Here is a 144,179-nt window from a genome sequence, read left to right on the forward strand (position 1 = left end):
GTTTCTTCTGATTTTCTTCTTCCCTTCTCACATACACCTTCTGAGCTTCTCGTAATAATTCATCTAACCCCCTTTCCTGCCAGTCTTCTATTTTCTCTAACTTTTTCCTTATATCTGTCCAAGATTTAGCTACAAATTGAGTTTTCAGCAGGGCTTGACCCACTTGGCTATCGGGGTCTAACCCGGAATATAGCTGTAAACTTTTTCTCAATCTTTCCAGCCATTCGGTGGGGGTTTCATCTTTCTTTTGTTGTTCATTAAAGGCCTTATTAATATTTTGCCCTCTGGGTACAGAATCTCTAATCCCCTGAATTATCATATCCCGGAGATCAATCATGTTATTTCTATGTGCGGGGTCTTGATTGTCCCAATTGGGCCGCTGTAAGGGCCATTTTACATCTCCGGCGGGACCATGCTGATGCCTCTGATCCCAATGCCTCATGCCTGCTGTTCTGATCGTTCTTCGTTTGTGAACAAGATCTTTAAAATAGACTCCATCTCGTCCCAAGTATAAATGTTAGGCCTGAGGAATTGATCAAAACGTTCTGCTACCCCTAATGGGTCCTCTAACAAGTGTCCCATTTCTTTCTTAAATTCCCTCACATCCCCAGAGCTGAGGGGTACAGATACAAATCCAACTCCGGGTTGTGGTCCCCCCATAGCAGTCTCCCTTAAGGGATACAATAAATTTTCCTCCCTCCTTTCTCTAGTTTGACTTCTAGTTATTCTTCGATTAGAAGGAGGAGCCTCTTCCCCAGGTTCTGTGGGGGCTGTTGGAGGGAGATCTTGCTCAGGACCTTGCGGAGGGGGGACATAGGGTGGGGGAGACGCTGGAGGTTCGTCTACATCCCACCTTTTCTTTCTATCATTTTTCTTTTCTTTTAATGGAAACAAATTAGCGGCCTGAGCCGTGCCCAGGATCCATAAAAAGGCATATTCACTCTCCTCCTTATTAAATGGTCGTTTGTTGTTAACATATATGTTTAATTGTTGGCATATCCAATCCTCTAAGGATCCATGAATTGGCCAATATAAATCTTTTCTTATCTGTTTTCTTCCCCATACCTCCATACAATAATAGACCAATTTCTCCTTGGACTTCCCTTTTCGAGAAGGGGAACTATCCCAATATCGAATCATTAGGCCTAATGGGCTATCTTGGGGTATATCGGGGAGCCCACCCCCACCCCGTATCTCCTGCATGGAACCAGAAGTCCTACTTTTCTTCTGTCCCATCTTCCGAAAGTGCCTTCTTTCACTCAAAATTCACTCACTTCCCTCCGTTCGTGGCCCACGCCCTCGCGGACAATGGGAACCGCACTATTAGGAGGTCCACACTCACTTCGTCCGGTGGGCTACTAAGCCCAGTGGACGTCTCAGTCACTTGCACCCGGGTACCCAATCCCCGACCGAACGGAACTGCAATATACTTACTCACTCCCGAGTCTTCGTCCGGCTCTTCGTGCACAAAAATTACGGGGAACTGCAGTATCTCCTTTCTCTTTTCTTTTTGCTTTCCTATCTCAGTTCGGAAAATCCAGGTGAGCTAAGTCGGAATCTCCTCCGGGACCATCCGAAGATGGGGCGCCCTCCCAGAGTTGAATTCCGAGTCACGGCACCAAATTTGTTATAGTTGAATTTAAAATAAATCGAGTCCGAAATAGATTCAATAAATATTTATTGAGGTAGGAAGGCAAAAGCAGCGCTGGGCGGCCGGGGAGTCGCAGCTCCACCAAAGGCTCGCAAATTCAAGCAAGCTGAGCAGCTCTTTTTATCTTCACGGAGGTCGGTTTCGACATCTTCCGTACGCCCCTCTGTAGCTTCTTGCTTGAGGTAGTTTAGATAAAATGTCGGTCACAGAATCAGCTCAAAATAATACATTCTGATAACATTGTGGTTAAGCTTTTTGTCAAACAGGAGTTCCCATGTTGGTGTAGCAAGATAACATTGTGGACATGTCTCTTCTGGTTAAACAGGGAGTTCTCAAGACTGCCACAATGGGTTCGTTCCTCTTGCTTAACTTGTTCGATCAGCAAATCACCTTTAGTTACTTATTACAGTTGGCATGTACTGTTGCAAAATTGAATCAACAAACATCTCTACAATTCCAGCCTTTCATTGTCTCTACCAGCATGGCAGCTGACAGGACAGTAAAACCTGTCAGCAGTAGCCTCTTGCTCCCCAAAAAACCCAAAGCAGAAAATAAATAAATAAACACTCAAACAAAATCCCCAAATCAAAACATATTCCCAAGGTACAAAACTCAGATCAGTGCTTTCCTAAAGTCTTAAATGACAAAATGGACAAAAAATTCCCACAATGTCCCCTTATACTTCTCTCTTTAAAGTAAGCACAGTCCACCTCTGAGAAAGAGAAAAAGCTAAATCCACAGAGACATAAAGAATGATTCACCTCAGCTAATTTTAGGTCTTTATACATTTTATGTTTATTCCTCAGCTAGTTTTAAGGTTACCTTTATGCTCTATGGAAAAACAAAATCAAAACCAAAAAAAAACACACTTTATGAAAAGCAGTCTCTTTAGCTGACACATTTTAGATTTCTACCTAAGAATAAGGTGCATTGTACCCTAAAAATAACTATCATCTCCTTTGCTTCTTAAGAGAGCCAAAGGATCACTATCTGAGGGGTAAGATCTACACTTAATCAGATGAAGTCTACCCTTAGTGTGTGAGCCGATGCAGGCAGGATGCAGGAAAAAACACAAAACCACGGATGAAAGGCAAAGAACAAATGTAATCTCAATACCTTGCGGATTGGGGAATCTCTGAAGCAACACCCGGGCAGAGGCATGCAAGCAGGGGATGCAGGCACCGTGGAGCGAGAGGGAGTCCTTGTTAGCAAGAGAGTGAGAGAGCGAGAGCTCAGACTTGCTGTTCTCGCCTGTTTTTCAAGGATTCAGGCAGGCATACTTTTTCACTGTGCTTTGATCTTCAGCAGCAGGGCAGGAATCTCAGGTGTGTTCGATAAGGTGCCCCTGAGTCCATCACAGGCCTACTTTATCTAAGTGCAGATGTTCTACTTGTTGAGCACGTAAGACTAAACAACTAGTGTGATATGTGTGTTTTCCAGCACCCCATGTGCGAGTCACTTGAGCGTATTTACAGTCCTCCTCACCGATCTTCCATTACTTTCCCACACTTAGTAATGGCAATGATAGTGGTGACATTAATTGAACTCTTATGGCTACCACCAGATGCCATAGTTTCAAGGCAAGCAAGGTCTTTATTCAATGTTTGGGGAGAAATACATAATAAGAATGGGATCTTCAGAAGCTAAAATCTGAGTAGTTTACTGAAAACCATGAGTACTCTAAGATTCACTTATCCATTTTAATGCAAATGTCTAGCCCTCAGCTGAAGATTCCCTTTCTCTACCTTAGACTGCAAACTATGAATTTTATCTGAAATTTGTAGCTACAGCAAGTCATGTCATGTTTCTTTTTTTTCCTGTAAAGCAGCAACATGGAAAGGAAGTGCAAGTGTATGCACTGCACCTTAAAAGTTCAGCGGTTGTAGCACTTCCTTTGAAAAAACTTTCTTTAAATACCCAAAGTGTTTAATTTATGGGATCAGAACTCTCATACCTCAGGAGGGAGAGAATCTCCACCATGTGATCAGGTATTCTTCAGTGCATTTCTATCTTGGTGTCACGGTTTGGCCTCAGATGGCAACAAAGAACCACGTGCCGCTCGCTCGGGCCTTCCCAATACGGGGAGAATCAGAAGAAAAAGGCAAAACTCTTGGGTTGAAACAAAGGCAGTTTAATAGAACAGCAAAGGGAACGAGAAAAAAACACAACAACAATAACGCGGACAGAGGAATATACAAACACGATTATGGAACCGCCGCTCACCGACCTGACCCAGGATGCCCCCAGCCCGCTCCAAGCAGCAACTTCCTGCCCCCTCCCCCGGCAGCTCAGAGTGGGCATGGCTCACATGGCATGGAATACCAGGGAGAATTAACCCTATCCCCGCCGGAACCAGGACACTTGGTAAGAAAGAGCAGAAAAAGGAAAGAGAGAGACAGCGTAAGAGAGGTGTAGAAATCAATGAACTAAGAAGGAGGAAGTGCTAGGTACCAGTTCTTGCTGTATGAAATACTTCACTAATATTAAGTATTACTCTTGTTATTTTAAAATAGGCTGATTATCTTCTTCCCAGTGGGAAAGATATCTATCAACCCAGAACTGCCAAAAAAAGTGTTGGACAGACAATTTAGTGGCTCCTGGATTTATAGACTTTTTCCATATCATAGGCCACAGGATCATAGGATAATTTGTGTTGGAAGGGATATAAGGAGGTTCCAAACTCCTGCCCAAAGCAAAGTCAGCTCTGAAGTCAGACATAGTTTCTCAGGGCTTTATCTAATCAAGTCTTTTACACAGATATGCTCCTTGGCCAATCTGTTTCTAGCCTGTACTTCTGAAAGATGATCTTTCACAAGTGCAGGACTTCACATTGTTGGATTTCATAAGATTACTGTCAACCCATTCAGGTCCATTCAAATCTGGGGTTCCAACATCTCAGATGATGGGTTGGGCACAGTGGTCTTGGGTGAATGAGGAATGGACAGGCAGAACATTCCTATACTACCTGGTGAGGCTCACAGGTTACGCAGGAGACAAGTTTTCATGCAAAAGCTCAGGCAGAAATGAATTGTTGCCTTATGGGATGACTAGAGGGAGAAGGTGGTCACTTGCCAAGTCCAAATAGCTTGCCCCCAAACTGTAAGACAACCATATGGATAGGAAATAGGCAAAATGCTGGTGGTAGACAAAGGAAATAAAGCTTACTGTTATTCTAGAGACTAGCTTTTAGAGCAACCTCAGTGTGGATATGAGCAATCATCCAGTCTGTGAAATGTGATTCTGTTGTTCCCAGGAAGCTTCTGTGTAAGACTGATCCAACAAGCACCATCTGAAAATGCTGAGCAGAATGGCCTGTATAGAGATAGGCAGGACACATTTAGCCACATTTCATATGGCTAAATATAATTGTCTGAATAGCTACCTTAAGACATCTAAGATCTGCCTGAGGATGGCAGATATGAGGCAGGAGCTATAGGAGGTCTGTTTCTGTCTGGATTGGCAACTGGAGGCACCTCAATCAATCTCTTGGTTTCAGAATCCTTCTGGGGTCTAGGCACAGGCTGGGATCCTAGGTATATAGCTATAGGAGCTCCTTATTTTGCATATATCTGCAGGTAGAAACTAAAGTATCAATTATTTTGATGCTTATAATATTAAAGTAAAAGCTAAATAGGGATTCTGAGGATCAAGAAGCACTTTGTGAAGTCAGTGCTGAGTCATTTGCCTATTCCTATGAAAGTAGCCTGTCAAGGAACTGAAAACAGATCTTCCAAACTTTGTTCCAGGGCTTCAAAAGCCACACGTTTCCCTTAAATATAATATTATCAAATGGATTAAAAAAAAAACAAAAACAAAGCATTGCTGGTTGCATGAACTGAAAGATTTAAAAGGTTTCCTTTTATTCTATCTGGGTCAGCGTAAACAGCTGTAGCTGTTTTTTCTTTGTGGGAAATAAGTCTGAACTCACTGGCCATTGTTTCAAAGTGAAGTTTTAAATCAAAAAAGAAAAGAAGAAAGAAAAAAATAATCAAGTTCAACAAACTTTTGTAGTGCAGAAGAAGAGCCACTAAGCATACAGCCGTGTGTTCTCAGAGTAAATGACATGTGCTTTTTGCTCTGGTGAGCGATCCATATTTTAAATTTCCCCATATAGCATTATCATGCATAACAACCTGTTACTATTATTCATGTCTTTTTCCCAATTTCCATATTTTGACATTACCACTAAAAAGATCCAGTGTGCTCAGTGGCTTCTTAAAAATAAATAATTGAAAGCTACTCTAAATTATATTAAGCCTCGACATGGCTGACCCTCTCTCATCTCAGTCCATTGCTATCTCTTTAAATTTATTCCCTCCTAAATTATATTGTAATTTAGAGGTGCTGAAGTCTTATTTTTTTTGACTCAAATGTAACTTCCTTCCCAATGCATAATTCATTTTCTCTTTGTTCTTGGCACTGCATGTGCAATCACATTTTTGGCAGCCAAATGCAGGCTGAAATCAACAACTCTGTAAAGGGTGAGAATGAAATCAGAATGGATGGCTTGGTGGAAGAAATATTAAGCATGTCACAATGTTTTGTACTCTCTTTTGTGAAATGGAGACAAAAACCTCAAACAACTGTGAGTTTAAAGGGAGAGAATGACATTTAAAATCTGAAAATTATCCATTGCTGATGTCGTGCTGTTATTGCATTTAATTATTTTTCACACCACATAAACTGATGGCTTCCGAATGTTTTCATGCCACGAGATTTTTTGATGAGGAACATACTCTCCGACTTTTAATTTTTTAAGATGGAATAAGTCAGTCAATCTCTGTAGACTCAGATGAGGGACATCAGGCTTATCTGATAAAAATGAGCATCAAAAACTTTAGAATACTGACCTTATTTTCTGAAATAAGATCCCTGCAGAAGTCTTGAAGCTCCCATAATATTAATATGTTATTGGGTCCAAATTTCAACTGATTTAATGCAAAGTGGTTTTGACAGCTTATGTTGACTGACAGTCATACCTTTGTTTATATCTTTTCATCATGGATAAGTAGTACTGATAACAGACTCATTCAAAAAATAATATCCTCCCATATTATGGTTTTCTTAACATGTAATTATATCTGCATGTCAGACAGTGGAAAAGACAGCAAATTAGACAAAAGTGCGGTTGTAACATGATGGATCAATGACAAAAACATGTTGCATTGATATTCATTCATGAAGATTTCACATGATCAAGCATAAAGATTACAAGCTTTTTCATTATGACATCGCACAGCACCTCAAAGATAGAAAGGTGAAGAGGAAGTTGTGAAAAATCAAAACAATCCAGGGAAGCAAAGAGTATAGAAGGACAAATTTACAAGTAGATAGTAAATGATGCAGAGATGACATGTAATGACTTGGGAAGACTTACATAAAATCTGTGAAAGAGAGAGATGGTGGATAGGGATAAGCTATTATAAGGAAATGATTAAAGATGGTAAAGAAAATAGGGTCCAAAAGGCAATTGAGCCATAGAAACCCCTCTCCCCAGCAAAGAGTACTTCGGGACTTGTCATTTACCTGAATAAAGTCATATGTCAATACATTATGAACAAGCACTCCTGTATTATTAGAAGTGCCTAAATGTTATTTTGTGAGGCTGACAATTTATAATGATGCCCACAACCTGTATGCCAGTAACGACAGCCCACCTGGCTAACACAATCATTCCTTTTCTCACGTCTTCCTTCCTTGCCCCGCCATAAGACTTTGCTTCTGTTCGCCACAGTATGTTCAACCTTTGTCTGGGTCCCTCGAGAGCCGATTCATTCCTTAAGTGACCAATGTCTTCCTGCTACCTCCCTCTATCCCTGACTGGTCTTACTTCATCACAACATTAGTTGAGAGGATAAATAGTTCCTCAGCAGAACTCAAGATCAGGATATTCAGTGTCATGAGTGACCTGTACCTTTGCTTTTTGTCTACATTTTCCTCATTTACAGCTTACGATCTTTGCTTTTCCCTCCTGATTTCTCACTATCCATCTGTCCCAGCACTGCACCTTGTGCTCATTGTTATACTAGTGAGGCAAGCATTGTTTGTATGATAACACCTTGTAAGAGACAGCCTGTAAATTCCCTGACGAGGGGCAGAAGGCCCTCCAAGCCTTCAATGGAATGCCTCAAACACTCGCAAGGAAATAAATAATGCAGGCCTGGCTTTCAAAGAACTGATAAGACTCGCAGGCACTGGAAAAGCAGTGGGAGGACTGTTTTATGAAGACAGGATAGTTCTGCCACTCATGTGGTGAGCGTGCTTGTTCTCGGTTCTTGAGATCATTGTGTCCGATAAGTGACCTTTGCTTCATTATCCGCAAAATGCATATGAAAGCGCACACCCCTGCATATGCTAATGAAGGTTATGGAGATCATGCTAAACACGTATGACTATGGCACTCCTCTCTCCTCCCAAATCACGCTACATGTCACCTGGGAGAAGGGAGAAACCTGAGACAAGGCTGTCCTCGGCAAGGGGGGTGGACCGTGCTAATTCAGCAAACATAAAAGGGGAAAATAAGTGCCCCTAGAAGGAAGAACAAAGAGGAAGATAGTGCCTGGGAAGATTCTTCCCAAAAAGGAAGACCATACCTGGGAAGATTTTTTCAAACAAAGAAGAAGATTATGCCTGGGAAGATTCCCTGAAAAAGATGCTGGAACCAGGACTGGTGATCTCTTTATCTCTGTCTTTTTCTCCATCTTTTCCTTTCTCTGTCCCTCAGTTTCTCTTTTCTCTTGGAGTTGTTAAGTAACGGTTAGAGTTGTTAAGTAACGACCTTAAGTACCGCTTGCCATAACTTGTCCTATACCTGTTGTTAAGTAACACAATGCATACCTCACCATTTGCCATATACCTAATCAATTATCGTGGACTTGTTAAGACCTATACTAATCATTTTGTAAAGCTAATAACCTTAGTCCGCGCCGTTGGGCATTTACGAATCTGAAGTCACTTACCCCCCCTTTTTCCTGAGAGTGGGACGTGACACACCTCCCATCCTGATCTGCCACTGTGGTTTTTTCATGTTGTTCTGCAGGACTAGAACAGCTGTCCTGAGGAAACATGCCAAGCCCCTTAACCTTGCATTGTTCAAATCTCTCCCTAGGGGATCAGGAAAGTCTGTGAGCATCCTCCACTTATAGGAATCTTCTTTTGTCAGTTTATGTGGTATTATCTCAGCCCTATTCCTCTTGCTAGACAGAAGAAGCTTATTGCATTAAATAGGTTGTATGTTCATTGAGTCTGTTCTTCTGAAAAGACTGAGATGCTCAGCCTGACTCCTTAAGACAAAGAAAATAGTTCAAATGGGACATTTAACTAGTTGTGGTTGTGGTTCTATTCAAATTTCAAATAGAAGTTGTGGTTCTATTCAAATTTCAGGCATTCTTAATTTGACCACAGCCAACTGTCTAAACAAGCAAGCTTCAGTACTTCTGCTGCATCAACACCCAACTTACTTAATAACATCAGCTTACATTTTTACACGAATTTTCTCTAGCTTACTGAAAACGCTATTTCCACTGCTCACTGCCATAGGCTAGTTAGCTATAGTGGAGCTTAGTTTCATATGCATTGAATATAATGAGAAAAACTAGCATCAGATACAAGAATACTGGCAGCAGCAATCTGTGGGAGAGGCTGTACTATCATAATTCCTGCCTCAGCTTTCAATTTTGCAGTAAACCTGAACTGAAAAAAAAAAAGGAAAATAATAAAAAAAAATCAGTGATGGAATAGACCTACTGTGTTTTCACTACACCAATCCTCTAGTGAAAAGGGCATGACATTGTATAGGTTCTCCTATACAATGAACTATACTCTTTGGATAAGTTCAGTCCTACTGACTTGCTTATGACCATAAAACAAATTTAGTAGTAAAGCAGGGAACAGACATGAGGATATCTGCTGACTGCAGTCACCCACTTTCTCCATAAAAGCAGTTGTATTACTATTAACAGTCCAAGGAGTATGCTATTACCAGCAATTCAAATTAGCAAACTGTAGGTTTTTTAACTTCTCAGCCTGGCCTACTCTCGTTTCTTTCTCCTTTTAGCCCTACATCTTTGTGAGTCTTGCCTGCCTCAAAAATCCTTCTGCTTCCAAAGTATTTACACCATTGGTGCTTTTATAGACAGATGTTATTTCCTCACATGGTCATCAAAGCTAAGCAGAATGCATCACTCATTTGATTCCTTTCTAATAAACTGAGACTACAGCGATGTGTATAGGTACTAATACAAGTTCTACTGATTCTGTAAAACAGCCAACCCTGAACTGAACTGGTGTCAAATAATCCTACCTTAGTTTCTCTTTTCCCTGACTGGAAATAAGGAAATTCACGACTCCACACGACTGTAGAAATAAGAAACCTCAGGGACTTTTTCAAGGTCTGTACCAAGTATGGTGTGGCATTCACCAAGTGACCTCAGAAAAGCAGACGTGGACAAGATTTGAGCCTAAAAGTGTTAAATCCAAAGCTTTGATCATTAAGCAAACAGCATTCTTGACAGATCACTAAAGCATGTGTTTCTCAGAAGGGTCTCTCAGAAGGCTCAAGTGGAAAGTTATGGAGTAGCATTCTTCATCCAAATGCTGTAAACTTTTTGGATCTGTATGCTAATATATAAACACATGAGAATGGCTTGCTTTGTCAGGGTTTGAATATTCTCACTTTCCCTAAAGGTCAGTATAGTTTGTAAATGCTCTTTTCCACCATATTTTTCAGTATCATCTTTTGCTCATAAGTGTGAAAATAATGTATATCTAAGGGTTACACCAACCTCCTGCATGTTAAAAAGTCAGTGTTTTCTTAGTTTATGCTCATTAGCTCAGCCCCCCACAACATATGCATTATTTGTACTATCTGTTCTTCTTAAATTCAAGCCTCTATGCCAGATGCACAGAAATTTTAAAACTTATTATATTCTCCCCTGTTTCCCCCCACCCAAGCATGGGACTTCACTGCATCAAACACTGAATTTACTGAGATGAAAAGTTAGTGTGATATTGGTCCCGAAATGTAGGTGGTAATGTTATCTTTTCATAGCTACATATACACCTCTCTTGAGGAGATTTCTTTTAGCTTAAGTCTTGGAGACAGTGCTTTTGAGTCAATATTATGCTGTGATAATTCTTTGAAACTTTATTTCTTCATATTAGCACCACTGGACAATATCCTTCTTTGAGTGAAACACCATCATTTACCAGTAGCTTATATTCAGACTAGTTCCTGTAGCACAATTCAGAAACACTTTTTCTATTTACATTCGTCTCTCCCTGCTCTCATTTCACTTCCCAGAGCTTTTCTCCCCATGCTGTAGTAGGCCTGAATTTTTATGAGGACAAAACACAAAGCAGTCATCATGAATGACTTTTAGCATACTGCTGATTCAGTTACTACATCAGTCAAGTTTCCTGACTACTCTTCCTGAAACATAGCAGCTCCAGAAAGATTTGGAGAAACACTACAATATCCTGAGAGTTGCATTTGTTCTTGCTTTTGCTGTTACCCAGCCCTGATTAGAAGTGTTCCTGTTAGCTAATTACTTTCAGAGCAGTGACAGATGGCCAAAGGGTGCATGTGTTGGAAAAACAGAGAGGAAAAGGATTAATGTTGTAGATCACCTCATTCCCCTTTTATTTAGGCTCCTCTAAAGCTGTTGATTTAATGGAGTGATTTCTGATTTGGGCTGGAGCAGTGATTAGAGAATCAGGCCCATGAGGTTTAGTGACCTCCAGGTGAAGGCACTGCAGGTGTGTGGCTAACAAGGTACAAGAGTGAGAGTGAAAGCAGTTACAAGCAGTTGGTCAAGAAGCAGCATTGTACTCAAATAGCTGCAAGTGCTGAGCTTTATACCTGGGAGAGGCAAGCTGTACTCCTGGCTGGTTTACTGTTGAATCTTGCACTGTGAGTGTCTTCTGCAGGAGGAACAGCCTTTTGTTGGCAGTGGTCCTGTGAGCTTTTCATGCAAACTGCTGAATCTGAGAGGAAAGTTAGACATTTAATTAACGTGTGTAGATGTGGCTCAGTGAGTTATGTTTTCTTAAGAGCACAGATACAGAGACAAAATCCTTCAGTGAGAGGATACAGATTCTGCATTTTCGTTTCTTCTGAAATCTTTAACAAGTTGTGATGCCTTAATTTCTCTATCCTGTTCCCTCCTTCCCCCGTTTTATTTTACATTGTCAGCTCCATGAAATCTGCTCCCCCTTACTCCTTGCTGTCAGTATACAAAATGCCCACCTGCTAATACAACTGCCCCACGCCCAGGAGTCCCCTACATTTTAAATCAGCAGAAAAAAGAGAAAATAAAGGTGACAGGCAGGAACAGAAAGTGTATTTCCAAACTGTACATGCTTAGGGGTGAAAGTAATGTGTTATCAGTAAGGCAGCAGCAAGAAGAACCGTGACCGTGTCTTTGGTACTCCACCTGCTACAGACCCTTGCTTTTGTTTCCATGGTAGTTTGCTTGATTTTAAAAAAGTACTTTTTGCAAGGAAAGAAGGTACCTGCTTTGAGTCTGTACTGGTCAGTACCTCCATGATAAACCTGGCTTATACAGCATTTTCATTTAAAGCTTGATGCAAAATTTACATGCTTCCTTTATAATGCAAATTCCTCATCCTTTCCAGGCAGCTGCTCATCTCTTTGTTTACTTTTGCTTTGAACAAAAAATGCAATATTGACAGCTTTGTCACTTACAAATGTTTACCTTTTGAGTAACTAGGAGTAAGGGGAAAAAAAGGCAAAAATAAATAGCTAATATATTAGTGGGAGTGCTTGTAAAAATGTTCCACTGTGGGGTTTAGTTGGTTTTTTGGGTTTTTTTAATGAGACATCAGCTGCACTTTAAATAGCTGCTAAGATGAATGGAAGCTAATAGGAGATGATCCTGAAGTTTGTTTTCTAATCAGATCAGTCTGGATCTTATTAATAAAAGTGACTACTCTGAACAGAACTGTCTGTGGCTAAATAATCAGTTTTGTTATTGAGAAGTGATTAAATTGCCTAAGGAAAAAAATTATAAATTACACTTGGTTTACTAAGATTTAAATTAAGGCCCTTTTTTCCCCTAATCAATCTACTGATCAATCAATCAACTGAATCTGTGTTCAGTTCTGGGCCCCTCTGTACAAGAGGGACATTGAGGTGCTGGAGCGTGTCCAGAGGAGAGCTACCAGGCTGGTGAGGGGTCTGGAGACCAAGTCATATGAGGAGAGGCTGAGGGAGCTGGGCATGTTTAGCTTGGGGAAGAGGAGGCTGAGGGGAGACCTCATTGCCCTCTACAGCTACCTGAAAGGAGGTTGTAGAGAGGTGGGTGTTGGTCTCTTCTCCCAGGTGAATAATGACAGGACCAGAGGAAATGGTCTGCAGCTGTGGCAGGGGAGGTTTAGATTAGATATTAGGGAGAATTCCTTTACTGAAAGAGTGGTCAGGCACTGGAACAGCCTGCCCAGGGAGGTGGTTGAGTCACCATCCCTAGAGGTATTTAAGAAGCATCTAGATTTGGCACTCCAGGGCATGCTCTAGTGTCAGAGATTGTAGGGGTTGGGGGTTTTTTGTGTGTGTATGGTTGGACTTGATGATCTCAAAGGTCCTTTCCAACCATGAAGATTCTATGATTAATATAGTTGTGATTTTTCCAGTGCATAGTTACATGTATATGTGCACTATATATGTGTATTAAATATATGTTATATATATTTTGTGAGCTCAGACATAATTTATATATATACACATATGTACATATACATAAATTCTGAACTTTTCAGGCAAGGGGAAGAGGCATGCTGTCCTGTGGCAGTGTTTAGTCCCAAAATGAAATATTGCAGTGTTTGGAAATTACACACAATCACTGGTATTACAGTCCTTCATCTCCACGTAGCATTCAGGACTATAGGTTTTTTTATTAACCTGAGACACTGAGAAGGAATAAAGTGGAGGTGGATTTGCCTCTCACGTTTCCAGAAATTGCCTTCTGTTCTTTCTCCTCCAAATGGAGGCCCAGCAAATATAACACTTCGTAGGCAGCTGTTCTGAAGAGGATCAGGATATTACCACTGCCTTTCAGGCTAGCGGGCACCAAGCAAGCATTTGCAGAGCTCAGTAGGAAAACTGGAGTAGTGGGAAATCACATTTAAATATCTTTTCGTTTCTCTCCTGAATATGTGAATAATGGGTATTGGGTACTCCATGGCATATGTCCATCAAGGCCAGGAAGTGTGTATACCCGTAAATGCTACCACTGCAGTCCTCAAATTCATTTTGGGTGAGTTATTCTTTATGGCTACGAGTCTCAAGATGTCAGGGACAAGTAATGGACTGTGAACCTTTAGCAGATCTGAACTGCTACTAATGGATATGAGCCCTAATCTCTGAAGATCACGGAATCATGGAATTTTTCAGAGTTGGAAGGGACCTCTAGAGATCATCTAGTCCAACTCCCCTGCTAAAGCAGGATTGCCTAGAGCACATTACTCAGGACTGCATCCAGGTGGGTCTTGAAAGTCTCCAGAGAAGGGGACTCCACAACCTCCCTGGGCAGTCTGTTCCAGTGCTCTGTCACCCTCACCGTAAAGAAGTTTTTTCTCATATTTGATTGGAACTTCCTATGTTCCAGCTTGTGCCCATTACCCCTCATCCTGTTACTGGGAACCACTGAAAAGAGTCTGGCTCCATCCTCCTTAAACCCACCCTTGAGATACTTGTAAACGTTAACAAGGTCTCCCCTCAGCTTTCTCTTCTCCAGGCTAAAGAGTCCCAGCTCTCTCAGCCTTTCCTCATAAGGGAGATGCTCCAATCCCTCAATCACCTTTGTTGCCCTACACTGGACTCTCTCCAGTAGTTCCCTGTCTCTCTTGAGCTCTCTGGGGAGCCAAGAGCTGGACACAGTATTCCAGTTGTGGCCTCACCAGTGCAGAGTAGAGGGGCAGAATGACCTCCCTTGACCTACTGGCCACACTCTTCCCTATGCAGCCCAGAATTCCATTGGCCTTCTTGGCCACAAGGGCACATTGCTGGCTCATGGATAGTTTACTGTCTACCAGGATGCCTGTAGGAATGTGTCTGAGAGAAAATGGTCATGTGAGCCAGCCTCCCTACTATGAGAGATTAGATTAAGAGCAAAACAGGTGATAGAAGATGGAATTAGTACATGGGAAAAACGGGAACTGAGAAGGTAGAAAACATGTTGTGCTAATGACTAAGCAATTTACTATGCGAATTCTTGTAACCAATCTGATGTGTGAACAAACTGCATGGACAGCGCATGGACAGTGTAACTGGCTAATCAGAAATAAGCGAGTCGCGTGTACAGCTACAACACAGGGTAAAAAAGATGATGATCTGTGCTTAATAAACGGCTTCTGTTGATTCACATTGGATCGTCTGGAGTCCAGTTATTTCTCCTCAGATGGTGACCCCTATGTGATACCGATCGGCGCTTGGCTTGAGCAGCGGAACGCGAGGGGCGGAAGACCCAGAAGGAGACCCACCGGCTGGAGGACGGCTCAGCTGGACTGAGACTGGGCGGATTGGGCGGCAATCCGGAATAGAGGAAACAGACGACGTGGCCACGGACACCCAGAGAGAGGTGAGCAGCCGGGGCAGGAGATGGGGCAACAAGTAACAAAAGAAGAAGGGGCTATGTTAAGACTTCTCCTGCATATCCTCTCTAAGAGAGGGGTGAAATACGATGAGCGTATGCTCCGAAGGTTGTTAACCTGGTGCAGAGAGAACGGATTCGCACCAGAGCCCCAGACAGCTTTTAAACCAGAAATATGGGAGGCTGTTGGGGAAAAACTGTGGGAAGTGATAAGTAAAGGAGACAAAGAGGCATCACCGTTAGCGACGACATGGTGGTTGGTGTTATCGACCTTACAAGATATGAAGGCGGAGCGAGCCACAGCAGCTGGGGCTTTTGCAGCATTACAACCCACGGGAGGGGGATTGAACAGGCCAGGTCCGAAGGTCTGGGACGATCCCCTGCTGATCCCCTCTGCTCCACCTGAGGCCGATGGAGGAGGCAGAATGTCAGCAGAGAAGGACAGAGCCGGAGCTGTTTGCTCCTGCCATTGCCCGCCTCAGCCCCTCCCCTCCCCAGTCGTCTCCCTGAGATAAAAGTGCTGGTTTTGTATGTCTGCTGTGTAAGTGTGTGCGGGCGCCAGCTTATACCTGCTGATCAGCATGTGTGCTACTGTTTGCTTTTTGTTGTGTGCAGTGTCGTTAGGTGACTCCCCTTGAGCAGGTGTTCTGCCCGGTGTGGTACTGTTCTCGTATGCAACTAGGGCTGACACTCCGTCAAGTGAAGAAGTTTGTATATACACAATGTTTAGACGTAAGGCGAGCGCGCCCCAGGCAGATACACCAGGATGGGCTGTAGAACCGATGGAAGTCCTGAAATATTGGGGGAATTTTCACCAGCCGACACGTTTACACTCTCGGGAACAGCTCGCCCATGCAGGGCGTATGGCTGGTTGTTTGTTGTTTGTCTATAAGATCATGGTTGATTGGGAAAAGGAGTTGAGCCAAAATCCATAGGATGCTCTGTAGGAAAATGAGAAACTTAAGGAAAAAAGAGAAACTGAGCTCTTGTTGCAAAGGCAGACATTTATGTCAGTCGTAAATGATGGGGAAAAAAAAAAAAAGGAGAAAAAAAGAAAAAAGAAAAAAAAATGAAAAAGAAAAAAAGAGAAAAAACGAAAAAAAAGAGGAAAAAAAGAGAAAAAAAAGAAAAAAAAAGAAAAAACAAACAAAACCAAACAGGAACAATTAGATGGGAAATGTGCCACGTTAGCACAAAAGTATGCCATACGTATTACGAGAAAGCATCAGAAAAAGAGAAATAGGACACCTGATTCAAAGCAGTACCATAGAGATATGTTTTTGGTTTTTTCCTATATGTGTATATGTTATTGCATGCCTTAGTAGATTGCTCTGTGTTATACCCTGCGAGACTAAAATGAACCCCAGCAGAAGCGGTCTCTTGAGCAAGGGGGTGGAATATGGGAAAGCAACGGAAGATCGGCAAGGAGGATTGTAAATACACTCAAGGGACTCGCACCTGGGTGCTGGAAAACACATATATCACACCAATTGTTATTCAGTCTTGGGTGCTGGCAAGAAAAACATTTGGATGACATAAGCCTGTAATGGACTCACAGACACCTTATCTAGCTGCTTGAGAATCTTGGCCTGTTGTGGAAGAAGATCAAAGCACAGTACCAGCAAGAACAGGGAGTCCGCATGCGCTCTTGCTAACAAGGACTCTTTTGCTGCCAAGGATTCTTGATAACAAGGACTCTCTTGCTGCCAAGGATAAGTTTTAGTAATGCTACTAGTACCGCTATTTCTGAGTTATTGCTAGATGTAGATAGTATTCGATATGCGATGTTGCAAAACAGAGCTGCTACTGATTTTTTGCTTTCAGCTCACAGACATGGTTGTCAAGATTTTAAAGGACTGTATTGTATGAATCTAAGTGACCACTCCAAATCCATCCATGCCCAGCTGCAGGAACTGCACCGACCGAACCAGCAACTTGTGGAGACCACTGGGTGGAATCTCTTTGCTGGATGGACTTGGGGGTGGGGTCGGTTGAAGCAAATTATACTCATCGCCTGTGTGGAAGGAATTTGTCTGTTATGTTTAGTATGCTGTTCGCCATGTTTAATAAGCATTATACGATCAGTTGTAGATGCCGCTTTGCATCGTACCCTTGTACGAGTTGTACAATATGTTGCTTTAAAACCTATGTGTGTATCCATGAGAACCTGACCTTCACAGAAGAAGATAACAAGAAGGGATTACAACAATGTAGTCACGTATCAGACAGCCTCTGTTAGCAAAGCTGGATCATGAGTTTGGTGAGACTTGCTGCATGTGCTGGCCGTGCATGCAGCGACTCTGGCCTGTACTTCTCCACTCAGTCCAGTGCAGGATATAGGGGGGCTGTCTCGGGGGTCAGAGAGGGGGAGAGAGACATGAGCGAGGGGGAGAGAGACATGGGCGCACTTTGAAGATACAGGGGATGCCCTGAAGCACTGTGTCTACCCCCGCCCCCCCCCATAAGTTCTATGTTCATTAACCCCAACAGCTCCGAAGGCATTACAGCATGTTGCAAGATAAGATATAGTCTACTACTGCTGCAAGACACATTGAACATCTTCCTACAAGAATTTCAACTTTATGCCCTGATAGGACAGTGGGATGATGCACTCGCAAAGAGCCTGACTGCATTAGAGTGGGTATTTTTGCCACATACCTTTTCAAAACCAGTAACTATGATGATTGAAATGTTACCACGATTGTTTTCCCAGGGTCTGGAATGGAATGGATCCAAGCCACATACATGTCCCCATCAAAAAGGATGACCTTGACCCTTGGTTATCACAATTTGACATGTCATTGCAAAAAAATATTCGTCCTTTACATGATCAGCTAAAAGCTCAAATACTGAAGATTCAAGACTTAATGAACCACAATGTATTTGAAATATTACAAAAGGATTTCTCGTGGGTAAATCCAAAGAAATTGGCTTTCTGGGCTAAATTTAGGAATCTGGGTGTTTATTGCCTTAGCAGGGTTCTTTTTGATTCTGTTTTTAATTGTGTTTGGTATATAACCTGCTAAGAGCATCACAATGAGCAGAAGCACAAGTCATGTCGACCTTGTTAATAAATGGTCTGATGTTAAACAAAAAAGGGGAAGATGTGGCAGATCTACGAGCAGAGGCCTGCGGACGGCCAAAGACACAGAAAGCAGCAATAACATGGTACATGGACAATAAATGGCATGATATTGTGATCACGGACTGTAAAGGGTCCACACAAAAGCTAGAATTACGTGCTGTACTAGAAGTGTTTCGCAGGTGGACAAAAGGAGGTATTAATATCATATGTGACTCCTTATATGTGGTTGGAATCGTTCAACGAATGGAGCGTGCTTTGCTGAAGGAGGTCAGAGATGAGCAGCTGTTCACCCTGCTCCATGAATTGTTGCTCCTACTCAATGAACGGCACGATCCTTATTTCATCACCCATATTCGCAGCCATTCAGGGCTCCCAGAAGGTTTAGCTGAGGGCAATAGACAAGCTGATAAACTTGTGGGTCCTACATGGGCTGCACCACCTCCAGATAAGTTTGCACAGGCACGGGCATCTCATACATTCTTCCATCAATCTGCACGAATGCTGCGCAGACAATTCGGGATCTCGGAGTCTGATGCCCGAGGTAGAGTGCAAACGTGTGCTGATTGTCAACCATTTATACCTAACTTCAACCCAGGCGTCAGTCCCCGAGGGCATGGACCTTTGGAGTTCTGGCAGACTGATGTAACCCATGTGTCAGAATTTGGAAAACTGAAATTTATACACCTGAGTGTAGACTGTTATTCAACTGCAATTTGGGCAACTGCGCAGACTGGTGAATCCAGTAAACATGTACGAAAGCATTTGCGATCTGCGGTTGCAGCCTTCGGTGTACCGCGTGTGATAAAGACTGATAATGGCCCAGGGTACGTAGCCCGTTCAACAGAGGTATTTCTACAGCTGTGGGGCATTACACATGTGACTGGCACACCACATTCTCCGACGGGTCAAGCCATAGTGGAACGCATGAACCAGTCTTTAAAAAATTTGCTTCAAAAACAAAAAGGGGGAGAGCAAGGGCTGAGTCCTGTAGATCGACTGAACAAGGCCATTTATGTCCTGAACTTCCTACGCCTTCCTCAACACTGCCTTGTACCTCCAATCGTGCGGCACGGCGCAGGCCTGCAGAGAGACCTGGGAGATTTTAGGCAGGAAAATGGCATGGTAGCAGTTAAAAACAGTGTGATGGGGAAGTGGGAAGGACCGTGTAGACTATTAACCTGGGGTCGAGGATATGCCTGTGTCGTTACAGATGCCGGAACCAGATGTGTACCAGCCAAGTGGATAAAGCCCTGGTTTGAGCAGACGGATTCGAATGAGTTACCCCACAATACCAACAACGACGATGAGGGCTGAAGAAGTGCAGTGCCCTAGGTGTGGAACTGTGACCCATAGATCCTTGTGCCTTGTGAGGATTGTCGAGGCCGGTGGTGGTTTGAAAGACCACGTGCTGCGGCCCGGTGTGCTGTGTGTTTTAAATCCGGTGTGCTGTGTATTTTAATAAGGAATTAGGTAAAGTGACGGGGTATGCTGTCTGTTTTTAATCCGGTGTGCTGTGTGTTTTAAATCCAGTGTGCTGTGTATTTTAATTCTAGTGTGCTGTGTATTTTAATAAGGAATTAGGTAAAGTGACAGGGTATGCTGTGTGTTTTTAATCCAGTGTGCTGTGTATTTTAATTCCGGTGTGCTGTGTGTTTTAATAAGGAGTTAAGTAAGGTGACAGGGTGTGCTGTGTGTTTTTAATCCGGTGTGCTGTGTGTTTTAAATCCGGTGTGCTGTGTATTTTAATTCTAGTATTTTAATTCCGGTGTGCTGTGTGTTTTAAGAAGGAACTAAGGTGACCCGTTTAATTCATTTAGCTATTGCAATAGAGTACATAGAGTCAGGTTCACCTTAACACGAGCTGGCTGAGCGACAGGAGATTAGGGAAGTCTACCATTCACAAGGATTGGTCAAGGTGTGTGACATACAGTGCCGTTACACAGTGCTGCTGCCAGAGGTTTGGTCGGTTCCGGAGGACTAGTGGGAACAGGTAGTACGTCACTGTAGCAACAGGTTCGGTCATCTACAGCGCAGAAAGAAGGGCAAGGGTACTGATATTTGAAGATGCCACTGGGAATTAGTGTCGGGCTTATCCTTGTGATTGGAAGTTGCAGCTGAGCACAAAACTGAGAACCCTTGGTATTTCGGCTTCTTTTAATACAGCAGGATTCAATTCAGTCTACCCAACATTTAACATGTCCCTAGTGAACTTTTGTGGAGACACCACAGGGATGATGATTGATTTTTGCTGTTGGCTCAGGGTCATGGATGTGAAGATTTTGAAGGTATGCGTTGTATGAACCTTTCCGACCACTCATCATCCATTCATAAGCAGTTACGGGAGCTGAAGGATAACATGTCCAAATTAAAAGTGGTGAAAAACGGTTTCGATGATTGGTTAAACTCATGGGGTATAACGGGATGGTTATCAGACTTACTAAAACAAGGGTTCATGCTATTGTTGGTTATATTATTATTGATTATGGTACCCTCGTGTGTTCTCCGCAAAGTGACTGACATGATAGAAAATGCCATGCATAAGGTCTGGCTGGCTCAAGAAGAAAAAGGGGGTATTGTAGGAATGTATCTGAGAGAAAATGGTCATGTGAGCCAGCCTCCCTACTGTGAGAGATTAGATTAAGGGCAAAACAGGTGGTAGAAGATGGAATTAGTACATGGGAAAAACGGGAACTGAGAAGGTAGAAAACATGTTGTGCTAATGACTAAGCAATTTACTATGTGAATTCTTGTAACCAATCTGATGTGTGAATGAACTGCATGGACAGCGCGTGGACAGTGTAACTGGCTAATCAGAAATAAGCAAGTGGCGTGTACGGCTACAACACAGGGTATAAAAGATGATGATCCGTGCTTAATAAACGGCTTCTGTTGATTCACATTGGATCGTCTGGAGTCCAGTTATTTCTCCTCAGATGCCCAGATCCTTCTCCTCAGAGCTGCTTTCCAGCAGGTCCACCCCTAACCTATACTGGTGCCTGACATTCTTCCTCCCCAGGTGCAGGACCCTACACTTGTCCTTGTTGAACCTCATTAGGTTCTTCACTGCCCAGCTCTCCAGCCTGTCTAGGTCATGCTGGATGGCAGCACGGCCCTCTGGAGTGTCAGCCACCCCACTCAGTTTGGTATCATCAGTGAACTTGCTGAGGATACACTCTGTCCCCTCGTCTAGGTCATTGATGAATATGTTAAACAATACTGGTCCAAGTATTGACCCCTGGGGGACACCACTGGTTACAGGCCTCCAACTCAACCCTGCTCCGTTAATCACAACCCTCTGAGTCCTGTCGCACAGCCAGCTCTCAATCCACCTTGATTCTCAGTTTTTATTTCAGATCCTTCTCTACACCCATCAGTCCCACCACTGCAGTGGGAATAAAATGGGATAATGACTCTATTCCAGGGCATTAATGAGCAGAACGTGTTTGCAATATGTTTAGCTGCCATCAATATTAATGCACTCATTTGAGGGGCAATAAATTGATAGAGTATGGCATTACAATGCATAAAAATTGCATCAGCTTCAGAGATGTAATGGAAAATTCCTCCATGAATAGAAGTAATTGGGGAAGGGGCTTTTCCTAAAGTCATTTTATTTATCACTGAATATTTAGCATTGGACAAGATCAGTCTTGCTGTCTTCCTTTAGGACCTCAGTGGGACAAAAACTTAGGGTTGTTATGATGTAATAAAAATGTTAAAAATAACAAATGAATAGGCTGCCTTTGCTGTTTCAGAAAAGATGATGAGAAATGGTTGCCTTCTGTAATTACCGAGTTAGAAATAAATAAACTATATTTATTCCCAGCTTTATTCGTCTGAGAAAATGACTGAATAATGTCCTAAAAAAGAGCAAACAGTGCATTAAGACAATTATATATCTATTTATCCACCTATCCCTTCCTCTCACCTCCAGTCAAAAGGAGATGTCAGAACATCTTAGTGAGTGGTCACTTGGGCTGTATCTGTATCAGTAAATTAAATATTACATTTCTGTGCACTGAATGTGATTTTCTACACTGTTGTTAGAAGTGTTCCTGGCCTGGTTTTGGTCTGAACCAACTGCTACACTCGCAAATAATTCCTGTTCATCGCTGATCATTAGCATGGGTTAAAGACCCAACAGGTAGTTGCAAGGTGTCCATCCTCTTCTTAGGGCTGTGTGGAGTAACAGCTTGAATGCGAAGTCATTTTGTGTTCTTTTGCCTCTGTGACTGAACAGTCCCAGGGATTTATTTAATTTATAGCTATAAACACAGCCATCAAAAACTTCTGCGACTACGTCATTTAAAAGCTGGTAAAAACTCTGCCATATTTATTTACTTAAGCTAGAGAGCATATATATGCCATAGCAGTTTGACAACCCTATTTAAAAGAAAAAGAGATGTGTAGAGATTAATGCACCAAATCATGTTTAAGTGTATGTACAAGATAGGCAGAAGGAAGATTCACTTTAGTGTATGCTAGCACGTGTCACTCATGACTGGTAACACCTCTTCTATTCCAGGCTCTTGAACAGGAGACCAATTGTGACAAATGGCACTTTGGTAAGATGAGAAAGGCTTGATGTGTGCCACAAAAGGCTCACCAAAACAATGTGGTGCCAGCAGATTCAATCTCTGAATAAAAGCATAGCCAGTGTGAGACACAGACTGATTTAAAGAATAGATGTTATAAGGCATGGAGTTAGGTAAATCTACCAAAAAGAAAAATAAAAAAAATCAAGTCAGTCAGTGAATTCTCCTGCAGGCTAATTTAGTAATAAGTGGCAGACACAGACATAATCCAGACTGCAAACTGCAAATAATAAATAGCAGACACCCCCTGCCCCCCCAAAAAACCCACATATATAAGACCCCTCATACCTTTTGATTGATTCCCCCTTCCACCAGCACTACTCCAGCTAGATCCAGCAAACCAGCCTGACAGAGAGGGGACATGGCACTCAGCAGCCTGCTGAAATAGAGATGTAGAGAGACGGATGACAACAGCATGCGGAAAAGCACTGTAGCCCATGGCTCCTCATTATCCTCTCATATGTAACTCTACATCCTGAGATGTAGTGGGGGGATGCCTTAGGGTACCTCCGTACACATCCTGAGGTAAGAAATATCCAGCTAAGACCGAGAGGGAAATGCTACACAATGCCGGCGTTGAGAGCCACTCCGCAAATCTAGGAGGTGAGCAGCTTTGCGGTTCATTTTTCCCCTTGAGTCTCTTTTGAAGGGCATGACAATAACAATATAGAGGTTTTTTTCTCAATTTGGGACAGGCCACAACTAAGCCTTAAAAAGCTGTAGGCATGATGAAAGTGAGGAGGAGGGTGATGATGGACCAGGGGGCCCTGTGGTGTGAAGAGGGGATGAGGAAAATGTAAAATACTTCTTAGCTGTGAAATAGAAAGCCTGAGAAAAGATGTAGCAAACAGTGTGTAGATTTTCAAAGGGGTTGGTGAGAACTGGGTGCCCATCCTCCATCGCTTGTCTGGGGGCTGCTATTGCTATCACTATCACTTAATTTCCCAGTCCATGAACCCATTACACCCATAGGCGACTTTAGGTCACCTTTACTAATCATCTCTCATTAATACCAAAATTCATCTTGTAGTAACCCCTGGGCACAATTCTCCTGATTCAGGATCCTGACATATTTGGTGTATTTTAGAGAAAACAGCAGAACTTGCCCCAAGCAGCTGGTGGGATCTGGGTTCGTATCTCCCTCATCACTCTTTTTAATTCCCAAGCACAGGTGGCAGTGATCAGCAGATGTCTGAACACAACTGTCATCTTCATGGGACCTGCTACCTCCTTGTTTTCAGTTCACCAGGGCACCCCATCATGCTCACAGTGGCTCCATGTGCTCTCAGTGGGGAAAGGGCACTTTCTGCAGTCTGGGACATAATTGCGCTGACGAAGGAGGGATAAAAAAGCAATGCAGTCAGCAGCAGGGGGGCTTTTCAAACCCAGAAAGACTGGGGAATCTTTTTCTCTTTCTTTCTTTAACTGCTTTCTCATTTACATTTAGAAAAATTACATATAGTAATTAGATTCCTACTTTGCCAAAACTTTAAATAGGATCCTTTAAAAATAGCTTTTAAAATTTCAGGTCTTTTTTTTTTCTTTTTCTTTTCAGGAGTTGAACAATAGAACCAGTCTGCTTTTTTAACACTTTTTTAACAATAGTCATTCAGAAATGCAGGCTGAATGCTAACAGGTTTTGACTAACGCAGAAAGTTTTGGGGCCTATTGTGGCACTTTGTGTCTGTTTTACTTTCTTCCCCTCCACCTCTCCCTTTTGCCTCTTCCTTTCACTCACCATTGACAATCTATGCATTCGTAATTGAAGAAATTCTCTTCTTAACGACTTACAGTTGTATGAGTTATCGCTCTTGTCGGTGTTTCCACAAACTAAACACATATGACTGCTAATTTCCCATTGAAAGACTTTGGAAGGTTCCTGAAATTAATGACGTAAGACAAGTTTACAAACTGGTAGGCTCTGATGTGAAAATTAGTGTGTCTTCTTTGCAGAGGCTAAGTACAGGAGATTGAAATAGCAGTGAGTAGCCTGCATATTCATAAAGCTACTCAGCAAGGAAAAAAAAATAGAAAAAAAATTGCCCATATTTCAGAAACTTGGAAACTGCCAGAAAGAGAAGAAAAAATATCAGAGTATATGTAAGGAGGAAGAAGTGGAAAGCAGGCTTGTTGTCACGAAGAGGAAACTGCAGGACTTTTCAAGCGGAAAACTCTATTTTACTCTGAGAAATCAACAGCTTTGTTAAGGACCTGCTGTTGGCATCTTGCTCCAGTATAGTATGTGTTGAGCTCTGAGTAATGTTTGTGTGAAATTGTGGGGATTTTTAATCCAGTAAGTCACAGCACACAACTTTAGTTACTTAGGAAGCAAAACTACCAGAGGAAGAAATTCATAAAACCATGGAAGTTGAATCTTTTCTTCCATCCATGTAAATCAGGAGTAATTCAGATAAAGCCAGTGGAATATTCTGCCAGAGTAAAACAAGGCAATGTGAGAAGAATTTGCCCTATTTCTTTCAAATAAAAAAAGAATAGTCCTGGTCAGTCATTTGCTCAGGAACGTATACTTCAGATATGCAGGCAGCCATTATGGTTGTCATCTAAAAAGGTTCTGAAATAGTGACTGTCCTTAACACAGTGTGTCACATGAAATAATGAAAGTCCTCGGCCATATCCAGATTCTTCTAATTTTCTGTAGAAATCTCTGTTAATATTTCCTTGAGGTAAATGGTAAGAAAAACCTGGCTTCTCTGCTTTAGTATTTCTCTACCATCAAGATCCTTGATGAAAAGATTCAAAACACAATCTATTCCATTTTATTTTATTCCATTCCATTCCTTACACCAGAATCAGCCCATATTATCTGAGAGGATTATTTTGTATTTTTGTTTTGAAATTATGCCATTTTTAGCCACAGATAATATCTCTTGGTGTAGACATTGTTATCCCATTAACAGTAGGGCTAAATGCATTTTTTCAAATTATGCATTTTTTTTCATTGAGATAAAGCCATGTTAAAATAAAAATAAATTATGTTTAATTTGTCAAGTTTTTCAGTATAAAACACATTAAACATACTTTTGCCCACTTGAATGAAATAACAGTGTGTTCTTACTGTTGTGAGGCACCTGAAAGACTTCCAGGCTATGAAAATATCAGGAAATAATTATGACAATTAATATGTGTTACCCAAAAGTTTTTATGTGGTGGTGGGAAAAGTAATTACTGTTTCACTGTCCTGTCCTCCTTCTGGATGACCTGCACATCACCAGGGCTTTCTACAAGTTATAGGCTGCACTGACATCCCAAACATAGATGACCACAATTTTATATCCTACATTTCCATTTTTCGTCCATGTAAAACCAAAAAATAAATTAAGAAAACCACCAAGATTTTTCCAGCTGCTCCTCCAGTATATCCACTTCAAAAATATAAGTGAAGCCATTTTTCTACCACTCAGAGCAACTTTGAATTAAGTGATCTTGGGATGGAATAATTCTGTATCCTGTTAAAAATTCAAAGTAGGCATAAGCAGGAATAAAGTGTTAATGCCTCTGTTGAAATTTCATCAGGAAGCAAGATATGAACTCAGGCTGTTTGGAAAAGTACCATGAGAGCTATTATAACAATGAATGATCGATACTATTCTATGTGGACTCATCTTAAAGGGGCTTTTAATAGTAACCTACTGTTTTTCAGAACATATGTTTTCTTATGTATATGTAAGTACTTTCACTCATCCTCTTGGACAACATCAATGATCATAAAGGGAAATATATAGATTAAAATACTTGAGGTGAGTGTTTTTTTCAGCTTTCTTTCTAGTGAACTGAGATATGGATGAAAATAAAAAAAAAGACAAGAGAGATCAACTGAGAAATACATGTCCTGTACACCAAGAACTAATTTATTAGGCAGCCTCTCCCTGCTAGTGGGAGATTAAACTAAATTGCCAGTCTAAACTTTTCTATGCTGCATTTCAAATGTCAACTCATTACATTGCTATTCCTCTTAATTTCTCACAAAGAAAAGGCAAAATGAATTCATTATGCTGAGGTCAGTGGAAAAAATGATGAGTTTCTCCAGAAGAGTAGGCAATGGGGAGAGATTGGGCAAGGTGATTATGTTGAGATATTTGAATAGCTGTCCATTAGCAAGAGGATCCCCATTACTTTGCTGATAATTATATCCTCTTCACTATGACTTCCCAGTGGAATAATACAATGTTCCCAGTGCAGGAGATAATGAAAAATAGTATTCAGGTGGTACATATATGCCAAAAATACTGTGTTGTATTTCTTCCCTTCCCCCATCATGTAGATTGTAATAGCGCACACCTATGCGATATGTTAATGCGTGTTTGGTTGTTCAGGGCTGTGTACAGGGCAAATAAATGTATCTTGAAAATGGATCTGGCAGTGGAATATCATTCTCAAAGTGTAATTATCTCCTGTGTTTAGTGGGCCTGGTGTATTGCTGAGTACATTTTTGTTAGCTATTATGTAAATGACTTTCAAAGCCCAACACACTGTAATAATGAGGACTTTGGAAGGGATCTTATAGAGACGAAGTTATTTCCTTTTTTAAAGAGAGAGTGGTGGTAGGAACTAGAGCTGTATGTTTCTTCTAATTAATCCATTATTTTGCAGATACGTTTCTGTTCAGCAATCAAGGAAAATGAAACAAAAACAAAAAAGGAAAGAAGGAGGGAAAATACAGCATGAGAAGAACACCCACTCATTTACAGTAACTTTTTTTCCAAGGGATACATAAAATTTTTATTGCTGTTCTGTTTTCAGTTTGGGGGAATCTTGCTGCATACAGTATATCCATCTCAGATTCATTAATTTTCAGAGAAAACTCAATTTGCATCAAAATACTTTGCTGTTTGGCTGTTGCTTTACATATCTTGGGGCCTCATGACTTGCATGAGAACTTTGTCTTCAAATTATTTACTAGAGGGGAGAAAAAGCAATGCTATGCTATTGAAATTGCCCAAGTTTGAATACCGCAAAAAGCAGTAAAACTATGCTGTTAGTTCCTCCAGTGAAAGCATTATATTGGATAACCCGTGTCATTGGTTTGGTTTGATTTGGTTTTGCTGTGTCCTAGTATTTAATAAGAACCATAAATGAATGTAGATTAAATTCAATAAAGAGCTGTGGTAATCAATTTTTCATTTTACCTGTTTCCATAAAAAAAAAGTAAACATTTAGAAGTCATACAAGAACAATTTTTTAAAATATTGATATACAGATAGAAATATTCACTTGGATACTATTAATGAATCTTATGAAAGAAGCTGCTAAAAATTTTTGGAGCTGGATTCCCTTCTTATTGTACACTCACTCTGGTATAAATCAGAATGGCTTTAGTGAAGGGAGAATAAATAAGTGTTTCTTCTTGGTTTTGGTTTTGAGGTTTGGGGAGGGGGGTGGGTTGAGATACCAGACAGGAACCAGATCACTTTCTGTGGACTTAAATTCCACCTGCTACATGATGAAGTTCACTTCCTTTTGAAGTGAACTTTCCCCTGTAAAAAACAGTGTATCAGTGGATGGAAAAATAATCTCTAACTTGTCAAAATTTTTTTCACAAAGGATGTGAAAGTGAGGCAGAAGCTCATGAATGTCCTTCTGCATGTGGGCATCTATGTTGATAAAACTTTCAGAGGGGATGAACATCTGTGGTTTCAGTTGGCATTGTCAGATATCTTGAGTACCCAGAATATATGAAAACCATGCTCTTTGTCATAGAAGCTGAAATGAGGATGTGGAGGCTTATCATTTACACAATAAATCTGGAGAAATGTGTCTGCCAAATGCAACATTATAGCATTAGTTGCAAATAAATAGTTGTGTGAGCACCTACAATGAGCCAATCCTGCTTCCTATGGTTTGGTGTATTGACTTTCCCTCCTCTTGTTCTCTCTTGTGCCACTTCACACCTTCCTTTTCCTTCTGTAATCCTTTTTCCCTCTTTTTTTTCATTTAATCTTCTGTTTTCTCAGCTGCTTTCCTTTCGACTAAATCTCTTCTGCTTTTTTTTTAATATTCCTTTTCCTCACATGGATTTGTAGCTCTTTTGTGCAAAGAAAAGCTTTGAGAACATTGAAAACACTCACTGCTCCTTTACTAATACTTGTTTCTTAAAGAATACTAATAAGCAGTGTATGTGGACGCTGAATTGAGAACTTTGAATCCTAAGTTAAAATGATTACTTGCTTCCACTTTTCTTCCTGTAGCAACTTGACATATGAGATGAAAAATGACTAGGAAGTTTTTATATTTGACTAAGCTTGTGATTCATAATCTACCCCTTTACATCAAGGACATACAGAGAGGCTCTTGCTTATACTTATCACTATAACAACCAAGGTCAGCTAATTTCATTATTTGCCCTGTTGGAGGGTCAGAAGCGGAGAAGCGTAGAGGGGTCCCACCTGCAGGGAGGAGCGGACAGGACAGGTGACCCACAATTGGCCAACAGGGGTATTCTATCCCATCTGCCCCATGCTCAGTATAAAAGCTGAGGGATCAAAGGGTCAGCCCTCTTTCTTCAATGGCCAATGTCTGAGGAGGACCCTGTCTGTTCATCTGCCTTTGATCCCGATCTGTGTGTTCCTGACTCCAGCTCTGGAATCCAGTTTCCATCTGTTGCTGAGTCCAGTCTGGGACTTCCCCAGTGCCTGCTGGTGACGTCATCCTGGGAGCTGGATACGGTTTTGTATATATTGTATCTATTTCATTATTTCCTTTTTATTTTATTATTAATATTTCATTGAAGTAGTTTAGTTCCTTCTCAACTCATAAATCTGTATCTCTTCTCATTTCCTTGGAGCGAGAGGTGGGGGAGAGCATCTGTCATCTGTCATTGGCCAATTTGGCCTAAACCATGACACACGTATTACAATTAATATGCATGCATGTCTTCCAAATAGTATCAGGTTTTGGTGAGAACACACTGAAAGAAAATCTGCTTCCACGCATTATGTATAAATTAGATGGATGGATTAGATGGGTAAAAAGATAGAGTGTTATTTCATAATGTTTTTATTTTTTTATTTTATTAATATTTGCTTAAATTCATGCTTAATGTTTCATTTCATTAGTGTTATGCCTAATGTTATTTCAATTAGTTTGGAGGGTTTTTTTGTGTTTTGTGTAACATAGCTTGAAAAGCTTGGACAGAATCATGGAAATGGAATAAATCTGTTAACGTCAATCTAATTGTGCAATCTACTCAGTGGTCTTGAAAATCAATCAATACAAAACATGTTTTACATATTTCAATATGAATTTCCTCCTGTCACTCAGCAATGATTACTCACCATAAAAATGTATATTTTCAATAAAAAAATTATGACCTTTGGAGACTGGAATCTTATTGTGCAATCTGTGTTCAAGAAAATAATTTTAGCTTGCCTCAGAAATGACCTAGAGAGGCCTCCTGCTGAAAAGTGATGGTTTTCATTCTCCATCTTCAGTCAAATTTTAGCATCTTTCCTGAGGGAGCCAGCTGTCACTTGGTTAAGGGTTTGGAAATCTAGGCACTAGCCTGCTTTTATTTCATCAAGACAATTCAGATAATGTGTACGCTTCCAAATAGCTATTAGAGAGAGTGTTAGCTTCCACTTGGTCATTAAGGCATATATTTTTCATCTTGTCACCCCAGGCAATGAGGGAAACAAGGTCATGATTCATCTTGTCCTTAAGAAAATGTTCAGAATATATTAGACAAATTACTATTCCTCTCCTTAGACAGTAATGGAGCCTACCTGTATCGCTCAGAGGTAGATGTCCAGTGTAGATATCTAAAAGTAAAGATTATGAATCGTAACATAAATATATGGGGTTTTTTTCTGTAAGCTCTGAGTCATTTGTATTAGATTTCTCAAGTCTATTTCAGACTAGCTGTTTAAAAACTCTTTAAGCCTGTCCTAGTCTGACTTTTGAGTCAAAGACAAAGCAGGCAACTCCAAAGGGTCATTCGTCTGACCCTGTGCTAGACATCTGAGCTTCTCTGTTGATTGTTTATGTTTAATTTTGTATCTTGGAGTATGATTCTGCCCATAGAGGTTTGTGGCCTAAAAGACATATTGACATTTAACATCTGTCCCTGTCCTTGTTGTGCCACAGAATGTAGCCACCACTGTTATGTCCAAACCTTGTTTCATGTCTTTTGAAGATTTAGATCTTCAAAGATTTCTAGGGAACTATTTATACATATACCTCAAAATCTTATGACATTGCACTGCCCTTATATGATACATGCACAGACCTTGTTGTTTAAATAATATATGAGAAGTTTTGGAGCTCTTGGCACCTGATCTTCATTTTCTTGGAAGCCCATTCTTTGCAGTCCAGACCTGTGCCTTCTTATCAATTAGGTCAGTGTGTGCTAGGCATGTGACATATACTGTAATGCCATCACTGTATCGTATGTACGCGAGTCACTTTTTACTTCAGTCAAAGGGTCAGCTAATTATGTCACTACTACCAAGTTCCCCAATAGCAGCAAGAAAGCACAGTGTTGTTCCTATGCAACTGTCCTGGTTCCGGTGGGGATAGGGTTAACTTTTCCTGGTATTCCATGCCATGTGAGCCACGCCCACTCTGAGCTGCCGGGGGAGGGGGCAGGAAGTTGCTGCTTAAAAGCGGGCTGGGGCGGCCTGGGTTGGGCCGGCGAGCGGTGAGCGGCAGGGGAGCCGTTGTCGTTGTCGTTGTCGTTGTCGTTGTCGTTGTCGTTGTCGTTGTCGTTGTCGTTGTCGTTGTCGTTGTCGTTGTCGTTGTCGTTGTCGTTGTCGTTGTCGTTGTCGTTGTCGTTGTCGGCCTGTTCCCTTTGCTGTTCTGTTAAACTGCCTTTGTCTCAACCCAAGAGTCTTGCCTTTTCTTACGATTCTTCCTGTGTTTGGAAGGCACGAGCGAGCGACACGTGGTTCTTTGTTGCCGTCTGAGGCTAAACCACGACAGTCCTTTTTTGGCGCCCAACGTGGGGCTCGAAGGGTTGAGATAACGACAGAATCCAACTAGAACGTGGAAAAAACGGTTTTGGTTTTTTAGGTAAGTAGTCACTGGTCATCATGTTGCTTGGTTTGTTCTCATGGCTGTGTTACATAAATTCCTATATGGCTTATGTACTCCCTGCGATGCTGTTTACCATGTCTGGAAGAGGGATGAGGATTATCATTCTGCTGTCCTGTGCGATATCTGTTTATGATATGATAACATCACTGTTCAGACGGCTATTTTGGGGTGTTTATGTGGTTTTGCTGTCCTGTCCGTACATTGGACATCGTCTCTCAGAATTTGTTAATAATTTCCCCAGCCCTTTTGCCTCCCTTTTCTCCTTCGGGTCAGGTATGACAGCTTTTGAGAATTTTGAATATCCTTGGGATACTCAAACCAGCGTGTTCCTAGTGCTATGTCTCCTGAATACGTTCCAGGTCTTGTTTAGGGTTAAGCGACTATTTAAGACTACCACCCGGAGATCTGCTCCGAGGCTGGATAGTCAGGGGTGGCATGGCATGTGGGAGAGCATGGGCAGGTACCTAGAGAACTACTCACCTCCAATGGTCTGGGACTTCACCCCTGAACAATTACAGGACCCTGATAAAGTGGTAGAATATTTGAAGGGAAAATGCTGTGGCTATTCTAGAGAGGCACAACTCACCGCGCTGTGCTGGGCCCTGGCCAGTATCTACCAGGCACTGCTGAAAATTATGCAGCACCCTCAAGGGGAAGAGATGGAAACCAGACCGGCGGCCCCTGCGGCTACTGCAGCCCTTGCGACAGACACTGCGGCTACTGCAATCCTTGCGACAGACACTGCGGCTACTGCAACCCCCGTGGTAGCCACTGCAGTTACTCCAACCCCCATAGCAGCCACTGCCACTGAACCAGGGAATCAACCCATGCCAGTATCAGTTGCCCCCATACAGAAGAAGAAGTACACAAAGAAATCAGTTCGCTTAGTAAGAGATGATGATGAACCAGGGCCATCATGAGAGCAGGAGGAAGAGGCAGAACCAGAGATAATTACTCGATCCCTATCCTTGAGTGAGCTGCGGGATATGCGAAAAGATTTCAGCCGACTTTCAGGCGAGCACATTGTCACCTGGCTGCTCCGGTGCTGGGATAATGGGGCCAGTAGCCTGGAATTAGAGGGTAGGGAGGCCAGGCAGCTGGGATCCCTGTCTAGGGAAGGCGGCATTGACAAGGCGATTGGGAAAAAGACCCAAGCCCTCAGCCTCTGGAAACGACTCCTGTCAGGCGTGAGGGAGAGGTACCCCTTCAGCGAGGATGTTGTATGTCAGCCAAGCAAGTGGACTACCATGGAAAGAGGTATCTGTTGGAGTGGGAGACGGACCTGGAGTAACGATGGAGTCTCAATATGAGTATGATCGTTCTCCCCTTTATTCAAGTTTTCACAGAGTATATATAGACAGGCAATAAGAGCACGCGCTAGCGGCAGCGATATGATTGACTTACAGTCTCTGTTCACGCGCTGTCCATGCAGTTCATTCACAGATCAGGTTGGTTACAAGAATTCACATAGTAAATTACTTAGTCATTAGCACCACATGTTTTCTGCCTTCTCAGTTCCCGTTTTTCCCATGTACTAATTCCATCTTCTACCACCTGTTTTGCTCTTAATCTAATCTCTCATAGTAGGGAGGCTGGCTCACGTGACCATTTTCTCTCAGACACATTCCTACAATACCCCCTTTTTCTTCTTGAGCCAGCCAGACCTTATGCATGGCATTTTCTATCATGTCAGTCACTTTGCGGAGAACACACGAGGGTACCATAATCAATAATAATATAACCAACAATAGCATGAGCCCTTGCTTTAGTAAGTCTGGTAACCATCCCATTATACCCCATGAGTTTGACCAATCATCGAAACCATTTTTGACCGCTTTTAATTTGGACATGTTATCCTTGTTGTGACGCTCTTAGCAGGTTATATACTAAACACAATTAAAAACAGAATCAAAAAGAACCCTGCTAAGGCAATAAATACCCAGATTCCTAAATTTAGCCCAGAAAGCCAATTTCTTTGGATTTACCCACGAGAAATCCTTTTGTAATATTTCAAATACATTGTGGTTCATTAAGTCTTGAATCTTTAGTATTTGAGCTTTTAGCTGATCATTTTTTTTGCAACGACATGCCAAATTGTGATAACCAAGGGTCAAGGTCATCCTTTTTGATGGGGACATGTATGTGGCTTGGATCCATTCCAGAAAGCTGGTGACAGCACAAACGACCCTGGAAAAACAATCGCGGTAACATTTCAATCATCATAGTTACTGGTTTTGAAAAGGTATGTGGCAAAAATACCCACTCTAACGCAGTCAGGCTCTTTGCGAGTGCATCATCCCACTGTCCTGTCAGGGCATAAAGTTGAAATTCTCGTAGGAAGGTGTTCAATGCGTCTTGCAGCAGTAGCAGACTATATCTTATCTTGCAACATACTGTAATGCCTTCTGAGTTGTTGGGGTTAATGAACATAGAACTTATGGGGGGGGCGGGGGCAGACACAGTGCTTCAGGGTATCCCCTGTATCTTCAAAGTGTGCTCATGTCTCTCCCCCCTCCCTGACCCCCGAGACAGCCCCCTTATATCCTGCACTGGATTGAGTGGAGAAGTACAGGCTAGAGTCACTGCATGCATGGCCAGTGCACGCAGTGAGTCCCACCAGACTCTCCTGCACTGGATCGAGTAGAAAAGTACAGGCTAGAGTTGCTGCACACGTGGCCAGCGTATGCAGCGAGTCTCACCAAACTCATGATCCAGCTCTGCTAACAGCGCCTGTCTGATACATGACCACATTGTTGTAATCCCTTCTTGTTATCTTCTTCTGTGAAGGTCGGGTTCTCATGGATACACACATAGTTTTTAGAGCAACATATTCTACAACTCGTACAAGGGTACGATGCAAAGCGGCATCTACAGCTGATCATATAATGCTTATTAAACACAGCAAACAGCATACTAAACATAACAGACAAATTCCTTCCACACAGGCGATGAGTATAATTTACTTCAACCAACCCCACCCCCAAGTCCATCCAGCAAAGAGATTTCACCCAGTGGTCTCCACAAGTTGCTGGTTCGGTCGGTGCAGTTCCTGCAGCTGGGCATGGATGGATTTGGAGTGGTCACTTAGATTCATACAATACAGTCCTTTAAAATCTTGACAACCATGTCTGTGAGCTGAAAGCAAAAAACCAGTAGCAGCTCTGTTTTGCAACATCGCATATCGAATACTATCTACATCTAGCAATAACTCAGAAATAGCGGTACTAGTAGCATTGTTAAACTTATCCTTGGCAGCAAGAGAGTCCTTGTTATCACGAATCCTTGGCAGCAAGAGAGTCCTTGTTAGCAAGAGCGCATGCGGACTCCCTGTTCTTGCTGGTACTGTGCTTTGATCTTCTTCCACAACAGGCCAAGATTCTCAAGCAGCTAGATAAGGTGTCTGTGAGTCCATTACAGGCTTATGTCATCCAAATGTTTTCCTTGCCAGCACCCAAGACTGAATAACAATTGGTGTGATATAGGTGTTTTCCAGCACCCAGGTGTGAGTCCCTTGAGTGTATTTACAGTCCTCCTCGCCGATCTGCCGTTGCTTTCCCATATTCCACCCCCTTGCTCAAGAGACCGCTTCTGCTGGGGTTCATTTTAGTCTCGCAGGGTATAACACAGAGCAATCTACTAAGGCATGCAATAACATATACACATATAGGAAAAAACCAAAAACATATCTCTATGGTACTGCTTTGAATCAGGTGTCCTATTTCTCTTTTTCTGATGCTTTCTCGTAATGCTTATGGCATACATTTGTGCTAACGTGGCACATTTCCCATCTAATTGTTCCTGTTCAGTTTCTTTTTTTCTTTTTTTTTCTTTTTTTTCTTTTTTTCTTTTTTTTCTTTTTTTTCTTTTCTTTTCTTTTCTTTTCTTTTTTTTTCTTTTTTTTTCTTTTTTTCTTTTTTTCTTTTTTCTTTTTTTCTTTTTTTCTTTTTTTCTTTTTTTTTCTTTTTTTTTCTTTTTTTCTTTTTTTTTCTTTTTTTTTCTTTTTTTTTCTTTTTTCTTTTTTTCTTTTCTTTTCTTTTCTTTTCTTTTCTTTTCTTTTCTTTTCTTTTCTTTTCTTTTCTTTTCTTTCTTTCTTCTCTTTTTTTTTCTTTCTTTCTTTCTTCTCTTTTTTTTTCTTTCTTTCTTTCTTCTCTTTTTTTTCTTTCTTTCATCTTTTCTTTTTTTTTCTTTCTTTCTTTCTTTTCTTTTTTTTCTTTCTTTCTTTCTTTTCTTTTTTTTCTTTTTTTCTTTCTTTTCTTTTCTTTCTTTTTTTCTTTCTTTTCTTTTTTTTTCTTTTTTTCTTTCTTTTCTTTTTTTTTCTTTTTTTCTTTCTTTTCTTTTCTTTCTTTTTTTCTTTCTTTTCTTTTTTTTTCTTTTTTTCTTTCTTTTCTTTTTTTTTCTTTTTTTCTTTCTTTTCTTTTTTTCTTTTTTTCTTTCTTTTCTTTTTTTTCTTTTTTTCTTTCTTTTCTTTTTTTTCTTTTTTTCTTTCTTTTCTTTTTTTTTCTTTTTTTCTTTCTTTTCTTTTTTTTTCTTTTTTTCTTTCTTTTCTTTTTTTCTTTCTTTTCTTTTTTTCTTTCTTTTCTTTTTTTCTTTCTTTTCTTTTTTTTTCTTTTTTTCTTTCTTTTCTTTTTTTTTCTTTTTTTCTTTCTTTTCTTTTTTTCTTTCTTTTCTTTTTTTCTTTCTTTTCTTTTTTTCTTTCTTTTCTTTTTTTTTCTTTTTTTCTTTCTTTTCTTTTTTTCTTTCTTTTCTTTTTTTCTTTCTTTTCTTTTTTTCTTTCTTTTCTTTTTTTTCTTTTTTTCTTTCTTTTCTTTTTTTTTCTTTTTTTCTTTCTTTTCTTTTTTTTTCTTTTTTTCTTTCTTTTCTTTTTTTTTCTTTTTTTCTTTCTTTTCTTTTTTTTTCTTCTTTTTTTCCCCATCACTTATGACTGACATAAAAGTCTGCCTTTGCAACAAGAGCTCAGTTTCTCATTTTTCCTTAAGTTTCTCATTTTCATACAGAGCATCCTATAGATTTTGGCTCAACTCCTTTTCCCAATCAACCATGACCTTACAGACAAACAACAAACAACCAGCCATACGCCCTGCACGGGCGAGCCGTTCCCGAGAGTGTAAACGTGTTGGCTCATGAAAACTCCCCCAATATTTCAGGACTTCCATCGGTTCTACAGCCCATCCTGGTGTATCTACTTGGGGCGCGCTCGCCTTACGTCTAAACACTGTGTATACACAAACTTCTTCACTTGATGGAGTGTCAGCCCTAGTTGCATACGAGAACAGTACCACACCGGGCAGAACACCTGCTCAAGTGGAGTCACCTAACAACACTGCACACAACAAAAAGCAAACAGTAGCACACATGCTGATCAGCAGGTATAAGCTGGCGCCCGCACACACTTACACAGCAGACATACAAAACCAGCACTTTTATCTCAGGGAGACGACTGGGGAGGGGAGGGGGCGAGGCGGGCAATGGCAGGAGCAAACAGCTCCGGCTCTGTCCTTCTCTGCTGACATTCTGCCTCCTCCATCGGCCTCAGGTGGAGCAGAGGGGATCAGCAGGGGATCGTCCCAGACCTTCGGACCTGGCCTGTTCGATCCCCCTCCCGTGGGTTGTAATGCTGCAAAAGCCCCGGCTGCTGTGGCTCACTCCGCCTTCATATCTTGTAAGGTCGATAACACCAACCACCATGTCGTCGCTAACGGTGATGCCTCTTTGTCTCCTTTACTTATCACTTCCCACAGTTTATTCCCAACAGCCTCCCATATTTCTGGTTTAAAAGCTGTCTGGGGCTCTGGTGCAAATCCGTTCTCTCTGCACCAGGTTAACAACCTTCGGAGCATACGCTCATCGTATTTCACCCCTCTCTTAGAGGGGATATGCAGGAGAAGTCTTAATATAGCCCCTTCTTCTTTTGTTACTTGTTGCCCCATCTCCTGCCCCGGCTTAATCAGTTTGAGCAACAGTTTCGCTGGTGTTTCAATCCCTCTCTTAGAGAGGATCCCAGCGAGTAGCGTGGCCGCAGCTTCTGTTTCCATAGCTGCGCCTGGGAGGTGAGGAGCGACCTCACGCCGTTGTCTGCTCCCGCTGATGCGCCCAAGCAGCACGTCTCCCAGCCGAAGTTTCCCACTCCCCTCCTCTAGCTGCTTACCGCAGTCTCGGAGAACTCAGTCGCGCTGAACCATCCTCTGCTACCAGATGTTGGAGTGGGAGACGGACCCGGAGTAACGATGGAGTCTCAATATGAGTATGATCGTTCTCCCCTTTATTCAAGTTTTCACAGAGTAGATATAGACAGGCAATAAGAGCACGCGCTAGCGGCAGCTATATGATTGGCTTACAGTCTCTGTTCACGCGCTGTCCATGCAGTTCATTCACAGATCAGATTGGTTACAAGAATTCACATAGTAAATTGCTTAGTCATTAGCACAACATGTTTTCTACCTTCTCAGTTCCCGTTTTTCCCATGTACTAATTCCATCTTCTACCACCTGTTTTGCTCTTAATCTAATCTCTCATAGTAGGGAGGCTGGCTCACGTGACCATTTTCTCTCAGACACATTCCTACAGTATCCAGTACCTGAGAGAATTAGCCGTGCAGGAGATGATTTATTATGACTTGGACAATGCAGACTTACCCACAGACCCTGATGAGGTGCGATGCACAAGGCCCATGTGGCGGAAGTTTGTACGGAGCGCACCATCGTCATATGCCAACTCCCTGGCAGTAATGGAATGGAAAGGTGAAGAGGGACCAACGGTGGATGAGGTAGCTGGCCGGCTCCGGCGATATGAAGAAAGTCTCTCTTCCCCCCTTGTCTCAGCTGTGGAGAAACTGTCGCGGAAGGTCCAGCAACTTGAAGAGAATATGTCCTACTCCCCACCTGCACGGGCCAGTATCTCAGCTATTAGAAGCAGGCATTTCCCCACTCAAGAGAGAGAGTACAGAGGGTACACACCACGAGGCACCCTGTGGTTCTACCTGCGGGACCACGGAGAGGACATGAGGAAGTGGGATGGACAACCTACTTCGATCCTGCGGACACGGGTACAGGAGTTGCAAGGAAGGACAACCACAAAAGGGGATCCCTCCAGGAAAAGTGCCGCCCCAGTTTCCAGTGGGCCATTCCCCAGACAAAGCAGAAGGCCTGATCTTGCTTCTGATCCTCTTGAAGGAACTTCCAAGTCATTTCTGCAAGAAGTGAGTAATGGATACTATGACCAGTATTAGGGGGGCCCTGCCTCCGGCCAGGTGGAGGAAAGGGACAACCGGGTTTATTGGACGGTGTGGATTCGATGGCCTGGCACATCAGACCCACAGGAGTATAAGGCTCTAGTGGACACGGGTGTGCAGTGTACTTTAATACCATCAAGCTATAGAGGGGCAGAACCCATTTGTATTTCTGGGGTGACAGGGGGATCCCAAGAGTTGACTGTACTGGAGGCAGAAGTGAGCCTAACTGGGAATGAGTGGCAAAAGCATCCCATTGTGACTGGCCCAGAGGCTCCATGCATCCTTGGCATAGATTACCTCAGGAGAGGGTATTTTAAGGACCCAAAAGGGTACCGCTGGGCCTTTGGCATAGCTGCTTTGGAGACAGAGGAAGTTAAACAGTTGTCTGCCTTGCCTGGTCTCTCGGAGGATTCTTCTGTTGTGGGGTTGTTGAGGGTCAAAGAACAACAGGTGCCGATTGCTACCACAACGGTGCATCGGCGGCAGTATCGCACTAACCGAGACTCTCTGATTCCCATCCATGAGCTGATTCGTCAACTAGAGGTTCAAGGAGTGATCAGCAAGACTCGCTCACCCTTTAACAGTCCCATATGGCCGATGCGAAAATCTAATGGAGAGTGGAGGCTAACTGTAGACTATCGTGGTCTGAATGAAGTCACGCCACCGCTGAGTGCTGCCGTGCCGGACATGCTAGAACTCCAGTATGAACTGGAGTCCAAGGCAGCCAAGTGGTATGCCACGATTGATATAGCGAATGCATTCTTCTCAATCCCTTTGGCAGCAGAGTGCAGGCCACAGTTTGCTTTCACTTGGAGGGGCGTCCAATACACCTGGAATCGACTGCCCCAGGGGTGGAAACACAGCCCCACCATTTGCCATGGACTGATCCAGACTGCACTGGAACAGGGTGAAGCTCCAGAACATCTGCAGTACATTGATGACATCATCGTATGGGGAAACACAGCAGAAGAAGTTTTTGAGAAAGGGAGTAAAATAGTCCAAATCCTTCTGAACGCTGGTTTTGCTATAAAGCGAAGTAAGGTCAAGGGACCTGCGCAGGAGATCCAGTTTTTAGGAATAAAATGGCAAGATGGACGCCGTCAGATTCCAATGGATGTGATCAACAAAATAGCAGCTATGTCTCCACCAACTAGTAAAAAGGAAACACAGGCTTTCTTAGGTATTGTGGGTTTTTGGAGAATGCATATCCCAGATTACAGTCAAATTGTAAGCCCTCTGTATCAAGTAACCCGGAAGAAGAATGATTTTAAATGGGGTCCTGAGCAACGACAAGCTTTTGAACAAATCAAACAGGAAATAGTCCATGCAGTGGCCCTGGGGCCAGTCCGGGCAGGACAAGATGTTAAAAATGTGCTCTACACCGCAGCCGGGGAGAACGGCCCTACCTGGAGCCTCTGGCAGAAAGCACCAGGGGAGACTCGAGGTCGACCCCTAGGGTTTTGGAGTCGTGGATACAGAGGATCCGAAGCCCGCTACACTCCAACAGAAAAAGAGATATTGGCAGCATATGAAGGGGTTCGAGCTGCTTCGGAAGTAGTTGGTACAGAAGCACAGCTCCTCTTAGCACCTCGACTGCCGGTGCTGGGTTGGATGTTCAAAGAAAGGGTCCCCACCACACATCATGCAACCGATGCTACATGGAGTAAGTGGATTGCACTGATCACGCAGCGAACTCGAATGGGAAACCCCAGTCGCCCAGGAATTCTGGAAGTGATCATGGACTGGCCAGAAGGCAAGGATTTCGGAATGTCACCAGAGGAGGAGGTGACGCGTGCAGAAGAGGCCCCACCATATAATAAACTGCCAGAAAATGAGAAGAAATATGCCCTGTTCACTGATGGGTCCTGCCGGATTGTGGGAAAGCATCGAAAGTGGAAGGCTGCTGTGTGGAGTCCTACACGACGGGTTGCAGAAGCCAGTGAGGGACAGGGTGAATCGAGCCAGTTTGCAGAGGTGAAGGCTATTCAGCTGGCTTTGGACATTGCTGAGCGAGAAAAATGGCCAGTACTTTACCTCTACACTGACTCATGGATGGTGGCAAATGCTCTGTGGGGGTGGTTACAGCAGTGGAAGCAGGGCAACTGGCAGCGCAGAGGCAAACCCATCTGGGCTGCTGACCTATGGCAAGATATTGCTGCCCGGATAGAGAATCTGGTTGTGAAAGTACGCCATGTAGATGCCCACGTACCGAAGAATCGGGCCACGGAGGAACATCAGAACAACCAGCAGGTGGATCGGGCCGCTAGGATTGAAGTGGGTCAGGTGGATCTGGACTGGCAACATAAGGGTGAACTATTCATAGCTCGATGGGCCCATGACTCCTCAGGCCATCAAGGGAGAGATGCGACATATAGATGGGCTCGTGACCGAGGGGTGGACTTGACCATGGACACTATTGCACAGGTCATCCATGAATGTGAGACATGCGCTGCGATCAAACGAGCCAAGCGTTTGAAGCCTCTTTGGTATGGAGGGCGATGGCTGAAATACAAATATGGGGAGGCCTGGCAGATTGATTATATCACACTGCCACAAACCCGTCAAGGCAAGCGCTATGTGCTCACAATGGTGGAAGCAACCACTGGATGGCTGGAAACATACCCTGTGCCCCATGCCACTGCCCGGAACACTATCCTGGGCCTTGAAAAGCAAGTCCTGTGGCGACATGGTACCCCAGAGAGAATTGAGTCGGACAATGGGACTCATTTCCGAAACAGCCTCATAGACGCCTGGGCCAAAGAGCATGGTATCGAGTGGGTGTATCACATCCCCTATCACGCACCAGCCTCTGGGAAGATAGAACGATACAATGGACTGTTAAAAACTACACTGAGAGCAATGGGTGGTGGGACTTTCAAACACTGGGATACGCATTTAGCAAAAGCTACCTGGCTAGTTAACACCAGGGGATCTAACAATCGGGCTGGCCCTGCCCAATCAAAACTTCCACGTACTGTAGAAGGGGATAAAGTCCCCGTAGTGCACATGAAGAATATGCTAGGGAAGACAGTCTGGGTTAGTCCTGCCTCAGGCAAAGGCAAACCCATCCGTGGGATTGCTTTTGCCCAAGGACCTGGGTGCACTTGGTGGGTGATGCGGAAGGATGGGGAAGTCCGATGTGTACCTCATGAAGATCTGATTTTGGGCGAGAATAGCCAATGAATCAGATTGTGTGCTGTTAATTGCTAAGTAACCCTGTCACTGTATGTCCTCATTGCTATAATTGCTATCAGTTGTACTACAAGTAAGGCACAGGGATGATGGGATAAGAACTGATCTCAGCAGCCGGCGCCCAGCAGTTTCCTCAAGATCTACATCTTCAGCCCACGGACTGCGTGCATGAGCCACACCAGGTGCACCAGTCACAAGCTCCGAAAAAATACAGCATGCAACAGACCAGCACCACCCAGCATCTCACCTTCCCTGAGGGACTGTTCTAACAGATGGAGCCCAAAGCCGTGGATTAAAAGAACTCAACGGACACTTTGGAGGGATGACCCATAAACTAAGGGCATTATATGTGTGTGTATATATATATATATAACAGGGGAAAGTGGTGGCAATTCATCGGAACCTGCTGGGCATGGCATAGATGGTATGGAATAAGGGGTGGATAATGTCCTGGTTCCAGTGGGGATAGGGTTAACTTTTCCTGGTATTCCATGCCATGTGAGCCACGCCCACTCTGAGCTGCCGGGGGAGGGGGCAGGAAGTTGCTGCTTAAAAGCGGGCTGGGGCGTCTGGGGTCCGGTCGGCGAGCGGCGGGGGAGCGGTGGTTCCGTAATCGTGTTTGTATATTCCCCTATCGGTGGTGGTGGTGGTGGTGGTGTTGTTTGCCTGTTCCCTTTGCTGTTCTGTTAAACTGCCTTTGTCTCAACCCAAGAGTCTTGCCTTTTCTTACGATTCTTCCTGTATTAGGAAGGCACGAGCGAGCGGCACGTGGTTCTTTGTTGCCGTCTGAGGCTAAACCACGACAGCAACACAGTGTATCACCAACATTGTGCCTTCAGACTAACGGGAAAATATCCCAAGTGCCCTCAACTTATAAAGCCATCCAAGAAAATCATATATATCTTTCATTTGAAGTGATACAGATAGAGTTAATGGGAGCCCTTTCAGAACAGACCAGCTACCTGCACATTTTGGTTCTCATTAATTAGCAAAATCAAGTGAAAAGTGCTACAGAAAAAATAGTTTGAGCAAATGAACAAAGAAAGAACCAAAGAAAGATCTGTCAGCCTGTCTATCCCAGAAAAAAGCAAGCAAGCAAGCAAACAAACAAAACAGGAAAATCTCCCCCCGCATTCATAGAGTGATTGTTGTCAACATTTAAAGGCCATGAAAGTAATTTTGAAAGGTAGGTCCTGGAAATTCATCTTGTAAAAACAATTCTTATTTTTCCAGGGACAAATGGAAGGGGAAAGTCTATGAAACGAGAATTAGTACAGGTCCCTTCAAACTTGTAAATGGAGGGAGGGTCATTTAATCATCACTGCTCTTATTACTGTGCATCTTAATGCCCTCTCAGTAACAAATTTTGCATTTTTACTGTCTCTTTCTCTTTATACATGCCTTTTCCAATTTTATATACATATTCTTCGTTGTCACTTGCTCGCCTTCCTGATGGCTGTAATCCTTATGTATGTCTCGCAGCTCACTTAGAGATAATGATTGAGTAGTTTCCTCTGTTACTGCATTGCCTGATGTTCCTGGTTGACCGTCGCTATCTGCTGGTGCTGCACGTTTCCTCTTATGTACAGGGTCGACTGATACTGGTTCTGACTGAGTCTGTAGGTCAGCTGCATCATCCATCACCAAGGTCAGAGTAGATTTAGTACTCATTGCAGCGGCAGATCTTGTCATGAGAGCCAGCAGGGTCTGGATGACATCAGGGTCTGTCAGGAGGGCTGGCGAAGTGTACACGGGTGTGATGTCTATCGCAGGGGTCGGCAGGGTCTGCATGGATACAGTGGTTGTCGCAGGGACCGGCGGGATCTGCACAGGTGTGATGTCAGTCGTGGGGGTCGGCAGGGTCTACACAGATACAGTGGTTGTCACGGGGACTGGCGGAGTCTGCACAGGCATGGTGTCAGTTGCGGGGGTCGGCGGGGTGTGCACAGAAGCAATGACTGTTGGAGGGGCTGGCGGGGTCACTACAGGAGCAGTGTCTGTCGAGGGGGGCGAGTGGGGTCTCTACAGGATGTTTCCCTCTACCGCAGATCCAGACAATGACAAAGAACAAGCCCGCAAAAATTAACAACAGAAGCACGATGATCAAAACATTCCAAGGGTATTCCAAACTCTCAAAAACTGTTACTATTGACGCCACCGGAACATACAAATCCTCAATAGATAGCCCCCACCTTGCTAAATGGCCTGTAATATAACCCAAGGTGTAATTATGCGCAATGCCCAACAGAGAGCTCCTGCCATCCCAAGGGGAGTCCGACCACAGTGATCCGCGAGATGCCATTACATAAGTGACAACAAACGGAACAATTACAAAAGACCTGATAACATAGCAAAATACCGCCACATAAAATAACAAGGCAATATTTTTAACTCCACATTTAGAAATGATAAGCTGCCCTAAATAGATGAGAAATGGCAATGAACTCTTGCACCACTCCCATGGCTGCCCACATAAGCCTACACAGAGATACCAGGGAACTCCATCTACAGCCCTTTGAAACAACTCCAACAGATCCATAATGACAGTTCTACAAATCCAATCAAATCTGTTTAAAACTCCAACCCTTCATAACTCTCAAATTAAGGCCTACAGTTCTCCCAGAACTATTTGAATTAAGTGCAAACTATCACGTTAAGTGCCAAGTTCATTAAAATAGCACACTGGGTGCCAAACTTTGTTAAAATACCCCGTTGTGCACCAAATTCATTAAAATAGCACGCTGGGCACAAAATTTGTTAAGATAACCATGTTTGGTGCCAAATTTGTTATGGTTTGAGAAAACCCATAACAATTTATTGTTGTTTAGACAATTATTCTGTCACCCGATGACCCCTCCCCACCTGGGAAGGGGAACCAGAGAAAACAAGGAAACACAAGGGTTGCTATATAAGTAAATTTAATAGGATAAGACTAAATAATTAACAATAATACTAAAGAACCAGTATTAATCCCAATACTAATATAAGATATACAAGAATTGTACTCAGCCAATTATATCAGTAGGAAGCTGTGCACTCCCAGCTGTGGACAGTAAATGTCAGACACTGCAAGCGCAGTGTCTTCAGGAGGAAGGGAAGGTCTCAGGGGTCCGGCACCGGGGCAAGGAGTTTGTCTGGACTGCCGCCATCAACTACGCAGCAAACTTTCTAATTTATATCGAATGTGACGTTCATGGTTTTCGGCAAGGCACGAAAACACTGAGACCTTGAATCCCACATAGCCTAGCTGTCTATAAAGTAAATATTTTCATGAATTCAGACACTAGAGTCTTCCAAAAGTGGAGTTCTCCTCAACATTAGAAGAGATGTTTGTCCTCTGTTGCTCAGCCCAGGACAGTCACTTACCTCCCCTCTTTTCTGAGCAGGATGTGACAAATATATTCTCTTTTCTTTTAAATAAAAGACGAAATGAGACAATTAAAAAAGACAATGATAACAAGAAGGTGCTATTAATTACTTGTACATATACATATTCTTGGGTTTGAGCACTCTAAGTGATTTCTTTAGGCAGCTATTCGGATTTCTGATAAAGAGTATTATATAAAATCAAAACATCATTACAGAGAGATCTAGTTTATGCTGGTAGGTAATCCTTTCCATCAGGGAATGGACTTCACAGCAGGAATTTCTTCATTCAAGACGATTCTGGCCCATTCTTTGCCAGACTGTTCCGATGCCAGAACTCTTTCTGAGGGGGATAGAAGCTAATTCCGTCTCTAGAAACAGCCCCTTCAGATGCCAGTCAGAAACCAATTGGTGTCCATGTGGAAATGTGGTTAGGATTTATCCATATGTCATTATAGTTCAAAAAAGATTTGCTCCTGTGGGAATAAACAGATATATTAATTAAAAAAAATATAGCAGCATACGGTAAAAGAAAGAAAAAGTTATTCATAGCTTTCCACAAAAAAACCAAAAACTACCTGATATTTTCAGTGATTTCCTGTTCTGCAGAGAACCCAATTCTTTATCAAAAGAAAGTATTCTATCTTATTCCATCATATCCTGTATTAACCCTCTTTTCCCTGCTGTAGTTTAAATCCATTACATCTGATCATTACATCTAATCATTACATCTTTATCTCTCCTTGAAGATCTAGAATAATTAGCCTGTCTTCCCTTGCTTGTGTACCTTTCTTTTGTCAACATTTTGTGGACAGTTGCAATCTCTCAGCTACAATGCTTGTCTCTTTCTTTAAAATATGTCCATGTTTTTTGATATTTTTTTTTTCTCTAAGGCTTTTCCTTTTTTTTCTCCTCCTTGTTTTTCCTTTAGTGCTTTCACAGCGAAAACTTGAAATCTGTACTGGGAACTAAATTCCATTATGGATTTCCTTCTTGGGAGAAGCTGTGAGGTAGAAATTAGATTATTTTCTTTTTATTTTGAACATTTCAGCTGCTCTAAAAACTATTTCTGAGAGGTGGTGGGAGTTGGGGAGTGAAGCATGGTAATTTTCTGTTACTTATTCCCCCTGTAGAGGCCTGACTGACAATAGACTTCCCACAGCACCACTTACATTGTTAGTCTAGCCGCAGGCTAGTACATGGAGAGATTAAGATTTTGCATCTGTAGTGTTACAGTTCCTGGGAGGCTTCTGCACCGCTGTTTCAGTAAAGAGATTTATAGAGGCACTTGGTGAATTTTAGTAATTTTGTTATCAGTCTGTAACCACAGAAATGTGCCTGTGGAGACTACTGCCATCTTAGGTTCTGGTGCAATTTTTACAAATCATCTTACTTGCCTGCCTTATGTCTTGTCTTATATCAAAATTTTTGTTAGGAAGAAATAAGATAACTTATATACAGAAACAGACAGGATCCTAGTGCAGCTTTATTCTGGTCAGGTAGCGCAGAACATCACAAGACTGAGGTATAAGGACAAGGTAGGGACTCCACAGGAGAAGGGGACCACTTGATAGTGTAAGGGTGACATAGCTGAGAATACACAGTCCTTTGTATCTTCCTTTAGAGTCATAGAAATCTCGGGGAGAAAAAGGTGTGATCTAATCATGGATATTTTAGTGTTAGTGTCCTCAAGAGACTCAAAGTGCCTGCTGTCCCTAAGTTATATTCTATCCAAAAATGTCTCACAGCCAATTCAAGGTTGATAAGAATCAAGCTCCTAGGATTAATGTCTTCATGGACTGTAAATGAATCACAAGGTTACTACCTGATATTGGTGTAAGAATTCATATCCAGATATCACTCCAGATTCTTGTCCTGTGACCCTTGGGGTATCAAAATGACAATAAGTGGTTTCTGTTTGATTAAACAGGAGACAGAACTGGGTGTTCAGTTGCTAAGTCTCAAGATAACAGTGCTCCTTTTCAGTATCTATGTGTTCTTGTTTGCTAAATTAATTTTTCCCGGCAATGGCTTTTAAATTTTGCTTTGTGCATGTGCATTTGAAATTATCATTTCCCTTCCTTGTGTCTTTCCCTCCATCCGCTTTGAGCTGTGATTTTTTTCTTTTTTTTTCCCCTGGATTTCTAGATCTCTGGGATTTATACAGTTAAATACTTCTGAATTTCTTGTGTTTATATACCACTTATAGATAGTTAACAGTAGGAGCAGTTATGATCGCATCCCAACTATGTTTTGAAACTATGGGTGAGGTGCTGGTATAATTGTAGTTAATGGTAAAATGCCTTTGTATTTCAAAATAAAGGTCTTTCTACTATTTATTTTCCTTCTTTTTGACATTCTTTTATCATTTCTTTTGTGCTCTGAAAAACTTCCTCACTGCTCCTCTGAATAGTGAAAAACAGAGCTGTCTATAATGAACATAATACTTGTGCTTCTTACACAACTGTAACTCCATTGATTTCATAGCGCTGCTCTTGATTTTCCTGAGTAGAGGAGGAGAACAGGCCATTATTCAAGCCACAGCTACATTACATTTAAGTCAAGTGATGCTGCCACCGGTGGGTCTGTATGCATCATCTTTCTACAGCAGTGTCATAGTTCTCTCACAACACTCAGTAAGTAGATATCTGTTAAAATAGGTGCACCACCAATCAGTTACACCTGTTAATAAATCAGACTCCCCTATTCAAAGACTGAGGCCTCTGTTTCAATAGTCTCTGCAATATAATGTAACATAATTCACAACTGAAGAAACTCTTCATAAAGGATTGCATCCATTTGCAATCTGACTTTATTCAGGCAGGACTGCATATTATGCAGAGCATAATTACAAAATACTACCCCTGTAATATTGTGCTTTTGTACATATGCATGCAGATTATTTGTCACAGTTTGGGCCAGGTTGGCTAATGACAAGACAACAGATGCTCTCCCCCACCTCTCACTCCAAGGAGAGGAAGAAGAAAAACAGAGTTATGAGTTTAGAAGTAACTAAACTACTTCAATGAAATGTTAATAATAATATAAAAAAAGGATATAATTAAATAGATACAGTATATACAAATATACACAAAACCATATCAAGCTCCCAAGGAGATATCACCAGCAGGCACTGTGAAAGATCCAGACTAGACTCAGTGACAAATGGGAACTGTAACACACCGACTGGGATCTAAAGGCAAATGAGCTGACAGGGTCCTCCTCAGACATCAGCCATTGACAAAAGAAAGTCACTGAATCATAGAATCATAGGGTTGGAAGGGACCTCTGGAGATCATCTAGTCCAACCCCCCTGCCAGAGCAGGGTCACCTAGAGCAGGTGGCACAGGAACACGTCCAGGTGGGTTTTGAATGTCTCCAGAGTTGGAGACTCCACCACCTCTCTGGACAGCCTGTTCCAGTGCTCTGCCACCCTCAAAGTAAAGAAGTGCCTCCTCATGTTTAGGTGGAACTTTCTATGTTCAAGTTTGTGCCCATTACCTCTTGTCCTGTCCCCGGGCACCACTGAAAAGAGCCTGGCCCCATCCTCCTGACACCCACCCTTTAAGTATTTATAAGTGTTGATAAGGTCACCCCTCAGACGTCTTTTTTCCAGACTGAAGAGACCCAAATCCCTCAGCCTTTCCTCATAAGAGAGGTGTTCCAGTCCCCTAATCATCTTGGTAGCTCTCTGCTGCACCCTTTCCAGCAGTTCCCTGTCCCTCTTGAACCGGGGAGCCCAGAACTGAACACAGTACTCCAGGTGGGGCCTCACCAAGGCAGAGTAGAGGGGGAGGATGACCTCCCTCGACCTGCCGGCCACACTCTTCTTGATGCACCCCAGGATGCCATTGGCCTTCTTGGCCACAAGGGCACATTGCTGCCTCATGGTCATCCTGTCATCCACCAGGACTCCCAGGTCTCTTTCCACAGAGCTGCTCTCCAGCAGGTCAGCACCCAACCTGTACTGGTGCATGGGGTTATTCCTCCCCAGGTGCAGCACCCTACACTTGCCCTTGTTGAACTTCATAAGGTTTCTCTCTGCCCAGATCTCCAACCTGTCCAGGTCTCTCTGTATGGTGGCACAGCCTTCTGGTGTGTCAGCCACCCCTCCCAGCTTGGTGTCATCAGCAAACTTGCTGAGGGTGCACTCTATCCTTTCATCCAGGTCATTGATGAATATATTGAACAGGACTGGACCCAGTACTGACCCCTGGGGAACACCACTTGTCACTGACCTCCAACTAGACTCTGTGCCCCTAATCACGACCCTCTGAGCTCTCTCTTTCAACCAGTTATCTATCCACCCCACTGTCCATTCATCTAACCCACACTTCCTAAGCTTCCCTATGAGGATGCTGTGGGAGACCGTGTCAAACGCCTTGCTTAAGTCAAGGTAGACCACATCTACCACCCTCCCCTCATCTATCCATCCAGTCATGCCATCATAGAAGGCTATCAGATTAGTCAGACATGATTTCCCCTTGGTGAATCCATGCTGAGTACTTCTGATAGCTTTCCTTTCCTCCACATGCCTTGAGATGACACCCAGAATGAGCTGTTCCATCATCTTTCCAGGGATGGAGGTGAGGCTGACCGGCCTGTAGTTCCCCGGCTCTTCCTTTTTGCCTTTCTTGAAGACTGGAGTGACATTGGCTTTCCTCCAGTCCCCAGGCACCTCACCTGTTCTCCAGGACTTTTCAAAGATGATGGAGAGCGGCCCAGCAATGACTTCTGCCACCTCCCTCAGCACTCCTGGGTGCATCCCATCAGGGCCCATGGACTTGTGAATATCTAATTGATCTAACTGATCCCTCACTCGCTCCTCCTCAACCCAAGGGAAGTCTTCTTCTTTCCCTGTTACTTTATTCAATGCCTGGGACTCCTGAGGGCTGGGCCGAGCAGAAAAGACCGAAGCAAAGAAGGCATTCAGTAACTCTGCCTTCTCCGCATCCTCCGTCACCATGACTCCTGCCTCATTCAGCAGTGGGCCTACAACTTCTCTGGTCCTCCTTTTGCTTCCAATATACTTGTAGAAGCTCTTTTTGTTGTGCTTGATGTCCCTAGCCAGGTCTAATTCCAAGGTGGCCTTGGCTTTCCTTGTTTCATCCCTGCACGCTCTGGTGGCATTCTTGTACTCTTCCCAAGGGGTCAGTCCCTTCTTCCACTTATTATAAACTTCCTTCTTCCACTTGAGCTTTTTCTGAAGCTCCCTGCTCAACCATGCAGGTCTCCTGCGTCCCTTGGCTGATTTCTTTCTCTTAGGGATGCACCGATCCTGAGCTTGGAGGAAGTGGTCTTTGAATATCAACCAGCTTTCTTGAGCCCCTTTACCTTCCAGAGCCCTAGCCCACGGGATCTCTCCAAGCAGTTTCTTGAAGAGGTCAAAGTTAGCCCTCCTGAAATCCAAGGTTGTAATTTTACTGAAGAAGCAATCCACTAAAAAAGAGACAAAAACAAAGACCCAACCTGAACCCTTTGATCCCTCAGCTTTTATACTGAGCATGGCAGATGGGATGGAATACCCTGTTGGTCAGTTGGGGTCACCTGTCCTGTCCGCTCCTCCCTGCAGGTGGGGCCCCACTACGCTTTTCTGTTTCCAACCCTCCAACAGGGCAAATAATGAAATTAGCTGACCTTGGTTGCAGGTGCACAGGTGCAACCCCTCCACAGGGTAAACAACCAAGTCAGCTGACCCTGGTTGCCACAGCAACAAGGATAAGCAGGAGCCTCTCTCACTGAACAGAAAGTTGGCTCTGCTTCACCCCCAAACCAAGACATTATTAAAAATGGATAATCTTAAAATCATTGCACATACACTGCAGTTAATAGGGAAGAGTCTTAGCTTTTGTGTCTTGGCATAACAACACTGCAGTTAGTGGAGTTGAGGTGCTGGCCTTATTTCTGCTCCATTATTGTGCTGTTGTATACAAAGGATGAAATGTGTCTCCATTACATGCTGCAACACTTGAGTAATACTTCAGAAATCAAAGACGTATCTTGGATTCATTGTTTTTTTCTGACTCAGGGTTTGAATACCATTAGAGTGATAATATCTTTCTCTTTTTTCAAGTTCTGCAGAAAGTCTCAAACCACAGATACAGGATTTGAAACATGAGTCAGAACCCAAATGATTCAAAACTCTTAGGAAGTCAGAACTGCCCTTTCAGTTTCATGTGGCATTCTGTCGTGGTTTTGGCCAGATTGGTCAATCAGAATGACAGATGGCCCCTTCCCCCCCTCTCTCTCCAAAGAGAGGAGAGAAAGAGATAAAGAGAGTTTAGAAAAAGAACTAATCTACTTTAATGAAAATATTAATAAATAATGAAATAATAAATAATTTTAATAATAAAATAAAAATAATAAAAAGTATACAGTATATACAAAACCATATCCATCTCCCAGGATGAAGATTGCATCACCAGCAGACACAGGGAAAGTCCCAGACTGGAGTCAGCAACAGACAGGAGCTGAATTCCGGATCTGGAGTCAGGAATGCTCAGATCGGGATCAAAGGCAGACGAACAGACAGGGTCCTCCTTGGACATCGGCCATTGAAGAAAGAGACTTGACCTTTTGATCCCTTAGCTTTTATACTGAGAGTGTGATGCATATGGGATAGAATACCCTGTTGGTCAGTTTTGGGTCACTTGTCCTGTCCTCTGCTCCCTGCAGGTGGGACCCCTCTATGCTTTTCTTCTTCCGACCCTCTAACGGGGCAAATAACAACATTAGCTGACCTTGGTTGTTATAGCAATAAGTCTAAGCAAGAGCCTCTGTGCATACCATTCCTTGGTATAATCAGATCTTATCAGTCTGAGGGTGAACAGTTTCTGAACAATATGCTGCTAATTTCAGAGTTTAGGTGGTTAGAAGAGGCCCAGCTAAAAAGTAAAATTACAGAACAGAAAATTGGTTCTGTTTTACCTCAAACCAGGACACATTCTTATAAAACAGGACCAAACAGAGATTTCCCTTAACTCCTGACTGAAACATAAATAGACACCTAAAATGTAGGTCTTCATATTAATACAGATCTACTAAAAAACTAGGATACACCCTCTTAACATCTACAGGCCTTTTGACTCAGAGATTATTATCTAGTGTGTAATGATACTGAACTCACTAGAACCAGCAAAGGTGGGCATCCTGAGGTTGCACCATCCTCTTGTTTCAAGGTACACCTATCTGGATGGAAGATTATCTAAGTTAATTATTATCCAGTGTTCCAAGTCAGAGAAAGATTTGTACCTCTCTTGACAACAGATGGCTGTCCACTCAAACACATTCAGTGATACAACACTTTCATAAAACATACCAGAATTTGTATGTCATGCTTGTACACATTATCCGCATTGTCATAAAAGCAATTAAAACAAACAGAAAGAATGGAATAGAAATGTTAGAAATGCTGAATACCATGAATGACATGTCTTTCATATCCAAGTTACTCAAGCTCAGTTTTAACCCTGAATTATCTTTGCTGAAAGTAATGTCTTTCAGTACCTGTCTTTCTATCTATTTGCATACATATATACATAAAAACAGTCGCACTCACAAACTTCCCAGGATGGTAGCTAGCTATATTTTTTCCTCACACACTCCCCTCCCCTCTCTACCCCTACCAAGTAACTCCTGCTGGGGAGATGCGCCAGCCAACTCCCTTGATGTGTCCTGCCCCAGAGATGGCAGCCAGATGGACTGACATCTGCAGCAAGAAGAGCTGGCAGGTCGCCCTGAAATCTCCCACATAAGGGAGCTGTTGTTATGTACTAAAGTCCTTATCCCTAAAAAGATTTCTGTTAATAAAATATATAAAACATGATAAAATACATTAAATTCTACAGAAAAGGAAAGTAAATAGTATTTTGAGACAGCTTACCACAACTTCAGAAGCCACTTTTCCCCATGGGCAATATTTGCTATGGAAGCCCACCAAGTCTGTCATCATTCAGTACTCAAACACATTATGTGCCTGGAATCACCCTGGCCCACTTAGAACCATCTCCATTACTATCTCCATTGAGCCCCTGGATGAAACAGCAAAGAACATATTTTATTATCAGCATGAATTTGCTGTGTATCTCAATCCTTTTGGGAGAGCTATACATGTATGTATAAACATGCAAAGCTCAAATCTGAGCTCTGAAGGACCTCTTTATTTTAGATTCAGATCAAAACACTATCTGTGCACTCATTCTCAACCTAGAGTCCCCAAAGGTGAAAAACAAGTTCAAGGTTAATTTTGTTGAAGACAGCTGTTCCTCCTTTTGCTAAATTCAGAGAAAAATAGCAAGCAATATCTGGTGAAAAAAAGCACCACCAACATAAACCACTCAAACCAATCCACAGGTCAAATATGTTACATGCATATTTGTCACCTGTGGAATAAATACTAAATTGGATAAAATTACAAAAGTACAGCATTGTTCTTCACATATTAAGGAAAAGTATAAAATCAAGAGGCTTCTGAGGTAGAAAATAGCCGCAGCTGGCATGAAGAATACAACACCTGTGGTTCCCTGATAAGCTACATGAGGTACGGGACGGGATGCGATTATTCCGCGGCTTTACCTTATGATGTATAGCAGATACGGGAATGGGATGATACCATGAAACAGATAAGCTGCCAATTAGCTGCCCGCTTGATACCCTGAGCAAACATTTTGTCAAATTTTGATGAAATGCTGTCCTTTGTGCGAACTTTGCTCATTATAATGTCATTATAATACCAAAACACACCTCCATCCCGAAGGCTACCCGCCTCCAAGGTGCGACCACTCCTTCTTGAGTCTGCGCCCTGAATTTCTCGTAAACTATACCTTTAATTGTGAAGCGAGAGAATTTTACACCAATCATGATAAAAGTATGTATGACTAAAGTCACTCAAACTCCACCTTGAAGATAACAAATAGTATAAAAATAGCCCGAGAGAGGGGGGATACCCAGGGAAGACACCATCTCAAAGAATTCCATCACTGATTTCCAGGATCAGTCGACAGGCTGAGCCTCTCTTCCCCCTCATAGGGACGCCTTTGGGTAAGACTTAGATTATACCGAGTGCTTCCTCGGGATTCTCTAGAGACTCTTTTTTCTACATTTAGAGCCAGGCTGTATCGTTTATAACTTTGTCGCGCATTTTGTATATGTAACAATACTTTCATTTGCACGTGCTTTGCAGACAGTGTATTTATCACCGGCAATCCTAAGAACCTCTATATCTGTTGTTTAAATAAACTGCACTGTTTAAGTAGCTAGTCGTTTTGGTTTCTCACTGAACGCGACCAAAGACTCGAGAGTGGCCGTGCTAGTTCATGAGCACGACTAGGCTGAAGGTGCAGTCCACTATTAGTGTATCCAAATCGTAATAGTTTAATACATATTAAACGCGATTGGACTGATAGTGCTGAATTGGGCATCCATCACTCAGAATTTAAACCTAGCCGCACCTAGCCTCCCACCTCGGTGAGGAGTGTTAGAACGCAAGGGGGTTTATTTTCTGCCAAAACCGCTTGGCCCCTTTTCACGCAACAGAATTTTGGCATATTCAGCAGGATTGCCATGGATAAACTGCTGCAAAAATATGATTGTGCCCCTTCCCAGGCTGGGAAGGAGTGGGCCCATAAATTTTGGAAGGATGAAGAGAAAGTGGTGGAACGTATTGAAGAGAGTCGGGTTTCACAGAAGCTCAGAGCGGGGAAAGGCAAAGGTGTGATTTGTGCGGTGTTAGGCGCCTGTTTATCTCGTGCACAACAAGAAGCTAGGGAAAACCCTGCTCCTAATCTGATTTCAGCTGTAGAATATGCAACTCTGAAATCGGAGAATGAGGTGTTGAAGTCATCACTAGCCTTTCAAAAGGAGACAGGAGAAAAATTAAGAACTCAAGTTGATAAGCTTGTGAGTGAGAATGAATGTTTAGGAAACCGGAATGCTCGACTTGGGAGTGAAAATCTCCAACTTAAAGGTGAAAATCACCAACTTAAAATGTTATTGGAAAGGGTGACTGGGCTCTTAGATAAAATGTAGCCCTCGACACAAGTCCAACAAATTCGTAAATTAATGTGTTATCGAAATTCTGGAACCCAGACCGGAGATTTTTGGTCTAATAGTGAAGATGAGGAAGAAGATGAGGAGGGAAGGACTTTTACTGTGAAATCTCGAGTCTTTCCTTTACGACCTCTGATTAAAACTGAAACCACAGTTGATGAGGATGATGAGGAAGTCTGCAACACTGTGCGTACTATTCCGTGGACACCAACAGAGTTAGCGAAAATAAGGGAAAAATATTCGAGGCGGCCAGAAGAATCAGCTGTTGAGTATGTGTGGCGAGTTTCTTCTGAAGGAGGAGATAGAATTATGTTGAGTGAGGAAGAAGCAGGAGACTCTTGGGGACCAGGAGTGTTTTTAACTACAATGGACGGGGATCATAATTATTCCCTAACCGCTCGAGCAGCCTTTTCGGCAGGTGGTATGGATCCGCGAGAGAGGGGAGAGCCATTAGAGATTAGAGCTACAGGCTACTCTGATCTGTTTGCGGCGATATGGAAAGCAGCTTGTCTGCAAGCCATGTATGACAGAGAGGAATATTGGAAATCCCCAATGTCAGCCGCTATCGAACCCGATCGATTAGCCCCTCTCATCCGTGGTCTTCCCGATTGCCAAAAACCGTTCATTGTCCGCACTCAAGATCGCATACGAGAGGCTCAGGATGCTCATGGGCAGGGCCGGCGTCGCTACATGCCCACCTGGAATGAATATGTACAGGAAATAGACCAATATGGGCACCGAATGGGCTGGGCCAGCCTAACTAGTGAGAAATCCTCCGAACACCCCCGAAAGGTTCGCCAAGTCCGAACTCACACTCAAAACCCCAAACCGGTGGAAAGGTTTAAGCCTGATAAGGACCGGAACGAGTTGTGACGTAAAGCCCTACAATTAGGGGTACCCCAACAATTCTTGCACGGTGTCCCTACGGGAGATCTCCATACGCTGGTCCAATCTCTAACTAGAAAGAATAATTCGGCTGGGGAGAAAAGTCTAACCAGAGAATCCCCAAGCCGTGAGAAAATTGTGCCTTCTGCACCGGAGCGTAATTTGATTGATTTGTCAGAGTCCCAGTCAAAAAACTCCTATCCCTGGGGAGGGCAGTGAGCCACCCTGTCCGGCGGGTACTAGCTATTCAATGGCTCTCTCATAAAGATTCTGAACCTATTATCGCCATTTCTGTCGGACCCCGGAGGATGTCAGTAAACTTTATTATTGATACCGGAGCCCAAATGTCTGCAATCACTAACGAAACAGCATGACTTCTAGGTATAAATCCCACCAGACGCAGAGTCAACTTCGCAGGAATTGATGGTGTGGTAAAAACATGCCCCATTGCAAAAATTAACCTCTGGTTGCCAGGAGAGCAGCGAATGACCAGGGCGGAAGTGTTAGTGGGTGCCTCGCGTACTAACCTCCTAGGATTTGACGTGCTGCGTGGGCGAACGTGGAAATTCCCAGATGGAACTGTGTGGAGTTTTTCAGGATGCGAAAAAGTAACAGACACAGTGAAATTGAGTCTATTGGAAACTTCCATGCCTTTACCTCCCTCTAGAATCACTAATGTCCGGCAGTATCCACTGCCTGCAGCTGCGCTTGCAGGAGCAGACGGGGTGGTATCAGATTTAGAAAAAAGAGACATCATTAAGAGGACTCACTCGCCTTATAATTCACCAGTGTGGCCGGTAAAGAAACCAAACGGGCAATGGCGTTTCACAGTAGATTACAGAAAGTTAAACGCCAACACTTCACCCCTCACCGCCACAGTTCCAAATATCGCGGAAATTGTGACAATGATACAAGGAGCTGCCCATCCTTGGATGGCTGCCTTAGATGTTAAAGACATGTTTTTTATGATTCCCCTCCTTGAGCAGGACAAAGCGCGGTTTGCATTCACGTGGAAAGGAGTCCAATATACCTTTAACCGACTTCCACAAGGATACAAACATTCCCCCACTATTGCTCATAATGCTTTAGCTAAAGTGCTATCAGGGCTTCCTGTTTCACAGGGATGTACGGTATACCAATATATTGATGACATCCTAATAGGGGGAGAGAGCCAAGAAAGTGTAAAAGACATGATGGAAAACATCCGAAAAACATTACTTGATTTAGGATTGGAAATTCCAGACTCAAAGTGTCAGGGACCTGCACAGGAAGTTAAATTCCTGGGGGTCTGGTGGATTAAGGGAGCTGCTTCTGTCCCTCAGGATACCCTGGAAAAAATAGAGCATGGACAGAATCCATCCAGCGTGAAGGAGTTGCAGCAAGGTCTGGGAACTTTAAGTTATTGGCGTAAACACATCCCTGGCTTTTCCATCATTGCTCGCCCCCTTTATAGTTTGCTCAAAAAGGGTAGATCCTGGGAGTGGACTGAACAACACACTAATGCTCTGCAATTACTAATAAAGGAGCTAAGGTTATTCCAACAGCTTGGCCCCATACATCCAACTGACCCTGTCCACGTAGAATGGGGGTTCAGTGAACATGGTTCCCATTGTAACTTATGGCAGAAGGGACCAGCAGGACCGGAGAGACCATTAGAATTTAGCTCTCACTCCTTCAATGATACTGAGAGCAGATATTCAGACCTTGAGAAGGGTTTACTGTCCCTAGTGCGAGCGTTGCAACGAACAGAGCAGATAAGAAGAGAACAGAGTGTGATCATTCGGGGACCTTTCCGCCTCCTAGATGTGGTCCGTAAAGGGACAACACCACCAGCTGGCATTGCCCAGAAACCTACAGTTCGAAAGTGGTATGCTTATTTAGAAGGCATTAATGAAATCATGCCAGTCTCTGAAGGCAGTGTTAAAGTATCCAACCTCCAAAAGGATACAGATGGTGCCCTATTGTTCCAGTCTCCACCAAACAGACCATCTCCGATCCAAGAAGCACCTCCTTTGAAGGAAGGCAGTGATCTTACAGGAGTGTGGTTTACTGATGCATCATCTCACCGTGAAAACAATAAGTGGAAATATAAGGCCGTAGCACTGGAAGTAGCAACGGGGGAAAGAGCGATTGAAACAGGGGAGGGTAGTGCACAAGTAGGGGAACTCTGAGCTGTCCTACTAGCTGCACAACATGGGGCCACCTCCATTTACACTGACTCATATGCTGTTTTTAAAGGAGCCACTGAATGGATAGGACACTGGGCAGACAATGATTGGCAGGTGAATAGAGTCCCGATTTGGGAGACGGACAGTTGGAAGCAACTGTTAGAAATAGGAGGACAGAGAACATTGCACATTGCTTGGGTAAAAGGCCATGATCGTTCAAACTCGATCACTGCTCAATTCAACCAACAGGTAGATAGCCTCACACGGCTACAGCAAATTGACACTGTAGATGATGGTCAGGAATGGGAACGCTTACTTGAATGGTTACATGTTAAACGTGGCCACACAGGCCATGCTGACCTGTATCAGGAAGGTCTAGCCCGGGGGTGGCCTGTATCGGCTAAGCTGTGCGAACAAATAGTAACTGCCTGTTCACAATGTCGCCTACGACTCAGCAAAGGTCATCCGAGTAAGGCGCCTCCCTTACACATTCGGGACAAGAAAACGTTGTGGCATTCCTGGCAGATTGATTATATTGGGCCCTTGAGATCATCAGGTGGGACAAGATATGTCCTGGTAGGAGTGGAGATTATCTCCAGCCTCAGTATGGCCAGCAGTTTCAAATCAGCTACCGGGGACAACACAGTGAAAGGCCTAAAAGGGTGGTTCAGCACACTTCCCCTTCCCGAGGAAATCCAAAGTGATAACGGTTCACACTTTACCGCTTCGGTGGTACAAGATTGGGCCAAAGAAGAAGGGATTCGATGGGTATTTCATACTCCCTATTATCCCCAGGCTAATGGCATTGTTGAACGCACCAATGGATTGGTTAAGCTCATGAACCTGGTTGGCATTTGCGATTGGACGATGCCATCTATCAATTAAATAACAGATGGAGTGGAGATGGCTGTCCTAAAATGAAAGCTTTCTGTGTATCTGCCAATATCATCACTCCAGAAGCTCCCAATGAACCGGGAAGATACCCAGGAAGATTTCACCCTGGGCAACCTGTGCTAGTGAAAATGCCTCAAATTGGGACGGTACCAATGGTGCTAGCTTCTCCCAAAAATCCCTATGCATGGGAAGCCAAGGACTGTTCAGGGAAGATACACCGGATCAGTACCTGGTGGATCTTGCCTTCTTTTTAACCCCGTCAGTCAAATAAGACCGAGCAGATTTTCTTTTCCTTTGTGTCTTACAGGAACCTTGGATGAGCTGTACAGACGGATTGGCCTACGCTACCTTTGAGTGTCTCCAGGGAATCCTGATGTTGATCCTGGCAATAATACTATTTTTATTGTGTATGGCTATCTGGAGACCCAAATTCTAAAATGACGAATTGGCAGATGGAATTGATGCTATTCAGTTTTACCTTTTTATTCCCTGTTGTTTGTAGTCAAAGAGACCCAGAGTGGCCATGGTCTCAAGCCTTTGTTAAACACAATGCGATGGCAGGTACTAGAAAGGCAGAATTGAGTTTGGCCACTGTAGTTCTACAGGAAAATGAGGTGTTACATGAGTGGACCTGGAATAGTTGGTACCCAGTCCTGAAAGGTAAGGCAGGGGTGGAAATCCAAGTAGGGTGTAGAATGATCAACGGCTCAAACCATGAGAAGGCCATGAGAATAGAGATATTTCGCCCTCAGAACCCACGCTCAATGACAACAAAGCACTGTGTCACCGACGAGTGGGATTGCTGGTATAATTTTACTCTTGTGGAACCCACTCTTGTAACTCGTCGTTGGCAACAGGATGAAATAGCGCTGCTATTTGAATTCAAGATGGACGTAGCACCTGACCTTTGGGATAATGCATTGTCACGGTACACTGCAAGCACTGGAACACCAGAAAAGAAAAGGGGTTTAAATCTCTCCACTCTGGTTATACAAGGCAGTGAAGTATATTCCAGAGATAAATGGAGATGGAATGAATCACTTCAAATGGCTAAAATCGAGGCCGCCCTTGGAAAGAGAATACACATTGGTTGCCGATTTATCAATGGGTCTACTCACTACAGGCCAACTGTAATTAAAACCATCTATGTAGACTCTACCAAACCGGACAAATACAACACTGATTGTTACAAAATTATGGAGCCAAATTCAGATTGCTGGCACAATTTCACTTTCATCAAACCTACAGTAGTGTATTGTATTTGGGGCTACAAGGGCACAGAATTGCTATTTGAATTTATGATTGACTCAAATACACCTGAACTTGCTGAAATGAATCCAGAACCTACACCCCCACAAACTCTCAAAGGCATACCTTCTAAGCCCTCCATTAGTCTAACTCCTTACACTTTCAACATTGGCCCTTATGTTGTTAAACACACAGGTCAACAACAGATACTGTTTAATCCCACATATTCCCTCAAACGAGTAGAATTGTCAATGCAGATTAAAATCTCTGCGATCAAACCCACCTGTTTACCATTCCTGAGTACATATTATGCAGGATGGTCAGCATGGTTACACAGATGAACTCTTGCCACTTCACAACGACTGAAGAGGGATGTGACTGGTATCTTAGGAACGGGACTGGGAGTCTTAAATAGCATAGATGCTGAGATACTTGCCAACAAACTAGTCACAACCACTACTGATCTGGACAAATTAAGACATCCCCTACAGTCCTCTCTATCAGCATTGGGAAACCACCAATGGCTTTTATCGAATATATTGCCTCAGTGGGAAGAAACGGGTGAAAAAGACCATCAGCTGATCACAGATGCACTTGGTACAACCCAAAACAATGTTTCCTTGGCTCTTAGTTGTATCCAAGCCCAATTGTGGATGCAATCTATGACAGCCGCAATCATAAGGGAAGGTGAGGAAGGCACCTTGCCCACCGAAATTCAAAAAGTAATATGGGATAACGCAATTGAATTTGAGAAAAAATTTCAGTCCTGGTGGTATCTGGTTAATTTCACCTATGATCCCATTGAGAGCAAGGCCACAGCTTTTGTCTTAACAATACGCAATGCTTCGGTATACACCATATACCCAATCATTGCGCTGGGGTTGAATCACCAAGGAGCCATACTCTATCCAATAGAGCACAGAGTGTGGGCACAACAAAATGAGAATAAATGGCAAACTGTTGATGTTGACGCATGCGTTTCACGAGACCAACAAGGATTCATTTGTGAGAGTAATACCCTCAAAGCACAAGACATTTGTCTTGACACCAACCAGAATGTTTGTCACTTTGAGATACATCCCAATGAAACCCCAGAGACTGTGCTTGTATATATTGGGAAAGGGTGCGTTTGCATGAGGTCCCCCTGTACTCTTGATTCATAGATGACATAGGAGTTGCTATAAGTAATCACTCCAATCTTTGTGTTTGTATTGTAACTTTACTAACATTATCGGATGTGACTTCAATTATTCAGCTCCTGTTACGTCTTTTCAATTGCTACAATCTAATTACACATCGATTCGAGATTTGTTGCCTACCCCTATCGGAATGAATCTCTCACTGGTGAAGAAGCTGCTACAACACGATGAATTGAAGCGACTGTTGAAAGAGGCCCAAGAAAATGGACAGAGAACTTTGATTACCGTCCATCATGATGTTGAAGAAATACACCAAGTGCTGGAAAGAGTCAAGAGAGACGGAGGACATGGATGGGGAGATACTCTTTTTGGATGGTCGCCGACAGCTACAGGACTTTATAACAAGATGCTCCATCCTGTTGTTGTTTTACTAAAACTCATTGTTTTGTGCTTCACTTTGACAATTGTTTTGTATGTTAGACTTTGGATTATGATGAAAAGTTTAACTCGTTTGATCACTCCACGAGATGTATTTGCACTTGATATCCCTCACCACAAGAGCACATGTGATCTTTCCTATCAGTATTGAGTATTGTGGAGCTTGAGTGACTGTAGTCACGGGGTGGATTATGTGGAATAAATACTAAATTGGCTAAAAATACAAAAGTACATCATCGGTCACGCATTAAGGAAAAGTATAAAATCAAGAGGCTTCTGAGGTAGAAAATAGCCGCAGCTGGCATGAAGGACACAACACCTGTGGTTCCCTGCTACATGAGGTACGGGACAGGATGCAATTATTCCGCGGCTTTACCTTATGATGTATAGCAGATACGGGAATGGGATGATACCATGAAACAGATAAGCTGCCAATTAGCTGCCCGCTTGATACCCTGAGCAAACATTTTGTCAAATTTTGATGAAATGCTGTCCTTTGTGCGAACTTTGCTCATTACAATGTCATTATAATACCAAAACACACCTCCATCCCGAAGGCTACCCGCCTCCAAGGTGCGACCACTCCTTCTTGAGTCTGCGCCCTGAATTTCTCGTAAACTATACCTTTAATTGTGAAGCGAGAGAATTTTACACCAATCATGATAAAAGTATGTATGACTAAAGTCACTCAAACTCCACCTTGAAGATAACAAATAGTATAAAAATAGCCCGAGAGAGGGGGGATACCCAGGGAAGACACCATCGCAAAGAATTCCATCACTGACTTCCGGGACCAGTCGAGGGGCTGAGCCTCTCTTCCCCCCCATAGGGATGCCTTTGGGTAAGACTTCGATTATACCGAGTGCTTCCTCGGGAAACTTAGAAATTTCTCTAGAGACTCTCTTTCCTACATTTAGAGCCAGGCTGTATCGTTTATAACTTTGTCGTGCGTTTTGTATATGTAACAATACTTTCATTTGCACGTGCTTTGCAGACAGTGTATTTATCACCGGCAATCCTAAGAACCTCTATATCTGTTGTTTAAATAAACTGCACTTTTTTAAGTAGCTAGTCGTTTTGGTTTCTCACTGAACGTGACCAAAGACTCGAGAGTGGCCGTGCTAGTTCATGAGCACGACTAGGCTGAAGGTGCTGTCCACTATTAGTGTATCCAAATCGTAATAGTTTAATACATATTAAACGCGATTGGACTGATAGTGCTGAATTGGGCATCCATCACTCAGAATTTAAACCTAGCCGCACCTAGCCTCCCACCTCGGTGAGGAGTGTTAGAACGCAAGGGGGTTTGTTTTCTGCCAAAACCGCTTTGCCCCTTTCATGCAACACTGGGGCATTGCTAACACAAAACATGATGATTTGTAATGTTGTTTCAGACTACATTTCATCATCTTCCAAGAGATTCAGATTACAACTTCATCACATTCAGTGTCTGTACTAGAGTCTCGTGGAAGATACTTTACAGGACGAATCTGGAAATGATACACCATAGCCACACAGAATTATTTTGTATTGCATGGACCTGCTGAACTCTAGCTGAAAATGGTAAACCCAGGACTTTTGTGAAGTATCCCTGGGTTTCAAAAATTGTTCAGTCATTTTGTTGGATGTGGAGGAGTAAAAGATTACCTCTGCTCAGATTCTGAAATGTCATCTTTAAACAGAAGTTACTGGTTTTACAGAGGTATCACTGAGAAGTAAATGCTTCTGTGTGGGGAAAAAAGAGAGTTTAAAAATTACATTTCTTCTTTGGGATGTACTGGGCATCTTGGGTGCTATGAATACCAGTTTAGTTGTAGGAAAGTTTTCAGTTCCCTCTCAAAATCAGCAAAATTGAGCACTATAAATGACATACTTGGTGCTGGACAAACTTAGTCATTGCCATACTGACCATTACCAAGTCTTTTTGCAGGATGTGCCCTTACTCTTTCTAAGCCTCTTTGGTTTTTTTCAGATGTGAAATAGAAATAATCAAATTTAGCTACCTCATACCTCGTCCCCCTGTACTCGGCACTGGTTAGGCCCCACCTCGAGTACTGTGTTCAGTTTTGGGCCCCTCACTACAGGAGGGACATTGAGGCGCTGGAGCGTGTCCAGAGAAGGGCAACAAAGCTGGTGAGGGGTCTGGAGAACAAGTCTTATGAGGAGCAGCTGAGGGAGCTGGGGTTGTTTAGCCTAGAGAAAAGGAGGCTGAGGGGAGACCTTATCACTCTCTACAACTACCTGGATGTATTTAAAAGACGGGTAGGCATAGTGCTTAGTGACATGGTTTAGTGATGGTTTTTGTCAAGAATTAGGTTGATGGTTGGACTAGAAGATCTGAAAGGTCCCTTCCAACCTAGACAATTCTATGTTCTATAGGCATTCTGCTTCTTTCCTAATTAAATGGCCAAATTTTAATGTCTTCTCTTAATGTTGTGAATAAGTTTACTTATAGCACAGTTCTGTAGAATCAAATAGCTAAATACAAACAGTACGTTCTTGGAAATCTATTTTTTTACAAAAGATATTTTGAATGCTTTTGATGTCTGAATCTCTTTCTCCTCTGAACTGCAACTCTTGGTGAAATTATATCCAAATGTCCAAATTTTTATTTTCGAGCAAATTCCTTTCCTCTTCAATATCTTGTTAGTCATGGCCATGTCTATATTCCTTCAAATATACCAATAACTTGAATGAGTTTGATAATGACTAATCCTATGTACAGCTGTATGAAGACAGTGTAGCATCCATGAATTTGTGATTCAGCAACACAATCAACACAGTTAAGTCTAACATATTTATTTTGTAATGTAAATGTGCACAGCTTTTCCAAAGTGTGCTCTATAGTCTTGCATCTCCTAGACTTGGTCTCAGGCCAGTGGTGTTTCTTTGTCTGAAAAGTTTGAGTTGAATCAGTTTAGCCAGTTCCAAGTTATGCATGTAAGAAAAAAATACAGTGATGTTCCATTTGGGATTATTATGCTTGACTAACTCCAAAAGGCTGAAACTGGAAACATCAAACTTAGCAAGCCTATAACACCCATCAAGAAAGGACAGACAGCAAAGTCTCAAAAGAAACAAGATTTGAAGCTATGAATATTTAAATTTGGCATATTTACAAATGCATGCAGACAATTTTTCATTCTGTTTTTCATGGCGCCCTCAGCCTAACGCCATTTAGTGAGGAGAAATAACTGGACTCCAGACGATCCAATGTGAATCAACAGAAGCCGTTTATTAAGCACAGATCATCACCTTTTATACCCTGTGTTGTAGCCGTACATGCCACTTGCTTATTTCTGATTAGCTCGTTACACTGTCCACGCGCTGTCCATGCAGTTCATTCACAGATCAGGTTGGTTACAAGAATTCTCATAGTAAATTGCTTAGTCATTAGCACAACATGTTTTCTACCTTCTCAGTTCCCGTTTTTCCCATGTACTAATTCCATCTTCTACCACCTGTTTTGCCCTTAATCTAATCTCTCACAGTAGGGAGGCTGGCTCACATGACCATTTTCTCTCAGACACATTCCTACAATACCCCCTTTTTCTTCTTGAGCCAGACAGACCTTATGCATGGCATTTTCTATCATGTCAGTCACTTTGCGGAGAACACACGAGGGTACCATAATCAATAATAATATAACCAACAATAGCATGAGCCCTTGCTTTAGTAAGTCTGATAACCATCCCGTTATACCCCATGAGCTTAACCAATCATCGAAACTGTTTTTAACCGCTTTTAATTTGGACATGTTATCCTTCAGCTCCCGTAACTGCTTATGAATGGATGATGAGTGGTCGGAAAGGTTCATACAACGCATACCTTCAAAATCTTCACATCCATGACCCTGAGCCAACAGCAAAAATCAATCATCATCCCTGTGGTGTCTCCACAAAAGTTCACTAGGGTTGTGTTAAACGTTGGGTAAACTGAATTGAATCCTGCTGTATTAAAAGAAGCCGAAATACCAAGGGTTCTCAGTTTTGTGCTCAGCTGCAACTTCCAATCACAAGGATAAGCCCGACACTAATTCCCAGTGGCATCTTCAAATATCAGTACCCTTGCCCTTCTTTCTGCGCTGTAGATGACCGAACCTGTTGCTACAGTGACGTACTACCTGTTCCCACTAGTCCTCCGGAACCGACCAAACCTCTGGCAGCAGCACTGTGTAACGGCACTGTATGTCACACACCCTGACCAATCCTTGTGAATGGTAGACTTCCCTAATCTCCTGTCGCTCAGCCAGCTCGTGTTGAGGTGAACCTGACTCTATGTACTCTATTGCAATAGCTAAATGAATTAAACCCATCACCTTACTTAGTTCTTTATTAAAACACACAGCACACCGGATTAAAAACACACAGCACACCGGATTAAAAACACACAGCACACCCTGTCACCTTACTTAACTCCTTATTAAAACACACAGCACACCGGAATTAAAATACACAGCACACCGGATTAAAAACACACAGCATACCCCGTCACTTTACCTAATTCCTTATTAAAATACACAGCACACTAGAATTAAAACACACAGCACACCGGATTTAAAACACACAGCACACCGGGCCGCAGCACGTGGTCTTTCAAACCACCACCGGCCTCGACAATCCTCACAAGGCACAAGGATCTATGGGTCACAGTTCCACACCTAGGGCACTGCACTTCTTCAGCCCTCATCGTCGTTGTTGGTATTGTGGGGTAACTCATTCGAATCCGTCTGCTCAAACCAGGGCTTTATCCACTTGGCTGGTACACATCTGGTTCCGGCATCTGTAACGACACAGGCATATCCTCGACCCCAGGTTAATAGTCTACACGGTCCTTCCCACTTCCCCATCACACTGTTTTTAACTGCTACCATGCCATTTTCCTGCCTAAAATCTCCCAGGTCTCTCTGCAGGCCTGCGCCGTGCCGCACGATTGGAGGTACAAGGCAGTGTTGAGGAAGGCGTAGGAAGTTCAGGACATAAATGGCCTTGTTCAGTCGATCTACAGGACTCAGCCCTTGCTCTCCCCCTTTTTGTTTTTGAAGCAAATTTTTTAAAGACTGGTTCATGCGTTCCACTATGGCTTGACCCGTCGGAGAATGTGGTGTGCCAGTCACATGTGTAATGCCCCACAGCTGTAGAAATACCTCTGTTGAACGGGCTACGTACCCTGGGCCATTATCAGTCTTTATCACACGCGGTACACCGAAGGCTGCAACCGCAGATCGCAAATGCTTTCGTACATGTTTACTGGATTCACCAGTCTGCGCAGTTGCCCAAATTGCAGTTGAATAACAGTCTACACTCAGGTGTATAAATTTCAGTTTTCCAAATTCTGACACATGGGTTACATCAGTCTGCCAGAACTCCAAAGGTCCATGCCCTCGGGGAATGACGCCTGGGTTGAAGTTAGGTATAAATGGTTGACAATCAGCACACGTTTGCACTCTACCTCGGGCATCAGACTCCGAGATCCCGAATTGTCTGCGCAGCATTCGTGCAGATTGATGGAAGAATGTATGAGATGCCCGTGCCTGTGCAAACTTATCTGGAGGTGGTGCAGCCCATGTAGGACCCACAAGTTTATCAGCTTGTCTATTGCCCTCAGCTAAACCTTCTGGGAGCCCTGAATGGCTGCGAATATGGGTGATGAAATAAGGATCGTGCTGTTCATTGAGTAGGAGCAACAATTCATGGAGCAGGGTGAACAGCTGCTCATCTCTGACCTCCTTCAGCAAAGCACGCTCCATTCGTTGAACGATTCCAACCACATATAAGGAGTCACATATGATATTAATACATCCTTTTGTCCACCTGCGAAACACTTCTAGTACAGCACGTAATTCTAGCTTTTGTGTGGACCCTTTACAGTCCGTGATCACAATATCATGTCATTTATTGTCCATGTACCATGTTATTGCTGCTTTCTGTGTCTTTGGCCGTACGCAGGCCTCTGCTCGTAGATCTGCCACATCTTCCCCTTTTTTGTTTAACACCAGACCATTTGTTAACAAGGTCGCCATGACTTGTGCTTCTACTCATCGTGACGCTCTTAGCAGGTTATATACTAAACACAATTAAAAACAGAATCAAAAAGAACCCTGCTAAGGCAATAAACACCCAGATTCCTAAATTTAGCCCAGAAAGCCAATTTCTTTGGATTTACCCACGAGAAATCCTTTTGTAATATTTCAAATGCATTGCGGTTCATTAAGTCTTGAATCTTTAGTATTTGAGCTTTTAGCTGATCATGTAAAGGACGAATGTTTTGTTGCAATGACATGTCAAAAGCACCTTGGAGATGGTGTTTAACCATTTCCCAGCCATGTAGCAACATATTCCAGGGGAGAGATGTAACACAAAGTCTTTGAGGGTTATACTCCCAATCACAATACAGAGAAAGATGTGGTTTTAATGCATTTTGCCAATCCCCTATCCATATTACTGCTGTTTTATACCTTACTCGCGTTAAATTTACACAATAAGATTGATTACATTCTTGTATACTTGCATTTTGAGCCGAAGCAAACATACGGATGAGAAGTACAAATCATTACAGAATTTTCTTGCTCGCAACTTCTATTTGTTGCAGTATTATCTGTGGTTAGCATGCACCCCGGTTTAAGGTGCTTCTAATACACCTTCGGTTGTTCAGGCCATTCAACAGTTCTTACAAAATGTCGCTCTACTGCTGTGGATGACAAAGAAGACATGTTTAGAAAATTTAAAACATGAGTTGCTTTATACACTCACTCTTGAGGTGTCATACCTATGGGATTCCCCCTATTTTTTTAGCAAGCATGGTTTTTAAAGTATGATGCATACGCTTCAGAATTGCTTGCCCAGTCGGGGAATGAGGAATACTGGTGACATGTTTAATACCCCATATCTGTAAAAAAAAAAGGACCTGTACTTTAGCGGACACATAAGCTGGTTCATTATCAGTTTTTATAGTTTTCGGTACTCCCATGACTGCAATGCGTTGCAACCAATGTCGAATAACATCACAAGCCTTCTCTCCTGTATGAGCAGGAGCTACAACAAAGTGAGAAAACAAATTGACTGAAACAAGTCCAAATTCCATAATGCACGTAACATCGGATTGCCAAAGTTCATCAGGTGTAAGCCCTCGCAGGTTAACCCCTGCAAATGATGGCAGAGGAGCCAGCTGCTGACAATCGGCAAAAATACCCACTCTAATGCAGTCAGGCTCTTTGCGAGTGCATCATCCCATTGTCCTATCAGGGCATAAAGTTGAAATTCTTGTAGGAAGGTGTTCAATGTGTCTTGCAGCAGTAGCAGACTATATCTTATCTTGCAACATGCTGTAATGCCTTCGGAGCTGTTGGGGTTAATGAACATAGAACTTATGGGGGGGCGAGGGGGTGGGGACAGACACAGTGCTTCCGGGCATCCCCTGTATCTTCAAAGTGCGCTCATGTCTCTCTCCCCCTCCCTGACCCCCGAGACAGCCCCCTTATATCCTGCACTGGATTGAGTGGAGAAGTACAGGCTAGAGTCACTGCATGCATGGCCAGTGCACGCAGCAAGTCCCACCAGACTCTCCTGCACTGGATTGAGTAGAAAAGTACAGGCTAGAGTTGCTGCACGCGTGGCCAGCGTATGCAGCGAGTCTCACCAAACTCATGATCCAGCTTCACTAACAGCGGCTGTCTGATACGTGACTACATTGTTGTAATCCCTTCTTGTTATCTTCTTCTGTGAAGGTCGGATTCTCATGGATACACACATAGTTTTTAGAGCAACATATTCTACAACTCGTACAAGGGTACGATGCAAAGCGGCATCTACAACTGATCGTATAATGCTTATTAAACACGGCAAACAGCATACTAAACATAACAGACAAATTCCTTCCACACAGGCAATGAGTATAATTTGCTTCAACCAACCCCACCCCCAAGTCCATCCAGCAAAGACATTTCACCCAGTGGTCTCCACAAGTTCCTGGTTCGGTCGGTGCAGTTCTTGCAACTGGGCATGGATGGATTTGGAGTGGTCACTTAGATTCATACAATACAGTCCTTTAAAATCTTGACAACCATGTCTGTGAGCTGAAAGCAAAAAACCAGTAGCAGCTCTGTTTTGCAACATCGCATATCGAATACTATCTACATCTAGCAATAACTCAGAAATAGCGGTACTAGTAGCATTGTTAAACTTATCCTTGGCAGCAAGAGAGTCCTTGTTAGCAGCAAGAGCGCATGCGGACTCCCTGTTCTTGCTGGTACTGTGCTTTGATCTTCTTCCACAACAGGCCAAGATTCTCAAGCAGCTAGATAAGGTGTCTGTGAGTCCATTACAGGCTTATGTCATCCAAATGTTTTTCTTGCCAGCACCCAAGACTGAATAACAATTGGTGTGATATATGTGTTTTCCAGCACCCAGGTGTGAGTCCCTTGAGTGTATTTACAATCCTCCTCGCCGATCTGCCGTTGCTTTCCCATATTCCACCCCCTTGCTCAAGAGACCGCTTCTGCTGGGGTTCATTTTAGTCTCGCAGGGTATAACACAGAGCAATCTACTAAGGCATGCAATAACATATACACATATAGGAAAAAAACAAAAACATATCTCTATGGTACTGCTTTGAATCAGGTGTCCTATTTCTCTTTTTCTGACGCTTTCTCATAATGCGTATGGCATATTTTGTATGTTTCTTTCTTTTTTCCTTTTTTTTCTTTTTTTTCTCTTTTTTCTCTTTTTTCTGTTTTTTCTTTTTTTTTCTCTTTTTTCTTTTCTCTTTTTTTTTTTTTCCATCACTTACGACTGACATAAAAGTCTGCCTTTGCAACAAGAGCTCAGTTTCTCATTTTTCCTTAAGTTTCTCATTTTCCTACAGAGCATCCTATAGATTTTGTCTCAACTCCTTTTCACAATGAACCATGATCTTATAGGCAAACAACAAACAACCAGCCATACGCCCTGCATGGGCGAGCCGTTCCCGAGAGTGTAAACGTGTCGGCTGGTGAAAACTCCCCCAATATTTCAGGGCTTCCATCGGTTCTACAGCCCATCCTGGTCTATCTGCCTGGGGCGAACTCGCCTTACGTCTAAACATTGTGTATACACAAAATTCTTCACTTGACGGAGTGTCAGCCCTAGATGCATACGAGAACAGTACCACACCGGGCAGAACACCTGCTCAAGGGGAGTCACCTAACGACACTGCACACAACAAAAAGCAAACAGTAGCGCACATGCTGATCAGCAGGTATAAGCTGGCGCCCACACACACTTACACAGCAGACATACAAAAACAGCACCTTTATCTCAGGGAGATGACTGGGGAGGTGGTGAGGCGGGCAATGGCAGGAGCAAAACAGCTCCGACTCTGTCCTTCTCTGTTGACATTCTGCCTCCTCCCTCGGCCTCAGGTGGAGCAGAGGGGATCAGCAGGGGATCGTCCCAGACCTTCGGACCTGGCCTGTTCGATCCCCCTCCCGTGGGTTGTAATGCTGCAAAAGCCCCAGCTGCCGTGGCTCGCTCCGCCTTCATATCTTGTAAGGCCGATAACACCAACCACCATGTCACCGCCAATGGCGATGCCTCTTTGTCTCCTTTACTTATCACTTCCCACAGTTTTTTCCCCAACAGCCTCCCATATTTCTGGTTTAAAAGCTGTCTGGGGCTCTGGTGCGAATCCGTTCTCTCTGCACCAGGTTAACAACCTTCGGAGCATACACTCATCGTATTTCACCCCTCTCTTAGAGAGGATATGCAGGAGAAGTCTTAACATAGCCCCTTCTTCTTTTGTTACTTGTTGCCCCATCTCCTGCCCCGGCTGCTCACCTCTCTCTGGGTGTCCGTGGCCACGTCGTCTGTTTCCTCTATTCCGGATTGCCGCCCAATCCGCCCGGTCTCAGTCCAGCTGAGCCGTCCTCCAGCCGGTGGGTCTCCTTCTGGGTCTTCCGCCCCTCGCATTCCGTTGCTCAAGCCAAGCGCCGATCGGTATCACGTCGGGGTCACCATCTGAGGAGAAATAACTGGACTCCAGACGATCCAATGTGAATCAACAGAAGCCGTTTATTAAGCACAGATCATCACCTTTTATACCCTGTGTTGTAGCCGTACATGCCACTTGCTTATTTCTGATTAGCTAGTTACACTGTCCACGCGCTGTCCATGCAGTTCATTCACTGATCAGGTTGGTTACAAGAATTCACATAGTAAATTGCTTAGTCATTAGCACAACACGTTTTCTACTTTCTCAGTTCTCATTTTTCCCATGTACTAATTCCATCTTCTATCACCTGTTTTGCCCTTAATCTAATCTCTCACAGTAGGGAGGCTGGCTCACGTGACCATTTTCTCTCAGACACATTCCTACAATTTAGTATACTGGGTGCACATCAAGTCCCTTTAGATCGAAATTACCTTAACTGCTCAAAGCTTTACAGTGATAAGCAACCCAGCTTTTCAAATTCTATAGGGCAAACCAGTTTCTCTTACACTTCTTGGGCGCAAACTTGGCCTTCCTAGGAATAAGGGGGCAACTCATCTTCACTAACATTGTAATTTTAACCTTTAAGAGATGCACAAAAGAGTTATGTTGCAAATTTGCCATAAAAGGAGGTGAGCATTACTTACACCTTGGGTAGTCAGCAGCAAAACAATGAATCTTTCTTTAAATGTATTTGGTGTTGGCTACTCAAATTTAAAATCACATTTTGATTGTTCAGAAATTTACAGTAACATGTAGAAACACATTTTTTAGCTGCAATCGTTACTTCGCATGTCTGATGTTCTCCATAAACACAAGAAGGCACCGTTACCTTTCCCTTTCCTCTCAATTTTTAGAAAGTCAAGAAACTTTCGGGAAGATTAAGAAGAACGAGCAAGAAACTACCTGCGAGACTCATTGATGTTATTTATACACTTAAAAATTAGGCAGTTAAACCTAAACTGGCCACCCTGGTTTGGCTTTAGAGTCAGCAGCAAGACATAGCCAGTTTAAGAGAATGATTCATCTCATCCCATGATAGACGCTAAAATAAGGTGAATATATCCTTTGGAAGACATTTATTTTCTCTGTGGACAATAAATTTTATATTTTTAGACATGTTTATTCATATATATATATGATTTTTATACAAGATGCATTGACATACAAAGGAAACTTAGTAACTGGCTGACAATTAAAAGGCTACATATTGGATATCTAAAGTTAGGTGAGCTGAGTACCCCTATTAACACTTGGTGGCTTCACCACAGTACAAAGATGAGGTTTATTTTGTGCTGTGTTCTATATGTTATATAGCAGCATGACAGTGTAATAAAATGCTTATATGCAATAGACAATAATGTTTGATATCATTGATGAGTGAGCAGAAATGTGAATGGGTAAAAGTATTCAGTGGAATCCAGTCCTGTAGAGAAGACTATGGCTTAAGTCTATGTCTTCTCAGTGATCTTCATAATGATCTTTAGCTAAATGCAAGTCAGATCCTGACACCTTTGTCATATCCAATACTACTACTTCAGGTGATAGGTTAATGACCTTTTTAGGTCTTTTGAAACCTTTCTGCAAAGCTGACTGTCTCCCACTGAATTGCAGCCAAACAGTATTGATGATTCCTCTTCATTCTTTAACATGCATCCTTTTGCCCCATATGTCTTTACGTTGCATTCAAAAGGGGGTAAGTTAGACTCAACAAATGTTGAACAGAGATGAGTAGGTTTTTTCTTTTTTTTTTTTTACACTGCTATGGGATTGAAATGATTACTGTAAGAAAGGCAGGTATTGCTTTTGCAGAGGAGAAAAGCCGTTTCCATCAGAGGTGGCATGATAAGGGAATGACTAGGGCAAAGAGGCTCCAGCAAAGGCTTGTAGAACATCTCTTATCACACAGACAAAAGGACAAACTGATTCCTACTGGATTAGTGTCTAGAAGGGTAGTCAAACATTTAACCAGGGCTAATGACATTGAGCAATTTTTTTACCAAAAGGGAAAGAAATAAACTAGTCAGATAATCCCTTTAGGTGTAGCATAAAGAGAAGTAAACAGAGGCAGGACATGCAGGAAGAATTTTAGGTGCCTCGGACAGACTGTGAACCCTGGAGTACCTAACCAATGGGAAACAGGGGAGGGAAAAATTCAGCTGGGGATTAGGAAATAAAAAGGTGTGTTTCAAGAACTGGAAGTGTGCCTACTTGCTAGGTCACCCACTCTTGCAAGAACGTGAATAAAAATGTGCTTCACAGAGGATTCTGCCTGAGCCTATTTCATTCGGACCGGAACTTATTTCTCACATTACCATAACATAGCTCACACAGCAAACGTAGAAGTTACTTCAGTAGCCATGGAGCTACTCCAGTGCAGTGCACGTCCCTCAGCTGGGCTTCCTGCAGACATTTTAAAGGCATTTCCTTAAATGACTCTTCCACAGGAGCTGAAGGAGCTGAGCAGTTCCCGGACAGCACTGTTGGTTTTAGTCACAGGCAAAGTTGGTAATTTCCTAAAGTGACAGATTGCTGATGGGAATAATGTAGTTATGGTACTATTTTCTGTGTTTTGGCATAATGAAAAGACAGATCTGCTGTTATTGCCCCTGAGAGAGGAGCTGTGGGAGAGGTACTACTACTTCAGAAGAGAAGGTAATTTCAGTCAACAGCAGCAATTGTCTGCTTTTTATCAGGCAATCATCCCTCATCAGGGATGACTCAATGGCAGCAGAAGCACTAATCCTACCTCTCCCAGGCTAATAGGCTAATTCCTTCTTTTCTTTCACACCTTTCTATCTCTTTCCTTTTTTTTTTTTACCTCCTTTTTCCATAAGACAAACATCCTAACACCAGTTACTGAGGTAAAGTTCGCTTTCCCCCACACTGTTGAGAGCTCTGATGTTTGCTCTGATTCCCATTCAGGGTCTTGTGCTGTAATTCTGGGGAATAATTAAGGGTATTCCATCCAGGCTGGACTTCTGATTTTTCTTTTCTCCCTATGAAGTTTCAACTACCTAAAATAGAAATATTTAATAAAGGAAAGAGAATTAATTTTGATGCTACCAACTGTTGAGCAATTTAAGTTGTAGCTGTACTAACCTTAGTGTAAATGAACCTAGGTCTGGGAGCTGCATGAGCAAACGCAGTTACAGAATAATTTAGACCAGTAGAATATTTCAGTAATGAAATATGAATTAATTCTGGGCACATTTAAAGCTATCACTTGTCACTTGCTCCTGAGAGTCAGGTTCCATACAGATATGTAAGTTCCTGAACAAACTTATAATAAATTGTTCAACTTTATATCCCTAGCTAGGATTGTCAGCTGATGATTCCCAACCCTATAATATCTTGCAAGTGTGACAGAATTTGATAGTTTCCAGAAACTTGTACAGATAACTAGCATATAAATATCCAGACAAAAGACAGTCTTTGCTGGGAGTAGCTTATAACCTTCTGCATCAATGACTCTTCTCTTCCTACACTGCTCTTATCACAAGACTATTTTTAAATAACTAATAACACAGAAAGGGATCAGAGATCACAATAATGACCACTGTAGTATCTTCAATTTTATGGCCCAAATGATTGAACAGGGGATTGTGTATTAGAAACCATATCTTTTATTTGAAGACTAACCTATGGCCAAGTGGAAACCCTAGATGAGTTATTTTATTGCAGCATTTCTCATCTATCAATAAACTGGGCATAATGACACTTAACATCTTTAAATACTATAGCATGAAAAAACTTAAAGGGAGTTTATAAATGTGATATAGTATTACTGGTGAAAAGACTTAAAATATTAATCATGTTATTGCTTTCCACTGTATTTTTAAATTCTATTGCCTTGCTATGCATTTTTTTTCTGGGTAGTGATATTTCAAATCTTTAAGCAGCTATGACAGTGGTCATTTCATTTGCCATTGGAGCCCAGACACTTAAACAATTCACTGCTCTTGGAATATGTGCCTGATGCCTTACAATTAGTACTGTGCTCCTTGATAGTCAAAGCTACAGCCACTGGGATTGAGGTGATCAGGCTCAAGATCTCATTGACAGGGGAAGCCAGAAGCAGAGTGGGTGGCTTATTCTTCCCATTCTTTCCTTGTTCCATTTTGGCGTTTTATTCTCCTCGCTCCCTACACAAATGGAAAGGGGTATTTCATCTGCATCCAATATTTTCCCTTATTTTTTAGGAACGAGACTTGGTCTGGTTCCACCAGGCATCTTTCCTGCTTATTCTACATCCTTCATTCTTACTTGCAGATTTTACTACCTGAACATATTTTCCTTTACCCTGCTTGTATAAATATCCCACAAGTCTCTGTTTGCCCCTTGGTGGTTACCTATTATTTAAATATTTATGCTTAGCTTTGTTAAAAAATGCTTTTTCCTGTGTTATAATGACACTATATAGCAGCAACACAGTGTTATAAAATGCTTATATGCAATCTATGGTTACACTATTTTAGTATAGAATCATAGAATCATAGAATTGTCTAGGTTGGAAGGGACCTTTCAGATCATTGAGTCCAACCACTATGCTAATGTTTTCTTTTAAGGCAAATATTAATTAATATTTGCTTAGTATGTTTCTACTTTGTGGATTCAGGAGGATCCTCCTTGGATAAACCTTTAAAGAAAAATAAAAAAAAGCAGCCCAAAAACTTAAGTCATAGCAAAACCAACATGGTTTGTTGGATTTACTTATTCTACAATAAAAGTTCAAGTTTATTTTTCAATAAAAGTTAGGGATAAGTTTGGGGTAACGGAAATGTAAGGGGTGGACAGGAAGAGTGTTCCTGTGAGAACCCACACAATGCCATCCATTTTGATCCATTATTCTACAGGTCTTCTTTAACTCTTAGAAATATTAGATAAAACAAGGTCCACTAAATGAATGGATACATAAATAAATAGACAGTAACCTCCTGCCCCTTCTCTTATGAAAAATGGAGTGTATTTCCAAAGTAGACTTCATTTACTGCAATGGAAGATGCAATAAAGCCCTGTGTTGCTGTGGCTGATGTGTCACAGCTTTAATGGCAGGGAACTTCCAAAAATCGGGGGATTCAAGTCAATGGAGAGGTTAGCACTACTTCAAAACAAAACAGTTCAGTGATTTCAAATTAAATTACTGTGAAATTTTTTGTTCTTCATAGGATTTGGTTATTTTGTCATTTCATTTCATTTCAAGATTAAAATAGCTGTCAAAACATAAGGATTTATGATGAGCAGAAACTCTATTTTTTGATCAATTCTAATAAGGCATGTTCCATGGGAACACATCACTACAACCATCCAAACCATTTTGATTACTACTGATTAGAATATATTTCTAACAGAATGATGTTACCAACTAGTCTCTGAATCTATTAAAAAAATGAGAGTTGGAAAATTAGGAAAGATCCTAATCATTAGGAGAGTTTCTCCTAACTGCATCAGTTACTAGTTGAAATCCTGAAAAAAGGGAGCTAATACATTTTTCTTTTTTAAAAATTTTTTGTATTTTTTCCACTGTGTCTTGGAGAACATTTCTTTAGAAAAGCTTATCTCATGTTGAATACATTTTTAGCTTAATGATAGCTTGTGCCAGTGAGTTCCACCAGCCTGATGCAGTGAAATGCCAAAATTAAGACTCAATAGCCTTGGTGACTACTAAGCAGGTATTCTTTATTGCAGCGCCAGGCACACAGGGGATCGGTCCACCTAATGTATGAGCTGACTGATTTAGATGTACAGTTTAAATACATACTATGTATGCATATTCACTAGTTTTCCAAGAAATGATTACCTATTCATTAACTCATTATTACAGGTTACTGCCCACTCCCGCATGTGCACTGGAGTCTCTCGGTGGTCTTCAGAGACATCTGGTGGTCGTTTACTTCCTCCACTCCTCTTCATCGTTTTGACCTTCTCGGTGAACTGCAGGCCTCTGCTCTACTCCTTTATTCTTGCTGGCGCATCAAAAGTGTTAGCTTTGACTAGTCTCTGCATTCCTCAGTAATCCTGGGCCCCTTGTTTTGAGAGATAAGCTTCTACCACAAGGTTATATTGTCCTAAAGCATTCTTTCTTTAAAAATAGGAGATAAGTTCTGACATCTAGTACTACAACTGTTGCATCTGCTCTTTCTACAGCCTTAAGGCGCCTAGTCTCCTAAATTAAGCTCCTACTCTAATTTACAGTTCTAATATATTAAGCCCCTACTTCAATCAGTTTACAGCTTTAATATATCAAACCCTAATTCAATGTTAATAGTAAATTTCATCAAATAAAAGTTGCAATATTCTAAATAATAAAAAATAACTCTTAAAATACAAATGGTCGAGGTTTTTTAAGCTATTTTATTTTTCACTTGAAGCTCAGATAACTACTGGTTAATTAAATTAATACAGAAATAGTGGGGTGTCATGTCCCACTCTCAGTAAAGAGGGGGGGTAAGTGACTTCAGATTCGTAAATTCTCAACGGTGTGGACTAAGGTGAGATAAATCTCCAGGTCCATATAGAAACATTTATTAGCTTACCAAAATGGTTAGTATAGGTCTTAACAAGTCCACAATAATTGGTTAGGTATATAACAAATTATGGCAAGTGGTGGGGTATACATACTGTTAGTTAACAACAGTTATACCACAACTTATGGCAAGCGGTACTTAAGGTCGTACTTAAGGCCATTACTTAACACCTCTAACCATTACTTAACTATTTTAAGAGAAAAGAGAAACTGAGGGACAGAGAAAGGAAAAGACAGAGAAAAAGACAGAGATAAAGAGATCACCGGCCCTGGTTCCAGCATCTTTTTCAGGGAATCTTCCCAGGCATAATCTTCTTCTTTCTTGGAAAAATCTTCCCAGGCACTATCTTCTTCTTTTCTTTCTTCTTTGTTCCCCCCTAGGGGCACTTATTTTCCCCTTTTATGTTTGCTGAATTAGCATGGTCCACCCCCCTTGCCGAGGACAGCCTTGTCTCAGATTTCTCCCTTCTCCCAGGTGACGTGTAGCATGATTTGGGAGGAGAGACGAGTGCTATAGTCATACATGTTTAGCATGATGTCTATAATCTTCATTACCATATGCAGGGATGTAGGAATGTGTCTGAGAGAAAATGGCCATGTGAGCCAGCCTCCCTACTGTGAGAGATTAGATTAAGGGCAAAACAGGTGGTAGAAGATGGAATTAGCACATGGGAAAAACGGGAACTGAGAAGGTAGAAAACATGTTGTGCTAATGACTAAGCAATTTACTATGTGAATTCTTGTAACCAATCTGATGTGTGAATGAACTGCATGGACAGTGTAACTAGCTAATCAGAAATAAGCGAGTGGCATGTACGGCTACAACACAGGGTATAAAAGGTGATGATCTGTGCTTAATAAACGGCTTCTGTTGATTCACATTGGATCGTCTGGAGTCCAGTTATTTCTCCTCAGATGGTGACCTCGACGTGATCCCGATCGGCGCTTGGCTTGAGCAGCGGAACACGAGGGGCGAAAGACCCAGAAGGAGATCCACCGGCTGGAGGACGGCTCAGCTGGGCTGAGACAGGGCGGATTGGGCGGCAATCCGGAATAGAGGAAACAGACGACGTGGCCACGGACACCCAGAGAGAGGTGAGCAGCCGGGGCAGGAGATGGGGCAACAAGTAACAAAAGAAGAAGGGGCTATGTTAAGACTTCTCCTGCATATCCTCTCTAAGAGAGGGGTGAAATACGATGAGCGTATGCTCCGAAGGTTGTTAACCTGGTGCAGAGAGAACGGATTCGCACCAGAGCCCCAGACAGCTTTTAAACCAGAAATATGGGAGGCTGTTGAGGAAAAAACAAACCTGTGGGAAGTGATAAGTAAAGGAGACAAAGAGGCATCACCATTAGCGACGACATGGTGGTTGGTGTTATCGACCTTACAAGATATGAAGGCGGAGCGAGCCACGGCAGCCGGGGCTTTTGCAGCATTACAACCCACGGGAGGGGGATCGAACAGGCCAGGTCCGAAGGTCTGGGACGATCCCCTGCTGATCCCCTCTGCTCCACCTGAGGCCGAGGGAGGAGGCAGAATGTCAGCAGAGAAGGACAGAGCCGGAGCTGTTTGCTCCTGCCATTGCCCGCCTCACCACCTCCCCTCCCCAGTCGTCTCCCTGAGATAGAAGTGCTGGTTTTGTATGTCTGCTGTGTAAGTGTGTGTGGGCGCCAGCTTATACCTGCTGATCAGCATGTGTGCTACTGTTTGCTTTTTGTTGTGTGCAGTGTCGTTAGGTGACTCCCCTTGAGCAGGTGTTCTGCCCGGTGTGGTACTGTTCTCGTATGCAACTAGGGCTGACACTCCGTCAAGTGAAGAAGTTTGTATATACACAGTGTTTAGACGTAAGGTGATCGCGCCCCAGGTAGATAGACCAGGATGGGCTGTAGAACCGATGGAAGTCCTGAAATACTGGGGGAGTTTTCACCAGCTGACACGTTTACACTCTCGGGAACGGCTCGCCTGTGCAGGGCGTATGGCTGGTTGGTTGTTGTTTGTCTATAAGATCATGGTTGATTGGGAAAAGGAGTTGAGCCAAAATCTATAGGATGCTCTGTAGGAAAATGAGAAACTTAAGGAAAAATGAGAAACTGAGCTCTTGTTGCAAAGGCAGACTTTAATGTCAGTCGTAAGTGATGGAAGAAAAAAAAAGAAAAAAAAAAAGGAAACCAAACAGGAACAATTAGATGGGAAATGTGCCACGTTAGCACAAAAGTATGCCATACGCGCTATGAGAAAGCGTCAGAAAAAGAGAAATAGGACACCTGATTGAAAGCAGTACCATAGAGATATGTTTTTGTTTTTTTCCTATATGTGTATATGTTATTGCATGCCTTAGTAGATTGCTCTGTGTTATACCCTGCGAGACTAAAATGAACCCCAGCAGAAGCTGTCTCTTGAGCAAGGGGGTGGAATATGGGAAAGCAACGGAAGATCGGCGAGGAGGACTGTAAATACACTCAAGGGACTTGCACCTGGGTGCTGGAAAACACATATATATCACACCAATTGTTATTCAGTCTTGGGTGCTGGCAAGGAAAACATTTGGATGACATAAGCCTGTAATGGACTCACAGACACCTTATCTAGCTGCTTGAGAATCTTGGCCTGTTGTGGAAGAAGATCAAAGCACAGTACCAGCAAGAACAGGGAGTCCGCATGCGCTCTTGCTAACAAGGACTCTTTTGCTGCCAAGGATTCTTGATAACAAGGACTCTCTTGCTGCCAAGGATAAGTTTAACAATGCTACTAGTCCAGCTATTTCTGAGTTATTGCTAGATGTAGATAGTATTCGATATGCGATGTTGCAAAACAGAGCTGCTACTGGTTTTTTGCTTTCAGCTCACAGACATGGTTGTCAAGATTTTAAAGGACTGTATTGTATGAATCTAAGTGACCACTCCAAATCCATCCATGCCCAGCTGCAGGAACTGCACCGACCGAACCAGCAACTTGTGGAGACCACTGGGTGAAATGTCTTTGCTGGATGGACTTGGGGGTGGGGTTGGTTGAAGCAAATTATACTCATTGCCTGTGTGGAAGGAATTTGTCTGTTATGTTTAGTATGCTGTTTGCTGTGTTTAATAAGCATTATACGATCAGCTGTAGATGCCACTTTGCATCGTACCCTTGTACGAGTTGTAGAATATGTTGCTCTAAAAACTATGTGTTTATCCATGAGAACCTGACCTTCACAGAAGAAGATAACAAGAAGGGATTACAACAATGTAGTCACGTATCAGACAGCTGCTGTTAGCAAAGCTGGATCATGAGTTTGGTGAGACTCGCTGCATACGCTGGCCATGCATGCAGCGACTCTAGCCTGTACTTCTCCACTCAATCCAGTGCAGGATATAGGGGGGCTGTCTCGGGGGTCAGAGAGGGGGAGAGAGACATGAGCGAGGGGGAGAGAGACATGGGCGCACTTTGAAGATACAGGGGATGCCCTGAAGCACTGTGTCTGCCCCCGCCCCCCCCCATAAGTTCTATGTTCATTAACCCCAACAACTCAGAAGGCATTACAGCATGTTGCAAGATAAGATATAGTCTACTACTGCTGCAAGACACATTGAACACCTTCCTACAAGAATTTCAACTTTATGCCCTGATAGGACAGTGGGATGATGCACTCGCAAAGAGCCTGACTGCATTAGAGTGGGTATTTTTGCCACATACCTTTTCAAAACCAGTAACTATGATGGTTGAAATGTTACCGCGATTGTTTTTCCAGGGTCGTTTGTGCTGTCAGCAGCTTTCTGGAATGGATCCAAGCCACATACATGTCCCCATCAAAAAGGATGACCTTGACCCTTGGTTATCACAAAGTCTTAACCTACAAATTGCCTTAGTACATTATATTGGGCAAGTAAATTATTCTTTCCCCTAGCACAGACTATTACAGTCACTTTCACAAATTCCTTTACAGCCGCGCATCCTGCTAGCGCCAAAGCCTCTTGATGGCACCTGTTCAGTGTTTGTAGATGGTTCAGGGACACAGTAAAGGCTTTTGACTTATTTCAACAGGAACTGTTAAATGTAGGCCGAATCTCAATATGTTACTGGTATTGTTCAAAGACTTGAAGGAGCATTTATAAAACAAGTAGAGAACCAATTGTTATTTAGTCTCTTACTGCAATTAATGTTGCTTTTATGAAAAAGACAGTTTCCTTATTTTATTGTCCACATACGCTCTTATAGCTGTTTACTTGGTCCTTTAACTGAGGGAAACACAGTTGCAGATTATCACACTCTGTTGGTAACAACTCCGAACATTATGCAGCAAGCTAAAATGTCGCATGATTTTTTTCATCAAAATGCGAAGGCATTGAGGAAGCAATTTTGTTTAACACAACAACAAGCACAGGATATTGTGTGAACTTGTGCCGACTGTCAGCAGCTGGCTCCTCTGCCATCATTTGTGGGGGTTAACCCGCGAGGGCTTACACCTGATGAACTTTGGCAATGCGATGTTACGCACATTATGGAATTTGGACGTGTTTCAGTTGATTTGTTTTCTCACTTTGTTGTAGCTCCTGCTCATACAGGAGAGAAGGCTTGTGATGTTATTCGACGTTGGTTGCAATGCATTGCAGTCATGGGAGTACCAAAAACTATAAAAACTGATAATGGACCAGCTTATGTGTCCGCTAAAGTACAGGGCTTTTTTTTTACAGACATGGGGTATTAAACATGTCACCAGTATTCCTCATTCCCCGACTGGGCAAGCAATTCCGAAGCGTATGCATCATACTTTAAAAACCATGCTTGCTAAACAAAAAAGGGGGAATCCCATAGGTATGACACCTCAAGAGTGATTGTATAAAGCATCTCATGTTTTAAATTTTCTAAACATGTCTTCTTTGTCATCCACAGCAGTAGAGCGACATTTTGTAAGAACTGTTGAATGGCCTGAACAACCGAAGGTGTATTAGAAGCACCTTAAACCGGGGTGCATGCTAACCACAGATAATACTGCAACAAATAGAAGTTGCGAGCAAGAAAATTCTGTAATGATTTGTACTTCTCATCCGTATGTTTGCTTCGGCTCAAAATGCAAGTATACAAGAATGTAATCAATCTTATTGTGTAAATTTAATGCGAGTAAGGTATAAAACAGCAGTAAAATGGATAGGGGATTGGCAAAATGCATTAAAACCACATCTTTCTCTGTATTGTGATTGGGAGTATAACCCTCGAAGACTTTGTGTTACATCTCTCCCCTGGAATATATTGCTACATGGCTGAGAAATGGTTAAACACCATCTCCAAGGTGCTTTTGACATGTCATTGCAACAAAACATTTGTCCTTTACATGATCAGCTAAAAGCTCAAATACTGAAGATTCAAGACTTAATGAACCGCAATGCATTTGAAATATTACAAAAGGATTTCTCGTGGGTAAATCCAAAGAAATTGGCTTTCTGGGCTAAATTTAGGAATCTGGGTGTTTATTGCCTTAGCAGGGTTCTTTTTGATTCTGTTTTTAATTGTGTTTAGTATATAACCTGCTAAGAGCGTCACAACGAGTAGAAGCACAAGTCATGGGGACCTTGTTAATAAATGGTCTGATGTTAAACAAAAAAGGGGGAGATGTGGCAGATCTACGAGCAGAGGCCTGCGTACGGCCAAAGACACAGTGAGCAGAGCACACAGTAAACACAGAGCCAAGAGAACAGTTCATACCTTCACTCCATCCTGTGACGACCACATAACATTTTCGAATCTCGGACAAAGAATAGGGCTAAGTATTCTTCCTTCGCGACGAACAGCAACGACATTAAATGCATTGAATAAGATAGGGTGTTGGGCAAGTAAACAGATAAACCTTACAACTGAAATCATATCTAGCTTGCTTACTGATGCTGATAGCATTTGGCATGCTACATTGCAAAATCGAGCGGCTATTGATTTTTTGCTGTTAGCTCAGGGTCATGGATGTGAAGATTTTGAAGGTATGTGTTGTATGAACCTTTCCGACCACTCATCATCCATTCATAAGCAGTTACGGGATCTGAAGGATAACATGTCCAAATTAAAAGTGGTGAAAAATGGTTTCGATGATTGGTTAAGCTCATGGGGTATAACGGGATGGTTATCAGACTTACTAAAGCAAGGGTTCATGCTATTGTTGGTTATATTATTATTGATTATGGTAGCCTCGTGTGTTCTCCGCAAAGTGACTGACATGATAGAAAATGCCATGCATAAGGTCTGGCTGGCTCAAGAAGAAAAAGGGGGTATTGTAGGAATGTGTCTGAGAGAAAATGGCCATGTGAGCCAGCCTCCCTACTATGAGAGATTAGATTAAGGGCAAAACAGGTGGTAGAAGATGGAATTAGTACATGGGAAAAACGGGAACTGAGAAGGTAGAAAACATGTTGTGCTAATGACTAAGCAATTTACTATGTGAATTCTTGTAACCAATCTGATCTGTGAACGAACTGCATGGACAGCGCATGGACAGTGTAACTAGCTAATCAGAAATAAGCAAGTGGCATGTACAGCTACAACACAGGGTATAAAAGATGATGATCTGTGCTTAATAAACGGCTTCTGTTGATTCACATTGGATCGTCTGGAGTCCAGTTATTTCTCCTCACAGGGGTGTGCGCTTTCATTTGCATTTCGCAGATAATGAAGCAAAGGTCACTCATCGGACACAATGGCCTCGAGAACTGAGAACTAGCAAGCTCACCACACGAGTGGCAGAGCTATCCTGTCTTCACAAGACAGCTCTCCCACACTTTCAGGCGCCAGAAGTGTTAGCCTTATCAGTTCTTTGAAGGCCAGGCCTGCATTATTTATTTCCTTGTGAGTGTTTGAGGCATTCCATTGAAGGCTTGGAGGGCCTTCTGCCCCTCATCAGGGAATTTACAGTCTGTCTCTTACATGGGGAAATAATAAAAAACTTTGTATGTAAATTGGTGAATTCAGCAAATAATTTTGTGCATATGTGCACGTGTGTGCATGTATGCATGTAAACATGATAAACATCTTGGGTAGATCTGTATGGACAAAGAACTTGGGGAGGATTTTAGTTTCGCCATGCTTTCATTTAGGCACCAGTCTCTCCTTATTTTGTTTGATTTAGAAGGCCTGCTAAGCAAGTATAAGTAATTTAAAAATTTTCCTCAAATTCACTGTACAGCCCCATTCTTCTGAAGTTTTTAGAAACCAGCACTTCTTTGATGAACAGAGAGCGCTCTTTGGACTTTTAGGGCCAAAAAAACCTAAAATGTAAATTGTAGTCTAAAAAGGATTTTTTAAAAAAAAACTCTCTGTGTTTTTAAACTGTATGCATTATTTCTAGTGAATTGTCAGTTTGTTCTTGGCATTTAACTACTTCAGCTTAATCCAAAAATTTTCCTGTGTGTTACACTTCTTTTTTTAGAAGCATTTATTAAATAAACCCAGGAAAAGCTTGGAAGAGGAGAGGAGAGGTCACAAGAAAACAGCTCATGTAGACATCATACAGGCGATGACTCAGTACCATTTTAACAAAGTCACAGGATAGCTTAAGCAACTGTGTATTGTCTGGGGGTATAGCATGGCCTTAAAGATACATGGGGAGACATATCTTTGTTGGAGAAATCATTGTGGGTGGGAAGGGATGACTACAGCTGGCCACAGAGAGAAACATGTGGCCACTGCTGGCGGGAAAGAGGAAAGGCGAGATGCAGAAGCTTGCTGATGCAGCACTTATTAGGCTATCATGGGCACATCTCTGCAGGGTGTCCCTTGCAGCAGAAGTGCTGAGGAAAAGGCCTAGACCCCAGATGGCTTTGGTGATGGTATATGTCTACTCCTGTGGAAGAAGATGAGCTCCTGAGAACATCTCTCCTTGTAAAATCAGAGCAACACACTAGACATCTTCCCCTTTGTAGCATTGGATACACTTTGTAGCTTTGGATACACTTTTGAAATCCATCAATTCATAACAGTGTCAGCTGCAATGGGCTAATATTGTAAAGAGTAAAAGGTCTGTCTGATTACTGTTTCCTTTATTTAAAATCAAGGGAAAAAAAAAAACAGGAATGTTTTCTAAGTGTGTCTGCTGCAGCCTTCATACACAGGCAGAGCTCTCACATGAAATGGGCCTTTTTTCAAAGAAGAAATTGCAGCTCCACCTCAGTTCATGTATCTAGATGTTAGGTTGGGGCAAACTCTGACACAAAACCAGGTAGAGGTTTAATTGTATCAAACACCTTTCAGAATCATCTCCCTACTTCATCACAGCACTACCATGGTTGCTGTCGACAGATGGCATGGTGAAACCTCTCTGTAATAATTATGTAACTTTCTAAAACTGTTCTTTTTATTATCTGTCCAAAGCTCATCTATTTTTAACTGCTGAGATTTATTATAAGTGGAATAGCACAGATTATAAGGTTGGGTAACCCTTGATTACAGCTACTGTAAATCAACCTAGTTTCATTGTAATGAAACACATCATTCTTTTAATTATTTTTTTTAAAGAGTTTCTCAAGGAACAAATTCTTTCATTGATTAGTGCATGATAATTTTTTGGTTTATTTTTCCCACAGATTTCAATGAATTAATTTTCATTTCTTATTTCCAGAAATTCTGAGAATTTTAGTTTTGCTCTTTTTTCAGTGGCACCACTGGAAATCCAAATAGAGCTGAGCTGTTAAAAATGAAACTTTACATTACACAACAGAATACATCCTTCTGATAGCTCTGTAATTCTACGGGTTTGGGATATGCAGGTTAGCTTACATGAATAAAGCCATATGGATTAGATGCTCAAAGCATTTTATGCACTTCTGTTAAACTTTTAATGGTGTTTACACTGTATCAGTTAATAAAAATCCCACCTAGCAATGGGTTAGGTATCTCAGACTGTAGATGTTAGTTGAAGTAAAGGTCCTCAAAACTCATGTGCCCAGAGACAGTATTGCCCAAGCACTGTACATGTAACTCACTATTGGGCTTCGACAAAAGACCAGAGGTTCAGACAGTCACTGTGTCTGCTCCTAAGTTCCCTGGAAAAGATCCATCACTCACTTTCCATCAGGGACCCAGCAGTGACATTGCCTACTGGAATAACACTTAACAGGACTTAATAGGACTTAACTCCAGGACCCCACATTCAAACAGTCTTTCTTTCTGACCAGTAGGACCATGTCTGCTTGCTCAAGCTATCTTTGGTCCTATGTATCTTACAGTTATGGTTAAAAAACAGGCCTGTGTCAACTGGAGGGACAAAGAGTAGCCTTTCTCCCTCACTGATCTACCATTTTTCATCCATCCTTTTGAGGATCAGCACTGATTGAATCTCCCCATGTTGCTGTAAACTGCAGTCCATTTCTGATGTTCTAGTTGAATGCAAACTACTGAAACAGTAAGCAAAAAGTGTCTCCTCTCCCCATTAATGCCATCTTCTGTTTATCTGTATGCAGCAAATTCAACATTTGAAAATATGTGTGATTAGATGGCATGTGTAATCATTTAAGAGATTTTATTTCTTAGCAAGGCTTCTGAAGAGTCTATTTCTTTTAATTTTTCATAAAGTGTAGTTTATGTAAAATTTAAATGAAATCATTTAGTAGTGATTGCTCCATAAACACAACATGAACTCCTTTAAAATTCCAATTATATAGGAGCTCACCTTTTTAAGTGGTCCTTTCAGATGGATGGGATGTAAAACCAAGGGCTTGACCATTTTTGGCCATTAGAAATCTATGGCTTCCCCCCATGCAAGTACAGGGTGGATAGCCAGATGATCTGGCTAAATTCCAAATGGAATTAAAAGGTACTTAAAATGTTCCTTTCAGTTTCAGTTGCAGACAATATTCTTCTTCACTTCCTCCACTCCGATGACATGCTTCGCTGCTGCCCACTGATAAACAGCTGCCACGTTCCACCCCAGAGTTAGTGGCATTTTACTGATCGATAAAATAATAATAGACTAGCACTTACACACTTGGAGAGTATAGGAGAGAAGCTGATTGCTTTATAGATTGCTAATAGATGGATATTAAGGTGTGATATCATAGTCGCTATGAGGGATATATACAGAGATGTGCATTAAGGTGGTTCCACCAGAGGCAATAAAGCTATGCTAATTTACACCCTTTAGAAGACAATTTCAAATTAATGAGTAGATTCAGAAATGCAGGCCTGATCCTGATCTTTATGGAACATAAATTGGGACCAATTCCATCAAGGTAAACCAGTTTAATATATGGTAACTATGATCAAAAGCAGACCCTTTGACTTCACTGCACTTTGTTTTTTGTGAAAGGAGAAACTTGCTGGAACAGAGAAGCTAATTTCAACTTTTGTGTGAGAGCCAAACCCATTTTAATAGTATTGAAGAGCTCAAATAAGAAGTGATGTGCTTTTAAACACAAACTCACAGCAAAGTTTCAACATAAATATTTCAGAATTTGAACACAAATGCATGCTTTCTATTGGTCTGGCAGTGGACTCAGCAGCGCATCCTTTATCATGCTTTTTGAGTGCATTCTATGTTCCTGAGGATAATTGCTCTTTTATTAACATGTATATAAAGAGAAAATGCTTGTCAGAATTTTTTACTAAACCAAACAAAAAAGAGATAAATAATGCCAGCTCAGATTTAGCAAACATACTTGCAAACACATTTTTTCTATTATTCAATGAGCTTGATATTTAACATATATTTCCTGCTGTAGCATAAGCCTGTTAGCTCTCGCTCCTCATGGACGGGGGAGAATAATTCATTCCTCCTCCCTTTACAATGTCTCTTTACATATTTGTAGACAGATATTTTGTGTCTCCCCTCAATCTTCTTTTTGTCAGAATGAACATGACCAGCTCTGTTAACCTTTCCTCAAACTGGCAGCATTATTTTCCAGTCCTTTTTATGATTCTCTTGGTCTTCTCTGAATCCATTCCAATCAGTCTTTTCTTCTTGAAATATAGTGCACAATATTGCAACATGGCATTGGTTTCCTAGAAAACAGAGAGGGAGAAAGAGATAGAAAGAGAGGGACATGTCAACCTTTGCAAAAATTAAGTTCATTGTAATTTAACCGCATATGCCCAATGTGTCCAACAAGTTCAGGACTTACTGTTTATGAAAATTGAATAGATGTGATTAAAATCAGCAAAGTAGCAAGTGGCAATGATTATCCAAATGGATTCAAAATATGCAGATATATTTTAACTATGTAACTTTTTGTGTCACTACCCAATCTACATAATGCTTCTAATAAGGCATGTGAAATTCTTATCTTACAAAGCCCTAAACACGTTTGAGTAGCCATGTTCATCTTCCTGGGACTATTTCCTCCACCATGTGAGAAAGCCTGTGAATGTTCTTGAATCAATATAACATCCAAGACAATAATGTAGTGAAAATGTTATTTTCCTTGTATCCTCCTGATGACTGTTGCTGTATTGCTCCATACACAGTAATCCCTGAACTTGTATTAACAGTGTAGTTAATACTTCTACATCTTATTTATCTTTAAAAATTTATTTTCTTTGATTTCATGCCATTCCTCCACATATCAAGACTGTATTGTATTTTCCTTGCATCACAAATCCTGGGAAGATATTATCTCTAGAGAAAGTTAATGCATTCTGTACCCCAAGATGCTAGCTAAAGCACAGGACCACAGGGAAGTTGCCTGTGAACTTCACACTATTTGACAGCAAGTGGCAGACAGAGTCAAGTTGGGTCCACAATTCTAGGCACAGATTAGATAATTGTGTGGACTGTCCTGGTTTGAGGTAAAACAGAACCAATTTTCTGATTTGTAATTTTACTTTTTAGCTGGGCCTCTTCTAACTGACTAAAGTCTGAAATTAACAGCATATTGTTCAGACACTGTTCACCCTCAGAGTGATAAGACCTGATTATACCAAGGAATGGTATGCAGAGAGGCTCCTGCTTACACTTACTGCTATAACAACCAAGGTCAGCTAACTTCGCTGCTTGCCCTGTTAGAGGGTCAGAAGCGGAGAAGCGTAGAGGGGTCCCACCTGCAGGGAGGAGCGGATGGGACAGGTGACCCAAAACTGACCAACAGGGTATTCCATCCCATCTGCATCACACTCAGTATAAAAGCTGAGGGATCAAAGGGGCAAAAGGGTCTCTGGCTCGCTCTTTCTTCAATGGCCGACGTCTGAGGAGGACCCTGTCTGTTCATCTGCCTTTGATACCGATCCGAGCATTCCTGACTCTAGTTCCAGAATTCAGCTCCTGTTCATCGCTGACTCCAGTCTGGGACTTTCCCTGTGTCTGCTGGTGATGCAATCTTCATCCTGGGAGCTGGATACAGTTTTGTATATATTGTATCCTTTTTTTTCTTTAATTTTTATTATTCTATTATTATTTACTATTTTCTTATTTATTATTATTTTCATTCAAGTAGTTTAGTTCTTTTTCTAAATTTGTAAATCTCCTTATCTCTTCCTCTCCTCCCTGAGAGAGAGGCAGGGGGAGGGCCATCTGTCGTTCTGCTTGGCCAATCCGGCCAAAACCACGACAGTGAACAAATGTCAAATGATAACTGTGTGTGTACATCATTATTCAATCTGCACATGTAATTCTCTTAATGCTTGCAAATTACGCATGCAACTTCATCTACAAGTTAGTTGAATGTGTTTTCATACTCTACAAAGTCAGGCATCCAAACTGTAATAATTATACTATTCCTATGATTCTACTCTCGCTTGTAAGAGTCTAGATTGCACATTTTCATTTAATAGCAATTTTCACAAACTGTATAAAAGTCTTTTGAGTAGAATCAGGCGCTCTGTCTTCAGTTTCTTTCTCTGCATTTTAGATGCACTATGAAAACAGCAAGTGGAATCCTGTTTAAGATGTGATTGAAACCATCACCTGTTAAACTATTTGCTTCTTTCTGTATTGTCTGGCTTAAGCCAGAAGAAAATTAAAATATATATTTATGCTATGTGCTGAGCTTTAAATTATTAAATCCCCCAAATCAATGTATTCAGGCTTTTTTCTTTGCCTTCTGTAATCCTCTCTGCTGGACGAAAATAGACTAGAACATTTCAGCTGCTGTTTACACTCCTAATCCCCTTCTCATTCAGAGCACTCATAGATATGCTGATGAAAAGACCATCGAAGTCCACAGAACGATTTCCTTTCACACCAGTGATCGCTGGATCAGGACATAGATTCCCCAGGCTGCCAGGTATTCATTCTCTTTCTTCTCCTGAAAGGTGGAAAAATAGTTTTGTATTAGCTTTTGCGGCAGAGAGGAGGATTCCAATGCATTTGAGGTCTAATGCTAATTAACATAGTACCACAGAATCACAGAATGATATGGGTTGGAAGGGACCTCTGGAGATCATCTAGTCCAACCCCCCTGCCAGAGCAGGGTCACCTAGAGCAGGTTGCACAGGAATGCGTCCAGGTGGGTTTGGAATGTCTCCAGAGAAGGAGACTCCACCACCTCTCTGGGCAGCCTGTTCCAGTGCTCTGCCACCCTCAAAGTAAAGAAGTGCCTCCTCATGTTTAGGTGGAACTTTCTATGCTCAGGTTTGTGCCCATTACCCCTTGTCCTGTCCCCGGGCACCACTGAGAAGAGCCTGGCACCATCCTCCTGACACCCACACTTTAAGTATTTATAAGTGTTGATAAGGTCACCCCTCAGCCGTCTTTTTTCCAGACTGAAGAGACCCAAATCCCTCAGCCTTTCTTCATAAGAGAGGTGTTCCAATCCCCTAATCATCTTGGTAGCCCTTTGCTGCACCCTCTCCAGCAGTTCCCTGTCCCTCTTGAACCGGGGAGCCCAGAACTGGACACAGGACTCCAGGTGGGGCCTCACCAGGGCAGAGTAGAGGGGGAGGATGACCTCCCTCGACCTGCTGGCCACACTCTTCTTGATGCACCCCAGGATGCCATTGGCCTTCTTGGACACGGGGGCACATTGCTGCCTCATGGTCATCCTGTCGTCCACCAGGACGCCCAGGTCTCTTTCCACAGAGCTGCTCTCCAGCAGGTCAGCACCCAACCTGTACTGGTGCATGGGGTTATTCCTCCCCAGGTGCAGCACCCTACCCTTCCCCTTGTTGAATTTCATAAGGTTCCTCTCTGCCCAACTCTCCAGCCTGTCCAGGTCTCTCTGTATGGCGGCACAGCCTTCTGGTGCATCAGCCATTCCTCCCAGTTTTCTATCATCAGCAAACTTGCTGAGGGTGCTCTCTATCCCCTCATCCAGGTCATTGATGAATATATTGAACAGGACTGGACTCACAACTGACCCCTGGGGAACACCACTCGTCATTGACCTCCAACTAGACTCTGTGCCCCTAATCACGACCCTCTGAGCTCTGTCTTTCAAACAGTTTTCAATCCACCCCACTGTCCATTCATCTAGCCCACTCTTCCTAAGCTTCCCTATGAGGATGCTGTGGGAGACCATGTCAAAAGCCCTGCTGAAGTCAAGGTAGACTACATCCACTGCCCTCCCCTCATCTATCCGTCCAGTCATGCCATCATAGAAGGCTATATCAGATTAGTCAGACATGATTTCCCCTTGGTGAATCCATGTTGACTACTTCCGATAGCTTTCTTTTCCTCCACATGCCTTGAGATGAGGCCCAGAACGAGCTGTTCCATCATCTTTCCAGGGATGGAGGTGAGGCTGACTTGCCTGTAGTTTCCTGGGTCCTCCTTCTTGCCCTTTTTGAAGACTGGAGTGACATTGGCTTTCCTCCAGTCCTCAGGCACCTCGCCTGTTCTCCAGGACCTTTCAAAGATGATGGAGAGTGGCCCAGCAATGACTTCTGCCACCTCCCTCAGCACTCTCGGGTGCATCCCATCAGGACCCATGGACTTGTGGATATCCAGTTGACTTAACTGATCTCTCACTTAATCCTCCTCAACCAAGGGGAAGTCTTCCTCTGTCCAGACTTTCCCTGTTACTTTCTCCAAAGTCTGGGACTCCTGAGGGCTGGGCTGATCAGTAAAGACCGAAGCAAAGAAGGCATTCAGTAACTCCGCCTTCTCTCCATCCTCCATCACCATGGCTCCTGTCTCATTTAACAGCAGGCCCACATTTTCTCTGTTTTTCCTTTTGCCTCCAATATACTTGAAGAAGCTCTTTTTGTTGTGCTTGATGTCCCTAGCCAGGTCTAATTCCAAGGCAGCCTTGGCTTTCCTTGTTTCATCTCTGCATGCTCTGGCGGCATTCTTGTACTCTTCCCAAGTGGTCAGTCGTGCTGTAAACTTCCTTCTTCCACTTGAGCTTTTTCAGAAGCTCCCTGCTCAACCATGCAGGTCTCATGCTTCCCTTGCCTGATTTCTTGTTCTCAGGGATGCACCAATCCTGAGCTTGGAGAAAGTGGTATTTGAATACCAACCAGCTCTCTTGAGCCCCTTTGCCTTCCAGAGCCCTAGCCCACGGGATCTCTCCAAGCAGTTTCTTGAAGAGGTCAAAGTTAGCCCTCCTGAAGTCCAAGGTTATAACCCTACTTGTTGTTGTTTTGTGCATACTACCCATGATCCTGAACTCTATCTTCTCATGATCACTACAGCCAAGGCTGCCCCCAACCTTAATGCCCTCCACCAGTCCCTCTGTGTTTGTCAGTACTAGGTCCAGTAGTACACCTCTCCTTGTTGGCTCCTCCACCACCTGAGTCAAAAAGTTATCATTAATACACTGGAGGAGCCTACTGGACTGTACATGCCTGGCTGTGCTGCAGCCTTCCCAGCAGATATCAGGGTGATTGGAGTCCCCCATGAGAAGCAAGGCCTGTGACTGTGAGGCTACCTTCAGCTGTCTGTAGAAGGCCTCATCAGCTTCCCCATCCTGATCAGGTGGCCTGTAATAAACACCCTCAACAGTGGGTACCAAAGAAGACAAAATTGCTGACCTGCAGTTTCATTGATATGCTTCCTTCAAATCCCAGAATATAACTGCCCTTTCCAAGTTCATTTGGACCTTCTCAATGAGTTCTCAAAAATAGTTGCTAAAAGTTCCCTTACGCTTCTGGCATACACTTTAACAGTGTAGATGATTAAATTTCATCAGGCCTTGCTGATTTGACAATGTTCAGGTTATCCCAATATTCTTTAACCTGGGTTATCCTAATACTGCCTTGTGACCTCTTTCTTCCCTTGTTAAGTATCACTGCCTTAAGTACCTTGTTACTATCAGCCTTTTCAGTGAAAGCTAAAGGAACACACTCATTATGCATTTCAGCCTTCTCCTTATCATCTATTATCTGCTTTTCCCCCCTCTGCTAAATAGCAGATTTAACATTTTCTTTTGTCCACCCTTCATTTCTTAGACTCTTAGAAAACTTTTCCTTGATCCATTTTACATCCTTTGCTAACAGTACCCTGTTCTGTGCCTTTGACTTTCTGACTTCTGCTCTTACATGTCCTTACTTTTCTCCTATAAGGGACCCTGTGTCAGGGACTGTGAACCAGTTTCCACTGTGCTGTTTCACATTTGAATGGAATGTCAAATATTTAAACAGTAAAGTTCTTGTCATTGTTAAATGAGCAATAAGTGATAGCCAGAGTGAGTATTTGGGGAATAGGACGGTCCTCTGACTTACAGTCTCAAGTAAATTGCATCGGGACCTAAAATCTTTTCAAAATGAAGATACTGTATCTAATTGAAAATTTTCTTACTTTTCATTTTCTCTTTCCTTTTCTCTACATACAGCTGATGCAGTGAAATGCCGAAGTTAAGACTCAATAGCCTTGGTGACTATTAAGCACCTAATAAAACCTACTTTTAACCCTACTTCACAGCTTTAGTGCCAGCTCTTCTGCTCTTTAATAAATTTTTTTAAAAAGTCATTTTGGTTTATTTTTCTATTAAAATAATGTGGTTGAAAACAACATACAAATAAATAAACTTATATTTTTTTCATTCTCACCATTTTTAATCATATTTTTACAGCTTCTGTTGAGATACTGAAAACTTCAAAAATGATGTGTGCTTTTTTAGAGCTAGACTGTCATATTGTAAATTCCAGTATTTTTTTAGCCTCACAATCACAGGCCCTGGTTCTCATGGGGGACTTCAACTACCCTGACATTTGATGGAAAGACAACACAGCCAGGAACACACAGTCCTGGAGATTTCTGCAGAGCATTGATGATAAATTCTTGACATAGGTGGTAAAGGAACCAAGGAGGAGAGGTGCGCTGCTGGACCTTGTGCTGACAAAGAAGGACTAGTTGGGGGTATGAAGGTTGGGGGTAGCCTTGGCTGCAGTGACCATGAGATGGTGGAGTTCAGGATCCTGCATGGAAGAAGCAGGGCAAAAAGTAGAATTACAACCCTGAACTTCAGGAGTGCTGACTTTGGCCTCTTCAAACACCTACTTTGAGGAATCCCATGGGCTAAGGCTCTAGAAGGAAGAGGGGTGCAAGAGAGCTGGTTAATATTTAAGCACCACTTCTTCCAAGCTCAAGATTGGTGCATCCCTAGGAGCAAGAAATCAGGCAAAGGAGGCAGGAAACCTGCATGGTTGAGCAGGGAACTTCTGGATAATCTTGGATGGAAGAAGGAAGTTTATAGAATGTGGAAAAAGGGACTGGCCACTTGGGAGAAGTATAGGAGCGCTGTCAGAGTATGCAGGGATGCAACAAGGAAGGCTAGGGCCCACTTGGAATTAAACCTGGCAAGGGATGTCAAGGACAACAAGAAGGGTTTCTTCAAGTACATCAGCAGTAAAAGGAAGACTGGGGAAAACATGGGCCCGCTGCTGAATGAGGTAGGTGCCCTGGTGACGGAGGATGCAGAGAAGGTGGAGTTACTGAATGCCTTCTTTGCTTCAGTCTTTACTGCTAAGGCCAGCCCTCAGGAAACCCAGACCTTGGAGGTAGGAGAGAGAGAGCCTGGAGTAAGGCTCTCCCTCAATCAAGGAGGATCAGGTTAGAGATCATTTGGGCAAAAGTGACACTCACAAATCCATGGGCCCCAATGGGATGCACCCACAAGTGCTGGGGGAGCTGGCAGATGTTATTGAGAAGCCGCCCTCCATCATCTTTGAAAGGTCCTGGAGAACGGGAGAGGTGCCTGAGGACTGGAGGAAAGCTAATGTCATGCCAGTCTTCAAAAAGGGCAAGAAGGAGGAACCAGGAAACTACAGGCCGGTCAGCCTCACCTCCATCCCTGGAAAGATGATGGAACAGCATCTCTAAGCATGTAGAGGAAAAGAAGGTTATCGTGAGTAGTCAGCATGGATTCACCAAGGGGAAATCATGCTTGACCAATCTGATAGCCTTCTATGATGGAATGACTGGCTAGGTGGATGAGGGGAGAGCAGTGGATGTTTTCTACCTTGACTTCAGCAAGGCTTTTGACACATAACATCCTCATAGGGAAGCTTAGGAAGAGTGGGCTAGATGAATGGACAGTGAGGTGGATTGAGAACTGGATGAATGGCAGAGCTCAGAGGGTCGTGATTAGTGGCACAGAGTCTAGTTGGAGGCCTGTAACTGGCAGTGTTCTCCAGGGGTCAGTACTGGGTCCAGTGCTGTTCAATATATTCATCAGTGACCTGGATGAAGGGATGGAGTGTACCCTCAGCAAGTTTGCTGATGACACAAAACTGGGAGGAATGGCTGATGCACCAGAAGGCTGTGCTGCCATACAGAGAGACCTGGACAGGTTGGAGAGTTGGGTGGAGAGGAACCTTATGAAATTCAACAAGGGCAAGTGTAGGGTGCTGCACCTGGGGAAGAATAACCCCATGCACCAGTACAGGTTGGGGGGTGAAATGCTGGAGAGGGACCTGGGAGTCCTGGTGGACAACAGGATGACCATGAGCCAGCAATGTGCCCTTGTGGCCAAGAAGGCCAATGGCATCCTGGGGTGCATCAAGAAGAGTGTGGCCAGCAGGTCGAGGGAGGTCATCCTCCCCCTCTACTCTGCCCTGGTGAGGCCGCATCTGGAGTACTGTGTCCAGTTCTGGCCCCCCCCCAGTTCAAGAAGGACAGGGAACTACTGGAGACAGTCCAGCAGAGGGCTACAAAGATGATTAAGGGAATGGAGCACCTCTCTTATGAGGAAAGGCTGAAAGACCTGAGTCTGTTTAGCCTGGAGAAGAGAAGACTGAGAGGGGACCTCATCAATGCTTATAAATATCTAAAGGTCAGGTGTCAAGAGGATGGGGTCAGATTCTTTTCAGTGGTGCCCAGTGACAGGACAAGGGGTAATGGGCACATGCTGGAACACAGGAAATTCCATCTCAACATGAGGAGGAATTTCTTTACTTTGAGGATGACCGAGTACTGGAACAGGCTGCCCAGAGAGGTTGTGGAGTCTCCTTCTTTGGAGATCTTCAAAACCCACCTGGATGCATTCCTATGCAACCTGCTCTAGGTGAACCTGCTTTGGCAGGGGGGTTGGACTAGATGATCTCCAGAGGTCCCTTCCAACCCCTACGATTCTGTGAATCTGTAAAATTACAGGATAGAAATAACTTGCTCAACCAGCAAATCAACAGAAAAAAACCCTCATGTCTTTTTCATTGATCATTAGATGAATATAACCAGTGATATGACATCACCATAATAGAGGTAAACTTTATGGTGAGATTCATAACTGAATACAAAACCTGTTCAGCTTTGGGCCTCAGCAAGAACATCGTCCAGTTTAGATGCTACCTTCCAGGATAAATAGGGGGGAATTATCGAGAACAGAGGGAAGGCCAGCAATCAGAGGTCTAAAAACCATCACCTAGGAGAAAAGATTGAACGGATGCTGCTCAGCCTAAGAGCATCGTGAGGGAGAACATGATCACAGTCTTCAAATAAAGTAAGAACCTTTATTTTTCATTGTCCTGATACAGTGAAAAAGACAGAAAAGTTGTAATATCCAACAGGGAAAATTTACTTTACATATTAGGAAAAGCTCATGACAGTGAGGCTAGAGAAGCAATAGAAAAGGTTGTCTGCGAAAGCTGTGCTGTGTCTACCTTTGACAGCCCTCGAGATGAGATTAGAGAAACATCTGTAAGGAGCAATAGTGACAGCCAGCCAGTCGTGGGAAGAGAAAGTGGACTTCCATCCTTGAGAGGCCCGAGACGCCTCCTCTTGCCAGGGGGAAACATCTCAAATTCCAGGAGATTCTGTGATGTTATGGGCAATGACAAGAAGTCATCGGTGCTATTGTCTGTTTGAATAGCTAAATGGAAGTGCAATGTTGCCTGTGACAAGTTATTTGCTTAGCATTATCGTTCATGGTCCAGGGAGAGTTGAAGAGTGTGTCCTTAAGCAGCCATGATGAATACTTTTATTATCTCTAATCCATATTTTATAATAACTTATCTCACTCTACAGTGTTACATGCAGGAAAGACGAGACAGATTAATATTATAGCCCATATTCATCACGCTTTTTTTCCTGTGCTTGGAGAATAGCTTTATACTGTAGTCAATGGAAAATAATAGTCCCCGTCAGAAGTTAACTCAGATTTTAAGGAGCATTGAATCATTGGACAGAAGTGCTTATCTCTTCCTGCTGACTAGAAAGGGAACCTGAGATGGAGAGGCTTCTGATTCAAGCTCCTGAGTTATCTGAATTTAGGAAGGATGGATCTGCTGTACTCCAGCACAATGAGGAAGTCAGTTGTAACTTGGACTGGGACCCATCACATTCCTGATTTAATAGAACTTCTTGATTTGATGTAATACAGACAGACTTTAACTGTGCCAGACAGTTTACTATTGTTCCAAAGAGATTTTAAATAGATCTATGAACAGGTTTCTTTATCTGTATTTCTTGCTACTTCTGTCAGCACTAAGGCATGGAGCCCATCTGGCCCTGGGAAGATTATTTTTTTTTCCATGATGCAGATTATTCTGAAGACAATTGTCCAAAAGGAGAGCAAGAGATGGTTGCTATTTTTCTTTGATTTTTCATTGGCTAGAATGTCTGTCTCCTATTGCAAATTGACTTAAATTCTTTCCATCTGCTGCTGGGAACCTAATCTAAATGTAAATGAAAATAAATAAATTTCTTGGGGAAAAAAAAGAAAAAAAACGAGGGGAAAAAAACTAACAAACCAAACTTTAAACACTCAGAACCTTAGCATATTTTGTAGTGTCCTAATGTTTTTTTGTGTCATCTCTCTCTTGCTTCCAAAAATATTTCTAATGATATCACTTGGGTCTCTTGAAGACATAAAGAAGGACTCCTGGGCTGCAGTTATTTTATTAATAATTGGGATGGGATATTTCAGGAACCTCCAGATTCTTCCCAGACTTGCAGACAAATGGGGATGAGGCTGTTTGCCAACTTTAAACAGTGGCAGTAGATGGAAAGAAGCCAAGCAGACGACTTGGAGTGTTGTTGACTAGGATAAGAAAGAAGAATGATTTAGAAGCAGCTGTTATTTTTTAATACATTAATTTATTTTTTTTCTTTTTTAATGGCATTTAAAAATATTAGCCTGAATACAAAATCTCAATTTGGAACAAATCGTGCTTAGGCAATGTATATACTCTGTTCCTGCAGTTGTTAGGAAGGCTCAACATATTGTAGATTTCAGCTTTTTGTACACAAAATACCTTTTGTATTACAGAAGTTTACTACTTCTCTTCCTTTCTCCCTGTGGCGGTGTGCTCTCTCCTTTTCCCCCTTCCCTCCGTGCCCCCCCCCGGCTCCTGCTCAAGCCATGGCCATCAGCGGGAGTTGTTATGAGTTGCACTTGAACTTTGAGGGATGGCTGGCAACAGAGTCAAAACACTGTCTGGAGTGGGAACCTAGATATTTTGTTCCCTTGCGAATATGACTATAAGTCAATTATCTTACTCCATAAATAGCGGGCAGCCCAAGAGCCCAAAACGGGAAATTACAGAAAATCCAGGCACGTGCTTCCTGCAATATCCTAAAGTTCCCATTAATTGTTGCAACTTCTCCCTTGATTGGGGCATTTGCAGCTCTTCGATTTTTCTTAAGGTATCCGGAGGAATCACAGCACTGCCTGCTATCCAGCAAGTACCTAAAAATTTTACTTCTTTACTTGGTCCCTGACATTTTCCAGGTGGAACCTCAATTTCTGCTTTATTTAGTGCTTGCCACACTGCTGCTGCTGCTGCTTCCCCCACTGTCTTAGGAGAAGTTCCTCCAATCCGAATATCATCTATATATTGGCACAGTTTCACACCTTGGGGGAGTGGGACTGTCTGCAAAAGTTCGGCAAGCGCAGCATGAGCAATTGTGGGTGAATGTTTATACCCCTGTGGGAGTCTGTTAAAGGTATATTGTATTCCCTCCCAAGTGAAAGCAAACTTCTCTTTATCCTCCTCCTTCAAGGGAACCATAAAGAACATACCCTTTACATCTAATGCCGCCATCCATGGGTGGGCAGCTGCTTGCAGAGTAGCTGTTAAAGTTGCAATGTTTGGTACAGCGGCCGTTAGCGGGGCTGTATTAGCATTTAGACGGCGGTAATCGACTGTTAAACGCCACCTCCCATCAGGTTTCCGAACCGGCCAGACGGGTGAGTTATATGGGGAGTGGGTTCTGGAGATAATTTGTCTTTTCTCTAAATCAGCTATAACTTCAGAAATGCCCTTTCGTGCCTCAGCAGCGATCGGGTACTACGGTACGTTTGTAATCTTTGACTCGGGGAGTGCAGGGGCTGAGCGGAGCACCCGCACTGCGGCTTCCCGGTTTCTGCACGGGTTAAGGTCAGTGCTTGAGCCGAAAGACCACACGCTGTGATCCGGCAGGCACCAGGTTCGGCCGTTTAAAATATCAAAACCTAAAATATTTTCATGATGAACTTTAATTGCAAAGCGAGTAGACGATATGCGCTTCTCGCCTGGGAGCCATAAACTAACCTTAGCAGTTTGACATACATCAGTTCCCCCATTCACACCTGCAATTCTAACTCTTTGCCGTCCGGATCGCACACCCAGCTTCTCGGCATCTTGTTGTGTTAATATCGAAATTTGTGCCCCCGTATCTATTAAAAACTTTACTAATTGTCTTCGAGGACCAACTGGAATTAAGATGTATGGGCCATCATCACTTATCCACTGATAAGCCTCCACTTTCCGGACAGGCAGGCCCAATTGCCTTCCAGACATTACTCGTTTTTTGACTTGGTGTCCCGCAATTCCTCCTTAAGAGGGAGAAAGGGATTATCCTCCCTTAAAGAAGTTGAAATACAGTCTCTGTTTCCACCGCTATCTCGTTTCAGGAATGCTTCAATCAAACTCAAGATAATGCCAGTAGGCCGACCTTGAATCGCGGCTCTGGGAATGCCTAGTGCTAATGCTTTCCTCCACAATTCATTCCTCTTTTCTCGAGACTCTGTTTGCAAGTTTTTATTTCCCTTTGATTTAATTCCTGTTCCCTGTTTCACGGGTCTTACTTTGTGATCTCCTCCCCGGGATTTCCGGCTTTGTTTTTCAACTGCTGCACCGTCGTCCCAGCCCATTTCACGGCAGTAAACAATGCTGTGCATTAATTCTGCCCATGTAGGGATTTGCCTGGGAGGACGATTGCTCTGCGTATTAAATTCGGTATCTCTTCTAATCTCATCCCGTTTTGCAACTAGGTGAGGTTTAAGAATTGCTGGGGCTCCTCTGATCAGTGGTTTTAACACCGCAAAATCTACTGCAGCAGATAGTGGGACATCGTGGCGTCCTCGTTCGTGCATGGCTTGTATGCAAGCGGCTTTTGTGATGGCTGTGGATAACTCACTTAGAGATTTAATGGGGATTATAGAGGGCTCACCCCGTTCCATGGTGTCGATTCCTCCCGCCCAATAAGCTACTCGTCTGGTGATAGAATGGGGGGGTATCTGCCGGATCAGGTTCTGAATTTAAGAAAACTCCTGGACCCCAGTAACCACTGGCTTCATCCCGGTTTAACGTGATTTAGTCGCCGCCAGTTAAGCATACTCGCCACAAGTATTCCGTTTCAGGTTCACCAGGGTTTCTGCTATATCTCTCTTGCAAATTGCAACGGATCCCAGGGGCTGGTTCACGTAGTATGCCGTGGATTAGTACCCCGAGGTCCCGCAGTTATTTCTGCTTTAACAATGGGTCTGGCTTCATATTCGGGAGGATTTGTGGGGAACAAAGGAACGTCTTCTTCTGACTCACTATCATCGGGATCACCCCAAATGTTTCCATCCCAATCTTCAGGGGATACTATCAATTTTCTAATCTGTACAACGTCAGGGGGGTGGGGAGCCTGTATAAGCATCATTTCGACCTTTTCTCCTAGTTTCTGCCTTTTCTTTTCTTCCTGCAATTGTTTTTGCAGCTATTAATTTTTAAAAGATATCAGTAACTCAGCTGCCTCCCTGCTCTCTATTTCCTTCTCTAGGTCCTGCTCTCTCCTATTTCTATTCTCCCTGTCTTGGTATGCGGCTTCTAAACAAGCGCCTAACATCTTGCAGATGACTTCCTCATCTTTTCCATCCTTTGTACAGCCCCTAATTGCTTTTAAGTGCTCTTCAACGACTTCCCAATTGTACCAATTATCACAAGCCCATTCCTCTGAGAATTTGGGGCTCGGGTTCACTCCATGCCTCCGTAAATAATTAGTGATAACTCCTGACATCCTGCCGACTACGCCAGGTGTCGCGGGCGGAGTGATTAACTTCACCTGTAAGAGAGAAGTAGTGAAATGTTTATTAACATAAAACAGTGATTTAACAAAGTTAGTAGTGAATGCGACAGTGTTTTACGAGATTTGATGGAAGGGTACACTTGATTATTTACTGCATAGAGGCCAGGGTCAGACAAGGTCTCAGGGAGATCCTCCCGTTGAGTCACGAGGTTCAAGAGAGGACCCCCTTGCTCTCTAAACTCCTTCTCAGAGAGGAGTCTAGGTGCGGCTGGATCCAATCCTAGTCCCAGACTTGGTCAATGGTTTATGTCTAAAGGATTATATATGTGCAATCAATCCTTTATATGACTTAGCTAAGATTTCAAAGTTTAGCATGCTATTAGTCGCTTACCGAGAATCTGTTGCAGCAAGGAATCTCTCAACTTCGAGGAGAAGAACCTTAAGCGAACGTCCCCACTCAAGGGGAGATCCTGTTGTGCAGCCCACTGCCGTGCAGGAGAGCTCAAAGGGCTCTTGGGCTGTCCGCTATTTATGGAGTAAGATAATTGACCTATAGTCATATTCGCATGGGAACAAGATACCTAGGTCCCCGCTCCAGGCCGTGTTTTGACTCTGTTGCCAGCCATCCCCCGTAGTTCAAGTGCAACTCATAACAACTCCCGCTGATGGCCATGGCTTGAGCAGGAGCCGGGGGGGGGGGGGGGCGCGGGGAGAAGGGGGAAAAGGGGAGAGCACACCGCCACACTGTTCTAACTGGTTATTAGTTTTCACTTAACTTTGTGCAATTGTACAGTGTAGCACCTAAAGAATTTGCAGCATGTATGGCAATGGTCTAACAAACTAAGTGATAGCTTTTTAAGCAAAGCTGTGGGCTTTGAGGAAAAAAAAATAAAAAAGATCGTCTGAAAACATGTAAAAGTAACCCCCAAAAACCCAAGACTAAGGAGGAAGAAACAGCCACTGGTTTTAGCCCACATATATTGCGTGAGGTGCAACAGCTGCAGGTTCCCTACTGGCTATATAAGTCATTCCCTTTCTGCCCCACTCGCCAGAAGCCTCTCCTAAATTAGCATGTCCCAGAGAAACTGCAGTTTTATCTCAGTTTAGATGATTTGACTTGCTCCCAGCACCAGCCTGGACAAGAGCAAACAGGCAGCCTGCCATCCTGCTTTTGCTTTTTAGCAGAACAGAGGAAAGAGTAACAATAAAGCACGGGTAAAAAAACTAAACAGCTATGTCACTCCTCAGAAGGATGTCTCTTGTGGAAGAATAATTGTGAGGCCTTATGTTATTTATTGTCTCCATTAATGATTATGAAGTAAACATTAAATATAACATTGCTAATCATAAAAAGCAGGAGCAAAAAATAAAAGTACAATAAATAAGGATAAGCTTGGCATCTTGTTCAACTTGGTGTAGATTGTCAGTAAGTGAAAAGCCTCAGTTAAATGAAGCCCAACAGAAACTAAGAAATCTAGGAAGAAGTAGCATAGTTTATACCCATACAGTGAGGATCCATATCCAGGAAAAACCCAAGTCCAAAGAAAATATGGAATTTGTGGTGGATGTTTAACTGGAGAGAAGTTCCTAGTTAATGCTTATTTTCTTTCTTTCATTCTCCTTTTTATTTTTTTCCATAGGAAAGGAAATGGAAAAACTGGAGATGATTCAGGAAAAAAAATATTCAGAAACTGCAGAAAATTAAAGTGTTTCTTTTTTAACTTAGATAGGTGATTTTATTACAGGCAAGGCTCTTCATACAAAGAACAAAATAGTGTGCTAAGAGATCTTTAGTAGGGAAAGGTATACTAAGGGATGCATTAGTCATACCCAGGATTTAAAGTTCAGTTCAAGAGTGGTAAAATGAATGTATGGCCTGGCAGGAAATTAAACTAAACCTGGGATTAATTTAAACTAACTTTATGCAACTTTATGATAGAAGTAGCTGGTTTAAGGTGGCTCTCTAGGCTCCGGCAATAGTCATGGAAGAGTCAGGTAGCTCCGCTGGAGTAATTATCAAACAAGGCAGGACATGTTGATGATCATTTCCTTCTCCAAGTGATAGAGGAGCCAATGAGGAGAGGTGCCATGTTGAACCTTGTTCTCACCAACAAGGAGGGGCAGCCAGGGAATGTGAAACTCAAGGATGGCCTTGGCCTCAGTGACCATGAAATGGTTCAAGATCCTTAGGGCAGCGAAGAGGGCGCACAGCAAGCTCACTACCCTGGGCTTCAGGAGAGCAGACTTTAGCCTCTTGAGGGATCTGCTTGGTAGATTACCATGGGATAAAGCCCTGGAGGGAAGAGGGACCCAAGAAAGTTTTAATATTCAAGGATCACCTCCTCCAAGCTCAGGAGTGATGCATCCCAACAAAGAAGTAGTCAGGCAAAAATGCCAGGAGGCCTGCGTGGATGAACAAGGATCTCTTGTACAAACTCAAACAGAAAAAGGCGGTCTACAGAGGGTGGAAGCAAGGACAGGTAGCCTGGGAGGAATGCAGAGAAATTGTCCGAGCAGCCAGGGACCAGGTTAGGAAAGCTAAAGCCCTGACAGAATAAAATCTGGCCAGGGATGTCAGTCAAGGGCAACAAGGAAAGCTTCTACAGGTACATCAGTTATCAAAGGAAGACTAGGGACGATGTGGGCCCTCTCCAGAAGGAAATGGGAGACCTGGTCATCCGGGATATGGAGAAGGCTGAAGTACTCAATGACTTTTTTGCCTTGGTCTTCACTGGCAAGGGCTCTAGCCACACAGCCCAAGTTGCAGAAGGCAAAGACAGGGACTGGGGAGAATGAAGAAATGCCCACTGTAGGAGAAGATCAAGTACAAGACCATCTAAGAAACCTGAAAGTGCACAAATCCATGCAACCCAATGAGATACATCTGCAGGTCCTGAGCGACCTGGCGGATGAAGTATCCAAGCCGCTATCCATCATATTTGAGAATTCGTGGTGGTCCAGTGAAGTTTTCACTGACTGGAAAAGGGGAAACAGAACCCCCATTTTCAAAAAGGGAAAAAAAGATGACCCAGGGAACTACAGGCCATTCAGTCTCACCTCTGTGCCTGGCAAGATCATGGAGCAGATCCTCCTGGAATCTCTGCTAAGGCACATGGAAAATAAGGAGGTGATTGGTGACAGCCAACATGGCTTCACCAAAGGCAAATTGTGCCTGATAAATTTGTTAGCCTTCTACGATGAGCAACTGACTTCATCTACCTGGACTTGTGCAAAGCATTTGACACTGTCCAGCATGACATCCTTGTCTCTAAATTGGAAAGACATGGATTTGATGGATGGACCATTCAGTGGATAAGGAACTGGCTGGATGGTCGCATTCAAAGAGTCGTGGTCGACGGCTCGATGTTCAAGTGGAAACCAGTGACAAGTGGCGTTCCTCAGGGGCTGGTATTGAGACCAGTGCTGTTTAACATCTTTGTTGGCGACATGGACAGTGGGACTGAGTGCACCCTCAGCAAGTTTGCCAATGACACCAAGCTGTGTGGTGCGGTCGACACACTGGAGGGAAGGGATGCCATCCAGAGGGACCTGGACAGGCTTGAGAGGTGGGCCTGTGCAAACCTTACGAAGTTCAACAAGGGCAAGGTCCTCCATCTGGGTCGGGACAATCCCAAGCACAAATACAGGCTGGGTGGAGAATGGCTGAAGAGTAGCCCTGAGGAGAAGGACTTGGGGGTGCTGGTGGACGAGAAGCTCAACATGAGCCGGCAATGTGCACTTGCAGCCCAGAAAGCCAATTGCATCCTGGGTTGCATCAAAAGAAGCATGGCCAGCAGGTCAAGGGAGGTGATTCTGCCCCTCTACTCCGCTCTCGTGAGACCCCCCACCTAGAGTACTGGATCCAGCTCAGGACCCCCAAGATAAGAAGGACATGGATCTGTTGGAACGGGTCCAGAGGAGGGCCACGAAGATGATCAAAGGGCTGGAGCACCTCTCCTATCAGGACACGCTGAGAGAGATGGGGTTGTTCAGCCTGGGGTTGTTAAGCCTGGAGAAGAGAAGGCTCGGGGGAGACCTATAGCAGCCTTCCAGTACTTAAAGGGGGCCAAACAGGAAAGATGGGGAGGGACTCTTTATGAGGGAGTGTAGTGATAGGATGAGGGGTAACGGTTTTAAACTAAAAGAGAGGAAATTTATTAGGAAGAAATTCTTTACTGTGAGGGCGGTGAGGCACTCGAACAGGTTGCCTGGAGAAGTTTTGGATGCCCCATCCCTGGAAGTGATCGAGACCAGGTTGGATGGGGCTTTGAGCAACCTGGTTTAGTTTTAGTGCTCATGGCAGGGTAGTTGGAACAATATGATCTTTAAGGTCCCTCCCAACCCAAACCATTCTATGATTCTATGTGGACAACTTTCCTCTGCATATCCTTCCATTGACAGGGAGGAGGGGGAGCTAAGTGACCAATTTAGGTTGAACACCTGATTGAAATGGCTAAAAGGCATGGAAGAGAAATCCTATTCTGAAAAGATACACTTTTGTTTTTTCATTTTTAGCTCAGGGAATGTGTGTAACTGAAGTATTACCTTTTAGAGCTTTTAAAGGAACTTTTGAAGTGCATCCTTCTCTTCAGGTTTTGACTTAATTAAGCAACACTGGGCTAGAAGTCTTCATTCTCCTAAGTATGGAGAGCTTATTGTAGAGAGAAACAGCCTCTTACAGACAGCAAAAGCACACCTGATTCCTAAAATTACACAGGAAAATTGCATGTTCAGTCAAAGCATAATGGGCAGATAAATGGTCACAGAGGAATAGATCTATATGTATAATATATATTTATCATTCCAGTTACTCTTAAGATATGAGGATAAAATGCATAGAATCATTTAATTTTGTCATTGTCTTATCTTTGATTTCTAGAAAAAATCCCAGACCAAGAGTTGTTCTTCAAGTCAGTCAGAATCCTTTACTCAGTTAGCAGGTAGGTAGGGGAGATTGACAGCCAGGATGAGCCAGAGTAAACGCAAAAAAACCCCAACTTTTAAATGCAAGAAATTAATAGTATGAGTGATGGTGTTCCTAAATAAATGAAACATTAGAAACTTGAAGTAAAGTTAGGCAAGGATAAAGATATTATGATATAACATTGTTTTCCAAAAGTAAGGACAAAGCACCCAGGATCATATTTAGACTGCTTATTTTAGTCTGCTTACTTACAAACTACGCTGTATAGAAGATAAATTCCTCCCAATCTGCTGACTGTGAAATGCAAAATTCATAAACTGAACAAAGAAGGACCTAGTCTTCTGTATAGCCTAATATTTAGGACAGTCTTCTAGAAAATAAGGAACATGAACTGGAAATTCAGATTAATCTTCCATACTCAGAAAGGGCATTTTATTTACAAGAGAACTGAAAAAAAATTAGTAATATAACCAGGATGTGGTGAGATATGTGTTACTAGTTCTATATGTGAATGTAGTGCTGGGGATTACTCAGTCTAAGGTAGATTGATGCTTTATCCTAACAGGGGACTAAGTGCTGCCAGGAGCAGGTGGAACTGAGAGCAAGTGTTCCTAATTGCTTTCTTAGAAGAGACCCCCTAAATTTCAGCCAAATTTCAATTTAGGCAGAATATACTCAGCATAACTCTTGCTTTCAACCTAGAAACTGAACTTTTCCAGGAAATGGTGCCTGCAGTTCTCTATGTGGGCTTGTGTGTGGGCAGAGGAGGGGAAGGGAGAGTATAGCGTTTTGGATCTGCGCAATTTCTTGTTAGTTTTTCTTTAGATAAATAGGAGAAGTTGAGTTTCTAGGGATCACAGTCTGGTACATTTCCCAGAACTCACTTGGCCCTGTAGAAGTAAATTAAATAAATAAATGAATGGTAAGTAAAATCTCTCGCAGGGCAGCACTTTCACATTGAAACAGGGGCAACCGCGATGGGTGGGCAGTCAAACGTTGCAGTATTTAGCAACGCTAGGCAGGTTTTCATTGCTGGGTAACTTTCAACTGCTTGAGGGCTCCAAGACTTGTATGAGACCCATATTATAGCAATAATAATTTTTTTTCTTCTAATATATAAAATATATTCTTAATCTCTATGTTAAATTAATATATAGATATTACTTTCTAAAAGTTTTTATCTTCCTTTTTTATTTTTACAGACTGTCCATTTTATTTCTATGTTGGTCACTTGCTTTAAGAAATATTTGTTCTAAATTTCCACTGGTGAGGGCCTTTTGAAGCTTCTTGTTCACACAAAGGTATATATTCAAGATATCCACATTCATAGGTAAGAACCAAATATGATAGTAGTAGCTAAAAGCAGGTTCATGAATCCTGTGGGAGTTAAGTAGTCTATGGCAGTATTTGGAGTTAAAACATTTATCTGTAAATGATTTCCAGAGATGAAAAAATCCTGGGAGCCATTTCTTTACAGGTTTGTGTGTACCATCTCTGTTTTTCAGCTTTAAAAACCTAGGATATGGGAGCCTTTTTCTGCTGTGCTGATATAGGACCCCTACATTCAGGAATCTTGGTGGAAGGGGAATCTTCTGACCTCCAGCCTACTGCCTATGGCCCCTCTTTGCCCAAAGTGAGAGGCTGTCTTTGTGCTCAGAAATGCAGCGAGGCATGAAAACAGAGAACAGGACCCAGTTCATGTGATGGCCAAAAAGGAGGTCATTCTAGGTGACAGTGAAAATGTTCCCTCCTCCCAGTCAGGATTTCTCTATGTACTTCCTGATTTGGTCAAACAACAGTTTCAGCAAAAAGCATAAGAGTGTTCAAATTACCTCATTAAAATCTTAGTGCTTTAGTTTTTCTTTCCATTGCAACCCAAAATGTCCCATGAAAATTTTCAGAGCGCTAATTTCTGCCCCTTCTGAGAACAATCATATTAGAAGACATAACCTGAACTATCATCACCTGGTAGTAATTCTGCTGTTGACTTCAGCTATCAGAAGATTTGTGTCTTCCTTCAGTAACACTGTCCACTAGAAATGAGAACTCCAGTACTATCTCAGCCTTACCTTATCCTTGTTTGGAAGTAAAAGGTGGCATTTTCTTCCTACTTCTCATATCCATCAAATTTGCCGTTTGGCTTATCACTTTCTGTGAAAAGCTTGGGAAATATTTGCTGTCTTGGTTTGAAGTAAAACAAAACCAACTTTCTGATCAGTAATTTTACTTCTTAGCTAGGCCTCTTCTAACTAACTAAACTCTCTGAAATTAACAGCATATTGTGCAGAAAAATATTCGTTCTCAGAGTGATAAGACCTATGCTTATAGTTCATGCCAAGGAATGGTATGCAGAGAGGCTCTTGCTTATACTTCTTGCTATAACAACCAAGGTCAGCTAATTTCATTATTTGCCCCGTTGGAGGGTCAGAAACAGAAAAGCGTAGAGGGGTCCCACCCGCAGGGAGGAATGGACAGGACAGGTGACCCACAATTGACCAACAGGGGTATTCCATCCCATCTGCCCCATGCTCAGTATAAAAGCTGAGGGATCAAAGGGTCAGCCCTCTTTCTTCAATGGCCAATGTCTGAGGAGGACCCTGTCTGTTCATCTGCCTTTGATCCCGATCTGTGTGTTCCTGACTCCAGATTTGGAATCCAGTTCCCATTTGTCACTGAGTCTAGTCTGGGACTTCCCCAGTGCCTGCTGGTGACATCATCCTGGGAGCTTGATATGGTTTTGTATATACTGTATCTATTTCATTATTTCATTTTTTATTTTATTATTAATATACTTCTAAACTCATAAATCTCTTTCTCTCTCCTCCTCCTCTCTGTGGAGGGAGAGGTGGGGGGAGAGAATCTGTCTCGTCATTGGCCGATCCAGCCTAAACCACGACATTTGCTTATTTGTAGATAATAGAGGTACATATTTTTTTCACAGGAACTGAGATAAATTCACCATGAGAAAGGCAACTGAAAGACAGTCTAACTGGTGGAATCAAGGGCAGTGTTTCCTAGTTATATCTCCTCACCATAAGAAGAGAAAGGCCTGAAGTCTTTTTCCCTGGATCTTCTGGGAACCAAACTCTGGTGTGCAAGCCACTGGGGTCCAGGGCACGCTCATTGAGGGCCTGGGACAGATGAAATGCAGCCTTTATCTCCCTTCACACAGAGCTGTCCTAATCATTGAAAGCACTTTTTTTGAATATATAACTTACAAGGCTCCTTTGCTGTGTTCCCATCATTGGTTTTAAAATCTGCCACCCTGAAACATTGATATTTCCTAAGGACTAGGGTTAAAATTAGAGCCAAGGCTGCCTGGAATGCAATTAAGACCTCGGAGCTGCAATGGTAACCTGATCTGACAACATCAGGAAAAGTCAGCACTGGCTTTGGAACAAGTAACTACCCAGACTCTCCCTCCTGCTTCTCCCTGAAAGCCAGCAGCATCTGGGAGAATGCTGCATGAGAGCAATTTGATATAATAACAAAGGTGTGTAAAGTCATATAAATACAAGGACAACCTTCAGTCATGACCACCCCTCCAAAGCAAGGAGAAGCACCAAAAATTTTTATTTTCTCTGGAGGAAATAATAATAACAACAACAACAACAATAAAAAATAATACAATAACGATACAAATGTTCTGACTTTACAAATGTAGCTATGCTTGTGCTTTTTTTTTTTTAATAAGAAAACCATGCTCCCCTGATGACAGACCTGTCCTTTAGCAAAATCCCAATGAACTGACAATTCAGGTTCATGCAAACAAATTCCCTATAGGTTGAATTTATTATTTGTATCGTTATTAATATTGCACTTGGACGTGGAATTGCTACTTCAAAAGATTTCACCGCATTTTGATGAACATGAGTTTATCTGCAAATCAACTGCAACTCCCCTAAATTTCTTCCCTTTTTTTGTAAGACGAAGCAGTCAGAATAACTAAAATAAAATCTATTAACTGTTTGTTACTGCAGGGGGAAATAACATTGCATCAAGCTCACATCTGCAACAATTGATTCTGAAGCAGTGACTGACAGCACCCAACTGACTAAGTAGGTTATAACAAGCTAGCTCCAGGCTGGAAGAGCCAGTGGAGTGCAGAGGAGAAAGACTGGCCTCTAAACTTGTCTTGAGCCAAAAGAAAGGCAGGAGAAAAGGAAAGAAAAAAAGAAAGATAGAAAAATAAACCCGTGTGTCCTGGTTCCGGCAGGGATAGGGTTAATTCTCCCTGGTATTCCATGCCATGTGAGCCATGCCCACCCTGAGCTGCCGGGGGAGGGGGCAGGAAGTCGCTGCTTGGAGCGGGCTGGGGCATCTCGGGTCCGGTCGGTGAGCGGCGGGGAGCGGCAGTTCCATAATCGTGTTTGTATATTCCTCTATCCGTGTTATTGTTGTTGTTTGCTTGTTCCCTTTGCTGTTCTGTTAAACTGCCTTTGTCTCAACCCAAGAGTCTTGCCTTTTTTCTCCTGATTCTTCCCGTATTAGGAAGGCCCGAGCGAGCGGCACGTGGTTCTTTGTTGCCGTCTGAGGCTAAACCACGACAGTCCTTTTTGGTGCCCAACGTGGGGCTCGAAGGGTTGAGATAACGACAGAATGTTTTCTTGTTCCATGTTTATATTGAAACAGTTCCTCTTTGTTCCATCCATATCGACGTCTGCGTTCCTGTTTCTGTGTGCTCTGCTCACTGTGTCCTTGGCCGTACGCAGGCCTCTGCTCGTAGATCTGCCACAAATCTTTTTCTTGATGAGGTAAATAGGTAGAGCTCTTTAAATGTCTCAATATAAGGCATTTTCCATGGCTCTTAAATAATTTTTTTAGTTCTTTCTTTCAGGGAAATCTTTCTCTGATTTTTCATCGTTGTTTTTGAAAGATGAGCATTAAGAGTATTAAAAAAAATATATTTTACAATCTATTTTATCTTTCTCATATATAAATGTTAAACCAGTCTTTATTCCTATTCATCTGTTGAGACAGTCAGGGATTGCATTAGCTTTTTCTCATTATAGCCGCAGTTTGGAGGATTTGCCTTAGCTTGTTTGCCCACTATAGCCCCTATAAGCAGAGCTACTACTTCCCACAGTACAGTACAGTCCTCTGTTTCTTAGGTCTGCCCTTCATTTGTTTGATTTACATTTATTTCTTTACATTACACCAGAAAGAAGGCAAATATTTTCATGCACACTTAGTAATCCTGTTGGAGGAATGGTGTGAGTGGCATTCTCCTCAGTAAAAAAAAACACTCCTCAGCTTTAACAAAAATCCCACAGCAAACACACCACCCAAAAAAAAAAAAAAAGTTTTTTTTGGGCTGTAAACCCACTACATTAAATGAATGAGAATGTGTGAAATATCAGAATAATAATGAAGAGTACAAGAATGGTGACCAAATTCAAGTGGTTTGTTTATATTTAATTTTCTCTTTGCTGTTTGGTGACATGTAGGGTAGGACTTATTTACCCGCATGTAGGCAATTTTAGTGAGCATCTTGTCTATAGTGGTCATCATAACACCCTCTAAATTAATGGTGAGACACAAACCTCTAACTGGAAAAGTCATCCTACCATCTTACACACTATTTTAAGATGGGATGAATGTCCCTCTAAAGATGCTCTCCCTTTTCTATTTACAACAAAATTGTTTTACATTATTACTTTACATTAATCACCTAATTTTCAGATGGCTAAAGTTAGCTGAGGTGAATCCCATCCTTATTGCCTTGTGGTTTAATGTTGCTATGAACTGTTAAAAGTACTATTTATCAGTACAGAGATGGTTGCTATTGTTGCGTGAAAGGGGCAAAGTGGTTTTGGCAGAAAATAAACCCCCTTGTGTTCTAACACTCCTCACCGAGGTGGGAGGCTAGGTGCGGCTAGGTTTAAATTCTGAGAGATGCCCAGTGCGTTAAGGGGCAAAGTAGTTTTGTCAGAAAATAGCGAGAGTGGCACCAGACTAGGCTGTGTAGTTGGGTCAGGTTTAACTCTATCTATTTTGAATTCGAATAACAGCACTATTTCATGCTGTTGCCAATGACAAGTTACAAGAGTGGGTTCCACAAGAGTAAAATTATACCAGCAATCCCACTTGTCGGTGATACAGTGCTTTGTTGTCATTGAGCGTGGATTCCTAGGGCGAAATATTTCTATTCTTGTGGCCTTCTCCTGGTTTGAGCTGTTGATCATTCCACACCCTACTTGGATTCCCTCTCCTGCCTTACCTTTCGGGGCTGGATACCAACTATTCCAGGTCCACTCATGTTTTGAAAACATCTCATTTTCATGTATAACTACAGTGGCCAAACTCAATTCTCCCTTTCTAGTACCTGCCATCGCATTGTGTTTAACAAAAGCTTGGGACCGTGGCCACTCTGGGCCATGGGAATAAAAAGGTAAAACTGAATAGCATCAATTCCATCTGCCAATTCGTCATTTTAGAATTTGGCCTCCAGGTAGCCATACACAATAAAAATGATATTATTGCCAGGATCAACGCCAGGATTCCCTGGAGACACTCAAGGTTAGCGTAGGCCAATCCATCTGTCCACGTACAGTTCATCCAAGGTTCCTGTAAGACACAAAGGAAAAGAAAATCTGCTCGGTCTTATTTGACCGACGAGGTTAAAAAGAAGGCGAGATCCACCGGGTGCTGATCCGGTGTATCTTCCCCGAACAGTCCTTGGCTTCCCATGCATGGGGTTTTTTGGGAGAAGCTAGCACCATTGGTACCATCCCAATTTGAGGCATTTTCACTAGCACAGGTTGCCCAGGGTGAAATCTTCCTGGGTATCTTCCCAGTTCATTGGGAGCTTCTGGAGTGATGATATTGGCAGATACACAGAAAGCTTTCATTTTAGGACAGCCGTCTCCACTCCATCTGTTATTTAATTGATAGATGGCATCATCCAATCGCAAATGCCAACCAGGTCCATGAGTTTTTGCAAAACGCTTAACCAATCCATTGGTGCGTTCAACAATGCTATTAGCCTGGGGATAATAGGGAGTATGAAATACCCATCGAATCCTTTCTTCTTTGGCCCAATCTTGTACCACCGAAGCGGTAAAGTGTGAACCGTTATCACTTTGGATTTCCTCGGGAAGGGGAAGTGTGCTGAACCACCCTTTTAGGCCTTTCACTGTGTTGTCCCCGGTAGCTGATTTGAAACTGCTGGCCATACTGAGGCTGGAGATAATCTCCACTCCTACCAGGACATATCTTGTCCCACCTGATGATCTCAAGGGCCCAATATAATCAATCTGCCAGGAATGCCACAACGTTTTCTTGTCCCGAATGTGTAAGGGAGGTGCCTTACTTGGATGACCTTTGCTGAGTCGTAGGCGACATTGTGAACAGGCAGTTACTATTTGTTCGCACAGCTTAACCGACACAGGCCACCCCCGGGCTAGACCTTCCTGATACAGGTCAGCATGGCCTGTGTGGCCACGTTTAACATGTAACCATTCAAGTAAGCGTTCCCATTCCTGACCATCATCTACAATGTCAATTTGCTGTAGCCGCGTGAGGCTATCTACCTGTTAGTTGAATTGAGCAGTGATCGAGTTTGAACGATCATGGCCTTTTACCCAAGCAATGTGCAATGTTCTCTGTCCTCCTATTTCTAACAGTTGCTTCCAACTATCCGTCTCCCAAATCGGGACCCTGTTCACCTGCCAATCGTTGGCTGCCCAGTGACCTATCCATTCAGTGGCTCCTTTAAAAACAGCATATGAGTCAGTGTAAATGTAAGTGGCCCCATGTTGTGCAGCTAGTAGGACAGCTCTGAGTTCCCCTACTTGTGCACTACCCTCCCCTGTTTCAATCGCTCTTTCCCCCGTTGCTACTTCCAGTGCTACGGCCTTATATTTCCACTTATTGTTTTCACGGTGAGATGACGCATCAGTAAACCACACTCCTGTAAGATCACTGCCTTCCTTCAAAGGAGGTGCTTCTTGGATCAGAGATGGCCTGTTTGGTGGGGATTGGAACAATAGGGCACCATCTGTATCCTTTTGGAGCTTGGATACTTTAACACTGCCTTCAGAGACTGGCATGATTTCATTAATGCCTTCTAAATAAGCATACCACTTTCGAACTGTAGGTTTCTGGGCAATGCCAGCTGGTGGTGCTGTTCCTTTACGGACCACATCTAGGAGGCGGAAAGGTCCCCGAATGATCACACTCTGTTCTCTTCTTATCTGCTCTGTTCGTTGCAACGCTCGCACTAGGGACAGTAAACCCTTCTCAAGGTCTGAATATCTGCTCTCAGTATCATTGAAGGAGTGGGAGCTAAATTCTAATGGTCTCTCCAGTCCTGCTGGTCCCTTCTGCCATAAATTACAATGGGAACCATGTTCACTGAACCCCCATTCTACGTGGACAGGGTCAGTTGGATGTATGGGGCCAAGCTGTTGGAATAACCTTAGCTCCTTTATTAGTAATTGCAGAGCATTAGTGTGTTGTTCAGTCCACTCCCAGGATCTACCCTTTTTGAGCAAACTATAAAGGGGGCGAGCAATGATGGAAAAGCCAGGGATGTGTTTACGCCAATAACTTAAAGTTCCCAGACCTTGCTGCAACTCCTTCACGCTGGATGGATTCTGTCCATGCTCTATTTTTTCCAGGGTATCCTGAGGGACAGAAGCAGCTCCCTTAATCCACCAGACCCCCAGGAATTTAACTTCCTGTGCAGGTCCCTGACACTTTGAGTCTGGAATTTCCAATCCTAAATCAAGTAATGTTTTTCGGATGTTTTCCATCATGTCTTTTACACTTTCTTGGCTCTCTCCCCCTATTAGGATGTCATCAATATATTGGTATATCGTACATCCCTGTGAAACAGGAATCTCTGATAGCACTTTAGCTAAAGCATTATGAGCAATAGTGGGGGAATGTTTGTATCCTTGTGGAAGTCAGTTAAAGGTATATTGGACTCCTTTCCACGTGAATGCAAACTGCGCTTTGTCCTGCTCAAGGAGGGGAATCATAAAAAACATGTCTTTAACATCTAAGGCAGCCATCCAAGGATGGGCAGCTCCTTGTATCATTGTCACAATTTCCGCGATATTTGGAACTGCGGCAGTCAGGGGTGCAGTGTTGGCATTCAACTTTCGGTAATCTACTGTGAAACGCCATTGCCCGTTTGGTTTCTTTACTGGCCACACTCGTGAATTATAAGGCGAGTGAGTCCTTTTAATGATGTCTCTTTTTTCCAATTCTAATACCACCCCGTCTGCTCCTGCAAGTGCAGCTGCAGGCAGTGGATACTGCCGGACATTAGTGATTTTAGAGGGAGGTAAAGGTATGGAAGTTTCCAATAGACTCAATCTCACTGTTTCTAATCCATTCTCAGGTCCTGCAAAGCTCCACACAGTTCCATCTGGGAATTTCCACATTCGCCCATGCAGCACGTCAAATTCTAGGAGGTTCGAATGCGAGGCACCCACTAACACTTCTGTCCCACTCATTCGCTGCTCTCCTGGCAACCAGAGGTTAATTTTTGTGGTGGGGCATGTTTTTATCACTGTCCTGGTTGCGGCAGGGATAGGGTTAATTTTTCCAGGTATTCCATGCCATGTGAGCCATGCCCACCCTGAGCTGCCGGGGGAGGGGGCAGGGGGAGGGGGCAGGAAGTCGGGCTGGGGTGTCCCGGTCTGGTTGGTGAGCAGCGGGGAGCGGAGGTTCCGTAATCGTGTTTGTATATTCCTCTATCCGTGTTATTGTTGTTGTTTGCTTGTTCCCTTTGCTGTTCTGTTAAACTTTGTCTCAACCCAAGAGTCTTGCCTTTTTTCTCCTGATTCTTCCCGTATTAGGAAGGCCCGAGCGAGCAGCACGTGGTTCTTTGTTGCCGTCTGAGGCTAAACCACGACAGTCCTTTTTGGCGCCCAACGTGGGGCTCGAAGGGTTGAGATAACGACAGAATTCAACTAGAGCTTGAAAAAACGAATGTGTTGTATGCGTTTATTGTATTAGGCAAAGAGTCGCTGGTCACCATGTTGCTTGGTTTGTTCTCATGGCTGTGTTATGTGAATTCCTATATGGCTTATGTACTCCTTCCGATGATTTTTGTTACTTCTGGGAGAGGGATGAGGATTATCATTTTGTTGTCCTGTGCAATATCGGCTTATGAGATGATAACATCACTTGTTAGACAGTTACTTTGGGGCGTTTATGTGGTGTTGCTGTCCTGTCCGTACCTTGGGCATCGTCTCTCAGAATTTATTAATAATTACACCCAGTCTGTGGGGGAAACAGGGGGGGACACTTTCCCCAGCTCTTTTGCCTCCCTTTTCTCCTTCGGGTCAGGTATGGCAGCTTTTGAGAATTTTGAATATCCTTGGGATACTCAAACCAGCCTGGTCCTATTGTTATGTCTGCTGAATGTGTTCCAGGTCCTGTTTAAGATTAAACAGCTATTTAAGACTACCACCCAGAGGTCTGCTCCGAGGCTGGATAGTCAGGGGTGGCACGGCATGTGGGAGAACATGGGCAGGTACCTAGAGAACTTCTCACCTCCAATGGTCTGGGACTTCACCCCTGAACAATTACAGGACCCTGATAAAGTGGTAGAATATTTGAAGGGAAAATGCTGTGGCTATTCCAGAGAGGCACAACTCACCGCGCTGTGCTGGGCCCTGGCCGGTATCTACCAGGCACTGCTCAGTGTTATGCAGCACCCTCAGGGGGAAGAGATGGAGACCAGACCAGCAGCCACTGTGGCTGCTGCAACCCCTGCGACGGACACTGTGGCTACTGCAACGCCTGCGGCAGCCACTGCGGCTACTGCAACCCCTGTGGCAGCCACTGCAGTTACTCCAACCCCTGCGGCAGCCACTGTGGCTACTCCAACCCCTGTGGCAGCCACTGCAGCTGAACCAGGGAACCAACCCGTGCCAGTATCAGTTGCCCCCATACAGAAGAAGAAGTACACGAAGAAATCAGTTCGCTTAGTAAGAGATGATGATGAACCAGGGTCATCACGAGAGGAGGAGGAAGAGGCAGAACCAGAGATAATTACTCGATCCCTATCCTTGAGTGAGTTGCGGGATATGCGAAAAGATTTTAGCTGACTTTCAGGCGAGCACATTGTCACCTGGCTGCTCCGGTGCTGGGATAACGGGGCCAGTAGCCTGGAATTAGAGGGTAGGGAAGCCAGGCAGCTGGGATCCCTGTCTAGGGAAGGCAGCATTGACAAGGCGATTGGGAAGAAGACCCAAGCCCTCAGCCTCTGGAAACGACTCCTGTCAGGCGTGAGGGAGAGGTACCCCTTCAGTGAGGATGTTGTATGTCAATCAAGCAAGTGGACTACCATGGAAAGAGGTATCCAGTACCTGAGAGAATTAGCCGCGCGGGAGATGATTTATTATGACTTGGACAATGCAGACTTACCCACAGACCCTGATGAGGTGCAATGCACAAGGCCCATGTGGCGGAAGTTTGTACGGAGCGCACCATCATCATATGCCAACTCCCTGGCAGTAATGGAATGGAAAGGTGAAGAGGGACCAACGGTGGATGAGGTGGCTGGCCGGCTCCGGCGATATGAAGAAAGTCTCTCTTCCCCCCTTGTCTCAGCTGTGGAGAAACTGTCGCGGAAGGTCCAGCAACTTGAAGAGAATATCTCCTACTCCCCACCTGCACGGGCCAGCATCTCAGCTATTAGAAGCAGGCATTTCCCCACTCAAGAGAGAGAGTACAGAGGGTACACACCACGAGGCACCCTGTGGTTCTACCTGCGTGACCACGGGGAGGACATGAGGAAGTGGGATGGACAACCTACTTCGATCCTGTGGACACGGGTACAGGAGTTGCAAGGAAGGACAACCACAAAAGGGGATCCCTCCAGGAAAAGTGCCGCCCCAGTTTCCAGTGGGCAGTTCCCCAGACAGAGCAGAAGGCCTGATCTTGCTTCTGATCCTCTTGAAGGAACTTCCAAGTCATTTATGCAAGAAGTGAGTAATGGATACTATGACCAGGATTAGAGGGGCCCTGCCTCCGGCCAGGTGGAGGAAAGGGACAACCGGGTTTATTGGACTGCGTGGATTCGATGGCCTGTCACATCAGACCCACAGGAGTATAAGGCTCTAGTGGACACGGGTGCACAGTGTACTTTAATACCATCCAGCTATAGAGGGGCAGAACCCATTTGTATTTCTGGGGTGACAGGGGGATCCCAGGAGTTGACTGTACTGGAGGCAGAAGTGAGCCTAACTGGGAATGAGTGTCAAAAACATCCCATTGTGACTGGCCCAGAGGCTCCATGCATCCTTGGCATGGATTACCTCAGGAGAGGGTATTTTAAGGACCCAAAAGGGTACCGTTGGGTCTTTGGCATAGCTGCTTTGGAGACAGAGGAAGTTAAACAGTTGTCTACCTTGCCTGGTCTCTCAGAGGACTCTGCTGTTGTGGGGCTGTTGAGGGTCGAAGAACAACAGGTGCCGATTGCTACCACAACGGTGCATCGGCGGCAATATCGCACCAACCGAGACTCTCTGATTCCCATCCATGAGCTGATTCGTCAACTAGAGGTTCAAGGAGTGATCAGCAAGACTTGCTCACCCTTTAACAGTCCCATATGGCTGGTGCAAAAATCTAATGGAGAGTGGAGGCTAACTGTAGACTACTGTGGCCTGAATGAAGTCACGCCACCGCTGAGCGCTGCCGTGCCGGACATGCTAGAACTCCAATATGAACTGGAGTCCAAGGCAGCCAAGTGGTATGCCACAATTGATATAGCGAATGCATTCTTCTCAATCCCTTTGGCAGCAGAGTGCAGGCCACAGTTTGCTTTCACTTGGAGGGGCGTCCAATACACCTGGAATTGACTGCCCCAGGGGTGGAAACACAGCCCCACCATTTGCCATGGACTGATCCAGACTGCACTGGAACAGGGTGAAGCTCCAGAACATCTGCAGTACATTGATGACATCATCGTATGGGGAAACACAGCAGAAGAAGTTTTTGAGAAAGGGAGTAAAATAGTCCGAATCCTTCTGAAAGCTGGTTTTGCCATAAAATGAAGTAAGGTCAAGGGACCTGCGCAGGAGATCCATTTTTTAGGAATAAAATGGCAAGGTGGGCGTTGTCAGATTCCAATGGATGTGATCAACAAAATAGCAGCTATGTCTCCACCAACTAGTAAAAAGGAAACACAAGCTTTCTTAGGCATTGTGGGGTTTTGGAGAATGCATATCCCAGATTACAGTCTAATTGTGAGCCCTCTGTATCAAGTAACCCAGAAGAAGAATGATTTTAAATGGGGTCCTGAGCAACGACAAGCTTTTGAACAAATGAAACAGGAAATAGTCCATGCAGTGGCCCTGGGGCCAGTCCGGGCAGGACAAGATGTTAAAAATGTGCTCTACACCGCAGCCGGGGAGAACGGCCCTACCTGGAGCCTCTGGCAGAAAGCACCAGGGGAGACTCGAGGTCGACCCCTAGGGTTTTGGAGTCGTGGATACAGAGGATCCGAAGCCCGCTACACTCCAACAGAAAAAGAGATATTGGCAGCATATGAAGGGGTTTGATCTGCTTCGGAAGTGGTTGGTACAGAAGCACAGCTCCTCTTAGCACCTTGACTGCCGGTGCTGGGCTGGATGTTCAAAGGAAGGGTCCCCACCACACATCATGCAACCGATGCTACATGGAGTAAGTGGATTGCACTGATCACACAGCGAACTCGAATGGGAAACCCCAGTCGCCCAGGAATTCTGGAAGTGATCATGGACTGGCCAGAAGGCAAGGATTTTGGAATGTCACCAGAGGAGGAGGTGACGCATGCGGAAGAGGCCCCACCATATAATAAACTGCCAGGAAATGAGAAGAAATATGCCCTGTTCACTGATGGGTCCTGCCGTATTGTGGGAAAGCATCGAAAGTGGAAGGCTGCTGTGTGGAGTCCTACACGACAAGTTGCAGAAGCCACTGAAGGACAAGGTGACTCGAGCCAGTTTGCAGAGGTGAAAGCCATTCAGCTGGCTTTGGACATTGCTGAGCGAGAAAAATGGCCAGTCCTTTATCTCTACACTGACTCATGGATGGTGGCAAATGCTCTGTGGGGGTGGCTACAGCAATGGAAGCAGGGCAACTGGCAGCGCAGAGGCAAACCCATCTGGGCTGCTGACCTATGGCAAGATATTGCTGCCCGGATAGAGAATCTGGTTGTGAAAGTATGCCATATAGACGCCCATGTACCGAAGAATCGGGCCACGGAGGAACATCAGAACAACCAGCAAGTGGATCGGGCTGCTAGGATTGAAGTGTCTCAGGTGGATCTGGACTGGCAACATAAGGGTGAACTATTCATAGCTCGATGGGCCCATGACTCCTCAGGCCATCAAGGGAGAGATGTGACATATAGATGGGCTCATGACCGAGGGGTGGACTTGACCATGGACACTATTGCACAGGTCATCCATGAATGTGAGACATGCACTGCAATCAAGCAAGCCAAGCGTTTGAAGCCTCTTTGGTATGGAGGGCGATGGCTGAAATACAAATATGGGGAGGCCTGGCAGATTGATTATATCACACTGCCACAAACCCGTCAAGGCAAGCGCTATGTGCTCACAATGGTGGAAGCAACCACTGGATGGCTGGAAACATACCCTGTGCCTCATGCCACTGCCCAGAACACTATCCTGGGCCTTGAAAAACAAGTCCTGTGGCGACATGGTACCCCAGAGAGCATTGAGTCGGACAACGGGACTCATTTCCAAAACAGCCTCATAGACACCTGGGCCAAAGAGCATGGCATCGAGTGGGTATATCACATCCCCTATCACACACCAGCCTCTGGGAAGATAGAACAATACAATGGATTGTTAAAAACTACACTGAGAGCAATGGGTGGTGGGACTTTAAAACATTGGGATACGCATTTAGCAAAAGCTACCTGGCTAGTTAACACCAGGGGATCTAACAATCGGGCTGGCCCTGCCCAATCAAAACTTCCACGTACTGTAGAAGGGGATAAAGTCCCCGTAGTGCACATGAAGAATATGCTAGGGAAGACAGTCTGGGTTAGTCCTGCCTCAGGCAAAGGCAAACCCACCCATGGGATTGCTTTTGCCCAAGGACCTGGGTGCACTTGGTGGGTGATGCGGAAGGATGGGGAAGTCCGATGTGTACCTCATGGGGATCTGATTTTGGGTGAGAATAGCCAATGAATCAAATTGTGTGTTGTTGATTACTAAGTAACCCTGTCACTGTATGTCCTCATTGTTATAATTGCTATCAGTTGTACTACGAGTAAGGCACAGGGGTGATGGGATAAGAACTGACCTCAGCAGCTGGCGCCCAGCAACTTCCTCAAGATCTACATCTTCAGCCCACGGACTGTGAGCATGAGCCACACCAGGTGCACCAGTCACAAGCTCTGAAAAATACAGCATGCAACAGACCAGCACCACCCAGCATCTCACCTGCCCTGAGAGACTGTTCTAACAGATGGAGCCCAAAGCCATGGATTACAAGAGCTCAACGGACACTTTTGGAGGGATGGCCCATAAACTAAGGGCATTATATCTGCATGAATATATATGTATATATACATGACAGGGGAGAGTGGTGGCAATTCATTGGAACCTGTAAGATCTGGGCATGGCATAGATGGTATGGAATAAGGGGTGGATAATGTCCTGGTTCTGGCGGGGATAGGGTTAATTTTTCCAGGTATTCCATGCCATGTGAGCCATGCCCACCCTGAGCTGCCGGGGGCTGCCGGGGGAGGGGGCAGGAAGTCGCCGCTTGGAGCGGGCTGGGGCGTCCCTGGTCTGGTTGGTGAGCTGCGTCCCTGGTCTGGTTGGTGAGCTGCGGGGAGCGGCGGTTCCGTAATCGTGTTTGTATATTCCTCTGTCTGTGTTATTGTTGTTGTTTGCTTGTTCCCTTTGCTGTTCTGTTAAACTGCCTTTGTCTCAACCCAAGAGTCTTGCCTTTTCTTCTGATTTTTCCTGTATCGGGAAGGCCCGAGCGAGCGGCACGTGGTTCTTTGTTGCCGTCTGAGGCTAAACCACGACAACCACACCATCAATTCCTGTGAAGTTGACTCTGTGTCGGGTGGGATTTATACCCAGAAGTCATGCCGTTTCGTTAGTGATTGCAGACATTTGGGCTCTGGTATCAATGATGAAGTTTACCGACATTTTTCGGGGCCTGACAGGAATGGCGATAATCGGTTCGGAGTCTTTATGAGAGAGCCATTGAATAGCTAGTACCCGCCGGACAGGGTGGCTCACTGCCCTCCCCGGGGATAAGAGTTTTTTGATTGGGGCTCTGACAAATCAATCAAATTACGCTCCGGTGCAGAAGGCACAATTTTCTCACGGCTTGGGGATTCTCTGGTTAGACTTTTCTCCCCAGCCAAATTATTCCTTCTAGTTAGAGATTGGACCAGTATATGGAGATCCCCTGTAGGGACGCTATGCAATAGTTGTTGTGGTACCCCCAGTTCTAGGGCTTTATGCCACAACTCGTTCCGGTCCTTATCAGGCTTAAATTTTTCATCCGATTTATGATTTTGAGCATGGGTTCAGACTTGGCGAACCTTTCGGGGGTGGTCGGAGGATTTTTCACTAGTTAGGCTGTCCCAGCCCATTTGGCACCCGTACTGGTCTATTTCCTGTACATATTCATTCCAGGTGGGCATGTAGTAACGCCGACTCTGCCTACGATTGCCCCGAACATCTCGTATGCAATCTTGAGTGCTGACAACAAACGGTTTCAGGCAATCAGGGAGACCACGGATGAGAGGGGCTAATCGATCTAGATCAATAGGGGATAACATTAGGGATTTCCAAAATTCTTCTCTGTCATACATGGCTTGCAGACAGGCTGCTTTCTGTACTGATGCAGACACATCAGAGTAGCCTGTAGCTCTAATCTCTAATGGCTCCCCTTCTCTCGTGGATCCATACCACCTGCCCAAAAGGCTGCTCGAGCGGTTAGGGAATAATTATGATCTCCAGGCACAGTGGTTAAAAACACTCCTGGTCCCCAAGAGTCTCCTACTTCTTCCTCGCTCAACATAATTCTATCTCCTCCTTCAGAAGAAACTTGCCACACATACTCAACAGCTGACTCTTCTGGCCGCCTCGAATATTTCTCCCTTATTTTCGCCAACTCTGTCGGTGTCCATGGAACAGTACGCACAGTGGTATGGACTTCATCATCATCATCAACCGCGGTTTCAGTTTTAATCAGAGGTGGTAAAGGAAAGACTCGTGATTTCACAGTAAAAGTCCTTCCCTCCTCATCTTCTTCCTCATCTTCACTATTAGACCAAAGATTTCCAGTCTGGGCTCCAGAATTTGGACAACACATTAACTTACAAATTTGTTGGACCTGGGCTGAGGGCTGCATTTTATCTAAGAGCCCAGTCACCCTTTCCAATAACATTTTAAGTTGGTGATTTTCACTCCCAAGTCGAGCATTCCGGTTTCCTAAACGTTCATTCTCACTCACAAGCTTATCAACTTGAGTTCTTAATTTTTCTCCTGTCTCCTTCTGAAAAGCTAGTGATGACTTCAGCACCTCATTCTCCGATTTCAGGGTTGCATATTCTACAGCTGAAATCAGATTAGGAGCAGGGGTTTCCCTAGCTTCTTGTTGTGCACAAGATAAACAGGCACCTAACACCGCACAAATCACACCTTTGCCTTTTCCCACTCTGAGGTTCTGTGAAACCCGACTCTCTTCAATACGTTCCACCACTTTCTCTTCATCCTTCCAAAATTTCTGGGCCCACTCCTTCCCAGCCTGGGAAGGGGCACAATCATATTTTTGCAGCAGTGTATTCATGGCAACCCTGCTCGCTGTGCCAGATTTTCTGTTGCGTGAAAGGGGCAAAGCGGTTTTGGCAGAAAATAAACCCTAACACTTCTCACTGAGGTGGGAGGCTAGGTGCGGCTAGGTTTAAATTCTGAGTGATGGATGCCCAATTCAGCACTATCAGTCCAATCGCATTTAATATGTATTAAACTATTACGATTTGGATACACTAATAGTGGACTGCACCTTCAGTCTAGTCGTGCTCATGAACTAGCACGGCCACTCTCGAGTCTTTGGTCGCGTTCAGTGAGAAACCAAAACGACTAGCTACTTAAAAAAGTGCAGTTTATTTAAACAACAGGTATAGAGGTTCTTAGGATTGCCAGTGATAAATACACTGTCTGCAAAGCATGTGCAAATGAAAGTATTGTTAAGTATACAAAACGCGCAACAAAGTTATAAATGATACAGCCTGGCTCTAAATGTAGGAAAGAGAGTCTCTAGAGAAATTTCTAAGTTTCCCGAGGAAGCACTCGGTATAATCTAAGTCTTACCCAAAGGCGTCCCTATGAGGGGAAAGAAAGGCTCAGCCCGTCGACTGATCCCGGAAGTCAAAGGCAGTCTGTGATGGAGTCCTCCTTGACTTGTTCATGATTTCTTCCCTGATATCCCCCCTTTCTTGGGCTATTTTTATACTATTTTTTTTATCTTCAAAGTGGAGTTTGAGTGACTCTAGTCATAAATATCTTTATTATCATTGTTGTAAAATTCTCTCGCTTCACAATTAAAGGTACAGATTACGAGAAATTCAGGGCGCAGACTCAAGGAGGAGTGGTCGCACCTTGGAGGTGGGTAGCCTTCGGGATGGAGGTGTGTTTTGGTATTATAATGACATTATAATGAGCAAAGTTTGCACAAAGGACAGCATTTCATCAAAATTCTGCAGACTGTTGGCTCAGGGTAGTAGGTATGCAGCTTATTGGTTCCATAGTACCATCTTGTTCCCATATCTGCTGTATATCACAGGGCAGGGCCGTGGAAGGTTACATTCCGCTCCATCCCCTGTGTTGCTTTGCAAGCAATATCTCAGGGTATCTCAGATGTCATGGATTCTTTGCATACCAGCTGTAGCTGTATTCTACCCTAGAAGCTTTTTGATTTTATACCTTTTCTTAAGGTGTGAACAATGATGTATTTTTGATCATTTTAGTAATTATTCCACAGCTATGTAGTAATGGGTGACATGAAACATGAAATGTCTTTAAAGTGTTCTGACAATTGAAAGGAGCAATATCACTCTGTGAATTCAGAAGCAGTTTGTGTTAAGGCAAAAAAACCCCTCATGCTATTGTATTTAATTCCATAACTGGAAACTCTTTCATTACATTACCAAAGGTTCAGTTACCTGAAACACTGTAAAATCAGTGGTCATCGTACCTGCAGAGGAATGCAAGGTATTCACTATATGTCCTTCTGGCAAATTAAGGAATACTAATGGATTGTCTGATGGTTAATTTACAGATGAGAATGAAAAATCTAGTAGTTAACTAGAAGGTAAGTTTACAATGTAGGGAAAGAAAATGTTTACAAATGAAATAAGATAGTTAGAAGCTACTAAGCAAACTATTATGTAAACATGTATAAATTGAGTCATAAAAACATTTTAGGGGAAAATAGAGGCTACTTCCAATTACTACATTGACTGATATGTCATGGCTTGGCTAAGAGGCAATTCGTGCAAATGATTGGTCCTATGAAAAGTGAAAATTTTCAGTCCTGGGTGAGATGAAGAGAAATGTCTGAAATGTTATGAACAGCTTGCAGAGCACTTTTTCAAATGCTTGAAGTCAATATTTCACTTCCAAAAAATTCTGATTGGCTCTCAGATTAATTTATGCCTTTTGTGTTTTTATTATCTTCAAATCCATGCCTTTGATTAGTTGTCAGACAGAACTTGCTTTGCTTTCTTGACCTCCAAACTCTTTCTATGGTGTACCACAACTAGACATGTAAATTTTCTGGAATTTTGATGATATGAAGGAATAAATGAACAAAACCCTCACGTCCATTTTCTTGAAAAAAATTAGATGGACAAATTGGAACTATTAGCACTTGTTCATTATTATTAGCAGTTGTTCATTGAAACTAGGGTGCAGTAGGTTCTTTCTTCAAGAAATGGAAGTGCATTGTTCATAATTCAGTAACTTCATAGAAAGAGTAAGCAGGATACTTATTGAATGACTAAATATAAAATCATTTACCTTTGAATAACAACAAATGTACCTAATATTAGAGACAGAGTTGTTCTGCACACAGGAGTAGTATTCATTACACCTTGTTTTAGACGTTGAAAAGGCTGAGGTGTCTAAGATAATTTTCTAGACTATGAGCACCAAGTAGGGAATTTTTCCCATCTCTTCATACTTTTATAACCAATACAGTAACATGATATGGATTTAGTATGTTGTTACTTGCCACCTCTCACAAAATCAGGATGTGTGCAGCACATACATATCACTATATATCAATAATAGGATCATACCTAGAGTCTGACGTGTTATGGAGTGCTGTAATATACAGGAGTTGTAATAGAAAATATTGCCAGTTTTGAAACGGAGCTGAAGTGCGAGTATTACCATTATGGATGCTGTCCTAAAAAAAGTCTTTTCTATTCTGAATGGAAGTATTTTACATACATAACGTTTTTCATCGTTACTGTTTTCATTTTAGACTATGAAACATATTGGAAAAACAAATGAGGCTTTCATATGTTTTCATTCTTTTGTTTTGTTTTGTTTTTCTTTTTAATATAATTTCCCCTGCATCCTATCCCTGAACAGAAACTCACTTATGAAAGTTTATCTTACTCTTCCACAGCGTTTTGAGACACATACAGTCTTTACAGGCAGCAAGAAAATACAAATAAACAAACAAAAAAGTGATAGGTAGTTGAAAGTACGTTATGTTGACTAAAATCTGAATTCTTTCAGTTGCAAGCAAGTCATATAACCTATCAATCTCTGTAGTGTCTGTTTCAGAGTACTGTTCATCTAACCAGTGGATTGCTTCAGCGCACAATTTATTTTTGTTGAACTTCAGCTTTCTGTATCTTGCAGGATCCAGCCTCTTTCCATTTTTGCTGCATGCATCTTTCAAACTGATAACGGACCAGCTTATGTGTCCGGTAAAGTACAGGCCTTTTTACAAACATGGGGTATTAAACATGTCACTGGTATTCCTCATTCCCTGACTGGGCAAGCAATTCTGAAGCGTATGCATCATACTTTAAAAACCATGCTTGCTAAACAAAAAAGGGGGAATCCCGTAGGTATGACACCTCAAGAGTGATTGTATAAAGCAACTCATGTTTTAAATTTTCTAAACATGTCGTCTTTGTCATCCACAGCAGTAGATCGACATTTCGGAAGGACTGTTGAATGGCCTGAACAACCGAAGGTGTATTATAAGCACCTTGAATTGGGGCGCTGGGAAGGACCAGTCCCCCTGATAACATGGGGTCAAGGGTATGCTTGTGTGTCTTTATCCTCAGGTTCCTACTGGATTCCTGCAAAATTCGTTAAGCCAGCTCATCAGCCGAGTCCAGTACGGGAAAAGGGAGGCCTGGAACCAGTCGAGCCAATAAATGAGTAAAAGCAGGCATACCTAAGGATGGGTATTTTTATTAATCTTTCAGTTTTTAATGCTTATCTCTTTTCTGTCTCATGTAGATTCTTTTGTATATTGGGTTATATACTTAGGGCTGGCGAATGGGATTTGTATTTGTAAGCAGAAGTCTTCATAAGCCAACCATAGATAATACTACAACAAATAGAAGTTGTGAGCAAGAAAATTCTGTAATGATTTGTACTTCTCATCCATATGTGTTTGCTTTGGCTCAAAATGCAAGTGTACAAGAATGCAATCAATCTTATTGTGTAAATTTAACATGAGTATGGTATAAAACATGTATATCTACACATGATGCAATAACCAATAATATTTCATATCTTTTTCTATTGCGATGACGAGCGGAAGTGTGGTTGCCCATCAGCCTTACCAGAGAATGGGAAGGTTCTGGAGGGTTAGGACATTTTAGCAGAATTTTGCAAGAAGAAATAAACCAAACACGCAGACGCTCTAAATGATTTTTAGGATGGCTGATTTTTGCAATAGTATCTGCAATTGTTATTTTAGCTTCAGCTTATATAGCCGTTGCTGCGTTTACTGAATCTGTCCAGACTGCTAAGATTGTAGGAGAAACTTTATCTAATGTAACTGAAGAATTAGATATACAAGAACATATAGATGAAGAAATATTAGCCAGATTACAAGCCTTAGAAGCAGCAGTAACATGGATAGGGGATCGGCAAAATGCATTAAACCCACATCTTTCTCTGTATTGTGATTGGGAGTACAACTCTCAAAGACTTTGTGTTACATCTCTCCCCTGGAATATGTCGCTACATGGCTGGGAAATGGTTAAATACCATCTCCAAGGTGCTTTTGACATGTCATTGCAACAAAACATTCGTCCTTTACATGATCAGCTAAAAGCTCAAATACTGAAGATTCAAGACTTAATGAACCGCAATGCATTTGAAATATTACAAAAGGATTTCTCGTGGGTAAATAAAAAAAAATTGGCTTTCTGGGCTAAATTTAGGAATCTGGGTGTTTATTGCCTTAGCAGGGTTCTTTTTGATTCTGTTTTTAATTGTGTTTAGTATATAACCTGCTAAGAGCGTCACGATGAGTAGAAGCACAAGTCATGGCGACCTTGTTAACAAATGGTCTGGTGTTAAACAAAAAAGGGGGAGATGGGGCAGATCTACGAGCAGAGGCCTGCGTACGGCCAAGGACACAGTGAGCAGAGCACACAGAAACAGGAACGCAGATGTTGATACAGATGGAACGAAGAGGAACTGGTCCAATATAAACATGGAACAAGAAAACAGCTTTGTGTGCTTATCTTGGTGGGAACTGAATAAGGCGACTGGGTTAGTGATCTGAAATATGTGTTTGCTTGCCTAGCAGGTGCATGGAAAGTTTTAGAGCTTGGGTATAAAAGCCGAGGCTTGAGAAGCAATAAATAATTTTGTGCTCATCACAGCCGGAGTCCGTGCCTTCATATACCACAAAAATATTTGGAATATATATTATTGTTGAAGGAACCAGAATATAATCACTGTTATAAACTGTCCTTTTTCCCTCTTTTTCTAAATATACCCAGCATTATATACTTTATATCTTACATTATGCACTATCTATTGAATATTACTGTGACAGGACTTCACATCAACTAAGAATTTGCTGTGGATCTTCCTAAATCTTTGCTTAAGTTTTTAATCCTCAAAGAAAATCAAAAGAACTTTAACTGTGAAAAAGTTAGAATTAATTAGAATAAAGACTAGCTCTATGATTTTCCCAGAGATCAAAGTAAGGTCAACCAACTTGTAAATATCTAGGTCATCTTTTTGGCCTTTTTTAAAGATAGAGTCAATATTTACCTTTCTCTAGTCATTGAGAACTTCACCTGATCATTACAGCCTTTCAGAGATGATAGAGAGGTTCTTGCAAGGATATCAGCCAACTGCCTCAGCAGCCTTGGATACAGCAGATCCAGTAGATCCAGTCCCATGTTGCTGTGTGGGTCAAGACCCCTCTCTCTGAAGTTACTGCAGCACTTAAATTCATTTGTGTTGTAGCCCTAAATGTTTGCCTGGGTGAATGGGGAAGGCAGATAATCTGACTTTTCCATTGGCTGCTTCTTTGATGACTGATATCTGAGGAGGACACTGCCAGTTTGTTTGGCTTTGATCCTCATCAGTGTGTTCCAGAATCCAGTTCCCATTCATCACTGAGTCCAGTCTGGAACTTCCCCAGCGCCCGCTACTGACATCTCCCTGGGAGCTTGATACAGTTTTGTGTTTATTTGTATATACTGTATCTATTTCATTATTTCCTTTTTTATTATTAATATTTTCATTGAAGTAGTTTAGGTTTTTCTAAACTCATAACTCTATCTCTCCTCCTCTCCTTGGAGTGAGAAGTGGGGGAGAGCATCTATTGTCTTGTCATTGGCCAACCTGGCCCAAAACATGACACTTGTTCAACAAAATAAGGAAGACTATTACTCTGGATAAAATTCTGGCATCCAGTGGTCATCATTGGACTTTTTATCTACACAGATGTTATGCATGACCATATAAAATTTATGTAATCACCAAAGTTTTCCACCTATCCAAGTATAGTGATTACTTGGTCTTTTAACTAGTACAACCAACATCTGATTTTCTGAGTCTGTGGGTCACTCTTCTATTTTATTTACTTGCTTTTTCTTTGGCAATGAAACATGATGTTGTAATGGAATTAATAATAAGGAAATGGTATGTTGTGATTGAAAAATGGTCTCCAGCTTAGAAAATAAACATCTGCTTTGCTTCAGTACTTATATTCGCTATCTGTTGGAGACTTATCCAGTCACAACATTCAATTCCAATGACATTATGGGGTAAATTCTTGTCTTCATTTCCAGCAACTTACAAACATTTGTGCTTACATTGTTTGAAATAAAGACAGGCATGTGAAAAGCAAGGGCCGATGAAGTGAAAAGAGGAAGAATTTTGGCCACAAGTCTAGAATAAGTTTTACTGCAACGTAGACAATTCCTTATAGCAGTGTAGGCTTTGACACTCAATAGTGATCATGATGGAAACCTACTGTAACCCAAAATATCAGCTCCTCTTCTTTTCCAGGTCTATAAATCCTTAATTTTATGACATATCCAGTTGTAAGAAACATATTTCTGTGGACATGAGAATTTTACAGCTATGTAGACTTGCAAGTAACATCACACCCCTCAAGTCTAATTAGTCCTTGACACCATTGGCAGCTTTATAGAAAAGGGCTACAGTCTAGCCCCAAATTCAGTGCAATGTCACTGTAATTATTGTTTTTAAGGCAGCTAATATTAGCTTCTTAGAATATCTTAGTGCAGGATGACTGGGGTACTTGATAGAGATACATCAGCTACAATTTGGATGTCTTGAGGAAGAGCAGGAAAGACAGGCTGATTTCCCACATAAAAGGTAAATATACTAGCTCCTTAAGATTGTATAAAGGCTTTTTCTGGTTATTCAGGTTAAATCAAAATTGTGATCATGGTTCCATAGTGCATAAAGTCCTATTATACAATTTAATGAATAGCCTTAGTGAGCTTCACCAAGGTTGTAGGACAATGTCTGATTTATGAATCTTGATGGTTACTGACATCAAATAAATGCAGTTGGTCAGCACAGACAAGACAGACACTCGCTGCCACATAAAGTAGTGAAAATCCTGGCCAACATGTGATCTTTCATTGGAAAGAATTTATTGTTACTACAATTGAAATCTTTGAAGTCTAATTATTATTAGTCCAGACCTAGTTGTACAGAAAAGAAAGAATGATGCAGTTAAAATTGTTATACATCTGAGTTTCCACCCCTTTTACTGATGTTATGCTTACCCTCTTCCTCAGGGCCCCAAGGTCAGTGATTTCATTCTGGTGGTGGTGATGGCAGCAGGGGTTATGGTGACTTTTCAGCATTCAGAGTCCTTAGCTGGGAATAATATCATGCTGATGTTCCTCACTCTAGGATCCATGTGGGATCATTTTTACATATTTCCAAACACATTTTTACATCTTGCTCTTTCTTCATTGATCTGCACCTCCACGTTACACCCAAATGTACTATATATGTTCCCTTTTATGAATGTTACATATTATTTCTTTGTTCTCTTTGTTACCCCTAATACTAGTTTTTCCCAGCTCCAGGTCTGTTTGTCATTAACTGACCATGGATGAGTTGTTAATGGCCATGGGGTCTCCAGTGGCAATGTGTGCCCTATCTTTTATCAATCCATGACTTTACTTCTCTGCAGCATATCCCACGTCCCCACTTCTCAAGTCCTCTGCTGTGATACCAGGTCTGTATTTCTCTACGCTATGTCATTGTGTTTGTCATAAATACCTCATTCTACATAGAATAACTGTTTATTACTGCTATCTATATATAACTGTGGTTGTACCATACAAAGAGGAACAAAAGCAAAGCAAATCAGCCATAGACGCCTGGTCAATTAGGAAAAAAAAAAAAAAGGCATTTACAGCTAAACCAAGTAAAACAGAGCTGCAGGCAGGTCAAGAAAAGATCAGACAGTGCAGGCCTTGCTAACCCCAGACTTCAGGCCTTGCAAACTCTGGACAAACAGTGTGGCCTTCTATCAGCAATGTCAATACAATACTACAGGGCTGCCGCTCTTAGAGCGCCAAGACTGGATTTAATGCTGCATTGAAGGTAGGGATGTAATTTCAAGGAGTTGTGTAGACTTACTCAGAAGTTGATGGAAAAGAGTAGGGATGTCCAGGAGGTAGTTCATCCAGTTTGGAGGTAATGCCTTAGTAACTAAGAAGCTGAGATGGACCAGGCTGAGGAGATGTCTATCCATCTGTCTCTACTGACGATAGCAGGAACTTATATACCTGGCTTAGATATTTAGATACTGGATGCAACTTGTCTGGATGTCTGCAATTAGATGAGGTAACTCATATCCAAATTTTAGGTAAGCAAGTTGTTAGGAGAGGATTTTGAGAAACATTAACATCCTGCTTTAATTGCCTCCATTTGTTTCTAGATTTGGCAGACTAACTCTATTCTAAATAAAACTTCCCTTCTTGAGATGTGTTTTGTCATAGGTACTATGTCTGACAAATAAATAATGGAAGTAATGTCAGTATCTAATAGAATCAGAAAGCTTTTAATAAGTTGATTTGTTTCCATTACATTTTCTACCCATTGTTTATTTTTATATTTTGTTTATTTGTATAAATTATAAGGTCTTCTGTGAAAGAGTCTTTTGTTGTTTCCATGGCGTTATATTATCGGATCCTGTTTCTGGTTTAGGACCCTAAACGCTACCATAATAAGGGCATCTATTGGTATCATATCATCGTGCTTTCTAAAACTGCTCCATTTTAAAATTCATAACAAAAATGTTGGCTGAAATGGTTCCGTACCCAGTGATATTGTATCCTAGTGTTTCAGACACTTTTATGTGACTTTCAGAGCACAGAACGAAACTACGATTCATATATTGAGTTTTCTACCAGATGTATACTGGTGACTACAATGTTGATCACATGTCCTACAAAGATTAATCTACAAAAAAATTCACAGAGCCATTTTTAGCAAATGCTGTAGGATCTCTGAAGAGAACAAGGGAATCAGACCTCTGTTTTATATCTCAGCTGGATATGTAGTTTGTTATCATCATTCTGTTTTATCCCAGATGTTATCTTTTTCTGGAAAAGCATATTCACTTCTCACCTGTATTTTGTCAAGGACTGCCTCTGTAAAAATGTGTGACCTAATTCCTTTTGAAGAGGGCCAAGAGCTTTGAGTAAAATTCACATACATGAAGACGGCCAGAATAAGCCATTGTAATTCTCAAAAATACAGCTATATGATATTCCTTTGGCCCATCTTGGGTATATGGCTGAATTTCACTCTTAAAAAATTCTCAAGACATAGCAAATAATAACTAACAAATGCATCCCATTTACACTAACAAATAAACAGATCATTCATCTCTGGGAGGTTGATGCATATGGACTATTTAAATTGTCTTCACTTGTTATTATAAGAAATATCATTCTTAATTTGTTTGGCATTTCATTATTTTAGTTCTCCACACAGCAGCTTTCCACCTTTGGATGTTTTCCTACAATACAACAAGACCCATCAGCAAACAGATCATACCGTTTATCTGAGAGTTCATCATACAGTGGGGCTTCCTCAGCATGAGTCACCACCTCATCTAGTGGCATTGGGAAGTCTTTGCCTTTGGGCCAGTTTGTGATCACTTCTACAATTCCTGGATGATTCCAGTTTCCTATTCGAGCTCGCTGTGTGATTAAGGCAACCCACTTGCTCCTGGAAGAACTAGATGTCTCAGTCAGGTCCCTTGACCTTACCTCTTTTCACAGCAAAACCTGCTTTCAGAAGAATCTTGATTAGTTACCCCACACAATGATGTCATCAATGTATTGCAGATGTTCTGGAGCTCCACCCTTCTCCAGTGCAGTCTGGATCAGTCCATGGCAGATAGTAGGGCTGTGTTTCCACCCCTGGGGCAGTCAGTTCCAGGTGTACTGGACACCCCTCCAGGTGAACGCAAACTCTGGCCTGCACTCTGCTGCTAAAGGAATAGAGAAGAATGCATTAGCAATGTCAATTGTAGCATACCACTGGGCTGCCTTTGACTCCAGTTCATACTGCAGTTCTAGCATGTCTGGCACAGCAGCACTCAGTGGTGGTGTGACTTCATTCAGGCCACGATAGCCTACTGTTAGCCTCCAGTCTCCATCAGACTTTCACTCTGGACATCTAGGGCTGTTAAAGGGTGAGTGAGTCTTGCTGATCACTCCTTGGGTCTCCAGCCAACGAACCAGGTTCTGGATGGGAATCAAGGAGTCTCAGTTAGTGTGATGCTGTCATTGATGCACCATGGCAGTAGCAATTGGCACCTGCTGTTCTTTAACCTTCAGCAGTCCCACCACAGAAGGGTCATCTGAAAGGCCAGGTAAGGTAGACAGCTGTGTAATATCCTCAGTCTCTACAGCTGCTATACCAAAAGCCCACCTGGGGGAAAGTAACAGAAGATTGGCAAGGAGGATTATAAACATGCTCAAGGGACTCACACCTGGGGTGCTGGGAAACACATATATCACACTAATTGTTCAGTCTTATGTGCTTGCAAGTAGAACATAATGTAAGTCTGCTATGGACTCAGGGACACTATCTAGCCACTTGAGAATCCTACCCTGTTATTAAAGATGATCAAAGCACAGTGGGAAAACAATGCCTGCTTGAACCCTTGAAATACAAGCAAGAACAGGGAGTCTGTGTGCTCTCGCTCTCTTGCTAACAAGGACTCTCTCACACTCCACAGTGCTTGCATCCCCTGCTTTCCTGCCTCTGCTGGGTGCTGCTTCCGAGATTCCCCAATCCATGAGGTATCAAGATTAAATTTGTTCTTTGCCTTTCATTCGTGGTTTTGTGGTTGGTCCTGAATCCTGCCTGCATCGTCTCACACACCATCAATACCCTTTCAGGTCTTTGAAATACCCTCTCTTGAGGTAGCCTATGCCAAGGATGCATGGAGCATCTAGGCCAGTCACAATGGGGTGCTTCTCCCATTTATTCCCATTCAGACTCACTTCGGCCTCTAATACAGTCAGTTCTTGAGACCCACCTGTCACTCCAGAAATAGCGACAGATTCTGTCCCTTTATGATTTGATGGCAATAGGGTACACTGTGCACCAGTGTCCACTAGGGCTTCATACTTTTGTGGCTCTAATGTGCCAGGCCATCGAATCCGCAGTCCAATAAACTCAGTTATCCCTCTCCTCCTCTTGGCTGGAGGCAGGGCACCTCTAATGTTGAGGACAACATTTACAATCAGCAGATGAGTTCCTACCCAGACTGGAGAACTGCTGACCATGGACCGGAGCAGCCCCCCTGCTGAAAGAATTCTTCCTTCCATCTGCTTTTCCTTGCAACACACCCCTTAAACACCAATTATTGAAGAACCAATCTGACCCTTTGATCCCTCAGCTTTTATACTGAGCATGGGCAGATGGGATAGAATACCCTGTTGGTCAGTTTTGGGTCACCTGATCTGTCCACTCCTCCCCACAGGTGTGACACCTCCACAGGGTAAACAACCAAGTCAGCTGACCCTGGTTGCCACAGCAACAGGTATAAGCAAGAGCCTCTCTCACTGAACAGAAAGTTGGCTCTGCTCCACCCCAAACTAGGACAAATGTGAACTCATTTTGAATTACTAGCAGCATTTGAATTTTAAATTAGCCTATTTACAATGAAACTATGCCTGCTGATTGCCATCATCTTCAGGAAAATTAACAGTAACAATCATTGGTGTTATATTGCAATTTCCCTGCAAAAATCGCATAAGCTTCATTACTGTTTACGTGAATTGCCATAAATACCAATTATAGCTGTACATAAAATGTAATGCTCTTTTTTAAATCATAATCACACAGTTGTTCTAATTCATATACTGGGGGAACAGGTGTTTGATTCAGCCTTTGTTGTGAAGGAAATGTTTTGCTGCTAGTTAATTTTGCTCTAAGTGCTTGTCAGCTCATTTTCCAATCCTCTCTCTCTCTTTTCCTCCATCCATTTGGATCATTTAGTCCTTGTCCCCTGTTTACTTTGTCCTCTAATACACCAAAAGGAACACGTAGGCGTGCTAATAGCAGATGGAGGAGATGCGCTGCTTGTATCCTCTAGACATCGGACATCAGGCTACAGAGAAATAAGTATTTCCGGTGAGTATTTATAACATCATTTTGTGCAATTACATAGAAGACCCCATAAAGGAATAATGTAATAACAAACCTGTTAAAATTTGTTACACCAATTTCTGTTTCTCTCATAAGTCAGTAGAACAAAGAGCTGATAAAAAGAATGACATGTTAAATTACTAAATTTAAAAAACAAAGGCCACAAGAAAGAGTCTGGCTTTATCTTAAGCACATTGTTTGCTACATGTATTTTTGAGTAACTACATTGTAACCGTCGGCCACATGCTATATAAGCAGTGCAAGGTAAGTGCTGTGTAATCGCAGGATAATTATCTTATCTTGTTATTTCTGTCTTCCAGCTAGAATAGCAAGTGTTGAGCCCAGTTCTGTCTGGAGCTCAGGGCCTGCTACCAACCACCAAATGTCCTCACCTTCGACTGTGTGTGTATCAACATATTCATATATATGCATGCGTGTGTGTGTGTGAAGAGTAAATGAAAAAATAATAATTTCATTATAAATTGATGTTATTCACTTGAAGAATTTAATTTCTGGAAATAACAACTCTTTCTCCTGTATTGAATGGCATGCTTACACCTCTACTGATTCTGTGACTGAATCCCTCACTATGTAGATTAGGTGGGATTAAGCTCAATTTCCAGAGAAGAGCAAGATAGAAAATCACTGAGTATCATGCAAGATAGTCTGGCACTTGGGTAACCTTTCCTAGAGAGAGAGGGAATTGGGTGCTGAAAAAATATTGGGTTTTCTGATGCTAGTCCAGGCTTCAGAGCAGACAAATCTGTTCAAAAAGACTAGAAAATCTGCCTTGGTGGTTTTGCTAGTCTGGGTAGCAGTCCAGAATTTTCTCTGAGTTTGACGTATTCAATATATTTGCTCCCTTATCCACATTGCTCTTACTAGATCTGTGCCAAGCACATCTGTAATGTCTGCACAGAACAGTTGTTTTTTTTTTCTTTTTTTTCCTGAACAGTCTGGAGCAGCCACATTGTTAATCTCGTGCAGTTTTTCTGCTATGGTATAAATTCTTAGGATAATCTTGGTCCATGTTTCTTTACAAGAGTTCAATGAAGAGCACTCAAGCATGTATCCCCAAATTATAGACCATCCATTGTCAGATGGAGCGGATTCATCTCCAGGTCTATTTGCGAATATGAAGTAGAAACATTATTTTTCTTTTGATATAAAGAATGGTCCCTCTATAATATGGATAAAATATTTCTTACAGAGATCCCACCATCTTTTTTATCCTTCTCTGTTTCTGACTATATTATTTTCTAGCACTGAGCTGAATTTGTAGATTTCAAATAAAGTAGGTTATTAGTTGCAAATTTACCAGCTATAGATGTTACAAACAAACAAACAAAAAAACCAGAAAATAGAGTGCTGAAAAATCTGTGATATTTTGAAAAGAAGATAAAATATTTGCTATGACTGCTGCAGTATAATGAATATGATCCTGCTGCATCAAAGTCAATGAGGATCTCAATTTTTTCAGGGAGTGTTGGATGATTACTAGTGGACATGAAGTGTCCTGGATCCTGAAATTTTCACTCCAGACCTCTTTTCTGCAAATATTCCCTGAAGTCAGTGGATGATATGAGGACATAACAATACTAACTTTGGTATTTCGTTGAATTGTTGGGAACAATCAAAGTATTTTTAAAGCTATTGAACAGATGTGAAGCATTCGGCAGTGGTGTATTTAGGTCTGTGAACTTTCCATGATGATGTTCTTCTGGGATAATCTCCAGACCTGAAAGTACAGGTTAAAGATCCACCTTCTGATGCTGTCGGTAATAAGTGATTTTTTGTGTGCTTTGGCATCAAAGGAGATATATATTCCACCATCACCATTGAAAACTTAGGAGAAATATATATACACTGGAATAGGGAATGCAATACAATAATAATTATTGAGGAATTAAAAAAAGCCCAACAAAACCAATCAACAAAGAGGTGACTTGGCTAAGATCATAAAGAAGGCTGTGAAGGAGTCCACGGTTCTCAAACAATGTTTAACACTTCCATTTTTCTTTCACAAAACAATAAAATAAAGAAAAGCTAATCTTCTCTCTCAGTAGGAAATATCATTTTGGCCCATCAGCAAAGTGACTTTTTTCCTAGACAAAATGAAAGTATGGAAAGCATTAAAGTGTCTTGAAAATTCATTAAAAAAAATAATAATCTGGGCATGATTTCTGCATAAAGGTTGCTTACACATACCAATACAATATAATAAAACATATTTTTTAATAGATTTGTTAAACCAGTCAAACTGTTTTTTGGAAAAATGTCTTTCTCTATTTTTTTTACATTTAACGCAGACACAGACAGACACAGACACACAACATTCCTGTTGTTAATTTTTCATAGGCTAATTCTGATTTAAGTGACTGTATGGAGAGATCATAAATATTACTTAATCTCATCATTGTTAGAGACTTGTTGATATAAATAACCATCATGCTAATTTTTCTGCACATAGCTAACTTGTGACATTGGCTATGACTGTTGTTACCCTCTTCCATCTCTTGTCACTATTGTCTCAAATAGGAATGTACATTTTTAGGAATGGGGGTTGTCTATCGCTTTGTGTTCAGTATGTTTCTAATACAAGATTTCTTTACACCAGATACAATTGTGTTAAGAAATTACAGCAGCTAGATCTGGTTTATGTTTTCTGGTTGTGCAGGATGACAATATTTCAGTCCTGAGAGTTCAAAATGGATGTCTCAGTCTTCTTGTCAGAAGAAATATTTCCTACCACCAGAATATTTAAATGCAAATATTTTTACTAAAATAATTGAATAAAAGAGAAAATGTACTTTTCCATTCCTTCTTTTTATGTGTTAAAGTGAATAACTGAAATCACTTTTAAATTTTCAGTTCATCAAAATTCATTGGTTGTAGTGGCAACAAATGTCTTTGGTGCAAATTTTGACAAATTTACTACTACTACTACTAAACCCTAAACCAAGCTAAAATACTGTAAGAAAGCATTAGGGAAGAAAACCCACATTTATTAGAAAAAGTTATCTTTCTGGTTGAGAATAGCATTATCTTCAGGAAGATAAAGAAATTACAGTCACATACTGTTTTCAGTTGATTAGTCATGGTGTGTACGTAACAAAGTATGGTTATAGTATCTGATTTGAATTCAATAATATACAAAGAATGACAAATAATAAACACTGAAAAAAAGAAGAATAACAAATAATAAATTATCTGCACATGTGGGAATTTCAAGGTTAATCCAATGCAAGAAGAAATAATGAAAAGATTCACTTTTTACTTCAATAGAATTTGGATCAGACCCACGAGTTATTCTATAAACAACATTAAACATTAATTTCTTTAAATATCTGTGTAATAAAAACTCTTATGCATCAAAGCAAATTAAATGTAAAAGAGGCTGAAACTGCATACTGAAGAGTAACAAAGAGTTTGAGAGTTTGGGGAAATATCCACTGTTTTTTCCAGTTGCTTTGTGGTTTGGTTTTGTTTTAATTTTTGCTAGTATTCAACTATCTCTGTTAATGAATTTGATAAAATTGGCTTCAAGAAATATACCTGTGGCAGGGATGAGGGTGATTATTCCAAATCTGGAATCTTGATTATTGATCTAAAAGAGGTCAGGAATTTTTTCCTTTCCAAGTTAGAATTTTGCAAGAACTGTTTCAGAGGATGTCTAAATAGAGGATGTCTAATTATTCATTTAATTGCCACATAGTGCACAGCATAGTGCCTAAGGATATTTTTGTCATTGTTCCTAAACATATGTGAGAAATGCTAACAAAAAAAAGTTACTGTCATCTCAGTTAACATAAAACTAAATTCTAGTCACACATAATGAATGCATTTACAACTGCTTTGTGAAGGATCGAAATATGGAGAAGGAGAATGGAAACGTGGAAAGAGGGATCTCTGATATGAGTTAAGAAGTCTTCTCTTGGGTTACCATGCTAGTTGCCTGTTATTCCAACAAGGACATATTTTGCTCTATTGTAATTTACTGAGTTCCATCTTAATGCTATTGCCTTTGGAAGTCTCTACCTAAACTTCTACTGCTCTAAAGGTTTCAGAAAAACCTTATGATTTCCCACATTAAGTTCTTTTATGTCATCATTATCAGTTAGATTAACCACTCTGTACAGAAAGGAGTCACTTCCTCATTCAGCATTTTATGGTAAGACAGACTTTCTTTTCTCATTTACTCTCATAAAGCAGGACCTCTGTTCCCCTGCTAAAGGTGTAGTCCAAGTCTTTGTCTTCTGGCACTTCCCAACTCCTTTTTATAGCAGATCTTTTCATTGATACTATACAATGTTATGATACATTTATATTTTATCCAGTTTCTACTGATCGAGTTTTCAACGGCACACAATATATTCTTTACAGCATTCCAGCTTCCATTTGCATTTGTAGTTCCTTCCCATGCTGTGCCTCTAGTGAATATACATAGCACATAATTTTTTTTACAAAGCTTATTAACAAAATCATTGAGTAAGATGAGGTAAATGTTTGAGGAATACCATGAGCCATCAGACACATTAAGTCATGTGCACTTCCCCAGAGTTTATTATGGTCCAAGACAGAAAAGCCTCTGGAATAAACTAATGCCAGAGTTATGCATTGCTAGAAAGTTAACTTTATGGATTGGTCTTTGTTACCTAGGTGTTTATACCCTGCCAGGATCTAACATTAAATTGGTGGTTTGAGAATTCCCTGAGTCTTTAACTGGGAACAGAAATAAAGGATGTTTCTCATGAGCAGAGAGTCTCTTTCTTACTGGGAAGAGTTAAAGGAGGGAGTGAAAAGGTACCAGACTACCCTGGTTGGGAAGGTAGAGTATTTTAGCCCAGAGTCTCAGCCACCACCTTTCCATAAGCAAGTTCTGACAGTTCAGCATGGGCTGTATACAGAAGCAATAGCTTTAAACAACAAATTCCCAGTGCCCAAAATATGCATCTGCAATGTGGATCTTCCACATGAAAACAGTAAAAGGGAAGACAAAAGAAATTTCACCATTCAGTTACACTTATTCAGTGATACAATACACAAACCACATTTTTTTTTAATATTAGAAGTCATCAGTCTCCATCATTATCAAACTCCTTGTGTAAGAATAAAATGGGTTGATGAGAGAATTGATCATACGTGAAAGTTATGCATTTTAAGGAGTCTCTACAACATTTGTATTTTATCAAATAGCTCCTAATTATGTTCTATAATACAAAATTAAATATTTCTGTCTCCGTTGTGTGTTCTTATTCATGAGTTGGGCATTAATCATTACACAATATACCTGCTTGCTTATTTATACTAGATGTGATTATTTGTATTCTGCAATGTCTTTAACTGCATTGCCTAGCCATTTTTATGACTTCAAGATTGTGTGGGGAGAAGGGAAAGGTTAAGTTATTGAACTCATTTCCCTGCTCTTGTAATGGAAAACATTTTCTTTATTATTTTATT

Source organism: Rissa tridactyla, chromosome W (genome assembly GCF_028500815.1).
Source record: "Rissa tridactyla isolate bRisTri1 chromosome W, bRisTri1.patW.cur.20221130, whole genome shotgun sequence".
Lineage (NCBI taxonomy): Eukaryota > Metazoa > Chordata > Aves > Charadriiformes > Laridae > Rissa > Rissa tridactyla.